Source organism: Castor canadensis, chromosome 7 (assembly GCF_047511655.1).
Source record: "Castor canadensis chromosome 7, mCasCan1.hap1v2, whole genome shotgun sequence".
Taxonomy (NCBI): Eukaryota; Metazoa; Chordata; class Mammalia; order Rodentia; family Castoridae; genus Castor; species Castor canadensis.
Window position 1 is genome coordinate 13548548 of NC_133392.1, and position 144179 is coordinate 13692726.

Below are 144179 nucleotides of genomic sequence, written 5' to 3' on the forward strand. Positions count from 1 at the left end.
TGGATAAATCCTAAAGACCAATTAACAAAAATAAAAATAAAGATTATTACAGTATTGGCTCCTCTGTAATACAGAATATTACAGGGATGATTACCATGTTGGTTTGTCTGTTCAGTTTGGCTCAATTGCAATGGGGTATGAGTGTGTGTTGTCAGTAACTCCTTAATCATAGGTGCACATGACCGTGGCCATGGCAGACAGAACATAGTGAGGCTTTAAGGGGAAGACAAGTAGCAGAACTGTATGTACACAGCTCCTTCTAAACTCCTTACAATCTGCCCATTATCCCCCTGCCCATTTCTCCGTAGTGATACTTTGGTGCGATTTGCTTCCTGGTATGTTTATGCAGGGCAGATGCTCCCTGCAGACCTTACCTGAAATCCTTTTGTTCTACCAGATCCTTCCACTGGGTAAATTACAAGCTGGGAACAGCACGGGCCCTGGGGCATGAGTCTAATTCATTGGAGTCACCCGGGGAAAATTTAGTGCTGAGCAGAAATCCAGTCAACACTCTGTTCCCAATACTTAATATAGTGTTTGACACCACTGTGGGCAACAGAAGAATTAGTCCCTCTCCCAGACCACCCACGCAACTAATAGCTAATAACTAACACATGGGGAGACCATAGCTAATGATGTCCCTGAGTTCAGTGGTTCATTGTGTTTTTATTTCTTTTTTTCCCTGTCTTTATTAGCATTCACTCTTTCAATTAACAGTCCACAGAACATCCATTGCATGCCAGGTGCTGTGCTGGGCATTTTAGAGGGAGACACCAAGATGAGGGAACCATAGGCCCTACTGGAAAGGGAACCACAAGCTTACAACGTGGGGTTGGCACCAACCTTCACGACTGCGTGGTCCATTCCACACACGTTAGGAGGGTGTGTTTTAAATTGGGCACTTGCACATTTGAGAGAAGTTTTGCCCAAACGAGACACTCCCAAAGGAACAAATTACTCAGTTAGCCTCTGAGAACCAATCAACATTGACATATTCATGAAAGGAGACCTCGTCAACAGACACGTCACATGGCTTTACTCGAGGTAAAATGAAAACTGAAGGCATTCTTGAACTATCTTCTAAAACACCATGGGAGTGCCGGGGATATGAAAGAGGCCAGTACGAATAAGGAAAAACACAAATCAGAGATTTCTTTTAAAAAAGCTGCCTTTAAAAAGCTGAGTGAGAGTGCCTCTGACTAAGAACTGATACGTTCCCCCTGCCCATCACCATCTGTCTTTAGGCCACAAGTTCTTGACTTCTATAAGTCTGCCAATCCTAGTCCTACCACATTAACTTGCCTCCAAAACAAAGATTCCAAGAGCCACACGTTTTTAATTATACAAAGTAAAGGTTGATGAATGATTCATACAACTAATCTAAACTTGGGCCAGGTTAAAATAATACTGTGTAATAACTTATATTTATATAGCTTGTAAGAGCACTTTTCTTCAGAGCTCAAAGCAGTTTTCAGATACTATCATGGCTCTTCTCATAAGATCCTCATGAAAGAAACATGGCATTCTCCTTGCCTCCCATAGTCAGGGCAATAAAAGGCCAGAAAATTTAGAACTGGGTCCAAGATCACACAGGGTGGCAGACAAGTCAGGAGAGAAGTCAGATCAACAATCGGGGAATGAGAGCACAGGAGGCACAACTGGAACCGGTTTCTTCATAGAGGCAGGTGACCACACCATGGTGAAGGATTGGATAGTGAGACTTCTGAACTGTATTTTCACTTTGTTTTGTTAACTTTGGGGGAGGCCATAAGATGTTTGAGTTACCGAGGACACAAGAAATGCCATTGTGAGTCAACCATGGCCAGCCAGCTCCAAGATTCCTCCTCTCAATAGGAAGTGAAGGACTCTGGGCTGAATCCTTGTCACTCTGGGTCTTTGCCCCAGGGCTTTCTCTCAAGTCCTGGAGGAAAGGTGTCTGGCCCACTTCAGGCAGGCTGAGAGTTTTGGAAGTGCCCGAGTATAACAAAAAGTCAGAGAACTCATCCTTTTGATGGGATAATGTTTCTTAGCGTCTGCCCCCGAGGACCGAGATCCAGACGCCTATCATGATGTGGACTGGATTCCACACAGGTGAAGACAGCTTTCACGCACCTGTATTATGTCACAACACGACTTGTCCAGAATTCTTGCCCCAGGTTCTGCCCCTGGGGAGCTCACCAGCTTCTAGTCATCCTTCCTGACATCTTCCTGAATGTTCTGATAACTGTGCAGCCACCACCCATGGACCAAGTCTCTAGAGAAACCTCTATCTGTCTGTCAGTTTCCCCACAGGAAAAGAAAGTCATCAAATCTGTTACAAAGTAGAGGGAAGAGAACTAACGGAAACCTAAATACATCTCATCTCAGACTGTTTTATTTTTAATGGTGAGGATTGGACCAAGAAGTAGGAATGAGTGGACTGTTGAGATCCATACCCCATTCTTATGAAAGTAGTTGAGATGAGTTTTTTATTCTACCTATTGTATGGCCAGTGATGCGTGTGAGAGGTGCAATACTGTTTGGATTTATTCTCTTAGGTGTGCCATGTGTGGTACGCTGGAGATATGGAGTCCATGCCGTGAGAATATTTGCCCTCTAGTGGCCTACTGGTTACTTGCAGAATGCAAATCCACTTCATTTGTTCAGTTCGTCTATCCACCAGTCAGTCAAGTAACTACGGAGCCCCTATTTGGTTCCACACATAGTACTAAAAGCTAATAAAATGAATAGCTCTCACCACTGGCTTCATAGAGTTTACAGTTTTGTGAAGGACATAGATGTGAAGAGAAATTAACACTGGTCATCAAATCATCGAGGATTGTGACCAAGGCCTATGATGGAAAGTCGCAGAAAGTACCAAGAGAAGAGTGGGGCATAGCTGACTTTACGTGGGAGGAGAGTCAAGGAAGCCTCTCCACGAAGTGAGGTTTGAGCTGAAAGCTGAAGTGGACGGTCCTCACATGGGGAGGGAACAGCATATGCAAAGGTCCTAGAGGGGAAAGCTTAGAACCTTCTTAGAGGGTATAGACTAGTGCTTTCCTTTAAAATGGAATTTGTAGTCACAGAAAGTGTCACAGTGCCTACCATTTTTCGAGGATTCAAAAATGTTCCCTCTGTCAGGGTTTTTACCAGCATGAGTGGGCTGAGTTGGCATAGGAACTGACCAAGACCAACGAGGTTATTCCCACCACACATGTGTACACATACACACACAGGCACACAGTGCATGCATACAGACAGGCACACATGTGTACACACATGCACACACACAGGCACACGTGTCATGCATGCACATGTGCACACACAGGCACACACGTATACTCAGGCACACACACATACACACATGCACATACACAGGCACACGTGTCATGCCTGCACATGTGCACACACAGGCACACACGTACACTCAGGCACACACACATACACACAGGCACACACACATACACACATGCACACACAGGCACACTTGTTATGCATGCACACGTGCACACACGTATACACAGGCACACACGTACACAAAGGCAAACACAAGCACATGCATCGTTCTCAATAGTCTGTGATTTATTACCTAGGATGCCAGCACTCGTTGCTCTTTAGAGCCTCGCTACTCAGCGTGTGGTTGGAGGAGCAGCAGCACCAACCTTGCCCGGAGCTCGTAAGAATGCAGAGCCTCACCCCCCCACCAACATCTGCTGACTCTGAACCTGCACTTGACTCTCCTGCACGGTCCAGCCTGAGAAGCAGGGCTTAGAAGCCCTCAAATACTAGGCTGCTCAAGTCAAAACACAACACTACCTGTCACTATGGAAAGTGCTACTAGGTGACCTCTTTCCCCTATTTTGACTTCCCTGTGATCACCTGGAGCAAACATCTGGCGACTAAGATCCAGAGGAGAAAGGATGCTCTTCTTGCTTCCCAGGGAGTATGGGGACCAGGGCAGGTACTTGGTTGAAAGAGTTGCTCTGAGAATTGCACAGTAGATCAGGGGAAAATAGTGATGAGGAGAGAGAGCAAAACAGGAGTGTAGCATGGTTCTCTAAAAGGTGACCGATGGGTCTCCCTTCCTGGATATATTTGGTCACCACAAAAATAAGAGTCCTCCCCACTCTTGCACACCCAAAACCTGTGGTGGACACCACTGTATTCAGATGTAAATGTGCTTGTGTTGCTAGGAAAATAAATGATAGTGAGTTGAAAGAAAGACAGTGGATGTGTGAGAAAACAGTGTTACCTTACGACACAAAACTAAAAGGTATAATGACTTAATGTTTTCAAAAGTCACCCGATTTTTAATCAGTGTTTTATAAATAATCCAGGACTTTGGGGTGCTTTTAATATTATCCACAACACGGAGAACAAAAACACAGAGACTTAAAAATGCTCCCATCATCTGAACATCAAGCAGGAATCTTTAGCACCATTCTACTTTAAATGTGCAGTTTCAATTTTGCAGGACTTGTCAGTACTTTGAACATTTCACATACACTACTCAAAAGATTCTGATGTGACATTTCCTTTGATAGCCTATTATGCTCAATGTGAAGTCTACATCAAATCTTGTTACCAAATAATTTCACAGGAGAGGGTTTTCTGAGTTTATTTGCAAAATAAATAAATAAAAAAACCTCACAATCATTTTAAATGGAAACAAATCAAAGATGCATTCCTGATAAATTTCCATTGTATTCAGTCACTTGTGTGATAAGATTTTGGTGTCCTTAGCAGAGAGAAATTGGCTAAAAAGTAATCTGCAGCAGGACAGGCCAGTCTCTTCTTTTGTCTTTTGAGCATGTGTTTGAGATAGTGTCCTTTTGATAGTGGCTCTCTACCTGTGTTTAAGACCTCTGACTGGGACCATTTGGGGAATTTCTATTAGGAACTGTCTAGAAGGCACCCTCCATCTCCCCAGTATCCATGGCAGTCTCCATGGCAGATGACAGTGGGGGTTTCCGAATTGTTGAAATATTGAGTAGACTTGACACTCTTCTCCCCTAGCCTGTCTTTTGGGGACAGTTCAGAGGATATATGCATTTAGAGTGGGCCTAACATTTGATAAATCATTCATTCCAAAATGAGGAGCATCATCCAATTCAGGGAGTGAAGGAAAAGGTGAGAACTCTTACATTTTAAAATATAAGCTGTACAATATTTTCAGAAATCTTAAAAAGTTGATATGTGGAGATGTTCTTTCCCATGGTAGGAGTGGCTTCCTCCCGTTTGCAGATCTGTGAACATGCCTGCTGTGCTATAAGGAGAGAATGTGTGTCTCATTCACCTTGGTTCTTTTCACATCTGGTACCAAGGGAGTGTTCAGTGGATGTTGGATGTATGGATGGGTGGGTGAGCGGATGGATGAACAGATGGATGCCATGATGAGTGTCCAGTTAGTTTAGAAATGTGGAATAGCAGAGATGAAATAAGATAAACTAGGATGTTGTTTTGTTTCTTTTGATTACATGTAACAAACACCCATTCAAAATAGCCAGAGTCCAAAAAAAGGAAGGAAGGGAAAGGAAGGAAGGAAAGAAGGAAGGAAGGAAGGAAGGAAGGAAGGAAGGAAGGAAGAAAGGAAAGGAAGCAAAGAAAAAGAAAGAAAGAGAGAGAGAGAGAGGGAGGGAGGGAGGAAGGAAGGAAGGAAGGAAGGAAGGTAGGAAGGAAGAAGAATTTATGGGTCATATAATTGTGATGTCCAGGGAATAGGACCTGCTTCAGACAGGACTGGATCAAGATGTTAGAATGACATCCTTTCTTGCCCCTCTTCTTCTCCATGTTAGCATCATTCTCAGACAGTCAGTTTACATGATCTTTCCAGGGCTTGCACCTGGCTCTTCCCCACCTCCACTCCTCACTTCTGTCCTGAGCACAGACATGGATTCACCTCGGTCCCCTTGGAAGTATGACATGCTGCTTCAAAAGAGTGCTGCAACATACTCTGAGCAATAAACTGAAAGAGTTTCAAAATGTGTTTAGCAATCGGACTGCAGGACTCTCCTGTGGGATAAAAGAGAATAGAATGTTTTATCTTAAGTATCCTTCACTATATTTTTACACTGTTAACCAAATTTTAGAGAAATAATATTTTCATGGCAATTAAAACACAGAAAGCCCAAGTAACTTACCCAAGGGTGCACAGCTATCATGTGGCAGTACTGGCTTGTAAGCCTAGCAAGTACCCAGCTCCAGGTGTTTCCACCCCACGGTTAAGCTTTGTTTCTTTGGGGATAACAACAGTTACCAACTACCGGGCTGGGGGGAGAATTTTATGAATTAACACACAGACAGTTCTTATAATAGTGTCTGGCATACAGTAAGCACTCAATAAATGCCAAGCATTCTCAAGTTTTCATGTCTCCCTGGGCTGGAGAGGAGGGGAAGGGAGAGGGAGGCAGGAAACCAGAACCTAATTACTGAGTGTTCTACTTAGTAGGTTTCTGGCTCACTGATGTCAGACCATATTGAGTTGGCGAATGTCAAACACTCCGTCAGACTGAACGAGGCAGCTCTGCTGAAACTCGGAGGGCAGACTCTCGCCCTGGCTGCCCCTCACAGCCATTCACAACAGGGTTTGCTCTGCCTCTGAGTACGATTTTAATTCTGCTATGGAAATTGTGTGAGTGCCATGTGATAGAATTCCAAATGTTTTACTTTGTAGTGAAAAAAAATAGGATCAGAAAATAAACATGTAGGCATCTTAGGGGGAAAAAAACCTCTTCAGTTGCTAAAAAGAGTATTTGAACTTTGGGCACAGGGCGACATCACAGAATGAGCGTCCTTCTGGTTGCACTGTACACTCCCAACCCCAGAAAACATGCCTGGAGAACTTACACCTACCCACTCTGTCTGCAGAGAGACTTCACTTTACAGCTGGCTGCTAGATACCCTAGCACCCAACACAGCCACAGCTCAGACTGTTCTCCTCCAAGAGCCCCCATCCCTCCTTCTACTGCAGCAAGTTTCTAATGTCACCAAGTATGTTTATTTTTTTTTCTGCAGTACTGGGTTTTGAACTCAGGGCTTCATGCTTGCTAGGCAGGCACTCTACCATTTGAGCCACTCCACCAGCCCTGTCACCAAGTATTTTATGATAAGTGACAGATTAATTTCTGAGATGTGGACATAGGACTCCCCTAGCAAGTCAAGGATTACAAAAAAAAACAAAACTTTGGGGGCTCTCTCTAAAAAGGGACACAAGTTCTTAACTGACATTGACACGTATTAGCAAAAAGGCCAAGACAGGTGCTTTGCTTTTCTGATTGAGCCCTAAGAAGAGGATTCAAGCTAACTTTATGATAACAAGGCCATTCGTGTTGCTATAGGCTATAGTTGTGTGTTCACACTTCCATAATAAACCTATTTTCAGGGGCCTATAATTCAACCGTAAAAATCTGTTCCATGCTCGAACTTGGCAGGACAAAATCTCTGACTCTGAACTCACAATCCCTCCCTTCCTTTAAAATATTTTTTAAAGATGTGTTTTGGATGAGTTTAAATTTACCGAGTGCCAAAAATATTAGGGATTTAAGCAGCTCTCTTTTCCTTTCATTGAAATCTTAAGACAACTAATCCATCCTTGTGTGGAAGGCGTCTTGGATTTTTTTTTTTTGATCACTTTTGCCTGAAAGGTTGTCAAGTTGGAAAGAAGTTAAACACAATTCTGAAATGAATTAGAGAGCATTAGACAATAATTAAACTGAAATTAGGGCATCATTTATTCATCAAGCCATCACTAAGAAAAGAATCCAATCCTTGTAGATACCTTTAAAATATTTAGACATCTTAAACACCTTTGCAAGTAGGGAGAGATTGATAGGCTTGTATCTGCTTAGAGGGGTTTGCCAATGACAGTGACTGAATTTTAAATGATGCTGGGCTCTGGGGGAGGGTGAAGCTGCTCTCCAAAAGCTTCCATCCACTGGTGTTGCTAAGTGCAGTGAAGTTGGTGGCAAACACCTCCTATGTCTCTGGCAGGTCCTTGGTCACAGCACCCCGAGTCATGAGGGGCAAAGTTAGCAGGTGGGTGATGCCCTCTCTGCTTCCTCCTAGGAAGTCACTGCTATAGGTAGCTGGGGACAATCCCCTGGGATGCTCTGAGGGGGCATGCAGAATGTGCTTCAGAATTCTCTCTCCAAAGAGGGAAGGCTAGCCATTCAGCTATTCAGAGAAGGCAACTCATTCTCCGTCTGGAACTTTGGTTTCTCCATTTGCACCATGCAGAGCTTTTTAAAGCTTGGGTTCCAAGATTTTGGAGAAAGCCTCAATCCAGAAAAGACAGATGCAAGAGCTTTTGAGGAGGGGTCCTGTCTGCACCCACAGGAACTGTGCACCATAGCTGCAGCTGCAGTCAGAAGCCTTTGAGGGAATGGGGCAAGGCGGGGGTGACCACCTGGGGCTAGTTCACCCAGGACTTTGCCAGTGTTAGCATTAAAAGTCTCACACCTCTGGGAGCCCATGCTGCAAGAAAACTGGGGCAGTTGTCACTCTGGAGACAGAGGAAGCTGTAGTATCTGCTGATGTGACTGAGACTGTTCGGGACATTGCTCCGGGCCAGTTAACACTTCCAAACTGTTTTCTAGGAAGGCTCTGGTTCTTTTATGAGTTGGGATCAGCCCTGAGCTGTGCTACCACTTGGGGCAGGGGACTGGGCTCTCTCCTCTGACCCATTATGTCCATGACACAGCCCACAAGTTCTGTCTGAACCACACCAAGGATGGCAACCTCACTATTTCAGATGGCAGCCAAGGCCACTTGCACACCATTAGATGCTCTACTTGGGATAGTTAGTAGAAAGATCTTCCTTGAAGGTAGTCTAACTGCCAAGGTTCCTTAACTGACTTCCTGGTCACTTGGTTTGGTCCATGTCACAGGAGGGTCAGCTGTTCTTGAAGGGACTGCACACCTCACATGGTATGCACAGGTCTAATTTATTTTCTACATTGTGCCCTTCATGTGACACAGTGCATTTGCAGTGCAAGATGTCTCTGGCTGGTGTCACTCTAGGCACCTAGAATGCCTCCATCTAGTAGGAACTAACTAGAATAAAGAGGGAGGCATTGTCTGTACTTTTCAAATGAGTGCTCTTTATGGTCTTTTTGCTTTTAAAAACACTGTTAGATGTAGAAGGATTTCCTAGGAGGATTTTTACATGTCTATGTGCACAACTTTAACTCTTCTCATTGTCACTTTACTTCCCTGCTGTCATTAATCATTGATGTGATTATAGCTTTATGAGTTATCTCGAATGTAACTCAAAGAAAAGCTTCTATGCTGGACGCTCTATATAGTGGGATTCAGTTAGAAGTGGAGGCGGGTGAAAAGAGCACTCGCTCTCTCCTTCTCCTTCTCTTTCTCCCTCTCCCCTTCCCCTCCCCCTCCTCTTCCTCCTTTTGTAATTTCTTGGCTGTCTTTCTAGTCTATCTGTCACTTTGGTTGCTGAGTTGCTTGCACTTCCGGTTGTGTGGAGGCAGAAAGAGAAGATGGTCCCTTCTGGTGAGCTGACAAGGTCCTCTCAGATGATTCACAGATGAGAGCTAGAAAGTGTAGCATTTCAAAGCTGCCGAGACGTTGCAGAATATTTGACACTGCCGCAGATTCATCTGCTGAGCAGCCATGGTTCGCCTGGCGTGCACCCCTTCAGGACATGTGCTATTGGTTTTGTTCTTTATTCCCACCCTCTCCTTTACACAGACACGTAGGAACTCATGACTGAAATTATATTCCTAAAGTGGTGTGTGGTGTGAATTGAAACAAATATTCTCTTTCTTCTGAGGAAGAGACAAGTCTAAAAACAGTTTGGGGGGATTGAGCACCACACTACTGGTGCTGCCTTTGATGGGCGTGAAGGAGGCAGCCAGAAATGAGCCCTGATTAAACAGCACCTTCCACTCTGCCCCACCAGGCCAAGAAAGGTTCCAGAAAGTTCAAACAAGGACCAAGTTGATAGATGTCTTTTTTTAGTCTTCCTCCTACCTTGACATGTAGGTTGCATCAATACTTGGGTCTTTAAACATTCACTTGTGCCAAAGTAGGTGTTTGTTTCTCTGGCCACCACAGAAAAATCCAGGCTGATTGGACATTGTGACACAGGTATAGCAGCAGACAGAAAGTGTAAGAACTCCTACTGGAGACCCAGATGTTACAGAGAACGTGGTGAGTGATCCCCAACTCTGGTAGGAGGAATCAAATAAAATGAATATCCTAAATACTGAGAGGAGGGTCTGTCTGTCTGTGTTACTGTCTATGTATTCGATGGTATTCATCAATGAGACAGTACAAGGGGGACAATCACTCAACTTAATTAACATCCCATATTGACTGATTCATTTGGCAACAACAAAAAGTTCAGAAGCCAAGAAGTAACAGGCCAAAGCCTGTGCTAACACTACATTCTACACCCCCCCACACCATATATTTAAGTGGTCATGTGCTGTATTGTGACACGTTGGTGAATAACAGAGCACCTATTGACTTGTGTTTTCACTGTTCCCTTTTGTTATGGTTTGGATCTATAATGTCCCTCTAAAACCTCATATGGTGAAAACTGGGTCACCAGACTCCAATGCTATTGAGAGATGGTGGAAGCTTTAGGCAATAGGGTTTGGTGGAAGGAAGTTAGGTTACTCTGGCTTGTCTTTAAAGAGGATATGGGGACCCCAGCTTCTTTCTCTTTCTTTTTTGCTTCCCACTCACCATGAGATGACAGACTTTCTTCTCTATTCCCTCCCACTGTGATGTTCGGTGCCACCACAGGAACAAAGCAATGGTGTCAAAAGAACACAAACTTAAACCATGAGCAACTCCTAATAAGTTGATTGTCTCAGGCATTTTGTCATAGCAGTGAAAAGCTGACTAATACACTTTTCTATGTTTAGACAAAAAATACTTATCATTGTGTTACAGTTGCCTACAGTATTCAGTACCAAATATACTGCATGGATTTGTAGCCTGGGAGCAATGGGCTGTACCATACAGCCCCGGTGTGTGGTAGGCCATACTGTCTGGGTTTGTGTGAGTTCAATCGGAGGTTCTCATGATGATGAAATTCCCAATTAGATGTTTCCTAGAATGTGTCTCCATTTTCTAGAATGTGTCCCTGTCATTTAGTGATACAGGGTTGTGTGTGAGTAGCACAGTACTACCTGTAAGCTCTCCTTTTTTCCCACTTTTCATGACCAGGTCAGCCTCTAATGCTGAGTTTTGTGTGTGCTATGGGTGTGGAGAAAGGGTGGATTGGGGAGGAGAGGCATTTTATATAAAGTTATAGCAGCTAAAATAAAATATAATGCAGGGCTTAATTCGCCACCCCCATTTATGGTTTTTGGGCTTCTCCCCAATATTAACGCCATCCCCCAAACAGACAAAAGTCGTGTTATCACGTGGAAACAGAAGTCACTACTAAAAAATGCACAGCTGGATGACATTCTACTCAGGTGTATGCCTAGTGCCTATCACTCAGATCATGTCACAGACCATGCTGTGTCCCAAAAGCTGTCCTCATGCCTCTTCTCAGTTGATATTCATTCCCAGAGGCAAAACATTTGTCACTATAATCTCATTTCAAAATGACAGTACAATAAGTATCCTAGAGAAAGGTCACCAAAGTATAAAAAAATTAATAATAAGAATAATAATAGCAAGCAGGGCACAGCATTACACACCTGTAGTCCCAGCTACTCTGGAGCCTGAGGTAGGAAGGTCACCTGAGCCCAGAAATTCCAGACAGCCTGAGCAACATAGCAAGACCTTATCTGTAAGGACAATAGTAAGAGCCATGGAAGCCATTTGTAGTATTGATCATTTTCTGTGTGGAAGGCAACTGAAACAGGTGAATTTATTAATAATAACAGTAATTTGTCGATCATCTATCATGTACAGGCATTGTGCCAAATGTTTTATTTTAGCACCACAGTTTACTTTCCTATCAGCACTATGAGGAGAGGAATAGCCTCATTTAATAAGAGGAGGGAATTACACAGTTTACCCAAGGTCGTACAGCAAGTAAGAGGTAGAGCCAAGATTTGAACACAGGTTTGTTTTTCCAAAACTGAGCCCTGAACCACCATGCTGCATCATCAAGAAGAATCACATGGGGTGGATTCAGATGACTATTTAGAATCATATTCAAGCCTTAGACCTGAGATACTAGGTGTTATTTTAGAATTCTAGACCAGATACATGCTAAGTGGGACCATATAAAGCTGCTAATAGGTGACTGGTTGTGATCTGTAAAGTGGTATTTCATGTAGTTTAACTTTATTCCTTACTGAACAACAAGCTTCATCAAAATACATACCTGGCATCATCTAACTAAAATAGATTGTTGAACTTGGGTTACTGCTAATCATCCATTTGTTTATTGATTCAACAAATATCAATTTGTTCCCTTATATACAAGACACTGAAAGGCACTTGGCACACTTAGAATAAAGCAGGAAACTAAACAACTTATAATCCAGTGCATTCACCTTTAATAGATTGGTCAAGTGGAACAACACTTTCACAAGTCAGAAATTTGTTTCTAAAAATAAAATTTCTTTTTCTGTACCAAGGCCATCTTGCATCTTGATTCTTTTTTTTTTTTCTTTTTTTGTGCTACTGAGGTTTTAACTCAGAGCCTCACACTTGTTAAGCAGGCATTCTATCACTTTAACCACACCTCGAATCCTTTCTGTTCTGATTAGTTTGGACAGAGGGTCTCTTTTTGCCTAGGCCAGCATGGACCACAGTCCTCTTATTTTAAGCCTCTTGCTGTCACTGGAATGACTGGTACACACCACCACAGCCACACTTTTTCTGTGGAGACAGGGTCTTGGAAACCATTTTGCTGAGGCTGCCCTTGAACCACAATCCTCCTGATCTCAGTCTCCCAAGTAGCTAGGATTATAGGCATGAGCCACTGGCAACTAGCTCAGGTTATCTTTTTCTTTCTTTTGGGTGTGTGTGTTTGTTTGGTTGGTTTTGGAGTTTGAATTCAAGGTTTCATGCTTGCTAGTCAGGCTCTCTACCACTTGAGTCACCCACCAGTGAATTCTTATAATGGTCAATATTCTCAACTATTAAGATACTGAACCTGTGCTGTTTGTTGTCTTGTCCTTCTAAGATTATAACATGATTGATACATTTAAGGAAAAAAAGATTTGGCACATGTTCTACAACAAAAATGCTCCAGGTGGTAAGTTTGCTGGTGATTTAGGTTTGTTGATAGTGTAAATAGTAACTATGATTTTTCAAATAGCGCCTGAGTTCTTGACTCCAAACAATGGGATGTTGTTTTGTATGTAAGTTGTATAGTGTTCATATAATATCCAAGTTAACTGGACTTAGATTTTGATGACCCATGACTGACTTTCTGGCATTCTCATGCAACTTGGAAAAATGTATTACAAATAGGATTTTTTTCAGGGGCATGCAGTTGGGACTACAGCAGTTTGTCACTTGATAGAGTTATTTTTTCAACAAATTTTATTATTTTTTGGTAAGTTTTGGGTCACAGTAAAATTGTACAAAGTACATAGTTTCTATGTATTCTTACCCACACCCAAGCACAGCCTCCCTGATGGAATATATTTTATGTGTAAAGATGTTTGGCTCTGAAAAAAATTATGAAAGGAAGTATTGAAAGTGGAATTATTTGAATAAAGATCACAATAAATTTAAACCATAGAAAAAAATTAAGAGCACTCTAATTTACTTTATGGTATCACAAAACCCCCCAGACCTTATAAAATAGTAACAAAAGAGAGAAGTATAGAGAGAGTTCCCTCATGCTTATGGATGAAAATTGAATCCAACACTGCATTTTAAAATTAATGCATCATGATTGAAGAGGGCTCATTCCAAGACTGGAAAGCGATCTAATGTTAGGAAATCTGATAACATAACTGTTTACATCAATGAATTAAGGAAGAAAAGCATTACTACATTAGTATTTGATAAAAAAAATAACAGTTCTTCTGAACAAATTTGGCAATATGAAACTAGAAGAAAATTATTTAAATAAGAGTCATGGTAAGAAAGCATTTTATCAACTGCCAAACACAAAGTCACTCACCTGAAATAAACAAGGAAGGTATTCTCATTATTATTTGAAATGGTTTAAGAAGTTTAGCAATTGTGATAAGACAAGAAAACAAAAGGAACTGTAGATGATGACAATGAAGAGATAAAGCTATCATCGCTCACACTTGAGACAAATGTATAGATGCATATATATCAAATGCAAGTAATTATAGGAATTTTTCAAATTTATAGACTATGGTGATGTGACTGGGTATAAGATATATCAGCAAAATCAATAACTTTAGTGGGCAAGATTTTTAAGAGAAATATAATTTTCATAGTTTCAAAATATCTTGACCAAGATATTGGTTGACTACAGAAGAAAAAATAGTAACTTTCTGGTAGTGAAATCAAGTAGGAATCACTTTAAACAAGTGATCAAGGTAAAAAAATTGTGGGGAGTGGATTATGAGAAGCCTATAAGAATATGACATAAGCACACTTGTGCTCAATGATCTACAGGCTGAGTTTGGCACAGCCCCAGCCACAGAAGAAAGTGAGAGGCAAAATGCAGCACAGCTGCTTTTCCTAAGTTGTTTACATTCAGAGAAGTAGAGAGTAGGTTTCTCTTGTTACAATGTCACACTCCTCCCTGAGAACTGTTGCTCCACCTCCTTGTTTACCACTGGATATAAAAGATTTGCTGAAGGAGGACAGGGGATTCTGATCGGCTAGCTGTGGGCTGCTTGTGAGGCTACTGCTGACCTGCTTCTGGCTGTTGTGTGTCCACCAGAGCAGCTTTCTGCACTGAGAACTTTATACATAGGCTTTAGAACAGCTACGCTAAAGAAAAGCTAAAGAGAACATGGGACAGTGCAAGTTTGAGGGCCAAAACTTTAAGAGAGACTAAGGAAACATGGGACAGTGGGAGTCTAAGGCAAGAGACTTTAAATAACAGAAAAGAAGAAAGACTTTAGAAGTAAGGTATTAAAGAATAAAAGAAAAGAAGCAAAGTAAAAGAAGAGAATACAGAAAAGAAGCAATAATGCTGTTGTGCATCTCCATCCGAGCACCCAGCACTCCTGGCCCCAACTTTCTGCATGTCTGTCTTCTATCGTTTGTCCTTTCTGCATCTCCAGTCACCCCAAGTTAGGTCGGTGGACCAGGAGCGAGAGAAAGCTTGCTACAAAACCCACCAGTAAGAATATATAATGAAATTCTTGATATGAGACATTGAGAATAACTTGCAGTATTATTTTCCTTAGAATATTATTTTAAATAATATTCATATCAATACCAACAAAATATTATCAGTATTGTATATAATATATGATGTATTTTATTACTCTTAATAATATTGTTTATATTAATATTGCAATAATATTTCCTTACAATGTTACTTTGAGGTTACAAAAATATGTAAACTCAATCAAATCATGAGAAAATATCAGACAAAAACCAAATTAAAGGGCATTTCAAATGATCAATAATTTCCAAAAGGATCAAGGTCATGAAAGACAAGGAGAACTGTTACAGACTGTAAGAAATGAAAAAGAAATAACTAAGTGCAATATGGGACCATGAATAGGAATAGAACAGAAAAAGGACATTAGTAAAAACACTGGGGGATTCTGGTCATAATTGTATTTTAAAAATTAAAATAAAGAAGACTTAAAACAAATGACTATTGGGACAGCCTCCAGCCCCATGTGCACCAGAATGCTGTGAGGTTATAGCAAGGTCTGCATCACCCTCGTCTTTCCAGTTCCTGCACACTCCCTCACTTGTGCTCAGCACTTCTACTGGTCTAGGTTGATCACCAATGAGCAGCCCAAACATCCACTCCTGTGTGTTCTGAGCTCCTGGCCACCTTGCTTCATCAGACTATTCTTGTGCACTTGCCCACTTGTGGTTACCACCAGATAGGAAAACACCAGGAATTGGTGAAGTGTTGAGTTCTAGACAGTCTTCATTGTCCCCAGCATGAGGCAGAAACCCTCTCTTCCCAAGATAACTAGGCTTAGTTACCCCTGCCAGATAACAAAGTCCTCTTCCACCTATTATCTCCTGGCAGAAGGAGCCAATATGGCCGGGGGCAGCTGTAACTTTCTCTTTAGTAAAGTTGTCATTGCCACCTGATCAAAGTGTCCTCTGTCCTGGGACTAGGAGTTCTAGTCTGTAGCCAAAGCTTCAGTTGCAGAAATGATCAGCCCAAATTCTGCAATTGCATCACTGGGAGTGACAATGAGTGGGTTCAGCCTTTGATCTCCAGACCTGTGTGTTTTTTCAGGGCTTTAGAGTCATATCATGACTATTGATTCAGAGTATCTATTATATCTTGGAGGACAGTGGATCAACACAACAAGGTGTCACACAGCACCACACTGGTACAAAATGGAAATGAAAACAACATATTCACCATATTACAGGAACAAATTTAATAATAAAGGCATACAACATGTATGAAGAAAGCTATAAACTCTTTTTGAAGACTTTAAAATAAGACCCCAAAATATGGAGAGACATATCATATTCCAGTTACAGGAAAACTTCATACCATAAAAACATCAGTCTTCAAATAAACTTGGAAATGAAATGCAATTGTCAGCATCCTAAGATTTCTTTTACTGGAGCTGGGAGTAGATGAAAGTATTTTAAAAGTTTTATAGAGTAGTTACTATGTGAGAACGACCAAGTTTAAAAGAGGAAAATATTTGTGGGGTTCCCTTACAAAATTATGAAACTCACTATAATATTCTATATAGTCTCAATTTCTCTCTGTCTCTCTCTCTCTCTCTCTCTCTCTCTCTCTATATATATATATATATATATATAAAACATATAAGTATATAATATACATGCATATGTCTAATACTAAAATACTATAACAAAACAGTAGATCAGGAACAAAATAGATCCAAAAGGAGATTACAATTTATATGGGGACAAAATCCATGTAAAGGGGAGCATTTGGAGTCACTGTGGAAAGGGTCATTTAAACTAAACAATGCGGGGATGACAGCTGGCTATGGAGTCCGTGAAGAAGTGTATGACCTACCTCATGCCTCACATCACAGAGACAAACCCCAGCTGAAATACTCAGAAGCCAAGCATTTGGAGACCCTTCTGTCCTTTCCACCTGAGAGATGGGAAAGGGCTCTGCCCTTGGCAGGGAGTAATTCAAGTCTGGCTGCTTTAAGATTTACTGTTCCACAATTCCCTGAAAAACTCCAGTGATTGGAGTGATGGGTACTGTGTAACCACCAAACAATGTATTAACAACAACGACAAAAATGACACTAGCTGGCATCCATTGGGTGCTTACTATGTGCCTGGAGCTGTTCTAAGTGCTAGCCATGTCAACTCATTGAACTGTCACAATCTTCAAGTGATTCCACCCAAGTGGGATGACTATGCAGGTGTCATCCCAGCTTACCTGCAGGGAGCCTTGTGTGCCTTGGAAAGTTACATAACATCTCCAGATCTCGGTTTCCTCATCCAGAGAAGATTGTGACAATCCAATGACATGGGCAGCACTTAGAACAGCACCAGGCACGTAGTAAGCACCCAGAGGATGCCAGCTAGTGTCATTTTTGTCGTTGTTATTAATACAGTCTTTGTTCGCCTCTTTTAGGGGTCATTTCCAGGAGCACCCTCCCAACACTGTGACAGCAGCTGCTTCTCATCCCATCATGGCTGACGCAGAGACTCAGGACTGCATCATCCTTGTAGCAGTATCTGTCTCCAGCACCTAGTCCAGTCAATGTCCTTGTTCTTCTGGCTCCACAACTTTAACACATGGCTGTTTGTTTTCCTTTATCATGTTATTCAAAGGCTGTTACCTCACTCTTTGTGCAAAATCCAACCTGACTAGGTCTACTGGAGCCATTCATTTCTGGTGTATTTTTTTTTCTGTTAATGGCATTTTCTCCAGTTTCTTGGAAAGATAAGAAGCAATGCCAGGCTTGACCCTATCATGTTAGACTAATCCCTATATCACTTAGTATCCTTTTAAAATCAGATATCCCAATAGCTTTCCCAGTTCCAAGCTAAGACTCACTGGGGATCTGTGAGATCTGAAAAAGATTTTCCATAAAGAAGCCCCAAAATATGTCTGCTTCTGCCCTGTAACTGCAGAACTGTGGCTTCTGATCCATCCCAGACTTCCTCCCAGCCAGACCTGCATGGTCATTTCCTGGCTGGCTGAGGTGTTACCCCATTCTAATACTCAGTTGGAAATTGAAGATCTTCTTCACTGTCTTGGATCGAGGAGACCTCTCTGTGGGGGAAGTAAGTGACTGTGCACACCTATTGTGTGACCAGGTATGATATTCTGTTCTTGCATAAGTATTAGCTAAGAGTTTGAACTGCCCAGAATATTGTAAGGTAACTTTTTGTTTAGAAATAGTTTAAGATCCACAAGAAGTTGCAATATGCAGTTGAGATAGTTCCCGTGTACTTTTCACCCACCTTCTCCCAATGACAAACGCTTCCATAATGAAAGTGACACTGCTATTCATCAGCCTATCACCAAGGTAGCACCCTACTCAGGTTTCACCTGGATTTCTTGCATCTGGGTCTGGTTCTGCCCTTCCTTAGCTGGATGAAACATGCATTTTCCCTACTGAGAGGGTGTGTCACTTAGGGATACAGTTACCTTGGTAAGATGCTTTATATCTGCTTTGGCTTGCTCACTCATAAAATGGACACAAACACAGTTCTTACATCATAGAGCTTGTGCAAGTGTAATAAAACTAGCTATTATAACTTGTGAATCTTTACAGCAACCCTATGAAGCAGATAGATTAGCTACGCAACCGACTACCATTACCTACCTTTTTGGATTTGCATTTCTTGCTGCGAGACTTCACACTTCTTCCCATGGAGAAATAGAGTCTATTTGCTCATGTTTTGACTCAGAGTTTGGCTATGTGACATGTGCTTTGGTGAACTGAGCATGGCAGAAGTAATGATGGCCCTGTTTTGGTTCTCTGTCTCATTCGTCTCTGTTCTTTCTCCTCTTTATCTAAATACTGCTTCCACTGTGTAAGTAAGTCCGGGCTAGTCTGTCTCATGAGAAGAGACGGTGACCCAAGTCATCCTTGTCACCTCAGCAGCCAAACCCAGAGGCAAAGCTTCCATGGACCTGCAGCAAGTGTAGACATGAGGAAGTTTGCCAGAGACCAAAGAACAGCCCAGCTGAGTCCAGTCTGCACTGCCAGCTCTCTAGGATCTGAAGAAATGGCTGTCCCTTTAAGCCACCAAGTTTTCTGGGGTTATAGTATAGGTAACACTATGAAAATACTAGTGGGGATCGCACAACTGGATTTGGTGAGAACTAATGAGCTAATCTGTGCAATACATTTACCACCTGGTACGTGAGGAATGTCCAATGCATGTCAGTTGCTGTTGCTCTTGTCATTGTCATTGTCATCCTTCTCGTCATTTCACTGCATGAACAAGAAAACAGGTCTAGGAAGGTTAGGAAGTTTGCCAGTGTGCAGCTGAGCTTGGTTCAAGGACAGGTTGGATTCTAAGGCTGTGTGCTTTCCTCTGGAGGAATATCACTGTTTTTCTCTGTCATCTCGTCATTGATAGATTGATGCTGCCAGAGTTCAAATGATGATGCAGTAGAAAATGATGTCACCCTTCCTTTCTCTTTTGTGGAACCTGTAACAAACTTTTATACTGAAAGTTGATAAGATGAATATTTATGTATATCCAATGCCCATACAGAGAGAAAAATGTTTGACATTTATAATTAGTCATTGTAAATGGACACATTTTAAAGTTAGAGTTTTGAGGGAAACTTCACATTTTCTTCAAATTCTTATGAACTATTAAAATATTCTAATAGCAAGTGGCTCATATCTCAACACAGGAACAGGGTTCTGGGAATACTCCACCAGTAGCTTTGAGACAGTCCAGTTCCATAGAATGCTGGGCAGAAATCAATTGAATATTGCTGAGAGAAAACAATACGAAGAACAAAAATCTTAGAAGTTCGCCATAATTGTTCATCCTCCAATATCATGATACTTTTTTTTTTCTTTTTCTCAGGTAAGGGCCAGGGGGTGAGCTCCGGTGTCACTGTGGGCCTGTGCAGTCTTTAACATACAAGTGTGAACGAGAAGGCAGACCCCCATCAGAGACATGGGGGGAGAGAATAGATGGACATGATGTCCTGGTAGATACCTTTACCAAGAAGGCAGACATACGGTGAGCAAAATACTTGGGAAGGGGACAAAGATGACCTGACTGTGGTAAGTTTCCATTTTCCACCTTGGTTAGAATTCAGTGGCTTTTACACTGTCATAGACCAAATGGAATTTTAGCTGAAATGTAAACTCTACATAACTGTGTTCATCTGCTTTTAATACTTCGATCACGTGACCATGTTTATGACCATTTTATAGGTTATCATTCCCATTTTTGGAGAACTGAGAAAGGTGACTCTCAGTCAGGTACACAAGCTGTGTCCTAGAGAAGGAACTAAAAGCAAAAAGCTGGAATGATAGGCAGGGGGTCCACAGTGAAAAGTAAGGAGACTCTTGTCTAAAATGAAGGCGATCTCATTCCTCAGGGCATAGACTGCTGGCAACTTGCCCAACACTCACCTTTCTTCTGGGAGTACAGAACTGTGTTTCCCAGCCTCCTCTGACACCAGGAATGACCAAGGAGCTAAATTCTTGCAAGTGGTATATATGTACACGTTATTAGGTGAGACTTTTGCCTTTCTACTTCCTCTTTCTTTCTTCCTGGGAGATGTGATGGTTAGGACTGGGGCAGTTGGGGCAGCCAGTTCACACTTACTTACCATCTGAGCATCTTGGATCTTAGCCTGAGTTCCACCACTTGTTAGTTGAGCAGTTAATCTAACTTGTTGTGCCTCAGTTTCCTCATTTATTAATTTCACACAACCATAACACCAGGTCATAGGTAGATGAGGTCACTTGCCCAGTGATTGATACAGAGTCTGGTCAAGGACAGTGCCTTCTGTAGAAGAAGGAGGAATAGAGGCGATAACAGTAGTTGGAGTAATAGCAGTAGTAACAATTGCAGAACTAAAGTGAGCTAAGGGCTAAAGTAGGAAGTACTTAAAATGCTGTCATGAGGAGTTTCAATTTTAGTCTATGAAAAGAATTTATAGAAAAATCTTAAATGGGATAGTGACGTGACTTTATGAAATTAACTTAATATCCTCCATTATACGTGAGAGGAAGGACTACCATTTGCTCAGAAATTAACTCGATATTTTTAGTAAAGCTGAGAAAGGCTTCAGAGGGTTGAGAGGTCGTGGTTGAATGCTGTCTGCCCTACTGAGGCTGATTAAGCACTAGGTCAGGGCTCCTTCCTTCACACTTGTCCTTGATAGTTGCAGGTGCTCTGGGCTTGACTGTCTCCAAAAATCCCCAACCCAGGGTTTTCCTGAACTCTCATCACAAGTACAGCCATGGTAATTTTTTTTTAATTCTATAGTTGGCCCTGAATGTACCTCAAGATTCTGAACCATTTCAAATTCCAAGTACAGCAATTACAGTTGATTTAGACATCCAATTACTTGGGTTATAGGCATTAGTGAAAGAAAATATTATCTTAAAGTCATCTTTGGCTTCAAAACAAGGAACTACAATTTGTTTCCAATTTTGAAACTGCTCTGTATTGCATCTTCAAGGAAATTGTGTGTGTGTGATTTGCTATGGAAGTGTTCTGTATAAAGACTGGTAGGCATTAGAACACCTTCCTGAGTTAAACTACATAAAAACCACTATTGAGCAGGAGTCTTTTTTCCTATTTTAATATAATCAGAAAATCAAAATTATAATTACTATTAATTTAAAATTGCTCCAGCTATTAAAAAAAAATCTAATGAAGGATTTGGGCCAGTCATCAAATGTACCACTGATGTTTCAAATTCATGTTCCTCAAACATTTATGCTTGGAAAACTTTATGCCACTGGAATACTATGACTCAATTTTTCTGGTGTTTTGGGGAGCCACCCTACCTGACCTTACCTAGGGACAGGGTGAACCAATTAGGTGCCATCCAAAAGCTCACTCCTAAGGTCTGTGATTAAAAAAACCAGAAGAGGGGAAACAGAGTCCACAAATGGTTTACAGGACCAACATTGGCCAGCTGGTAGTGACTTCATGGTGTCCTGAGATGAGACTGTGTGGGGATTTAGAGAGACAGCAGACATGGTTAGTCAGCAGTGTCTGCCATGGGCCTGGAGAATGGCTCCACAAAGACCAGGACTTGTCATTCCTGGGGACTCTGTATCTCAAGGAAGGCATCAGGAAGGAGAATGGCTGTCAACATAGCTAGCCATGTATTTATTTGACAATAGATCTAGTTTTAAGGAAGTCTTAAATGCAAACATATGCAATTCATATGCATGAAAATTCAGGACTGCTGGATCTGGGGCCATCCATGCTCCAGTCTTACTAAGCAAGATTGCTGTTGAGCAAACATAACCTCTAGGAATCTCAGTTTCTTTGTCTGTAAAGTTAAGTGAAATGGACCAGACCACTGTGAGGTCTTTTCCAGTGTAACCTATATGCTTTTGAAAATGGTCCACAAAACTAAAATAACATATTTCAGAGTGCTTGCTAGGTGCCAGGCTCACTACTAAACACCACCTCATTTAACCCTTAAAACAGCCTTCTGAATTAGGCAGGTACTGTTACCCCACTTAACACATCAGGACATGGAGCCTCCCAGAATGTTAAGTAAATTGCCCAAGATCACAGATTTAGTAGGAGCAAAGAAAAGACAAACATCAGATGAAGACACACAGAAGACGTTCACAATAAAGGAGCAGGAACTTTGGTTCATGTCCCTAAGGCCAGTAGTAAGGTCTCATCTTAACTCTCCACTGTGAACATCCCACAAGGTAGGGCCTCTCTCCCTGCTATGTTCATGTCTCTTTGGGACATACTGGGGCCTGGCCTGCAGGGAGAAGAGAAGTAAATTTGGAAGGATTACATAGGCAACAGGCTTTGGCCTATAACTTGTTCTCATCATTTTCCTGTCCTCTTTACTCTGTTTCTTTGGTCTCTAATATTGTATAAGTCCCACCGTCAAACTTAGGTATCTGGTCTACCACAGGTAGCTGTAGAACTCAAGGTAGCTGTAGAACTTAAATGGAAGCCACCAAGTGACTGAGTCATACCCAAGGGACTGGCTGCTGCCTTTAGGGAGGGTCCTAGGAAGCCTTGGAGCTAGAACAGCCACATCCATGGCTCTTTTCCTAGCTTGACCTTGGTCTCTCCCCTCCAGGAAATCAGGGCTGGTGATTCTTTGTAGGTTCTAGGAGAGCACCTACAAAGGGATTCCACTAAATGCCTGGAAATCCTATAATGGTATGATACTTGGGGCCTTGCTATGCTGAGTGTGGTCTGTGGACTACTAGCAAAAGTATGGCCAGGGAGCTTGGTAGATGTGAAGCAGCTCAGGCCCCACTCCAGATCCTCAGAGCCAGAATCTGTATCTGAGCAAAAGCCCCAGGGAAAATGTGTGCACATGAACATCAGAGACACTCTGGATTGTAAAATGATTTCTGAACATGAAAACAGTGGTTTTCAGCTCCTTAGAAACTTCTGATGTCTGCATCCCAAACTAGACCAATTAAACCAGACACCCTGGGGATGCTTCCCAGGCCTGGGTCATTGTCAAGGCTCTCCCAACTGGTTTTAAGGTACAGCCTAGATTGAGAACTACTGATTGGGTGTCACCTACTGCCTTGCTCCCAAATCAAATCCTGAACTGGTCACCTATAAACATCGGTTGGTAAGCAAACTCCATGACATGCCAAAGAACTCACCAATATTTAGTTAAAACTGGAAAATAAGACCAGTGAATGACTTTTGCATAAACATGAATAGATTCCATTATGCCCTTCCTATTTCCTTTTGTTGTGTTTTTTAAATACCATTTCTTTTGTGAAATGTAAGGTGTAAAAGAGCAGCAAACTTCACTTGGTACCTTGAATTTTTTAAAAATTCCAAAGCCTACCCATCCCAACTATAGGAAATGAGAGTGAGAGATTCCAGCGGGCACTCCCCACACCACGATCCCACCTCCTCACCTGAAAACAAGAGCTGGTTATGGAAACAGCCAAGATGCTGCACTACTGATGAATGGATTAAGAAAATGTGGTATTTATACACAATGGAGTTTTAGTCAGCCACAAAGAAGACTGAAATTTTGTCATTAGCAAGTAAATGGATGGACCTGGAGAACATCACATTAAGCGAAATTAGCCAGGCTCAGAAGGCCAAAAATTGTATGCTCTTCGTCATATGTGGATTATAGAACCAAAACAATTGCAGTAATACCATTGGACATGGGTCACACGCTAAGGGGAGAATGCACACAGGAGGAATAGGGAAAGGTAGGAAACCCAAAATGTGAAAGTGCTTGATGTGCCCACTGAAGAGGAGCGAATAAAGTAATCTTAAGCCGAAAGAGGTCATTACAGGAAGGTGACCCGGAAGTAGTGAAGAGGTCAGGTAGCGATGAATCAATTCAGGTTGTAATACACATGTGCATGGAAGCAATGCTAGGAATCTCTCTGTTTAGCTATCCTTATCTCAGACTAGCAAAAATGCTATGTCTTTCTTATTTTTGCTTATGTCTTCTCTTCAACAAAATTGGAGAAGAGGGCAGAACAGGTTCTGCCTGGAATTGAGGGGACTGGGGGGGAGAGGGAGGGGGCGGGGGCAGTGGGGAGAGATGGACCACACAATGTATGTACATATGAATATTTGAATAAACAATAAAAAAAATCAGAAAAAAAAAAAGCTGCCTCACTAAGGTGCGCAGCAGGAGTTAGAATTCAGGAACCGATCTGGCTTGTGTACGGGCATTCCCAAATAAGGGGCATCGATGTCAAGTCAGATCGCATAACGCCTGTATCCCATCATGTAATGTGCTGGATTTTAAAAATAAATGGCAATTAACATGGTTAATAGCCCAAAGTGGCCATCTACAAAAGGAACATCTTAGACCTGTGCTCCTTCTGTTATTCTCAAATTTTATCCTACATCCGCATCACCTGGAAGGCTTGTTAAAACCTAAACTATGGCTGGGTGCCTGTAATCCTAGTTAATTGGGATGCTGAGATTGGGAGGATAGCAGTTTGAAAATAGCCTGGGAGAGGGAGGACAGTTTGTGAGGCCCCATCTCAATGAAAAAAGCTGGGCATGGTGGTACGCACCTGTCATCCTAGTGACAGCAGGAAGCGTAAAATAGGAGGATGGCTGTCCAGGCAGCCTGGACAAAGAAAGCAAGACCCTATTTCCAAAATAACCAGAGCAGGAAGGGCTGTGGGGCATGACTTGAATGGTAGAGCACCTGCCTAGCAAGCTGAAAACCCTGAGTTCAAACTCGTTTCTTCCCCCACCAAAAAACTATGGTCTTGCCCTTTGAGGGTGTACTCCAGGAGGTCTGGGAGGTGGGGGGGGCAGAGATATTGCTTGTTCAGGACCACACTTTAAGAACACCATTCTGGATAGGTTGCTGGAGCAAATGTGAATCCTAAAAATATTTCTTGCAAAAAAAAAAAAGTATGTTTTTAGTTTAGCTTGTCTGTAGAGTATACTGGATACACCTCCAGCAGAATAAGCCATTTGAAAGGAATGATTTTGAGTGATTTATTATATATAATACCTAGTAGTAATAGCATCTTACTAGTGGAGAATTTCGGGTTGGAGAGGGAATCTCTTATGTCAGAACTGTGTGAGTAATTCCACAGGGATCTGGTCTCCTTTGAGTCCTGAACTTAGTGTCTGTCACTCCTTGACATCCCTGTCCCACTCCACTTAGGCCTTGGATTCATAGAGCAACTGTGATGTCATCCCGCTGTCCAGTGCTGACCACTGCTTCCCTAAATTTAGTGGAAGTGGAAAAACCCCACAATAGCCCCACTTCGGGGCACACCTGCAAACCGCTGGACAGCCAGTGCCCTCCAAACCTTCTTAGCAAAATTAGGCTATCTTTCATTAGCTATCTATCTTGTGGCCTTCACCAGGCTGCAGGATATGAGGGCCATTTAATTAGGCCCTGCACCACTCTCTGGTGTGAAAAGGCTCTCGAACGCTTTGATTCCCCACCGCTTCGCAGCAGGAAGTTGTTGGCGATAATTGACATAGGATTTCCTTGTTAACCAGCGCAGACATGCCGGATTAAGGCGACAGAGATCTCCAGAAGAAAGTGACAGAGATAAGCAGCTCGGGAAGGCTTCTGCTTATTTGGCACTTGAGGAAGGAGGAAACAGCAATAACCCACTCAAGTGGCAGCTCCGGCGTGGAAGGGCGTCCCCTTATCAGACCCATTTCAGCTTGGCTGATCAAAGATTGACTCCCCATAAAATCACATAGGCCTGGGGTTTGTTAGTTTATTAAGCGGCAGGTTTTCAGAATTATCACAGGTTTATAGATGGATTGCAGTTTATGTGAAGGGGGAGAGGATTATCGGGTTTTCATCTTAACAATTATAAAATATCACAGCTGAAAGCTTGCTTGCAAATGACATAATTTTCCACTGCCAACTAAACAGGTCATTGTGAGGCTGCACATAAAGCGTTGTCCAGGAGGGAGGAAATTAACTCTGGGAAGATGGAGACCAAGGGCCTCCAAATGCCTTGTTCCACTTCGGGAGCCCTGCGATCTCATTTGCCCTATGTGAGTCCATAGGTAAATATGTTTAATTTCTTACTGGGGCCCTTTAGGTCGGCTTGCGTTAAAAGAGAGTATGAGGGAAGCAACCCACTGAGGTGATTCTTATGAAGTGGTCCTGATAAATGATACCAAAATACAGCCGTGTGAGTAGAGGGAAAAATAAACGTGAAGTTTGGAGTAGAGACAATTACTGTATCTCACTTAATAACTCACCCTTGCAGAGCACATGTAGCATTAATAAAAGGCTGGGAGCTGTAGAGGCATTTGATGGGACTCCCTTTTGACAACTCTGTATGGATCCTGGAACAGTGGAGCTATAAGACAGGTTTGAATTCTGCTCGCCAGCATCCTTGACCATGGTTCTGTGTCTCAGATGAATACGTAACCACCAGGGCTGGCATCTTTGCCAGTTTTCAAAACTGGCATTTACCGGTGTCTTATTTTTTCTTGAAGTTATCAAAAAATAGGTGTTGTGGCAGAAAATTGAGGAAATACAGCAAAATATTAAGAGGAACTAGAATGGATCCTCCCTCTACTGGGTGGTAACACTGAGAAGCCCTGGAGTCTTTGCTGTGATACATAGACAAGTACGTAATTTCTTATGTGATCAGGCTCTCTCCTTGTATTTTGAAGTAATGTGCACTTGACTTAATAAACCATGAATTTTCCTGTGTTTAGGAACTACTATTTGAAAGTCTGATTTTAATTGCAGCATTGTGAATGCTATATTCAAAGCTGAAATGACCAGCCCTGAAAATAACTCTGGGGATGTATTTGGCTGCTTCTGTGGCAGAGTCAGAATTAGAAGCAGAATTTCTGGCTCAAAGGGCACTAGCGTTTTTAAGGATACTGATACCTACTCAAATTGCAGGTTTTCAACCTCGCTTGAAAGTCAGTTTTTTGGTGTTGAAGTCAGAAGTATTTTGTGTCATCCCTCTGAAATGAGAGCAGATGAGAGCAACTCTTTCATCAAAAGATCATTCTGTCTGCATCCACTCGGTTCTTTCGTTCTGATGTGACCTTTTGCAGTTAAGCACTGTGACAATGACAATAAACAGTGGCTCAATAATCAAGTTAATAGGGCTGAACTCTGAAGATAATGGTAATCGTGTCAATGCTAACAACTTAAACATCGAACACTTCTTTTACTGGAGTTCAAGTTCCTCTAAGAGCACCAATTCACGATCATACACCAGTGCAGACAGAATTGGTTAAAACAAACGGAAAGTGAGGCAAGGAGGAGAAGGGGAAACTGACATTCTCAACCAAGCTGCTGCTTTTTTATCAAAAAACAAAATAACCCTGGGACTTGCACTAGAAGAGAGAAGAGTTTTTTTTGGTTTTGTTTTTAATATTTTTATTTGCTGTAAAAAGGCCAGGGCTTGTCAGCCATCAAGTCTTTGAGAATCTGTCTTGAAAACAAAATAAACATTATTTTTGCTCTCTGTGCCCTTAACATCTCTCTTGTTCTGGGGTTTTGGGCACAAAAATGCCCAACAGCACTGCCTCTCAAGCATGTGTAGCATGCAGATAACAGAGAAGCTCTGGGTGTGACATTGTCTTCCTGAGAGAAAGAAGTGGTCTGCAGAGACAAAAGTTTTCACTGCTAAAGGATTTTTCTGCATAGTTTGGTCCTGAAACAGGTGAAAATATGCTTTGAATTCAGCCATTCTTTGGAAAAAATGTATCACTATGGAAAAAAGTTCTTTTCTATGTATCTTTGAAAAAGATGGCCATTTCTATATATGATCAATGAAAAAGATATTCCTAAATGAAATGTTCTTCTGAAAATAAATAGTTATCTATGAAATTATTTTTAAAAAACTCAATGCTGACATTGTCTATTGGACAACATATTACAAGCAATATTTAACTGTTCATTATTTTCAATCCATTTATATTCCCTCCCACACACACACTACAAACAAAGTTGGAAAACAGTTGTCTTACCTCTCAGCACAGAAACTGAAGCACCTTAACTCAGTGAGCCTGAATCCAGGGTGCCATGTGCCAGCAATTAGCCTGTTTCTGGCTGGGGGTGGGGGGAATAAACAGCATAAATTTGGTCACCGAGTTTTCTTTTCTTGTGCTCTTTAGTTTGGGTGATCCCTGATTATTTTATAAGGCAAATGCAATGAAGGCTTTATCACTGGGTAACCTAGTGGAGGGACTGATGGCATTTATAAATTGTGTTTCTAGAATGATACCCTTGACTTTCAACACTCTTACCCATCTGAAGGGCTGAAAGGCAACCAGCCCTCTTGTCCCTGACCCTGCTGATGGGAGCGACTTAGAAATCACCCCAGCGGCTGCGGCTGCTTTGCTCAGAGAACCATCTGGCAAGGGGAGGCAGGCAGCCCAGGGAGTATCAGTAACTGGAATAAAACACAGCAAGGACATCACCGCCTTGGGAAGCATTATGCCTGAACCCCTTGGAATTTAGGGTGCAGAAATCAGAGACAAGCAGATCTTGTAATCATTTTCTCATTACCATCTTGGGAAATTTCCAGCAAAGGTCTGGGAAAAATAATAGGATGCCCCTGATTCTAGTAACGCTGTCCAGTCCACATTTCCAGCTTTCACGGCACCGCAGAGGTGAGTGAAAAGCCAATTTCTAAGCTGAGTTTAAGACTGGATCCGTAAGCACATTCATACAGAAGGCCGGGGAGTTCTCTCTAAATATCAGTGGTCAATTCTGCTTTTGAGCGTGAGGACAGATTTGTGCTTTCAATCTTACACACACGAGAACCTCAATTCTCAAACCCTTATCATTTTCCTTTGGGGACCAACAAAGCAAGACTTTTAAAAATCCTTCCATCAAAGGGGTCCCAAGGATTGCTTTTATATATTATTAAGATGCATATTTTTGGGGATCACCTGTTTCTAGTCCCCCTGCATACTCCAATATGCAGTCTTTCTCTTCTCTTTTCTACAACTAAATTTCCTACAAATAAAATCTTTCCGACCTCTGCAAAAAAAAAAAATGCATATTTTTTTGCACAAGAGAAGGGACATTATATCATATATGACAACATATGATCTCTATAAAATCAATATCACAGATATGGGATAAATATAGATACACAATATAATGATATGTTAAAATAATAACAGATAGTAAAAGAAAAACAAAAAAGTGATGTGCGTGGGCCTTTTTTGTTTTTTGGGGCGTCTTTTTTTGTGAGGATCTCTCTATGTAGCACAGGCTGGCATCAAATTCACAATCCTTCTATCTCAAGCTTCTCAGTGCTGGGATTACAGGTATGCACCACCACACCTGGCTAATGGGCATTTTTTTAATTGTCATTTCTGATTTTTTTTTTCAAAGCCTTCTGTGGCTGAGTTCCTGCTAGAGGGCTCCTGCAGAGCTACTGGAAGAGTGCTCTCAAAAGTGAGCTGATTTTCTCAACACTCATAATGAAAGTCAGCCAAATGTATCAGAGGCTTCCTGTGTTATTTCTGTGATCTTGCTGGGTACCAATGGCTCACGCCTGTAATCCAAGCTACCTGAGAGGCAGAGATCAGGAGGTTCACAGTTTGAAGTCAGCCCCAGCAAATAGTTCACGAGACCCTATCTCAAAACTACCCAACACAAAACAGGATTGGCAGAGTGGCTCAAATGGTAGAGTGCCTGCCTAGCAAGCACGAGGCCCCAAGTTCAAACCCCAGTACTGCCCCCCACCCCTCCAAACACCTTTGATCTCAATTAGTCCTCACACTACCCTATGTGGGAAACAAATTTCTAAAACTGGAAGTCCCAATTTTCTCACTTCTTTAGAAACAAGCATTTGTTAAGTCAGGCATTGGCCTAGATGTTGAGGATTTGGAGGGGCAAAAGGCCCTGAATGCAAGTGGGAAAAACAGGCCCATAAATAAGTAAAACAAAGGAAATCAGGAGGCCAGATGCACAGCGAAACCCGGCTTCTCCCTCAGAGGACTGTGGGTGGGATCCCAGCTCCATTGGTCCTCTTGTGGTCCTGGAGGAAAGATTCGACTTCTCTACACTTGACCACCATCGTAAGTAATCCTGACTTCCCTGACTGTTGCATGGACAATACTGTGACAATCTAGGAAAACACTTTGGAACTACAAGAAGAATTCAGAATGAGAAGTGTCCATCTCTGAAATCAATCTCGCTCCTCACAGATTGTCCCAGGTTCTCCAGTGGTTCCCAAAGACTGTCTGCACCCTGGAGTGGATGACGGATGGCAGCTGCTTATCCGTAGACAGATCATACATCGCACGCTCCCCCTCACCTGTGAGGTAATGCTTTCTTTTTTCTGAGATTATACATTTCTTAATTGTTATGTCTTTTTAAATTTCATGTGTGTGTTAAAACGTCCTTTTTTATACAAGGAAGACAGCAGATAGCATTTGTGAAGGGGCATTAGTGAGTTTGGCAATTCTGTGTAGAATCTCTACCCCCCACCCCTGTCTTTAAAAATAATTTTATTGCATTGCAAAGTCTGGGAACCACTGTATTAAAGTATCCTTTCTGGCAAATACAAACTTTCTTCCTAGAGAAACTACATTTGGGGCAGTCTGTTTTCATTTTTCTGTGGCAAATAGGGCTTTTGTGCTGCCTCTTTGACTAAAAGCCTCATTTTTCTAAGTGATGCATCTGCTCTTAATGTCTTAAATGCTGGGATGGAACAGACATGTCTTCCATGGTCTGGGTTTTCTTAAATACCCAGAAGTCTCCATGATAAAGACAAGCAAGCATCTAATAGAGAAATAACTACAAGACAAAGTGCTGTGGCTGCCTGATGTCGCCTTCCTGACAACCTATAAATGCACCTTATTGATGAAGTGAATGAGACTCTCTCTGGTCATTTTCAACTGGAAACTAATAACCCCCGTCATGATATCAGGCATGCAATAACCTCCGTTAAAACTAGGTTCATCAAATAAATCACTCAGGAATTTTTCTATTTCTTTCTCTGGACACACTGCACATCTGCTCAATGAAAGGAGGAAAGAAGCAATATTTCTTTGATCAGGATTTTTTTTTTAATATTCTTGTATCTAGCCCTTGGGATACTCTTTTCAAGTGGGTGCAGATAGTACATCACTTTCTAATGAATGTGGAGAATTTATGAATTTAAGCTATAAAACCAAATATGAGGGATTTTAGTTTATCTCAATCTATATTTTACATTGTCACGAGAAAATAAACCGGACCACAAAGCTGTATTGTGCCCTGTTCACTAAATCTCCTGATCTCCCGTGACCCTTCAATGTGTTCCATTTGTGGCCACATGTGGGAGAGGGATGCAAACAGATGATTGCTTTGTACTTTTCCCCCACTATGTCTAAATGCATGTTATTCTTTTTGTACTCTCAGTCGCGGACAGGAAGGGCTTGGCTAGTGCGGCAGACATCAGTCTCAGCTAATACTGTCATATGTTAACATCTTCCTGATTCTGTTAATACTTTCTAGGTAGTGGATGAACTTGGAAATCTGTAAAAGTGGACATGGTTGTCATCCTGTGTCCTAAGGATCTGTGAAGCCCTGGGTCAGCTCCCTGAGCCTTAAGGAATAATGAGTAGAGGATGCATTTACTGCATGTAAAATAGCAGAAGTATTTTAGATGGTGAGACAAACTAAGCATTCTGGCTCTAGACTAAAAAGGGAATGTGAAGGCAGGACATCCATCTGTTCTTGCTGGCCTCTCCTACCAAATACAGAAGAGCAGATAATGATAGGGATGGCACAGCACTGAGGCACGGTAGACCCAAGTTCAAGTCCCATCTGACAGGACAATTCATTAACCTTTGAGCTACTCATTGCTGAGTTGAGACAACACAGCTAATCTGATAGAATGGTTGTAAGGGAGTCAATGAGTTCAAGTTTAGGAATTATTTGGAACCTTGCCTGCTATGTAGCAGGTGACCCAAAAGTATTAGTCCCCTTTCTTTTCCTGGGTCCAAAAAAGCCCAGCCTTGAAACTTGCTAGCTGTGTGAGCCTGAGTGTGTTACTTAACCTCTCTGACCCTCTATAAAATAAAGACTGTTATCAAATGTATCTTGTAGGGTTGTCACGAAACAGAGAGTAAGGCATTTCTTACAGTGCCTGGCACACCGTAGGGGTTAATGTCACTTAGTGCTGTTATCTTTTTTTAGCCACATTGTTATTTCTATGAGTTCAAATTTACTGTTTCTCTTCTTGGATCTTGTTCTTAGACTTCCATTTCTTCCTCTGGAAATAGAAAACAAGGGAACTGAGCTAGCTAAGTCCATCCCTTCTTGCACGAAGCTGATATGACTTGCTGTGTGAAACAATGTCTGTGGGAGGCCCTCACCCTGTGTGAATAGCCAGGCGATGCAGACACCAGTTTACTAACTTGCTTTTCCTCTTGATGCTTTTGCCTCAAAACAATAGTAACAGCATTTGCTGATGGCCGCTATGCATCTGGCATGCTTTTTATTTTTGAATAATTGCTTAGTTTGATGCTATTATAGATTTGCAAAAACATTGCAAAGAGTACAGAGTCCCTCTCCTTCACCAGGCTTCAGTGCCCACCCCTGCTACCATCCTAGGTCACTGTCACACGTTTCTCTAAAATGAGAAACCCACACCCATCCTGAGTCTGAAAATCCAAAATGCTCCAAAATCAAAACCTTTTTAAGCACTGGCTATTTTACAGCCAACAGAACACCAGACTGTATTTGGATTCTCTTTTTTATTAATGTCCTTTTTCTGTTTCAGAAAAAGAAAAGAACACTGTCTATTTCTCAGTCTTCTCTTATTTTTCATGACCTTGATGGTTTTGAGGAGTACTGTGTTTCTTGAGTTTCTCTGATTTTCACTCATGATTAGATAATGAGTTTGTAGAGAATTCTACAGAGGTAAAGCCACTCATCATGTCACAGGTGGTCATGTGACATGATAAAGCAGTGTGACCTTACCTACCTTTAATGTAGTAGCCATGGGGCCACCCCAGGTCATCTATTCCAGCTTGGGGATATTTGAGTTGTTCAGTTGTTGGTGATCATGAATAAAACCTCTAAAAATGTTCACATACAGGTGATCATAGGTGTTTCCTTCATGTGGGTAGATACCTAGGAGTGGGTAAGATTGTTGTGTCAGACAACAAGTGTGTATCTAACATAACAAGAGACTGCCTGACTCTTTTTCCAAAGTGGATGGACCTTTTTGTGTTCTAAGGATGGATGGGGGTTCCAGCTCTCCATATCTTTGTCAGCACTTGATGTTATCAGGGTTTTTTTCTCTTTAGTCACTCTAATCAGTGTGTGGAAGTATCCAAATGATAGTTCATTTGCATTTTCCTAATGGCTACTGATGTTGAGTGTCTTTCATGACCTTATTTGCACTGTGCATCTTTTTTAGTGAAGTTTTCTATTCAGTTTGTTCACATTTTAAATAGTTTTTTGCTTTCTCATTATTGAGATTTGAAAGTTCCATATATTCTTCCTACAAGCCCTTTATTAGATATGCATTTTACAAATGCTTTTCCTAATAATAGTGAGGTTTTTAAATTTTTTTTTCATTTTCTTTGAAAAAACAGCTCTTAGATTTGATGAGGTCAAATTTAGCAATTTTTTTTGTCTTGTGTGAACTGTGCTTTGGGTATTAAAAAATTTGCTACCCAATGTCACAAATACATTTTTATGATGTCTATTAACAGTCTTTTAACTTTACACCTTATATTTATATCTATGAGTACTTTTGGAGTCCATCTTTACACAGAATGTGAACTATAGATTGAGGGTCAGTTTTAGGATATGAATATTGGATTGTTTCAGCACTTTTTTTTTTTAAGAGACTCTCCTGTCACCATTGAATTGCCTTCTACTGCTTGTTGGAATATCCACTGGCAATGTATGGGTCCTGTACTCTACCTTCCATCCCATCTCTCTTTCCTTTCTCTTTCATTGTTTTTGTTTTAGTTTGCCTTGCTTCATTTGCCTCTGGGCCAGGCTTATTGACCTCTTGGCAGCAAACTTAGCTGATACAAGCCAGTGTCCCCTCCTGAGCCAGGACCTATGCCTGAATCTCAGTCTGTCCCTGGACCAGGGAGGATGGCAGTCGAAAAAAAAAGGTTCGGTTAAAATAAGCACTTGCATCACTAAAGTCCCCAAAGGCATCTATTAAAACAAAACAACACCCATGGTGGTTTTGATCCTGTGGTCCTACATGGAGTGGAGTGGGAAATAGATGAATGAAAAGTGGTGTCTGGAGTGTCCACGCCCTTTGACTCACCTTCTGGGGCTCCTGAACACCCTGACAGCAGAGTCCATTACCTCCCCTCCCACCAAGGAATCAGTAAGCCTTGTGCGAGGGTCAGTAGGTGACTGCCATTCCTCTTGTGCCCTATCAAGAGAGTCTTGATCCAGACTCCACCCACATAGAGTGTTGGGAAAATACCCATATGGCCTCAAAGCTCTCTTTTTGGCATCAGTATTACATTTGGAAAATTGGGCCTTTTAATTTAAATGTTGAAACCAATGTAAACTCATTTGAATCCATCTGGCTAGACCAGGTATAGAAGCATTCATCATATGTTTACATTTTTAAAATGATGTTTGTAGGTTAGGATTCTTTCCCACCAGAAAAACACTATTTCACAATTTAAAAAAATATTGTACTCATATTTTTTTTATCCAAAGCAGCTGCACCAGATCACTTTAAGTGAGCAAGTCTGTATATAATCTGAGACATCAAAATTCAATCTGGTTAAGCGTGTCCCCTCAAGAAGCCTACTTTCAAGAGAAAACTCTCTGTCCAACCAAATAAGTCTCTAAAATCATTAAACATTCAAATCTCTCCAATTTAGATTGTTGTTAAAGAAAGATACATTTTATCCTATGGAGTTCTGAGAAGCTCTGTTACAGCATCCCTTGCCTAGAATGGATTTACCTGTAGTATGAGACAGAATGTGTTTTCTGAAATTTAAGAATTTTCAATAAGAACCTGATATGACCTGGCTGAGCTGTAAAACACCTGTCAGGCCTGTCCCCTACACCAGGATGACAAAGGAGGTCTGCCAGACATTGAGGGCCTTGAATTAGTCCAATAAAGCACACCTTTGTGGGGGCCCGCCAGGATTCTGGCTTAATGAATTAAAAGGAGTGATTTATAATTAGCCCAGCCATTGTGCTAAATGGGTGTTTCCAAAGTGATGGAAATGTGTGCCTAAATCAAGTTGAAAAGTACCTACAATTTTAATTGTATGGGTTTCCTACTGCTCAAAAAAATCTATTTTCTATAGACAAAAAAAAAAAGGAATGGCAAACAGCTCATTCTTAAGAACCCACAATGTGTTTGGCAAGTAGCACTTATACCTTATGTTAGCATCACAGAACCTCTAAGAGGAAGATAGTCAGTTCCAACAGGATAGGGCTCAAAAATAAGGTTTACTCTATTTTTATTTCTTGTAGGAAAACAATGGCACTTTCTAGAAACCCACCTGCCTCACAGGGTCCTTGTAGTCACAGAAAGAACTATGAGGTGGTGGTTGATTGACAGACACACCCTGGAATTTCAGCCTTGTATGTCTACGTCCAAGTTAGGTAGTCCAGGAGGCCCCTCACTGAGGTCCCTGCCCTTTGATGAATGACAGCAGATGGTTTTTATGATATACCTACAGAGATCTGGTCCAATGGCTTTCACATCACCCAAATGTAAGTGGGTTCTAAAGACCCACCTTTAGGGACTGGAAAATTCAGTTCCTAGTACTTATGAGCAGCTGTTTGTTCATTGACAAACATGTCACCTGTATTTGGGATGACATTTAAACCCTTTGCCATGGCCTCCAAGCCCCTGCACGGCCCCTACCCTTTCTGCCTCTGTCCTCCCTACTTCTGGTCTCTGTTCAGTGCACAAACCCTTTCCTGGCCAGGTGTTAGCCAAGTTCCCTTCTTAGTCCATCTTTCCTCTCATCCTTTCCATCTTGGCTTAAATAATATGTTAAAATGTCCAAATGTCAACTTATCCAAGAGCCCTTCCTTGGTTACTTCAGATAGGTGTCCTTCTTATATATGCTCTGTTCATAGCCTGCCTGTTTCCCTTTTAGCATTTATGATTCTCTATAATTATATAGTTACATATTTGTATACTTGGTTGTGTCATTGTCATTGTTAGCCTCATCCCACCAGACAAAACCCCCAGGGGGGCAGGATTTATGCCCATTTTGGGCCTCAGTTTCTTTTCATTACTTGGAGTACCTGGCAGACACCAGACACTAGATAGACATCTGCTGAATGAACAAAAAAAAAGAACCAACATGCCAACATTGCTGTGGGTCAGGAGAGCAACCAGTTTAGAGAAAGACTCTGCTGTTCCTGGGAGTGACTGCGCTGCTCTGTGCTGCAAGGCCTTCCAAGCTGGGTTACATCAGCTTCTTGCATCAATACAGACTGCAGCCACAAGTGTTCCTGGCTGAGACAGGAACTCAGGTTATGACTGCCTGCAGCTTTTCTCCCCATGCAAAGTACCGCCCTGCTTTTCTTACTCCGTTCCTGCTTTCAGGTCTGAGCAATTCTGAACCCAGCTGTGGTCCTTTTATGATCCTCTTTGCCTAAGCAGATGGTCAGCCATAGGCAGCCACCTCAGGCCAGTGGAAACATTGTGCTTGTGGCCAGGTATAAGAGAACAGTGCCCCCCAAGGAGGATACCTCTGAAGCCAACTGACACTCTTGACCCATCCAGGATGGGAAAGGGGAAGGAGGCATCCAGGAGGAAGTGGAAGGAGAAAAAGAAAGTGGAGAAGGACAAGAGCTACCAGGCTAAGTGCTCTGTATGTGCAGTCTTCTGTGCCTGACATTGACATGTATCTCACTTACACCCCCTACCTCCTATACATTAAGAGGAAACTGAGACAAGCAGAAACGCCATAAGGTGACTGAAGTTGCCCAGTTAATAAGTAGCAGACCTGAGATCAGATTCATTGAAGATGATGCAAATTTTTAAAGCAACTCCCTATTAGCTGAGCAACTAACCAAGTCATTTGCATATTGTGCTCCCTCCCTCTCAGCTCTGCTTTCTTACACAAGGCCTGGTGCACACAGGATCTAGCCTACAATTTCAGAGGGCATGAGAGAGAAGATCCAGACACAAGCCTGGTGGGGTTCAAGAAGACCACTGGAGGATACTTTCTACAGCAGCCTAGCCATCCTGCTCCTGCCAGGACACTGGCTATAAAAATGATAAGGGAGTTGTAGAAATTCTTTGATTTAATCAATAATTGCTATGTGCTAAGTTCTAGAAATGATCAGTATTGGTAATGACCCAATTTTATAGATGTGAAAATGAAGGGACAGAGAATCACCTGACTAGGCAGACTTGGAACCTGCTCGGTCTGCCCACTGGAGTCAAGGGCACTAATCCACAGAACTTTACAGGGAGTTGTCAAAAGGAAGATGTGATACCTGTCATTCTTGGTTGTCACCTGTCTCCTCTCTCTGGACAGGGGGCCTCCAAAGCATGGTGTCCAGGAACCAATGGTCACAAACCACATACAACCCCTGAAATAAGTGATCCCAAATCTGCCATCTTTTAGGTCCCAACTCAATGGCTGCTGTTCCAGGAAGCTTTCCCAGAGACCCCTGGAATGAACACCTGTCCCCGTCCCCGCTCCCGCCCCCGCCCCCGGGGGCCCAAAGAGATTGTGACTTGCTACATTCTATTCATGTCCTTCTGTCTTCTCTACACAATCTGGGTGAGGCAGAGGCTGCATGGTTTTACTTTGTTCTTCTCTGCTTATTCCTTGGCACACAGTGGGCACAGAGCCCATTTGGAGCACTGACCACCATTTTGCTGTGGTCCTTTTGCACCATTTTGTTGAGAGGATGAAGTAAAGTCTTATAAATAAAGCAAGGATAGTGGCTCGTAGGTCTTGGTTGTTGGCATTACTTGAATATGAAACCACACCACCCATCTTGTCCCCAAGAAAACTTAATAAGCTGAGTGGACACACCCACCTCCAGGAAGCCTGACTCAATACCCACAGAGTTCCCTCTGTGTCTCATGACCCACAGTCATGGCCAGCACTTACCTTGCTCCACTGACAATCCCCATATTGTTCCAGCTTCTGTTTCCAGGCCAGAAGAGAGGGCTACCCGCCCATTCAGTGGCCACCCTGCCCTGCCTGGGGGAGAGACTGCTGCCAACTCTGGGCTGCAAGAGTTGGAAGGGAAGGCAAGTTGCTGAGTGATACACCTGTGGGACCCACCCTTGGGAAATTCCAAGAGCCAATTCCACAATAACACATTTTGTGATAGGGGTGGGGAGTTGGGGCTAAATGGCAGCTCTGGCCAGCCTAGGGGTGAGGAGGGGTGCACTCTGCTCCCAGGTTACTTTTGACACCATCTCCAATAAATCCATTCCTTCTTGTCATGAGTCCTTCTCAAGTTCAGTAATAGGTCACATGCCATGTTACCTCCTATTCAGAAGGGGAGAGAGGCAGGTAAACAACTAATTACAATCACGTACAAAGGAAGAATGATTTCGCCACGAAGGAAGCAAGATGTCAGGGAGGGCTTCCAGAAGGAGGAGTCTCTGAGGTTGTATCAGTTCCTCTCTTGCACTCCATCCAGAATGGTTGAGTGCACAAGGGAGCAAGGAGACCCAAAGCTCTGATTGTTCCACTGACCAGAGCCTGGATTTTGGCTGGGTTAGGAGCAAGGGACTGGACTCAGACATACCAGGTTGAACTTCCTGTTTCACTACTAACTAGCTCTGTGATATTTGCCAGGAGTCTTGACTTCTCTGAGTCTCGGTATTGCCTGTCACACCACTCCATGAGATAATGCATAGTGTGTGGGCACATGATAAGGTTTCAATCAATACAAGCAAATTTTACTAAAGTAGCAAAGCTGGCCCTTTTAGGCCCTTTGAGGCTTTCGATTGATCCGGTGGAACCTAAACTTTGAGCTTCTGCCAGAGGCCCATCAGGCCAGCTGAGCCCAGGTGGGGTCATCTCAGCTGAAGGAACTGCAAAGACACCTGCACCCTCCAGGGCCTGGGTGAGAAAGGCTTCCCCAGGCCTGCTCGACATGATGGAGTGGGTGAGCAGACAGGACGGAAAAGTCAGAGCTCCCGAAAGAAAGTTGGTGCGAGCCAGGGGAATGCACGGGTGTGGAGTAGGGTGGACAGATGAAGTGTGATAGGAAGACTATGGGCCGCTGAGAGCTCGCACGGGCAGTGAGGAGGGAGGCGGTGAGGAAGGAGAAGTAAGAACTTGGCTTCAGTAATCACAAGGATCAAAGAAAGATAAGGTGCCAAGGGGGAGCAGATGTGCTGGGAGCAGAAGAGAAATTCGAGCTGCGCCAGCCAGTGTGGCCAACGGAGGGAACAAAAAAGCAAGACTCAAAGTCCTGCAGGGATCGTGCGCATGCGTGCTGGCGTGTATGTGAGCACCTGTCTCAGCGAGCCTGGAGCCGAGCACTCCCATCTCAAGGACTTGTGCACGTAGCTCAGGTCTGTAGAGCAACCTGCGCTTTTGCACGTAACACGTCAGCGTAATCACATCACCAGCGATGATAAAGACATTGTTACCACTGATGCACTCGCCCCGCTGCTGGAAACCTGAGTGCACCCTTTCACCCTTACAGCACACGTGCAGTTGGCGTCATTATTTCCCCACTTTAGAGGCAGGAATTGAAGCTCAGGAAGTGTCTTGCTCAAGCTCACAGAGCTAGCTGTAAGAGGCAGTGTCAAGATTCAACACTCTCTCTTGACTGACTCACTAGCTGGCACCATTGTCAAAAAAAAAAAAAAAAATCCCCGGTGATTGGCATTTAGCTTGGAGCCCAAATTTCCCCAAACTGACTTCCCGGAAAATAATTTCTTAGCACATCCACCGGAATGTAGAAGAACAGCGTCACTGGTGGTTGGGAAGGGTGACCAGGGGTGCACATTGAGTCCATTAATATGTGTGATTAGTGCATGTTAATTAAAATAAAATGAGACATTACAAAAACAATAATTTCTTAGTTGGAAAGTAAACAGCTGGTGAAGACAAGAAGGCACCAGGCTGGCCAGGGGTTCACAAGTCCTGGTGGTGCCTCAGGGTCTGAAAGTGAATCTGCCCGAGTTTCACACTGACATCCACAGTCCATTCCGTGCACAAAGACAGCGATCGTGTCCAAGGCTGCTCTTCTATTATTGGAGTAAAGCCACCAGGCTGTGTGCAGGCTGTCATCTGCCTGCTTCTGGCATTATATATTATAATACAAATATGGTCATATCTGTTAAGCACGAGAAGAAACCACATTTCAATGATGCAACGCTGCTTTTTTTTCCGGAAGGAGGTCCCTGACAACATTTATTTCCCTCTGAGGGCTGAACGAAGGGCTATTCTGAGCCTGGTGCTAGGTAGCAGGAAATTGTCTGAAGCAACTTTGGGAAAATCACAGCTTTTCAGTCCTGAATCAAATTCTGATTGCACCTGCCAAGGGTGATGCCTTCTTTCACAATTCCGACCTTCAATCTCCATCAGTATTTTTGTTTGTTTTGTGGCAGTACTGGGGTTTGAACTCAAGGCCTTATGGTTGCTAGGCAGGTACTCTATCACTTGAGCCATACCTCCAGCCCTTTTTTGCTTTAGTTATTTTTCGTATAGGGCCTTGTGTTTTTATCCCGAGTCAGCTTCCAACTACAGTCCTCCTACCTGTGGCTCCTGAATAGCTGGGGTGACAGGCATGCATCACCATACCCAGCTCCATCAGTGTTTAGCATTTGAGTAGGTGGCAGGGAAGCTTGGTTACATCTATACTTGTGTCTCAGGGTTGGGGTTGGGGATGAAGCATGGAGGAGTTTTATCCCAAATCACAATAATCATGAGTGTTTGTTAAGCCAGACCCCAGGTCAGTTCTGCCCCCAGCTTCCCCACGAGATCCCATCTGGATCCCATGAGAATCCTGTGAGGTGGCAAGGGCAGAGGGAATAACTGGCATTTCGTGGGTTGGGGAACAGAGCTTCTGTGGTGTGTTGGGTGTGAACTTCACTATGTTCCAGGTGCCACTGAGGGCATTGTATGAGATGGTCCGGCCAGGCCAGGGCTCAACAGAGCCCTGTAGTGTTTACACCGTCAACAAGTGGTGTGCATGTGAGTAATGACTGTTCTTGTAATCTGCTTCCTGATGGTTTTGGGGTGTGGTTAGTGAAGGCTGAATCTTGAACCCAAGTCTTGTAAGCTGGTGTTTTGATTTTATCATGCTGTTATGTTTAATAAACTGGGAGAAAAGATGCCAAAGTGAGTAGGCTATGGAATATTCTTTTTAAAAGGCCAGTTCTGATAAAAGGAAAGCTTAAACCAGCTGTAAAGCAAGTCATAAGAACATTCCAGAGTAGAACAGGAGCTTTTGGGTGGGAAAGAGCATAGCAAGGCTTCCTGAAAGAGGTAGTCTTTGAGTTAACCAGAAAGAATAAACAGCAATGTCGCGAGTGGAGGCCGCAGTGAGGGAGCAAACCCAGGGGCACACGTGAGATGATCAAGGCACACAGCAGGAATTCCCTGGCTACACAAAGATGTCTGAAGATCCTCCCCTGAGTGTCCCAAGATTCATATTGCTCTGCCCCCTCCTCAGGGCTGTCACAGTACTGGGTTCTGCTACACCTGTGTGAGTCAGCCAGGTGAATCACTGCACAGCAAACCTCAGGAACCTCAGTAACTTCATGCAATTAAGTGTTATTTCTTCCTCCTGTCACAGTCTGGGGGAAGAGCTACACTCTGCATTGTTATCCAGGAGTCAAGGCTCCTCTCTCTAACGGTTTCATTGGCTTCAGGATCCAGGACAGGACATGGTGAGCTCACTGCCACCTAAATTCCCCTGGCCATCATAGTCATATGATCCCACCTCACTGCAGAGGAGGCTGGGAAATAGGGTCTTCCTGTGTACCCAGAAGAAAAGAAACCAGGCTTAGTGAGCACATGGTATTCTCTCTTTCTGGCAAGATGCTCTTTATATGTTGATGTCTTAGAACCAGCAAGCAACTTGAAGATAAGAATAATAAATCCTTGAGTTCATTTAGTATCCTTTGGCAGATCCAAAATGACTTTGCTGTCATGCCAGGTAAGAAAACCCTGAAATGGCCTGTATACCAACCACATACCAGCCCTGGGAGCTTCAGTGCATTGCACCTGTCATTTTCACCTCCTGAGCAGTGGAGAAGAAAGGTACACATTCCAATCCCATTCACCCACTGAGCAAGCTCAGTCACAAGGTCAGCCCTGGCCTCAGGACTCCATTTTTCCCTCTTGATCCAACACCACCCATTCTAATATAGGGAACAGGTGATGAAAGAGGTTCTGTCCCCATTCTGGTATCTACCTTTAGGACAATATATATCAAATAGGAACAATCTCTACACCACCCCCCTCTCCACCTAGGGAATATTTGACAAAGTCTTGAGGATATTTTTGGTCATCACAAGTGGGTGGGACTGCCACTGGCACTTAGTGAGAAGAGGCCAGATGTGCTGCTAAGCACAGAACACCCCACACCAAAGAATGATCCAGCCAGAATAATGACAGTATTGAGAAACCCTGATTTATAGAGGGCTAAGAGAGAGCAAGACAAAGTGAAAGTACCAGGGACTTACAAAATGCTTCTCATTCCAAATGACTTTTAAATAAAGGCAAAGACCTAAAGAGACCTCTATAGCCAGAGGACAGTGTGGAAACCACATCCAGTGTGGTGAATGCTGCTGCTAGCCCTCTACCCAGGATTCTAAGCCACTACGTGGTCAAACTAAACATTTTAGTAAGCAAGTCAGAGCTCTTAGACAATGTGTGCCTACAGTCACAGGAGCAGACGTCACACAGTGCACAGGGAGGTGGTGGCACAGTACATTGTAACTCCTGTGAAATGTGCCACCAGGAGAATGAGAGGAAGCACAGCTTGTGAAGCCTGGTTATTTCTGAAGGATGAGGGATGAGATTATGAGTGATTTCATTTTATTGGGACCACCATGTGTTTTTCTGAATTTTCCAAAATTACTACAGTGAGTCTGTATCTTTTTAGCTGTTTATTTTGAAGTAATTTCAAATTCACAGAAAAGTTGCTAAGAAACTCCCAGAAACCCTGTAGTGGATTCACCAGTTGAATCCATTCTGCTGTTTGTTCTCCCCCCAACCCTTATCTCCCCATGTAAGAGTAAACTGGAGACCTTGACCAGATCAAGAAATTCAACACTCATGGTGGTCCCCTCCAGTCTGGAACAGACCTTTGGGACATTTTGAAGATCATGTGCCAGTTACTCAGTTTGGGCTTCTCTGATGTTTCCCCATGACTGGACTCAGGTTCTACATTGTTGGCAGGGACACCACAGGTATGACATTGTGTCCTTCTAAAAATCCATTGGTTTTTAGTTAAAAAGGAAAATGTCATTGAAGAGACATGGCTTGACCAATGACTGCAGCCCCCTCACCACTACCCAGCCCACTCCCAACTCCTCCAAGCCCAGGAGCCATGACTCTGTCTCACTCTCCAGGACCTTCTGTCCTGTTTACTCTTAATCCTTTGCGTGTGTGTGTTGTTCTTTCCATTCTGTTCATTTGCTGGACTTTCTGGACCACAAGATCTGTTCTGAGCCTGGGCCTCCACTGACGAGCACAGCAGGCAATGGAATACTCACCCTGTTAAAATTACAGTTTCCTGCCTCATTCTGCTGCCTTCTAGGGTGCTTTTACCTCTCATGGCCACATAGCTGTCTTTCCTACCTCTCTCTCAGTGCTCCTGACATGTGATCAAAATGATTTGTTTTTCTGTCTCTCCACCTTGTGTCTGAGCAACTTAAGGAGAGAACCCACAGCCCAGTGCCCCAAGTCAATGTTAGCACACACTTCTAGTATAAATAGCATTTGCACAGCCACCAAGTGTGGAAAGGAAGCTTTCCACCAGGAGAGTGCTGAGACAGGGAATATAGAGATAAAGAGGCCAAGAGCCACCAAAATAGCAGAGACCCGTGAAAGCTGCACGCGCACTCACACACATCCTTTGGGGGTTACCACCAAGTCCAAGGTGTATTTCTTGAATCAAACTGTCCATTGTGCCCCCAACTGGCTTATTTTGTGCCTCAGTTTTCTTGAAAATTAAGCATCATATTGATATTAAAGGCAAATGATCTGAATGTAACAGCTCCTAAGCTGTCACCAGCACGCAGAGCCTTCACTTTATAACCAACAGTTGTCCTGGTAACTTTCTTCACTTTTAACTCCGAAACCATGAAAAGTAAATAGGAATGAGCTACTTTAACTTAAATAGGAGACATAATTACATTTTGACAGCTTAATTGCATTCCTCCTCCTAGTCTAACTTTCTAAACAACATATCATACATCTCAAGTATATCGAATGTATTTTTAGATTCTTTTGCAGTTAAGAAAGTATCCCTAAAAGAGAGGACATTATGGGTGGACTTGGTGGTGGTTTCTGGAGGGAACTCTACAAGGAATGAATGCAGCCAGAGCTGTGAGCGCTCGCCTCCATGGCCAGATGGAGGCTCCTCCTCGAAGCCACAGCCTATTCTTTCCGTTCCACCTCTGCTCTACCATGTAGTGGTCAATCAAGTGTCCAGAAATGCCTTAGCTGGCAAGGATTGGGTGGGCCCATTGCCCTATGCATGGGTGAGTATCCCAAGGGGGCAGAACTTGTGATCACTCAGAAGAAAAGCCTATCTGAAAACAAACATCATCTGAGGCCCATGAATGTGTTTGGAATGTGATATGGTATTGTTGAAAGGATACCGATGCACACCCAAATGGTGGCTTGAATGGTGAGTATCACTTCTCTATCCTTTTCTTTTATAATCAGAAAAGAAAACTAAGTGTTACATATATCCCTACAGAGTCAAACTGAAATACCGTAATGTTGAAAACCAATTTAGAACCTCCTGCCACCAGAATCATGAGTCAAATCAATCTCTTTATAGGTTACCCACACTCAGGTATTTTTTTATAGTGACACAAAATGAACTAAGACCCTTATTAATCACTTACTGAGCTCCTGCTCTGTGCCAGGCACTTCAATCTGTGATAGAGAATCAAATTCAGATCTTGCCCAAAAGGTCCTTGGCTAAAAAGAGGCAGGGGTGTGGGGTGAGGGGAACTTGTAGACAAACAGTTCAGTGCCCACAGATAGATAAGACAAAGGGTTACTGTCACAATAAGGGAGAACCATCCTCAATTCAGATGGCCTCATGCATGCTTCAGTCACCTACTCCACCCACCCTTCAACCATTCTAGAGACAAGGAAATGAGGGGGTCGACCTGCAGATCAGTGACAGGCGCCAACCTTGGGCTCCTGTCTTCTCTTTCCAGGATGCTATGCCACTCTCAGAAGTGATTTCCAATATAGTTAACACAAGTACCAAGGGACTATCCAGCAGGTGGATAGTATATTCACACCTGAGGATTAGCAAAGGCTGCAGGTGCTTTGTGAAGCAATTTTACAGGCTTATGTTGTCAGCATGGGGTTCCTGAGTCACACAAGTACAAGGGGCGTGTGAATGCAGAGGCAAGGTGGGACAGAAAAGCTTGCAGCCAGGGCCAAAGATTCCTAAAAGGGAATTTGAATTGGCCCTGGGTATTTTAAGTCTCTAAGTCATTTTAGAAGCATCAGTGCCTTATCTGTTCCCAGGGTGCAAGGGCTCCTTTTCAGGGAATAACACTGAACACTTTACCTCTTGATGTGTCTGCTTCATCATTTATTTTTCACTGTTGGCCACAAACACCCTGATACAAAGAAATTCCATGCTCCAAAATTATAAATGAAGACAATGTCCCACTACAACCTGCATCATCAGCAAATGCAAAGTAGACAGTTTTGTTTTCATTACACAGGAAATCCTGTTTGCCACGACCTATACCCCGGTCTGGTGGGTTTGGCTCAATATCCAAAAGCATCTTTCCCATTTGGCTCAGAGAAGTCAGCCTCTCCAATACTTCACTATCTAAGATGCCTGTTATGAAGTATGCTTAACGGATGGGTAAGATTAATTCTTCCCTTAATGTTCAAGCAAGTGAAAACTTTGCCATTTACTAAAGCAGGACTGAAAATCCATCTGCTTCCGCCTGCACCGACCAGTCCTGGAATCAGCACTTCACCTGCCACCAAGGCACAGTGGCTTCCCACACCCCCCTGCTGGCCAGTTCAACACCATTCAGCTCGATGTCAAACTCGCTAGAGCCTGTTAGCCTGCCTGCCCCACAGGCCATCAAAAAGAGGTACCAGAGTCCATTATAACGACTCTTAGCACTTTCTGCACTTCTGCGTCGTGCTGGTGGGATACCTGGCTAAGCCACAGGGACTGCAAATGGGATTAAAGGCATGACATCACCTGCCTGCTCTCTCCAGCTGGGTGAGGGGGAGGGCGGGCCACCGAGGGATGGGCACATCCATCCATTCTCCCAGAGGTCTCAGACCAGACCTGTTACCCCTCCAAGTTCTTCAATAATAACCTGGGGCTGCTCAGCTTAAGAAAGTGGGGAAACTGAGTCATGGTGCTCTGATTCGGTACACCTCTCAGCACAAACAAGGTTCTGACACCTTTCAGGTTTCATTTTTGAGTCATGGTGGTATTGTTTGTGTGTGTACGAGTATGTCTGAGATTTTTCCAGGTCCTTCCAGAAGAACATGGCCGTCTAAAGAGAGGGAACATGGTGTTCCAGGAAACAGAAGAGAATAAATTGATCAGGGCATTTGAGTCAGGCAGGGAGAGAAAAAACTATCTTAGCAGTTTATAAAAGAAAACAAAACCCGTTTTTTTTTTTGAGTCAGCAGCCTTGCCTGTCCGAGTTCCCCAGAGAACTGACAATTTGAGCTTTTTTTCATGCCGTTTGGACCTTGCCTGCCACCCTCCCGACTGTCCCAAGCCGGAGCGAGTAGGCCCTTCACTAATTACCCCAGAGGCCAGCTTTCTGCTCCTTTGAAGAGCTCGCTTTGATGTGATGCAATTCCACTGCCAGGCCCGGCTGTGCCCAGATTAAGCACATAATAAGCTATTATCAGCTGGGCTGTAGGAGCGTGGCTGAGGCAGCCGAGTGGAAACCCGGGCTGTCCCCGGCTGTTCAGCACCACCATCTCCCTCCAGGGCTGGAGAGATTCACTTACTTCTTCCTCCCCTGGCTCTGCCCTTGACCACGTCCTTTCCATCTGCCAAATGGGACCAAAGAGCCTTGGGGGCCTCAAGGTACCCTGCTCAACATACGACAGCTGGAGAAATCACTTTTTAGACAAGGTGTGCATTGATGTTAATATTTTGAGATGCAACCTAGGGTGGGCAGAGCCTAAGAAGACAGGCCTCAATCAGTTCTGAGAATTAGCTATGTGACCTGGGCCAGTGATTAACCTCTGTCACTTCCGTTTCCTCACATGGAGAGACAGGACACTAAGAGAGGCCCCTGCAGGGTTGTTGTGAGAGGCCCTGGGCCTGTATTAAGTCGTTTCTCAATAAACGCTCTCTGGCACCATTCATATACTTTCACAAATACAGGATCACAGGTTCCTCACACCTACCACACACATGGGCTTAGTGGGCTCATTATAGAAGGCAACTGAGGCACGGGCAGACTAAGGGCCCAGCAGGACTGTCTGCCTAAAAGGCCACTAAGCAGCACTTTATAGAGATTATAAAGCAGCAATGAGCACTTCAGAGGATCTGAGCATACGTCCTTCGGGAAGCCTTTAGGGGTGAGACCTGAGGGGTGTGGTTGACCTTCCGTTTCTATCTGCCATGACACCAGTCCTGTCTGGACAGCCTTCCTCAAACCACAAGGCTGCCCTCTGAGGAGGAAAAACACTAAACAGACATTAACACCCCTTTTCATTAGGACCACAGTTTTTCTTCCACTGAAGAGCCCTGGCCTTCCAAGAGCTGCCTTCTCTGCACCCTAAATATCCTTCGCTCTCCCACCGGACACCAGGTTTGGAAGAGCTCTAGAGAGGCCAGGAGTACCTGGCTCAGGTGATTCCCTGGGCCTGTGCCCAGGCACGATCTGCAGAAACCCACGTGCCCTGGTTGGCCCACATGGCCCCTCTAAACTCCCACAGTGCCTCCTTCCGGCCCTGCCCCCTGATATCCTGCACAGGTCCCTGTGAGGGCACTTTAAAGAAACTGTGAGCTTCATGGACAGAGACCACTTCTTTTTCACCTCTATCCCACAAAGATCTGTGGTAGGACCTTTTTATTTAAGCCAAAGGCCTGAGATTATTTCTTGAAAGTAGGTTTGGTAGACAAAGGCTGGGTGGAGGAGGAAGCCACAGAAGAAAAGCTGAGGACATACCGCCTCCCCATTTTGTATAAAGCCAGCCTTTGCCTTCTTGGCAAGTTCTGGAATGTCTTGCCTGCTTCACCCACTGGGGTTCTCAGCCCTTTCAACCTTCAAAGAGGTGAAGGCTCAAGGAGCCTTGACCCTGTTTCCTCCCACTTGCTGTTCTTCCTTCCTTTAATTTCCAATTCAAGGTCTTGAGAAACCTCAAAACCCTTCCTCAGAGCAGCCATGCCTGGTGCTCAATCCAAATAGGGTGCCCTCTTTGACTCCCATCGCCCCGCTTAGGTCTCATCACACTCTCTCCTTATCCTTCATGGTCCTCAGCCAAATTCCAGTTACTTGTGAGAACATCTGATTGATACTTACTCTGATGCCCATTGGTCTTTATACATCAGGAAGACTGCATCTGGCCTCTGATTCCTGAAGATCTCCCACACTGGAGGACTCACTAAAGCATTAGTGGATGAGTGAATAAGCATGGATTCACAGTGTCCATTTTGGGTCTAGCCGTTCATGCTGTCCTGAAGCCAAGAATATGTCACATAAACCACAAAGAAGGAACAGCACTGCTCTCTGTCTACCCAGATGAGAGCCCCCAAAACTCAAGAGGGCCTCAGCTTCCATCAACCATTTATTCAAAATGAACTGAGGTTTATGTCCGAGTGGAATTTTAACAACAGCCAAGGCTGGGCATGGTGGTTCACGTTTATAATCCTAATTACTCTGGAGGCAAAAGTAGGTGGATCCCAGTACAAAACTGGCCCGGAGCAAAAGGGTGAGACCCTATCTGAAAAATAAACCAAAACAAAAAGGAATGAGGGTGTGGCTCAAGTGTCACAGCATGAGTCCCTGAGTTCAAGACCTAGTACTGCCAAAAATAAATAGCAGCAAATGTCCACTTAAAATACCTTCCCTGTTTTCCAAAGGGACTGTACTTTGACATTTGCCTTTTTAGGGGATAATCATATTCCCTTACCCTCACTCTCAGGCAACTGATTGCTCAGAGTGGCTTTCCTTCCCACTAAAGACAATGTCACATCCAGGGAGGCCAGAGAAAAGGGGAGGGGAGAAGAGAGAGGGGGCAAGCAAGCAGTTCTCACATCTCAAGCTCAGGACATGATTGCTTTTCTCTCTCCTCCCTGTGGGTGGGAGGTGTGTTATGAGCTGGTGGCTTCAGGCTGGGCCTGGAGACAGTAGTTGTCAGGAGCAGCTTAGCAAGTCCCTCCACATCCATCACAACTGAGGTCCGATCAATCCACAGTCCAGCAGCAGGTCTTTACAAAGCCTGCACCAGGGGCTTCAGGGGACAGTCAGCAAGCAGTCAGGCTAGTGACCCAGGGAGGGGCCTGCTCTGCAGACAGAACTGCTGGCACTGATGCAAGGAAAGGACTGAGCACACCCCTGCTCACCATGTGGCCTGCTGCAAGGTCCCCCTGGGAGCCCCCAGGTACTGGGGAAGGAGGCATGGGCCTCCTGTAAGACACCCTCTGAATGTCTTTCCTTCTGATTCCATGGTGTCAGGGACAGGCCTTGCCATGTTCCATCCATTAAGTGGGACAGCAGGTATAATGGAGTTTGGGGGACAGTTGGAGTTCAAATCCAAACTTGCCCAAATGATCTTGAACAAGCATTTAATCCCTCTTAACCTCATCTTTCCTGTGATTAAATACATCCAAAGGCTTTGGAATAGTTATGGTGCCCTCCATATGTAACCATGGTGCACCCATGGCCGTCATTCTCCTTGTAATGGAGAAAGTACATACTGTGGGCAGGAGGAAACACATGGCCTGCATGGGCTCTCTTCCCTCTTCCTCTTCCTTGCTCTCATGCTAGGATACATGCCAGTGTTTCTTGTCCCTTGCCCTGAACGTGGAACCCACTATAATTCATCTGAGTGTTCACTTCCTCTGCATGTCGTGTTCATTTTATTAGAAGGGAGAAAAAATTATAACAAATGATTAGGATGGAAAGAGACCACTGAGCCTGAGCTCTGGGCAGGGCTTCAGGATTGGAAGAGTATTTTCACTATACAGTCTGACTTGGTGAACAAGGAATCTCAAGCTGAAATGCAACAGAGTGAAAGCTCCCCGATGGCCCAGGAGTGTACATCTGACTTGAGGTGTCAGCGGGTGGCTCGAGCTTGCTCTGCCAGCAGCACCCAGTAGTTTTGGGGAGATGCAGGTGTGCAAGCCAGAAGTCATAGAGGTCACGGTTCCCTGAGCCCTAGGGCGAAACCTGTCCATTCCATATGTCATCCCATCTCTATTCCACCTTGTCAGCATTTATGTATTTATACCCTGCTGCTGCTGCTGTTTTGATACGACCCACTAAAAATAAATAAGTAAGCACACATACAGAGTCTTGTCCATCGTAGTGATGTTTTAGTCAACAGATGCATGTGTGACAGTGGTCCTATAAGATTACAATGGAACTGAAAACTTCCTCTTGTCTAGGGACAGTGTAGCTGTCATGATGCAAGGCAAAGCATTATTCAAACATTTGTGGGAATGCTGATATTACAAACCTTCTGCACTGCCTGTTGTATAAAAGTATAGCAACTTTATTATAAAAGCATATGCAATTGTTTACAGTACATAATACTGATAGTAATCAATATGATTCTGCTGGCTTGTGTACACACATAGTACGTTGTGTGTACTCTGATGGTTACTTTGGAGAGTACTTATTAAAATAGATATTAAAAGTTTACTTACTGTTAAAATGGTGAGCCATGTTGCAACAGCAAGAACCTCCCTCATCTCTTGTGGACCACATCTCTTGATTACATAAAGAGGGCACATGAATGAGTGCCCTATAGCATCCTGGTTTGAATACATATGCTCTGTGATGTTTGCACAATGACAAAATTACCAAACGATATATTTCTTAGAACAAGTCCCCGACACATGACTGCATGCACACACACACAACGTTCACAGCAGAATAAGATAAATAGGTGAAGAATTCAACATTAAGGTGAATAGAAATAATAAAATCAGATTAATCTAAGGAACTAGGCCATAGAATCTGGAGCTACAGGAGAGGCACCTCTGATCTGGACTTGGCAAACACTCACACAAAGATGTTCCTTTATTTCATCCCCACGTCCCGTTATATTATGGACATACATCTCATGTCCTCATATGGTTGGGTCTTATCTCACATCACTGTTTTACATTGAATTTATTTCCTGGCATGAAACCCAAATGCTCTACCTTTACAGCCTAGCCCTGGCCATTTTTCACCTGGAAATTTCCTAGCCCAGGTATCAGACAGTTTCCAGGTCTGGGGACAAAATCTGCCTCAGCTTATGGAAGAAGACCAGACTAAGCATCATTGGAAGAACACAGAAGAGGTAAATGCTGAGTGAAATATGGTTGCTCAGATGGTCCCATCCTGACCCATGCTTACAAGCCTTAGTGCGTACGTGCACGTGTCAATGGTGGGGACTGGTAGAGAGCTTCCTCGGGGAAGAGAGACACTGCTCTTCATACCAGAGACAAGCACATCCCATGAACAAGCTACACAATGCCTTTTCCTTTCTCCTTTTTAATGTGGGAGCAAGAAGACTTCTTGTCCTAACATAGTCTAAATGACAGGTTCACTACTGGGGACAATAGGAAATGAAATGGGACAGTTTGATTGCTTCATCAAAAATTTAAATTCAATATTCTCCTCTGTTTAGCAGCATGGGTAGGAAACTCCAGGGTTTCTACCACACCTGCATGAACTTGAAAACTTTCGCCTCTCTGAGCCTAGACTTCCTCATCTGTAGAATGGAGTAATAATTACACCACATAACAGAGTTATTGAGGTTTTAAGCGAGTCAGTGGGTAAGTACTTAATCATTTCTACCACTCAAAGAATGTTCGCTGCTATTATTCATATTATTAATCTGATGATGATGATGACGGTGACAATCTTTAAAGCAGTGGTTCTTAACCAGAGACAATGCTGTCTTTCAAGAGATATTTTTGGCTGTCATAATGGTGGGGGAGAGGAGTTACTGGTCAGGGATGAGGCACATATCCTTAAATGTGTAACATAGACCACACCAAAAATCCAATTCTAAATGCTAGTAATGCCAAGGTTGAAAACTCCTGTTTTAAGGCATTAAAAAAAAAAATCTTATTCAGAACTAAAGTCTTGGTTTTAGGAATTCTATAACATCAGTTAGAGAAACCACACTCTTAAAAAAATAATAAAAGGAAGGAAATACCTTTACTCATGTGCTAACTGGCTATATCATTTGGCTTGGTCTGCCCAGGCCTCAGTTTGCCATCTGTGAAATGGCCAGGTTGTGCTCGATTTGTAAGTGTCCTTCTGACGCTGACCAGATTGGACTCTGTGATTCTTATTATCAACCATCCTCTTTGGTGCATGAAGAAAGAAGGGCCGAGCAGAATCTTGCCACACTCTGGATAAGCACAAGCACAATAGAACCCCTCCTGGAAATAAATCATCTTTCCATATAAAATCTTCTGAAGACCATTTGGAGAAGAGTAATAGGTCTGCCAGTCCAACACCTGCAGGGTGGGTAATAATTTACTTAGCCAAGTGACTTGAGGGCAGGTCCTGCTCTTGATAAATGGCCCAATTAAGCGTCTGTTAATCACAGCACTCTCTCATTGGAAGGCGAAATACCTACTTCTCTCAAGCAGTTGCTCAGTGAGATAACATCATGAAGTCTCCAAACTGAGAAGGGAAGGGGTTTGAGTGCACTGAGAGCAATGCCCCTGCCCTCTCCCGGGCTCTCGCCCCTGCAGTCGCTGCAAATATCCTGGTGCCCGATCCCAGCCCTTCCCCCCCGCAACCTCCCTATAACCTCGGCTCCTGAACCCTCGTGTTCATCTGAAGCCTTGATAATAAAGCAACATCTGCAAAACCCACGAGAATTTTACTGCACTTAATTGAGTAATTGAAGCAAGATGCAGGGAGGGGTGATCTATGGGCCTGGGTTGAGGGCTGAGAAGGGAGACAACGGATTTATTGCAAAGGCCGTGGGCGGCCTTGGGTCCAGGCCCTGGTTCACGGGAAGTTTGAGGTCATGTGGGATTAAAATATCTTGAGAAACAAATGGAATAATTTGAGATATCAGAAGTACTGTGCCAGTTTATGCCAGGATACCAGGTGTGATTTGTTTACCCTGTGCCCAGCACACCTTTTTGATATCTGTCCCTTTCATCTAAATTTACAGATGATCAAGCAAATGGGTATCCCTTGTGTGTGTGTGTCTTTCTGTTTGTCTGTCTCATCATGCTGGTTACATGAAGTCAGACTGTGTAGTTCAAGATAAATAGTTAGGCCTTAAAGAGGCCGGAGGCCTGGAAACCATCCAGGTGGTAGGTAGGGGCCAAAGATACTTACAATCTAGCAGTTGCATTTGCTCAGAATGGCTTATTAGACTGGCATTGGTGGTCATATCATCTTGTAATCTGAATAAATCCATAAGTCTACATTTAAAAGGATAATTCAGCACCTTGAAGTCATTGGGAAAGATGTGATTGATTTGCACGCCTTGCAGATGCCAGATAGAGGCATTCTAGAACACAAAGTTGCCCACGAGCACACCTGGCATCAACCCTGGCCAGGCAACCAATCCTAGCACATGCCCCGAGCACACAGGAGACTGGCTTTTGCCTAAGGTTATTGCTCCTTTTGTAGTTTCGCTGCTGCTTTATTAAATCCCAAATTCCTTGCAAAACTGTACAATTTTAATAACTCAAATCCGTGTGGATCATAAAGCTGTCTAAATATACCTCGCACCCGGGGTATCAGACAGATCCGTGGGTGATGATGTCACCAGGCCTGATTAACCAGAACAGGTCACCCGACAGGATTTTATTACAAGTGTCATTTAGGTTTCTGACAGCTTTACAGGGCTTAATGGCTTTTTATTAAATACATTGTGTTCGAGGAAGCTGACAGTTGGGGATGCCTTGTAAATACAATGCAATGGAATTTCCTTAGAAGCTTCGTGAGAGAAGACAGAAGGGCATGGGACATCCCTCCCTGTCCCCAGTACCATTGCTCAGGAGGCCCTGAGTTCATCGCCTCCTGAGACAAAAGACAAATGACCCCCTGACCCCACCCCCAAAAAGCTCTCCAAACCTAGCTAGTCTGCCTGGGTCAGGCCAGCCCAGATGCTTGCATCAGAAGCACTCCAGAAAACCAAATTCCTCAGTGTAGAGGTTAGGCATCTCCAGCCCCCTCCCACAGCCCTTTCTACGGATGAATTCCTCCTAGGAATCAGGGTGCTGCACTCCCTAAAAGTAATGTTATCTGGGAGCTAGTGTGCTCATACTTGGAGGGAAGACAGGAGAGATGGGTGGACTAAACTGGGCCCCAGGCTGCCATTCCCAAATGCTGGGTACTAGGCTGGATGTTCTCCGTAAGTGACCACACCCAATTCACACAATGGCACCCCTTGCTGAGCAGCCACTCTCCTCCCCAGCTGCACCCAGAGTGAGGACTGGCACTTAGTAGGTGAGGACTGGCACATAGTAGGCATGTAGCAAGACCTCTGTGACAGCTGTAAGACAGAAGAGGCAGCAGCTATAGCCCTTGCCTGTGGGATTTGGAGTGTGTTGATTGACCTTCCTAAACCTCGACTATTGACTGAAGGTAGCCTGGATTAAATGAGTGACATCGCACAGTAGACTGTGGCGAACAGTGACCGTGGCAATTTCTGTGGTTCTATCACTGCTGATGGTGAACCCAGCTGTTAGGTCCAGCTGGAACCATTCAGTCGTTGAAACGGCTGCAGATCCCCAAGGTGCACAAGTCCTACATAGTAAACAACACACATGAAAGGGGATGCACCAGACCAAAGCAGCCGAGCCAGAAACCCCATCATAGTCCAGGAGTCACCCCTAGAGACAATCAGGGGTTGTCCAGAAATTATCCCAGCTAATGTGGGGCTGGGCTCTGGGGACCTTGCTGAGTCCCCTGCTCAGCAAGCCCCCTCAGCCAGGTTTCATGCTTTGAAGCCAGGCTTTGGAAAGACCTGGGAAGAAGAGCTCAAGGGCCTAGTGGATTTTCCTCCATTTCCATTGTCCCATAGCCTGTAGGCCTAGAGTAGGTAACTGGGTCTCCTCTTTTCTAATTTCTGTGGCTGGGGAGGATAATTGCATGTGAGGGCCATGTTTTTCAAACTCCAACTACAGATGGACCCCAGTGAAAGGAACAAGAATTCATAGGTTCTGGGGAATTCTTTCTGGACCCCAATTTAGCACATAGTAAAATGAAAGTCATTCTATGACAAAGCTAATTACCATTGCAATGGAGATGTACTCAATGTTCAGTTAATGAATTATTTTCATACTATTGAAAGGAAATCATGTATTTTTTTAAGTTTGTGTGGGACTGGGACTGACAGCTTCCCAGGATTAGAGTCTCTGAGTTAGGGAGACCTGGAATATGCGGGTCACTCAGGAAGGTCCAGGGCAGCCAGAGGGTGGCCCAAGTCACTCCTGTCTCACTCATCCATCTCCTCACTTCTCACCCTCAGGGAAGGAACACCTGGCTTGAGCCCCCGTGCCCACCCCCAGCATTCGGGTGGCAACCTAGGGCTAATTCCCACTGCACTAAATCTGTCTTCTATGCTTGGCAAGCCAGGACCTGTCCTCTTTGTCATTTTGGGGGCAGGTAGAGTCTTTGTTTCCTTTTTCCTCCAGAATAAATGCCACTTTTGAATCCTACAGGCTATGGCAGGGACACATTTGGACACAGTGAGGAGTGGGCCACCCAGAGTTTTTGCACATTGAACCTCATTTGCAAGGCCCCAAGTTCTTCTGTGTAAAATGTGGGTCACACTGGGTGCCAGGAGGCTGGGCAGGAGGGCTAAATGAAACCAGCAGCATGCCTAACCAAATACCCAGCACAGAACAGAAGCTAAAGACCCCCTTTCTCACTGGAACCTGTTAGCTAATTGAAGGGGGCCTGTCTCTATCTGTCCAGCCCCAGTGCAAAGCATCTTGGGAAAAGATATTAAATGCCAGCATTTCAGCGCATTTGTCTGAGTACTCTCACTTCTGCCAGCTGAGTGGTAAGTGCCATTCTCCCTATCATACAGCTTTTCTCAAGTTAGTATTTACCATGAGCTATACTGCAACAGCCACCTGTCCCCACAGCCTACCTTGCCGAGCAGGTAGTGGCAGCAGAGACACCATGCCTTTCCAGACTCAAGGAGCTCCTTTGACTCACCTGTCATCAACTCTCCACAGGAAATCTGTGGAGATGGCCAGGTTAACCCGCCCTCTCCTATACCAGGCTTTACCTCCAGGTACCCACTCATTGCAAAGGATGACTGAGCTCATCCAGGTGAGCAGCGCTGGAAGATGGGCAGGTTCTGAACTGTGCAGCCCAAGCAGGTGGGCAGAGCTTCCTGTAAAACAAACACACAAAGGAAACAGCCACCAGCCGGGCCAGAGAGCAGGGCTCTGCACACAGACGGTGCCTAGCCTCTCCCAGGTCCCCAGAGCCTGTGCTTATGTCACTGAGCACAGAGCCAGTTGTTTCTCTAGCTCCCATCTCTGTAACCTCCAGCCTCTAGCAATGTCTCAGCCATGACTGAATTAACGTCACATTTTGTAGTTCCTGATCTTATACTTATCAGCAGTGTGACTTTGAACCAGTTGTTCACTCTCCCTGAGCCTCATTTTTCCCATTAGTGAAAATGGACATAGGGATGCTTACTTCTCAGAAAGCTAACATGCAAAAGCATGCAGAAAACCCAGCACATAGTAAGTGTTCAATTAACTTAAAAATTAATTGTTATGAGGCCCACAGTAAACTCGTTGTAAAGGACTAAGAGTCTCATAGGACATAGCAGTGATTGCCTACCCTGATCTCATAACTCTCCAGGAGGAAAACTAATAGTCTCCATCACACAGGGAAAGGTATCCTGTTGCTTGACAGAGGTTATATGCCACCCAGGATTACCCACCTGGTGGTGTGTCCAACCTGTACAATTGCCCATGGCTTCCCTGGGTCAGCTCTGACGTGATGCATATCTAGGGTCCAAGAAAAATTATTTTCTAGGGCCTCAGCCCCCCAAATTACCCAACTCCAAAGATTTATTTAAATCTTATAAGACTTGAGATAAGCGCACCCTTCATCTGTCTTCAGAACTCCCTCTTCCCTGTGGCTGCCTCAGCTTCCCCAATTTCTACATCTGAGGAGGGGCTCAGTGATGCTGTCTCCCACAGGTGCCACACAGCTCTGCCATTAGTGGCCCCAAGGGGCTCGTCATGTCCCAGGGCCAGGACTCCTGACAGGTCTCTCCTGCACTCCTGGAAGCCCATATGCCCAAGTTAGTCCCTGCTTAACCCAACTGACCCCTTGGAAGCACTCCTGCTAATGTCAGATTTCAGTTTTGTCTCCTTGCTCCAATACTAACCCCTTCTCCAGTCTTCTGTGCAGGCCTTGACCTCTGGGATATGAATCTACTCATATTATCACTCCTCCTTCTCTAAACTCATCCATGGCTCCCTGGTACCCTTGGATAAATTCCACACTCCTCTCAGGATGCAGAGAGTTTTTCAGAGCTGACCTTTCTTTCTGCCCAGGGACCAGTTACCTCCTTCCCCGGCTTCAGGTCTCAGCTTAGGCACCGCCTCCTCTGGGCATCCTTCCCTGAAGGCCTCCAAGCTCCCACAGCTACCTTTATTTCCCCATCTAGGCACCCATGGAGTCCTGCATGCTGCTTGTGTCTCTGACTGGCTGAAATAACCTACTCCTCTCTGTGTTCCAGTGCCTCCCCCCAATGCAAAAGCCATGTGCAGCATGAGTGAGTGAATGGGTTCTTCTTGTTGTTGTTTATCTTTTTAAAATTATTGTTGTACTGGGGGTACATTGTGACATTTATCAACATTCTTACACTGTATCAAAGTTGAATTCACCCCCTCCATCATTCTCCTTAATCCTTCCCCGCCCGATTCCTGTAACAGGTCTCATTTTTCCATTTATATATATGAGTACATAGTATTTCCATCATATTCACCCTCCTATACCCTTTCCTTATATCCCCCCACACACATTGGTACCAATCTCCAGAGAAGGACCTGTTTTACCTTCTTGTTCTCCGTTTTTTAAAAAAAGACATTTTTTTGTGTGTGCAAAATAGCTATACAGAGTTTCATTGCAACATTTCCATGTATATATGAATTGTAACCCAAACTGGTTCATCCTCTCTATTTTTCTCCTTTCTACTTTAGTTCCCTTCTTACGGTGATTTCAACAGGTTTAAAAATTCTACATTCATTCTTGTATAGAAAGTACATCGACCATATTCACCTTCTTATCTTGAGTGAATGGCTTTTCAAGGGCTCCTTCCTGATCCACTACCCAGAGTTCTCTGGACATCAAGACAAGCAGTTCAGAGCTCCCAAGAGCCTCTGCGAGATGTCAGAAGTCTCTGGCCTGTGGCCCCTCAGAGGTCTGTGGTTTTACTGCTCATGGAAATTGAGCTGGCAGATCAAAGGCAGGGCTCCTCCACATCCAGCTTGCCAGCAGGCAGCACTATCAGAATATCAGTGGAATTGGTAATTCAAAATTAAGTGAGTTAATGATTGATGTTGATTTATAAAACCTGGCCCACCACCTGGCCTCCTGCAAACAGGGCCTTCCGTAATCTGCCTGGGCTGGGAAATGGGAGCTTCCCAAATAGTAATTCATTGCCCTGCACCCCCCAAACCCCAACCCTGACTTTAAGGGTCCTCTGTGCTCAAAACTCCACACCATTGCTGTTAGATGTCTTAGAAAATTCTTAGCACCTGAGATCCTTACAAAATGAAAAAACTCACAAATTTGAGCTGAAGGGGAAAAGCCTGGTATAGCTTTGCACCTGTAATACATGGGTCACTTGATTAAAACATACTCTAAAATCAAGTTCACAATCCTCTCTGTGTGGGCAGGAAAGGGGGAAGGGGTGGAGGTGAGAAATACCTTCCACCACACCACTTTGCAAATCCTGCCCAAGGTCTAAGCATTTCAGACTGCCCACATTTTGGAAAGCAACATTTCTCTGTCAGAGGCGACAGTTGGGGGATGGCAAAGTCAGGTCCAGGGCAGGTAAGGCTGGTTACCCACCTTTGATTAGAAGCTATGGAGGGAAGGAGGGGCCTGGGGTTCCACTGTGTCATGCGAAAGATATCCCTTGAGCATTCCTCTTGCAAATCCTCCAGGGAACTTGAACTTGTAAAGGCTCCAGTGAGATGCTGAGGATCTGTCAGATGACACGTTCTTCATGCAGGCAGCTCGTAGCCCTGCTGGGGGCCTGCTGAGCCTCCTCACAGCACCACTAGTCCAGATAAGGTACAAGCTGCCCTGGCCATCCCCACCCCCACAGCCCAGCCAAAAGGCAGGCCTGGGCTTGGGTGGGCTTTCCTCTGTACCTGAGAGGAAATATTAAAAGTAGCCTTGGAGCCACAACTTGGCCCCTCTGTTTCTTCTTCCAGCTAATGAAGCTGGGCTGGGCGCTCCTTCCCTTCAGCTACCCGTGAGGTTATCTGTCTACCTGGAGTGGTGTCAGCACGTGGGAAGTGCCTGGTACCCAGTCCCTGCCCACCTTCCTGAGAGACGGACACATTAGCTCTCAATGACTGTGACTCAGGAGTTACTCAGAGTCACTTGAAGAATGCTTTTTCCTACTGTTTGTTTGTTGTAGGCCTTACTGGAAGAGACAGAGGCCTGGAGAGAGTAGAGGGACATGGTGTCCTTGTCACAGCAGGCCTCAGGACAGCGGGGAGGACAGGCTGGTATGGCTCCTTCCCAGAGCTTTGCCCTCTGGCCAGGCTTCTGCCTGGGGTGGAACAGTGTAGATGTGGGAGGCCAGGACAGCACAGATGGCAGGCACAGAAGGCCACCTCCAGCTGCCCCCTTGTGTCCCTCAGTCCAACTTTCTTCAAGTTTCTTCTGAGCAGGAGATCTTGGGCTGCATATTAATAAAACAATGGAATTTTTATTTCTTTTTCTCATAAATTATATAATTCAAACCTTAAAACACCTTTAATGAACAGTGACTGGGCATGTGACACTTAATAAAAGTGGGCTTCGTTCAGTTTCTGCTTGACAGGCTACCAGCCGAGAATGTGCCTTGTGAGTAAATGATTAAGAGGTGGGGGTCTTTCCTAGGCTCCTCTATTAAACACTTCAAAGGTTTCCCAAGTCAGATAAAATGAAAAGCAAATGTGTTTCACTGCCTCTCAAATGCCTCAAATGTTTTAGCAGGTGCAAGCAATGAAACCTTCCATGGTCACAGCATGTTTGGGTCTGCAAAGTGCACCCGACTGGATTCTGGGAACTGTGGACTGGCTTCATAAAAATTCATGATTTCCAATGAGGGGAGATGGTCGTCTTCAGAGCCCATCTGCATATGGGACACAGAAGGAAAATATCACAGAGTCCTTTGGGTCATGGGCCAGCTAAACCCCTTTTGTACTGGAACAGACTGCAGCATGGAATGCTGGAGAACACCAGCTAGAAAGGCCAGCCTGGTGCTGGTAAGATAGGGGGTCACGTTTCCAGGCTGGTGTAGACCTTCTAAGGCACATGAAAGTTCAGGTCAAACTTGTGTCCTGGGTCCATTTGCATGTGACTGCAGAACACATCACAGACTTTGAGACACAGCACACTTGACACATAATACATGATACGATTTGGGGCAAATTAACCTCTCTGTGCACCAGTTTCATTAGTAAGATGGAGATTACCAGAACACCTGCATCCCACAAGTTTTTTGTGAGGATTAAGTAGAATGTTAAGTAGGTGAACAGCTTAGAAACATTTAGCTCCCATAGTGGGATCCAGTATATGTTCAAGATACTTCTTATTGTCCCACTAGGAAAAATAAGAGTGAAAACTTACTGTTCTACCGACTGGCCATTTGAGATTTTCATTTAAAATTGCAGTAATTTAGCTTTATAAGTCATAGTAATCTCTCACATAGACATATAATATTTTATAGTTTGCAGTGGACGTTCCGAGACATTACCTCATGCCACCCTCTCAGCAGCAATGATGGTAAGGTGGGTATGGCCATCCCTGGATGAAGGACGAGTCTCTGTCTGTGCTGCAGCTCTCTGGCATGCACTCTGACCATCTCTTGAACCTCTGTGTCCTGAGAGCAGCCATCTGTGAAGTGGGTACAGACAGGCTTCCTCTGCCTCACAGCAATAGCCAGCAGCCTCTGCTGAGTTCTCCAAGCCCAAGGGCCTCATTCTCATCCCACACATTTGTTTTTATTCACGAAGGAACGCAAACACTGTAGGCATATCATCCCAGGGATCTTGCAGGCACCTGTTCATGAGACCTCAATTTTTTTTCCTACTGCAGGGGGTAATGAAAGGCATTCCGAGAGCCAATGAAGGAGAACCCTTAGTTCTTTCCTCAGGGAATAGCTAAGCAGCGATTATTATCAGAGAACATTCTCCCTATTTCCAGGCAACACGATAACCCACCACCCCCTCTTACCCCCTACTACGCACTGCAGACCCTCAGAGGCTCTCAGAGGCTCTGAAGTACTTGAAATTGGGGTACAAATCATACTCCTTTCCCCACATGGTGGCTACTTCAGAAGTCACCATTATGAGCTTACCAGCCCAAGCCCCCAACCCCACCAGCTCTTCACTCAGTGAGCCTGGTTACATAGAGCCAGCTGGAGCAGACACCCTTCCCTAAAACCTGGCTCATTTAAAAATTTTTTTTTAATTTAAATTTTTTTTTACTGTCAGCATAGTTGTGTGGGGGGCATTATAACATTTACATAAGTGCTTATAACATATCTTACTTAGATTCAGCCCCTCCTTCTCTCTCCTTTATCCCCCACCCCCCAGCCTGGTCCCCTTTCTTAGAGCAGTATCAGCAGGCTTCACCGTTCTATTTTTATAGTGCTTCCACTTTATTTACCCTCCTTCACCCACCCCCACACAGGCCTCCACGCCAGACAGGCCCTGTTTTGCCTCCCTGTCCTTAATTTATTAAAAAGAACATTTTTTGTTATTTTATTATAGTTATACAGGGGATTTCATTTGTGACATTTCCATATACATCTGTTATACCCCAAATTGGTTCAACTCTTCCAATTTCCTTCCTACCCAAGTTCCCTTCTTATGGTGACTTCAACAGGTTTGTGTTCCATATTCCTGCTTGTGTAGAAAGTGCATCAACCATATTCACCCTCTTTACTTTCTTCATTTACCCTCCCCCACACACACACTATTGCTCTCCCCTTGACACGACCTACTTCACATTCCTTTTTAGGTGTCTGTTCGTTCAGTAGAAATTTTACCTTGATATTTTACTTGTAAATACATTATGCTTAAGTCAGTCTACCCGCTCTCCACTACTCTTCCTCACCCTTTCCCCCATCCCATGTTGTTCAACAGTTTTCAGCGTGTTTCGTTATGTCCTGTTCCTGTGCAGATGTGATGTATTTCATTATCATTTACTTTCTACCATTCTGCCTTCTTTGCCTCCGGGCTCATTTTTGACTCAGACATCCCTCCTTCCCTCATACAACAGAACATTTTGGGCCTGGTGTGGCCTGTGCTGTCGGCTCTTAGCACATATCACCCATGTCTGCCTTTCTAACCATTATAATGGGGACCATAAATGATTATGTACCAAATTAAGATGTGAGTGAAGAAGGAATTACCCAGACTTTCATCACAGTAGTATTTATAAGAGTGGAAAGTACAAAACAGCTTCAATGTCCACCATTTATAAAATGTGGAACACCCATATGCTACAACATTTGGTGGACATTTTAAATGAGCTTGGTAGTGACACAAAGAGAAGTTCAAGTGCATGTGAAGTGAAAAAAAACCATATTGTAATGTTATGTGTCTGACAAGATTCCTTATTGGAAGTATATATATTTTTACATAAATACTAAGAGGGATGTATGTGTGTAATTTTTAAAGCCTATGAGGCTAGAAATGAGTTTGTAAGTTGAGTTTAGTGCTTGTAATATCGTTTCTGATTTAATTATTAATTAAATTTCAGATTTCAGTTCTCTTTCTTTGACCCACCTGTAGCTTCTGATTTCTTTATAAAAACATTATTGCTTTTGCTATGTTAAAAATGTTATTTTTAATTTAAAAAAAACATAGCATTTCATAGCTGAGATTGCCTTTGGGACACATTTCATGCAATGGTTTTAGTTTCCAGGCAGGTAAACTGAGGCCCAGAGAAGTGAAATGCCTATATGAAGGTCCTCCAGCTATTCAGTGTCGGAGCCATGACCAGAGTGACCTTTTCTGTGGGCTCCATACAGCCTTTCCTCCCAGTAAGCCTGAATATTCCTTGTGTCAGAAGCCAATGGGTCCCAGATGGCATCTGTCTTCACCCCTTCTCCCCCAGGTTACAGCAAGCAAGGTTAAAACCAGGGGTACACATCAAAGAGTGAACAGCAGATTCCAGCACATTCTCCTCTATGCTTCCATTGTTGATCTGGTCTGAATGTTTGTGACCACCCCCAACCCCCATTCCTATGTTGAAATCTTCATCCCCAAGCAGATGGTATTTGGAGGTGGAGCCTTTAGGGTAACAGTTCAATCCTGAAGGTGAAGTCTTGGTGAATGGGAGTAGTACCCAAATATTAGAAACCTCCCCAGCTCCCTTGCCCCTAGGACATAGCAAGAAACTGCCATATATGACCAGAAAGCAGAGCCTCCCCAGACACTCTGCTGACACCTTGATCTCAGAGTGGTGAAAAATAAATGTTTGTCATGTATAAAATTACTCAGTTGATCATATTTTGTTACAGCAGTCCAAACAAATGAGGACAGTTGTGCACCTTGGACAAGCGTTGGATATAAGTTTACCCTCGTCCTGCCGTTCCTCTGGGCTCATTCTGGTCCAGCTTTTTTGGTTAATAAATAACACTGCCAAATGAATGGACTGAGATTGTATCATCTTGTTTTAAACAAGGTTTTTTTTTTTTTCAAAGTCACCCAAGCCCTTGTGGTTTTTCCTTCCCACCCACCATGACTCATTCATTTGTTGATGCTAAAAAGGGAGGTGGCTGTTTTGTTCAATTGTAGTAATTTTTCCATCAAGGGAGAGAGAGAACTTATGTTCCAAGCAGTCACTTTAAGGGAAGCTGAATGTCCCAGTAGGCCCTAGCAGTGTGTATAGAAAAGGGGTGAGGTCCAGAGTCAGAGCTGAGCTTCTGCTAGGGCTGCTGAGAGAGTTGGTGCAGGCTGGTGTCCATCCCTTACCACGGCCTGGGTATTTGCAGCCTTCCCATTCATCTCCTCCAGTCTTGTGAGTATCCCACAGCTGTCAATCCTCTGCAGCAGACCCGCTAGTTCCCTTGGAGACAGGAGGCAGAGCATGCAGGGGAGCTGGGCAAACTTCTGAGTAAGAACCCCTGCTCCTGCTGCAGGATTTTGTGCTATTCCACCCTCAGGGAGAATTTGGGTAGTTGGAGGACCCATCACTCTGACTCCACAGAAGGCCACAGAAATACTAAGAACTACTTAGGAACAAGGTTAAAAAATTTACAACATGGAAAGTGTCCCAGTGGGGTGCAGTGCCTCACGTCTGTAATCCTAGCTACTTAAGAGGTAGAGATCAGAAGAATCACAGTTTCAGGGCAGCCCAGGCAAGCAGTTCAAGAGACCCCATCTCAACCAAAAAAAATATCTGAGCACAGTAGTACACACCTGTCATTCCCAGCAGAAAGTGTAACTAGAAGGACCATGGTCCAGGCACTCTGAGGCAAAATTTGAGAAAATAACTAAAGCAAAAAGGGCTGGGGGTATGGCTCAAGTGATAGAGTGCTTGTCTGACAAGTGCAAGGCCCTGAGTTCAAACCCCACTATTGCCAAAAACAAAACAAAACCCAAAAAACAGAAGAAGAAGAAAATATCTCAACTTCAGAAGCTCCAAGCTCACGGCTTGTACCACATGCATTGGTGTGTATGTGTATATATATATATGTATATGTGTGTGTGTGTTAAATTATCCCAAAGTCTCAGAATTTTCACCCCTGAAAGTCTGTTCCATAGAAGGTCAAGCATAAATATCTACAGATACGGATCTACCTGTAAACACACAGGATGTTTAGCATCCTTTGTAGTAGCCAAAAATAAATACATAAAACAAAATGTATGCCCTTTGTGGAAGAATGTTCAGACAAGTTAGGATTCGTTCCCACTGTGAGTGAATGAGAGCTTCGCGATTTGATTGGAGGACATTTCCCTGACAGATTGATGAGAAAAGCAAGATGCACACAAAATGTATATGCACCCAGCATGTGTGTTCACGTGGTACATCTGTATGTTAGGACATGGGCGTAGAACAAGGCACAGGACATGTCACAGGTTGCTGACATGAGTTGGAGGAGGTAGTAGAAGGACAGTAGAGGCAAACAAGTTTTTAATAAGCCTGTGCTTAAAAACAGCACACATAATAAAATCTTAGTTGTGTAAATTATATGACGGCAGGTGTATATAAACGTCAAAAAAGCAAAGGTGGCAGTGCATGCAGATTCACTGACTTGTAGGGCCATCAAGTGTGCAAAGCATGATGGCCCCGAGGAAGTTACAAAGTCGGATTCTGTTTCCATGAAGATAAGTGAAATTCCTAAGGATGTGACATATGTGAAGGCCACATGGGGGGTCACAGGCCCAGCCGGCACTGGAGCCTCCAGGAGAGGGTGAGGTGTGATGAAAAAGGTCAGCTTTCTTCCTCCAGCGTCTTTGCCTTGTTTCACTTGATGCTTTCAAACTAATTTTTTTCATATTCAAAAAAGTATCAAATTGACAATGCTTCTAATGCTCCAATGTGCTTATTCTCTGGCGATTTTAAGTGAAGTGTCAAGGGATTCTCTGCTGTTCCAACAGGTGGTCTTCTGAGCCCAGCTACTGGCTGTCCTTGAGTGGGGATGGCCCAAGCTGGGCTCTTCCTCAGGGTTCCGGCGGAGCAGCTGCAACCCGCCTCTGGTTACCTGGTGAAGGGCTGCAGGTGTCTCCTGTCAGAGGTAGTGAGACACGGATGTGGTACCCGTAGAAATGCATTCCTTGCTCAGATCAGGGGAAGATAATATGCCCTTTGGGTCCTTTGACAGCCAGACAAGGCCAGTGTGGCCTGTTCTCCATTGTGGCCACCTGGAACCACATGTCTGGCCACCCGGGTCTTGGAGCTATGCAAGGCCCAGATGGAGGTACCATTATCTGAGGAGGCAGAACCAGGTTGCTGAGTGAGTGACGCAGGTCACCTCGTGGGGAATTTTAGTCTCCAGTCAGCCTGGGTTGTTTAATTGTGAGCCAGCAGACAAGAAAACTGGAGAAAAACAGGCTGACATTAATTTTAGTTATCAGGAATTCTTCAGATGCAGCTCTGACACAAATGCAAAGGGAGGAAGGCTGAGGTCAGGCCTAAGACATCCATAACTGAGACCAAGTGCCAGGTCCTGAAAGGGCTGTGTGAGGTCACTGTGGGGCTAAGCTGGGCTCAAGGCTTGGAGCTCACACCCACCTTATTTTTGACAAAGATGCCAAAAACACACAATGGAGACAAGACAGCCTCTTCAACAAATGTTGCTGGGAAAGTGGTTATCCGTCTGCAGAAAGCTGAAACTAGATCCATGTTTATCACCCTGTACTAGTGCCAACTCAAAGTGAATTAAGGACCTTAATATCAGACCCAAAACCTTGCAGTTAGTACAGGAAAGAGCAGGGAATACTCTGGAAGTAACAGGTATAGGCAAGGACTTCCTCAGTAGAACTCAAGCAGCCCAGCAACTAAGCAAAAGGATGTACAAATGGAACTACATGAAATTAAAAAGCTTCTGCACAACAAAAGAAATGGTCTCTAAATTGAAGAGACTGCCCACAGAGTGGGAGAAAAATCTGTGTTAGCTATACATCAAAGGACTGATAACCAGACTATACAGGGGGCTCAAAAAACTAAACTTCCCCCAAATCAATGAGCCAATAAAGAAGTGGGCAGCTGAACTAAACAGAACTTTTTCAAAGGAATAAGTCCAAATGGCCAAAAATCACATGAAAAAATGTTCTCCATCCCTGGCCATAAAGGAAATGCAAATCAAAACCACACTAAGATTCCACCTCACTCCTGTTAGAATAGCTTCATCAAGAACACCAACAACAACGAATGTTGTGAGGACGCATGGGAAAAAGAACCCTCATATACTGCTGATGGAAATGTAAACTAGCACAATCACTTTGGAAAACAACATGGAGGCTTCTTTAAAAACTAAACATAGATCTGCCATATGATCTAGCAATCCCACTTCTAGGGATATACCCAAAGGAATATGACTCAGGTTATTACAAAGGCACCTGCACACCCATGTTTATTGCAGCACTGTTCACAATAGCCAAGTTATAGAAACAGCCAAGATGCCCCACTACTGACAAATGAATTAAGAAAATGTGGTATCTATACACAATGGAATCCTACTCAGCCATGAAGAAGAATGAAGTTTTGTCATTCGCAAGTAAATGGATGGAACTGGAGAACACCATCTTAAGTGAAGTCAGGCAGGCTCAAGAGGCCAAAAATCGCATGCTCTCCCTCATATGTGGATTATAGACCTAAAACAAATGCAGTAATATTATTGGACATGGGTCACACACTAAGGAGAGACCACACATGGGAAGAATAAGGAAAGGCAGAAAACCAAAAACTTGAATGTGGTTGATGTGCTCACTGTAGAGAAGCAAATAAAGTAATCTTAAACTGGCAGAGGCCACTATGGGAAGGGGACCAGGAAGTAGCAAAGAGGTCTGGCAGAGATGAACCAATGTGGGTTGTAATACACAAGTGCATGGAAGCAATGCTAGGAATCTCTCTGTATAGCTCTCCTTATCTCAAACTAGCAAAAACACTATGTCTTTCTTATTATCTCTTATGTTTTCTCTTCAACAAAATCAGAGAGCAAGAGGGCGGAACAGGTTCTACCTGGAAGGGTGGGGGCAAACAATGTCTACACATGAATGTATATATATGTGAATGTAAAAACAATAAAATATTAAAATAATCAAAATTTAAATTATAACCAAAAAAAAAAAAAAAAAAAAGACTTGCACAGGCCCAGGCCCAGGAATTAACAGGGCAGCTCCTCCACCTGTATTTTCCCAGTGACCTGCAATAAGAAAAACTCAATTGAAAATACAAATTCAGTGTAGATATATTTGACTGAGAAATAAGATTCTGTAAAAATGTAAGATGGGAAACTAGAAGAGATTTTCATGTTTTTTTGTTTTTTTCATTGTCAAGTCAGACCGAGTCTTCAGTCTTCAGGCAAGGCAGTAACTTTGGTCGAGAGTCAAATCCTTTTTTGTCTGCTTTGTTTTTTTGAGATAGGCCCAGACTGGCCTTCAACTCTTAAGATCCTCCTGTCTCTGCCTCCTAAAGGCTGGGATCATAGGTGCGCACCACCTGACAGGACACGGTGTTTTCAGGAAGGAACAGATTCTACAACCTCAATCAGAAGATCATTACTGCCATAAGTAACACTTACCACAAGCCAGCTTTCTTCAGATCTAACTTAAGCCCCTCCTGCTTCATATTTTTTAAAGAGACCACCATTATTACTTATGGAATTAAGCCTGGTGAGATGTAAACTTGTGAAAACCCTCTGCAGACTTGTAAGTGGTTAGTTATTAAGTCTTTTTCCTTCTTCTAAGTATAAAATGCAATCCTGCTTGGCTACACTGTCACAGTATTGTCACCTCCCTCTGGCCCCTTTCCAAGACCTCTGCATCATTCTCCAAACAGGGTGTTTAAAACCCAAGTCAAGAATGGATTTGACCAATGTGGAAATGGCTGAACAGTTTACTTTGTGTGTCCTGTAATCCCTGTATGTGGTTGGGTCCCCATGTTGCAGGTTTAAAGAAAGCAGCACCTTGCTGTAGCTAGGACCTCTGCCAGACGGTCCAGGAGCCTGGCATTTGGGAACTGCCTCAGTGTCCCTCATTAACAAGGCCTCACATCTCTTGATTCCTGGATCTCTTTGCCTTCTGGGTCCCAGGGTGGCTACACGACCCTTTCCCACAGACATCAGCCATGGGTTCTGCCCACCAAAATAGCTGCCAGAAAGCTGGTGCATATCCAGAGGTACCACCCTGCTGGCTCAGGAGAGTCACATGCCGAGCAACTTCAGCAGTGCCACCACTCACCTGTGCAGATGGACACACACTGGCATTAAAAAAAGACAGCCCCATTTCTAAAAATGGGCAGGTGGGCACTGCTTAGGTATGGAGAAGCCCATTCAGAGAAGTGATGTCAAGTCTAGTGTGTGACACACCTGCACACAATATTCTTGTTGCATTTGCAAACAAATTTATCAAGAAAGGGGAGCATAAATGCAGTGAATTTGATCAAAGTACACTATAGCAAGTTGTAAATATCATAGTGAAACCCCTTCGTACAACTAATTTATGCTAATAAATTTTTTAAAATAAGAATAAGTGTTTACAATAAAAAACACATTTATGGCATTAACAGGCTGTTCGGAGTTTTTTAAATAAAATTAATTTGTAAAAGTTTTTAGATGTTAACAAGTGATCAGTGAAAATATTTCATAATTGATTTAAAAACCCATTAGGTGCACCTTGTGGCTTTCTCATTAACTGTTGATGGATTTCCGGCTGGGCTTTGCTGTGCTCCAGTGGATCCAGGAAGGGGAATTCTTGTGGTGACCCAGGTCTGAGCCTCACCCCCGTCCACCTTTTGCTTTGAGGCTTTGGGACAGGACCTTCCTGGCAATAAGGAAATGAGATCAGAGTAAAAGGGGTTTCAGGAGATTCGGCGTCTTCTGGTGCTGCCTGAGCCTGTCTTATCTCCCCCAGAGTGTCCATAATAGGCAATAGGCAGATGTCAAAAGGAAGCACTGATAGTCCTAATGCTCACCTCCTCTAGATGGGTGCAAGACTGTCCTCAGCATCCAGTCCACCCCCAAATCTCCCAATGACAACACTTTTTCATCCACCCATAGATCCATCCCTACGTTGTGCATTCACACATCTAACATTCATTGAGTAACCATTATGTGCAGGCACTTTGTTGGATATTAAGAATGTCACTTCCTGTTTCTCTCAACTTTTTTTTTTCTCCAGAAGGGAACAGAAGCAGGAACCCAGGATGTGTATACAGAGTGGGTTGCCTGCTGGTTAATAACTGGCAGGACTTCCTGTCCTTGAGAAGAAAGTTATAGAAGACAGTCTGTAGGCTTCTCAAGGTACTGATGGTGGGGGCCTCAATGCCAGGCTGCAGCATGTGCTGTCTGTCCTGTGTCACATCCCCTGAGGCTTCCTCTGACTTCACCTCTGATGTCACCATAAGCAGTGGATAGCTTTGTGCCTGCTGGCAGAGACCCATCTGAAGGGCATGCAAGTGTCTCCATCTTTTCCACTCTTTGAACCTTCACTAATGTCAGGTGCTCACACCAATCCCACCTGCAAATGCAGTGTGGAATTTTGGATAGGTGCTTCAGTGTCCTGACCTTTAGCTAGAAAATTCTGGAAGGCAGTCTGCAGACTTCCCCAGGGCGCAGGCAATAGAGCCTCCGTCTCCCACAGCAGCAGCCTCAATAACACACCTCCAGGCTGCTTCTCCCACCTTCGTGCTTTAAAAGCCTCAAGCTATTGACTTTAATCATCATTATTATACCTTCCAAACCTGTACAGGATAATACAATCAGTGCAAAGTTATGGCTGCCAAAACACACCAGAATCTCAGCGACCAAGCACAACAAGTATTTCTTTCTAGCTCATATTCCATCTTTGTCTGTCTAGATTTGGGAGGGAGGATTCTATTCTGCATTCCTCTCCCTTGGGAGGCCCAGATAAACAGAGCCTTCACTTGGGAACACAGACAATTTGGGGAAGGAATGGGGTGAACCAAGCACCAGGTTGAGACTTTGGACAGAAAGTGACTCACAGCACTTCCGCTCACGTGCTGGCCAAAGCAAGTCCCTCATTCATACCCACCATCAACAGGAAAGGAAAGGCATGGATCTGCTTAGAAGGAAAAATGGGAATGCAGGTGAGTAGTTCTAAGGACCACCATGTTCTTCTCCCTGGCAAACCCACCCTGTGCCTTCCCTGTGCCAGGAGCCATGGATATCGGTGGTGGGGAAAGTGAGAGAAAACAGCACATAAGGAAGCAGGTCCTCAAGAGCACCCAGGGCCTTCTTCCTCCTCTGCCTCCAGCTCTGTGCCTGCTCCTCCATCTACCTGCCTCTCTCTTCTCCCCATTTGTGCCCCCAATTCATTCATTCTGCACGTCTCTGGTCAAGCCTTACATCCTCAGAAAGCTCCACTGCCCTCCTCTCCAACTACCCAGATGCTGCTCTCCTCTCCACTCTTATTTTTGCACACTCTCTCCATTCTTTTCCAGTCCATATTTGTAATTGCACCTTTATTGTGCCAGCTTCTACTGGTAGGGGCCCCACAGGACCAATAAGCTTTATGAACCTGAAGCCATATCTGCTTTTCATGGCTGTATCATTGCACTTAGCACAGGGTCACACACATAGCAGAGGTTCAGATGCTCGGTAAATATTTATCAAAAGAATGAATGCACTGGGGAAATAAGGAATGTGCATGGGATGAGCAGAAAAGACTTGAAGGACATAAGATAAGCCCCAATCACGCTTTTGATGCACACTACACAAAGGTAGGCATAAAATCTTTGGTGTAGGTGGTTAATTGCTATGTTTTCCCATGTACTAATACTCCCCCCTGCCACCTGCCCTGACATCCCTGATATAAGGACAAGGAATTTTGTCCTCCTCTTAGAGGGGTCTCAGAGAGGGGCAGTGACCTGGTTAAGATCACCTGGATAGCCTTCCAATTTGAGATTCTAAGCTTTTCCCTCTAGATAACCAGGCACTAATCAAGTGCTCACAACCTGGTAGGCTGGTTAAATGTGGCCATTGTTGAGTCTGAGTACAAAGATTAATCAGAATGAACAAGGGATATTGCACATTAATGGAGTTCATGATCTTTGTTGATTTTCTCAGCAGACTTTTCTATTGCTTCCTCTACAAAGAAAAGCAAATGCATACTTGTAGAAGGGTACAGTGTTGGGCACAGGGTGTTCAGGAAGGAAAGGCCCCGAGTGCCTTCAGGGTTTTGTTCCACCAGCCCTCCCATGTGCTTTTATCTTCATTGATGAATTTGATCAGTTTTTCATCTTTGCCTCACCTGAAGTTGACCAAGTCGAGTTCACCTTGTCCTGTGGCTTTTAGGGATCCAGGTAGGAGCCCATAGGAAGTGTGGTGACACTGTGTGGTCTTCAGGTTTCCTGAATTCCCTTTGTTGGACTCATTACCATTATTTGGGAACCTACTAATTGCCTGCTAAAGCACTCACTAACCATGCATTAACATACTGCTCACAATTACCCTCTCAGAGAAGCTGTCTGTTGCCAGCAACAGAAATTCAACTCAACCACCTTACTGGGAGAATCCAAGGGCATTTTGTCTCGTGACACTGAGAAGTCCTGGAGCAAGCTGGACCCAGCTCTCAGAATCCTTGTCTCAGCCTCAGCTGTTGTCTGCTATGGGAAAGCCTTCTCATCCTGTCCAGGGTCACATCCTTCCAGGATCAAATCATCACAAAAGGGCTGCTTCTTTGTAGCTGGCTCTTGTGAGAGCCCCAGGATTTGTTTGGTTCCAATCAGGCCTATTTGTGGACAGAGGAATGTGCCACGCCTGGGTCACATGCTCCTCAGTGGAGCCTGGCGGAGGGGGAAGGGAAGGGGGAGGGACAGTTGGATGCAACTCCCACCAAATTCTAGGAACCAAGAGCCAAGGAGAGTGATGCTTCTGTGTGGAAAATTGGAGGCTGTGACTGGAAGAACAGGAGCTGGCCACTCAGCAGGACAAAGTAAATGTTCACCATAGAGAGCTGTTATTATTATCTCGCTTTTGAAAATGAGAAAATTGAGGTCCAGAGAGATTAAGCAACTTCCCCCAAATCACACAGAGAGTTAGGGAGAAATTTCCTGCATTGCTTAGCCATTGTGTTCCAAATAACACCATGAAGCTTGGGTCACCTGCTGCTGTGTCCTGAAAAAAAAAAAATCACCATTTGAGTCTGCATTCTTGGGAGACTAGGTTCCAAGAAGGATGTTTGTAACTAAGTAGGCTTTAGTCTGAAAACCCACGCCATCTGCCTTGTGCACTCGATAAAGCTCCACATCCTTCTCTATGAATAGAGCTCAGAGTCATCCTCCCTCCCCCGCTTATTCTTTTTACTCTTACTGGGTTGGAACTGAAACATTACTGCAGTAACTATTAGTTTCAAGGAAAAATTGTAATTGCCTCTAGATCCAGTCACTGGTTTCAAGAGCGATTTAACCTTTAACTTTCTCAGTACAAAGGGAGGCTTGCTGCACAGTGAATCTAACAAGACCATCATTTATCGCTGGCAGAGTTCATTAGTCAATCGTAACAGTTTAATTATTAGCATTTTAATGCATGAGCATTTAACCAGACAGAACAAGCTTTGGCGTACAGAACAAGACTTCTTAAATGGAGCTGAATTAACCCGCACAATTGTTCGGATTGTGGTGTGTTATTAAAATGAGATGATTAAAATGCAGGCAACAAATGGATCTATATATTTAGCCAACAAACCAGCATTTGGCTTCCTGGTATTGAGAGTGGGCTTTTCTTTTATTTTGCTTCTTAAGATGGAGTTTTTATGTTAAAACCTTTGTTTTCTTTTTCCTGCTTACAAATGATGGGATAAAACGATATAAGGAGGAGCCACTTTGATCCACTGATTAGGGAAGGCAGCTTCAGTAGAGAAAAGGGGAGACCTAAAGAGAAAGCCTATAAGTGGCCCTGAGTGGCCAGCTGAGAAATTCTGCTATTGACAGGCTCTATGGCCCTCCATTTCCGGCTGTGTAGAACAATCTCTCTAAAAGTCCCTGTCCAGGCTGCACCTGTGAGAATGAGATATTCTGCTGCTGCTGCAGAGTGGTACTCAGGTCAGTTTTCAAGCCATTCTTACATGCAGTGAAGGTTGGTGGTCCCTGCTCTACCTCGTGACCATGAGGGTCCCTTGACTACACTTGCTAAATAAGAATCCTGCTTGCAAATGTCCATAGCAGTACCATTCAGACTAGTCACAAAGTGGGAAAACCCAAATGTACACGGAGAGACGGTGGGAGAAAGAACAGGTTGTATACAATGAAATAGCCACTAAAATGAAATCTGAATACCTGCTGCAACATGGATGAACCGTGAAGTCGTCATGCCAACTGAAAGAGGCCAGGCACCAAAGCACAATTATTGCATGAGCAGTCTTGGTTGCACGGCATTGTGGATACACTTAATGCTGCTGAATTGTATACCAAAAAACGGTAAAGATGGCAAATTTATGTTATATATATTTTATTATAATGGAAAGCGAAGAAGACAAGAATCCATCTGGTCATATAAACTTCATAGAATCGGTGTGCATATCAAGTGAGATTGTAGACAGATGTCTTTTGTAAGCTTGAAATGCTGAACACACTTAAGAAGGTAGTAATATTCTGTAATTATTTGTTTTAATCATATTGTTTTAATAAGAGGCTACAATATAAACAGCTGAGAAGGTTAATTAATAATGTCAAACCTAAACGAGTATAATTAATATCACTCGGCAAAAGCCTTCACTAGACTCAAAACATATTTTCCCTCTGGGGTAACGCTGGCCTGCTTTCCTAAACAGTTTCATCTTTGAGAAGCAGGAACCACTAGTGGGGACGGGAAGAGATGGAAAGTCTGGCATTTTTCATTTGAGGCTAAATAACCACAGTGTGGTCTCTCATGTTGTCAGTGCTGCCCACACTCTGGCCTCTGAGACCGGGAGAAGTGAAGGTTCCTAAGTGATGGAATGACCCTTCTTCCTATGAGGAAGTCTGAGTGGATCAAACATAACTAGCTTGCTCACGAGAGCCAGTATTTATGGAGTCTTTTTTAAATGCCAGGCTTTGAATGGAAATAACGGTCTGGGTGGTTGGAAGGACAGATGGGCCAGAAGAGGTGGGAGAGCTCTTCCCAGGGCCAGGCAAAAAACAAACTCAGAATCCTAGAGAAAAAGCTTTAGTTCTCTCTGTGGATAGTCTGTGGAATTTTGGACTTTTCAGCTATGAAAATGTGTCACTTGCTCCTCAGTGATCAGAGTCCCCTTGTCCCCCTGTCTCTTCTCCAACCATCTCTGGTGAATCTTTTACCCTTTTTTCCTCCCTCCTGACCCCTCACACTTCAGAATCCTGCAAAAGGAGGAGGAAAAAGTGAAGAAGCCCTAGGATGCTCTACCTCTATGTTTGTTTTAGAAGGTTAAGCCTGGAAATAATCATTCTTGTGCTTTTTTGTGCTAAAGCAGCTGACTCCTCAGCCCTGAATTACACACCAGGTTCCCACTTTCCTCTTCTTCAACACCAACACCTCCTGGAGGTGAGACCTTGCTGTGCAGGAGACGGGAAGCCCCATGCATTCTTTATTTTGATTATTAAAACAGTACATTGTTGCCTTCTTCCCTAGAGTTTTGTGCAACTTGCAAAATTCAATACTCTATGGCAAGATAAAATGATTTAAGAAAATGAAGTGGGAAACAGTGCAGTGACAAAGGCAAATGCCTCAGCATCATCCCACAGGGGACAAAGGGAATGGGATGAGGGGGTATTTAAACTGAAAATCAAGAAGAGCATTGGTCTCTTCTGTTCTCATTATTCCACCCAGAGGGATGCCAGGGCCCAAACAAGACCTCTGGGCATACAGTTGGTCTGTGCTCCAGGGGAAGGGTTTTTCTGCTTTGCCTTCCTACCATGTAACATGGGAATGATCCTATGGAACTTGGGACACTGCTTACATGACTGAGCTTAGACTCCATCTGTTTACAGCACTTCTGGGAAATGCCACAGCCCAGAACTTGGAGACCAAAGGGGCCTGTGGGAAGTTGTGGCCCCTTCCCCTGGGAGCAGTGACCCCATGTCCTGCCAGAGGTAAGAAACTTGGGGGGGTGCCCTGTCTCTGCCAACTGTCTGCCATACCATCTTAGATAAGTGTCTGGAGAAATTTTGCAGCAAAGAATTAAGACTAAGCCAAAACAGAGCAAATATGGTGGAATCCTTTGCATTTGTAAATTGATTCTCAGATCTGGATCTGACTTTTCCAAAAACTGACAAAAGAGAAATGAGATGACCCATGAATTCCAACACCCTTGAAGGAAAACTCAGCCCTGTTTTCCTTGAAATCAGAAAGAATTTTCTCCATAAATTCTCATGGGAAGTTCTAGATGTGATATCATGAGCACCATCCTCAACCAGCTCCACTAAGAAATTTCATGTGGTTTTTGTTATGATAGTCCTCCAGGATGTGTGGGGATCAGACTTAATTTATGAGTAGGTTTTAGAGCTATGCTCCAATACAGTAACCACTAGCTAATTAAGTTAAACAAAAAATGCATTTCTCAGGCACACTACTGACATGTGGCTAGTAGCTACTGTGTTGGACAGCACAGATATAGAAAAATTCCATACCAATGTTTCATTGCTGTAGGGTCTCAAGGATGAATTGCCCATGAGTCCCACGGTTTCTTCTTAGCGTTATATCTCTTAGCACAACTTTTGACAATAAGCGGCATTAAGCTTGAGCTTCTATTTCTTATCTGGTCCTTGCCTTCCCCATCAGGTGGTCAGAAAGAAGATATACCAATACCCTGCTATGAAAACTGGGGGGCATGACTAGAATGCATGTCCAAAAGAAGGTCAGCTTACTGCTGTTTGAACTCAGGAAAGCCAGAAACAGGGTCAGCGTCTCCTTAGAATATGACTTTAGTTCTGGGCTGACACCTGTTCTGACTGGTGACAGAGGTCCTGTAAACTCCAGCTCAGATACCACTTCTCATTTGGGCTGAGAGGTCTCTTACATAGAAACCCAGGCCCACCTTATTCATGGTCATACCTTGGCAATACTTCTCTGTCCCATCTATTGGACAACAGAACTTGCTGGAAAGCTCTCTGAGGCAAACCAGCTGCAGAATGAACTGGTAGGTGGGATCGAGGTTTTAATTTCCTGCCTTGCTACTTGTTCAGGCTAACAGTGGGATTTGCCTGAGGAGTGACTGTGGGTAGAGTTGCTTTCAAATCTGCTAATCTGGCTGGATGCAGGTGGCTCACGCCTGTAATCCTAGCTACTCAGGAGGCAGAGATCAGGAGGATCCCGGTTCCAAGCCAGCCTGGGCAAATTGTTCATGGGACCCTATCTCAAAAAAGCCCATCACAAAACAGGGCTGGTGGAGTGGCTCAAGGTGTAGGCCTTGAGTTCAAGCCCCAGTACCACACACACACACAAAGTGTGCTAATCTGAACTGCATTGAGGGGCTGCTTTTCAGTATTTACTGAATCGGGGAATTACAACATGTTCTCCAGGCCCATTAGTTATTGAAGGTCAGGTTCACAAGCTTAGATAGTGAGTTTCCCACCTATGACTGCTAGTTGCAAAGATCAAAACCCACATTGCCCAACTCCCAAAATTCCATCAGCTCTCACTGGGCCACATTTAAAGAGAAGCAGCTGGTGCTGATCTTCCAGTGTCGACTCTGGACTGTGTCTTCACCTGACTAGTCGGACACATTCGAACCTCCCGCTGGAATGCTGCCCTTCCCACAGAGGCAGAAAGACCTGGCTCAGGAAAGTAGACATGCTTCTTGGCCCAAATGGGACTTAAAGAACAAGAAAAAGTGATAGTACCCTAATGCTAAAAGGCATTTTTTTCTTATATTTGAATTCCAAACATAATTTAAGATGATCTGTCTAGAAAACAGAGGGAGAAAACCATCCACCATCCCTTCATCCTCATGCAATATTTTTGTGTATGGTCTTGCGTGTAATAACGTGTAAAAAAGATTTGCATTGTGAAAAACATTTCTGCTTTACAGGAAATATCCAAGGTTTGTCTGGACCACAGGATCTATTTTCCAAAAGAAATGCATTGCACGTGGTTTGAAGCTTTTAGGCCAGTCCATAGCAGCCTATTTAACCTATCACGTGGCTGAGCCATCTCACTAACTCAGTCACAAATATGCATATTGTATATGCTGCACACACTGGAATTTCCTCCTCTGAGCACAGCTCCCAGAGAAGGAATCTGTAGCCTCTCAACAAACTAGACAATGCTGGAGGAAGACGCCAATCAGAGTGTCAGGGTCCCCCACATGATTGAGAGGAGCTAGAATTCTGGCCACTGTTACAGTACACTGTTGACCACCTTCAAGGGTTTTTGAGCACTGATGATGGGGAGGATTTCAAATCATACTCTCCAACTCAGCAGCTATGCTTTTCAGCATTCTGGCCAGGCTTGATGGGTCGCACCTGTATTTGGGAAGCCGAGGGATGAGGACTGACTTGGACAGGCTTGCTGAGCAAAGGCATAAGATCTTACGTGCAAAGAAAAAAAGCTGGGGGCATGGCTCAAGTGGTAGTGTATTGTTTGCCTAGCAAGCGCAGGCCCTGAGTTTAAAATCCCAGCACCACTGAGAGAGAGAGAGAGAGAGAGAGAGAGGAGACCTTAAAATGTTGGGTAGGTCAGACACTGTATCATTACTCAATCAACCATACCAATCAAGCATCTCCGTACAGGGGAATCCCTTTATTTCACACCTCATCTTCGCTGTTCATCATTTGATTTCAGCTTAAAGCCTTACTTCCTTTGGGTGTGTTCACAGAACATTTCATGTAGCATCCACCAAGATTGGGTGAAAGGCTTGTTGTAGGGTTCTCCTCTTCTCCGACAAAACATTCACCACCTGGGCAGTGTCAGTCTTCACTGTTAGAGTGTGAGGACTGTGGCCAAGGATGGCTTCTAGAGAGTTCACCATTCTATCTTCAGCACCTAGAAACAAGGCCAGGAAACAGTATGCATTCAATAAAGACGAGCTGAATAACAAAACCCATCTTAGCTCCCATTTTCAAGAATCTCGATGAGGATGTGTAGGGGGAGAAAGGAAAGCAGCGAAGGGAAGGGAAGGACCCTGACAAATCAGACAAGAGGCTGCCAAAGAAACCCAGGCTGCAAGAAGCAGGAGAGACTCTTGGAAATTGCCTAAAGTATCCTCGGCACTGTACCATGGGCAGGCGATCATTTTAAAAGAACATTGGAGGCCAGGAAATTCCACAGAATTTTGAGAAGCACAAATTGCTGAACTGAAAGCAAAAATTAGCAGTTTGAATACTTTTAAAATTTTAAATCAATGCAATACAAAGTAAAATCAAGATGTTCCACTACAAAGAGACAAATGTTTTTAAAAAGGAAATAATTTTAAAAAATGATTCAGTAGATTCCATTTTTATTTATTAGAAATGTCAATGAAGATAGTCAAAAAGATGGAAGATACAGCCATGTAAGGAGCAATAGAAAAAAACTATAAGATTTTAAAAACTGTCTTTCGATAAAAGGATGTCCTGAAGATCAGACATTATTAGTTAAAGTAGCTAGTATGCAGAAATACTCTGGAAATTATATTTTCAGTTTTGATAAGGGAAAAAAATCCTATAATCCTGCCCAAGAAAGAAAACTTAGCTGGCCTCAGAGTTCTGCTCTGCAATACAGAACAGAAAGGTAATATAGCACCAGCCATATTTATTTTTTTCTTCTTGGAAAAAAGTTAGGACTACTACATAAGATTAAAACTACACAAACAATAAATAAAGAGCTCAGTGAATTCTCATAAAGAAAACAGTCATAGAATTTATCTAGTTAAGAGTCAGAACACGACTATAATCCCCTTGTCCCCTGTAGCTACTATCTACCCCGAAAGGTAACCACTACACTGACTTCTGATAGCATAGGTTGGTTTGCCTTATTTTTGCAAGAACTTCAGATAGAATCATACAGTGTATAATATTTTGTGCCTGGATTCTTCTTTAGAACATTATTTTGTGCATGGAAGATTGTTCATTCTCTCTGACATAGAGTATTTCACTGTATGACTACACTATTTTCTATCCCATTACTCTACATCTTCAGTGAGCATGTGTGTGCATTTCTGCTGGGTACATACCTAACAGTAGAATTGCCACATCAGAGGTAGACATGGTTTAAATTTAAATGTTAATAAATACTGTCAAACAGTTTTCTAAAGTGATTCTTCTGAATAACACTCCAGTCCCCAATGAAGGTCCTTGTCACTCCACTTCCTTCCAAAACTTGGTAACTGTCTCTTTATTTTAGTCATTCTGTCAAGTATGTAGTTATATCATTTTGTGGTTTTAATTTGTATTTCTCTGATGACTTATGGAGTTTGGAACATTCTTATATGCTTGTTAACCATCTTAATACCCTCTTTTTGAAGTGTCTTTAATTTTTTCTTTAATACTCTTTCATCTCAATTACTATAGTTCCATGTTTGATTTCTGATAATGCAAGTTTTTCACTTTTATATTTCTTCTTCAAGATTTCCTTAACCTTTCTTGGCCCTTTAATTTCCATATAAATTTTAGAATTAGCTTGTTGACTTTACACAAAAAAAGCTTGCAACAATTTGTTTGAGGAAGCATTTAATGCAGAGGTGAATTTTGGGAGGACTGACATCTTCACAATATGGAGTCTTCTAATCCATGAACTCTTCCATTCAGTTATGTCTTCTTTATTTTCCTTCAGTATTGTGTTGTTTTCAGAGCAAAGGTTGGCCCAGCTTTTGTTAGATTCATTCCAGGGTGTGCAGTGTGTTTTTGAATATAGTAGTAGTACAAGGATAGACAAATGAACCAATGGAGGTTCTGTTCTATTCTGGAGTGTTAAGAATATTTTCTATCTTAATCTGAGTGTTGTTTATACATAACCAATGGATTCCTACTCTTAATTAGTGCACCTTATTCACTTTTTGTGTTTTGCCACAAGTCTGTATGAAATAGAAAAAAATGTAAAAGATATGGACAGATAATTCAAAATAGAGGAAATATACTGCAAATAAAAAGTGTAAATAACAAGCATGGTGGTACATTCTGTAATCCCAGCAACTCAGGAAGCTAAGGCAGGAGGATCACAAGTTCAAGGCCAGCCTGAACTACATAGTAAGTTTCAGGCCAGCCTGTGCTGGGTAACAAGATCATGTCTCAAAAACCAAAACAAACAAAATGTCTAGCACTTGGCAGCCTGAAGCAGGAGGGTCACAAGTTCAAGGTCAGCCTGGGCTACACATGAAATTCAAGGCCAACCTGGGCTACACAGACAGTGTTCTTTAAAAAAAGAAAGAAAGAAAGAAATTACAATAAGGTACAAGATATTTTTTTTGACAAATTAGCAAAGTCTCCATCTTTTGATGATTTTGTCAGAATAGCCATAGGGTACAAGGAGTGGAGTTCTTTATATACTAGTGGTGGGAATATAATCTTACTACAGCGCAGTTTGACAAAGAACCTAAAAATATATGCATGCTAACTCTACTAAAAATTTTACTTCCAGAAATTTATTTTAAAGGATCTGTCATCAATATAAAACCTAATTAGCTACTAAGATGTTTGCAGCAAAATTATCCATGATAATAAAATACCGAAATCTGCCTAGTGATAGGGAATTAATAAAATAAACTATGATATTTCATAATGAAATAATAGCAACTATTAAAAATTAATATGGAAGAAAAACTAATGATATTCTAAAGAATTCTTAATGCAACATTTGGCAAAAGAAAGTAATCTGCAGTGTTTATCATTTGGGAAGATCGTGTAAGCTTTTTATTTAGATTCATGGATATATTAATTGAGAAAAAATTGGAAGAACAGCAAATAACTAAATGTCTGCAATGAATTATGGGTCATATTTTCATTTCTTCCTCTTGTGCCTGCCCCTGTCTAAATATTTAATAATGAACATGTGTTACTTTATCCTAATAAAATAATATTTTAAGAAATTATAAGATGAGAGTAGATTTACAACCATATACTAATATGTTTATTTGTTGAAAATCTCAACAAATAAAACTGGGTTTTGGAAGGAAATAGAAATTGAACAAAGAAAAATAATGTATTTATATGCATAGAAAAAAACACCAGTCTTCTGTTGGGGTTGTAGATGACTTGTATTTTCCTCATAAGGATCTGTCTTCAGGGTTTTTGTTTTGTTTTCACAGTGCTGGGGATGGGACCCAGGGCCTCACTCCAGCTATATCCTTAGTTTTCAAGCTTTCTCTTGTAAGTGTGCCTGGATCAGAAAAAAAAAAAATAAAGAAAGAAAACAGAATGGGAAATTGATGAAGATTTTTGTGGTGGTGGAATATTGAGCCTTGTGTCATCTTAGTGATGTCATCAAGTTTTCTCAGAAAACTCTGGACCCCAAATACAGAATCACCCTCTTGACCCAAATAAGTTCAGTCTTGATGCTTACTACCTACCAGAAACTGTCACTTGTGTTGGCTCATGGAACTTCAGGTCCACACATTTCCCTTTGCATAGTGTACGGGAGAAGAAACTTGGCCCAGAGAAAATAGCCCCTTAGTAAGAAGGCCGGGGGATGCCAAGGAAAGAGGGAATTTGAACCCAGGTCAGCCTGCATCCTAAGCCCGGGCCTGTTTCTCTATGTATGTAATATTTTTTTTATTATCCTGTCACAACCAAGACCACCAAAAAGTTGCTATAAGTTCTTAAGCCACAGTGCAGTGGGCCTTCTTCATGATAAAAAGTAATCTGCTTGCAATGCCCTAACATTATTGAAAAACAGTACAGAAATCAAAGCATTTTAGGCTATTTTAGTCATTATTTTGAAGGTACTCTGGGATTTTTGTGGGATTTGTTTTTCATTTCACTTCTGTAAGCCTGCCAGTGCTTTAAAGCAATATTTCAATTGGGTTAGAAAAAAAAAAAGAGTTTTCCTAGCAAAAATTCAACCATGTTTTCCTTCCTTTTTTCATATGGTTTTAGGAAATTCTGCCCTGCTATGCCCTCATCCCTCTTCCAATTTTGCCTATAAAGTGCAAATTCAATACTCAAGCTACTGTTTAAACATCCCCTAATGTTCAAAAGAAATTACATTTGCATCTACAGAGTTTTGAAGCCACGGTTGTACAACCAGAGGCCCCAGTGAGAAGTCACAAACCATTCTGATCCAAAGGCAGCAAAACCCCAAGCTGTGTCACCCCAGAAACGCTCTGTTGCTCCCAAGGTGATGGATGACTGCAGCGAGGGGCATTCAAGGACCTCGAACCCCAACCCGGAAATCACAAGAAACTGTTGACTCATCCATTTACTAAACAGACACCTGTCATTGCCTGGGCCCCCGGTTCCATTTGCCCTCTGGATGGGTACAGTATGGGATTGGTTAGGGCAAGCAAGTCTCAGAAAGTGAAGTGAATACTGATGCCCAGCAGGCCTGCGGTGCTGTGGCTGCAGCCCCAGGGATGCCCAGCTGGGCGGGGGTCTGAGAGAGGAAGAAGAGGTGCAGACTCTCCACCCCCACCCCACCACCCCACTCTTCAACAGTAGTAGTTCTGCAGTGGGCTGGGTCCTTAGATTCCCACCAGTTTTATTTGGCACAATGTGACCTTAAAAACATTTTTGGAAAAAATATCTGTTTTAAAGCCCTGATACTTAAAGAGAAGTCTCTTTCATGCTCATCAGGTCATTAAAAGAGCAAACAAGGGCTGGCGGAGTGGCTCAAGTGGTAGAGCGCCTGCCTAGGAAGGGTGAGGCCCTGAGTTCAAACCCCAGTACTGCTGGAAAAAAAAAACAAAAAGAAAGAGCAAACGCCTTTTCAACCTAAGGTGCCCAGAGGGTCCTTTCCCTTTCTAAACTCCTCCTTGAATAGCTAAGGAAGCTGAAGCCAGAACAAGGCAAAGCCTTGTCCCGTCACAGAGTTTGTGGCTTTCCATCCAGAAAACTCAGTCATAGGATTTTTTAAGAAAAAAAAATCTCATTTCCAACATGCATATCTTCACTTACTCCTGCTTCATTTCAAAACATAAAAATAAGTAGGAGGGCCACTGCAACTTGAAAGCTAATATTATTATTAAATGATGAAATTAATATTTGAGCTTCCTGCCACCGGAGGTAAAAAGGGAAATCCACTATGCCCCATGGTTCTCATGACTGAGGAAGCATCCATTCTTTTTAAGGAAGGTGATTTCAGGAAATGTCCTTCAGTAACCTCACAGGGAAAAAAATAACTGTACCCTCCTTTGGAAGGACGATGTCAAGTCCAGAGGCATGAACTTGCCCATCTCTGTTGACTCATTTGGTCAGTTTGCACGTGAACATCTGAACTCACCCCTGCCCCCAGTCACTTTCACTAATATTATAAATGAAATTATTGGCTTTGTAATGGAAAACTCTTATTTTTTTCTTTTCTCATTTTTTAGGGTTGCCTCTTTTATATTAAACTTGCTGTTTGTTACAATATAACACACGCACACACACACACACACACACACACACACACACTTATATCTATTCTTGTAAGGTTGATAACCTATTTGTGTTATTCCCATGCACGCTGGAGCTCAGAGAAGCTGATTAACTTGCTCAAGACCACACAGTCAAGAACAGGGGAGCGAAATTCGAATGCAGAAACATCTGGCCCCAAACCTGTGCTCGTGCATTGACCTTTGATTTGACTCATTGATTCATTTACCCTTTACCAGCACTGGCAGCTCAACTTACACTGCGTCAGTTCGTTAACTCGTTAGTAGTCTTTACATTTTTATTCATACTTTGCCTCATTCTAAAAAGGTTTGAACTTCCAGATTCTCTGTACTTGCTGGGATTTCCCTTACATAGAGCCCCCCGCCCAACACATATACAAGTGGACCAGCTGTAGAGAAATCTTGAGAATTTCTTCTCAGGGTAAAGGTTCAGGTTCCTTGAGGAATTTTCACAGACAGGGTATCCAGCCACATGGTCCTACTTTTGATCCTAGAAGTACTTGAACCCTCTGGTCCTAGCAGCGAATTCGGGGCCTCCCCAGAGGAGCTTCACCACACCATGTGGCTGTCACCAGTCTTCCAGCAGTTATCACATCCTCCACCTGCACCCAGCCTTACCCGCCCCACACTGATCCCACACAAACCAACCAAACCCTTCCATGCCCTGGGAGTCAGGGGAAGAGGGCGCACCCTGCTCCTCCGCCTGTCCCAAGGGCTATCATTTTGAGAACACATGGGTGTCATCACGGAGCACCCCCTGCCATGCCTGTCATAAGCTGAACAGCAGTGACAGTCCAGAGTGGTCACACACGCTCCTTCCAGCCCTTGGCTCACATCCAAGCCTGAGGGTTGATGAAACCCATTGCAATGATCTTGATGAGGCACAGGAAAATGGGTCATTCCTCAAACTGCCGGGTCTGCCACAAACAGGAACATTAGTTACATCATTGTCACCCAGGACCTGCCTCTTACTCAACCAGGTGTGCATGGGGGGAGGGGGCAGCTTTTCTGAGTCACTTGCCTGCTGAGAAAAGAGGTCACTATTCCTGAAGCCCTGAGCAGCTCACAATTCCAGCCAGCATGCATTCAGCCTCACTGACTACCATTAACTCATCCATGCTCCCAGAGGCTCTACACAGGCAGGTATTATCATCACTCTCGTTTTACAGGTGGGGAAACCAAGGCGCAAAGAGCTGAAATCACCTACCTAAGGTCATCCAGCCAGAAAGGAGTGGGGACTGGATTCAGGGTTCCAATTACTCACACTGTTGGATCTCAGCAAAGTCATACCAGAAAAACTGTGGCTCTCAGAACCTCATATCCAGCTGTCGTTATGGGCAAACAAGGAAAGACTGAAGTGGGGGAGGTGGCATGAAAGTTTTTTCAGTCTCTAGTTGCATTTTTAAGAACTCATGCCAAAATAGAAGTAGGGGACTTGATATGAGAAATAGATGCCCAGAACTGGCGTGTGTTAGTACCAGGTGGAGCCTTTGGCTCTGGTTGTTCTGTGGTGTGCAGGGTGACAGCTCTGTTCCCAGACTCTTGGGTGAATTCAAGCCTGGTCAACAGTGACCTTCCAGGAGACGGTGCTGCATCCATGGGCACTGCAGAGCCTCTGTCCCTAAGTTCCACATGCTCAATGCTCAGAGGCAACGCCTCCCCAGGCGGCCGGCTGTAGTCCCGGCTGAGATGGACAGAGGCCAGCTCCCTCACTCAGGAGCTTGCTGTTGGAGACAGTGTGTCTTTGTCTGGAGAGGCAGTTTCAAAAACATCGCATTTTCAAGGTGAAAACTGATTGTCTCTGTAGCGACAGAGATAGTGTCTTCTGTTAGTTCTAAGAGGGGAGCAAAGACAAATACACATTTCTCCCCTCATACTCCATCCTCACGCAGACAGACAGGGACTGGGAAGGGCGTGGGGGACACTCCAGCACAGGCATGGACACAGGCTTAGGGCTGGCGGGAACAGCCAGGAGCCTGGGTGCTCGTGGTCAGAGGGGACCTGGGGACCTCCCTTGACACTGTCCAGTAGCAATAGGAATGTAAGCCACATTCTACATAAATACAGTGTGTCATTTTAAATTTTCTTGCAGCTGCTGGAGTGAGGGGAGGAGAACAGGAGGAGGAGGGAAGGAAAAAAAGGGGCAAACTTTATTCTAATATTTTATTTAGCCCAATAAATATAAAATAGTACCATTTAGAATCACTGTAAATATTACTGAGATATTTTACCTTCTTTTTGTTACACTAATTGTGTATTTTACACTCAAAGACCATCTTCATTTAGACCCAGTTCACCACCTTGGCTCAATGCCACCTGTGTGAAGCAGTCACCTCCTGAGCCAGAAGGAGTGGACTCCCAGGCTCCACCTGATGGACAAGGTGGAGGTTCTGTGACTCACTCTGGAGCTCCCAGCTGTCAGTGCCTCACTGACACCTGGGGTTTCTTAGAAATGCAGACTCCCGTGACCCTTTTTTTTTTTTTTTTTTTGTGGTACTGGGGTTTGAACTCAGGACCTTCACCTTCAGCCACTCCACCAGCACTTTTTGTTTGATGGGCTTTTTTGAGATAGGTTCTAGGTTCAAAGCCCAGGCTTGCTTTGAACTACAGTTTTCTGATTCCTGCCTCCTGAGTGGCTAGGCTTACAGGTGTGAGCCACCAGCCCCTGGCTTCAAAGGCCCTACTTGATGCCTCCTTCAGTCAGAATCTGAATGTCAAGCTGGGCACTGGTGGCTCACACCTGTAATCCCAGCTACTCAGGAGGCAGGAATCAGTAGGATCAAGGTTCAAAGCCAGCCCGGGCAAATAGTTCGTGAGATCCTATCTTGAAAATACCCATCACACAAAGAAAGGGCTGGCAGAGTGGCTCAAAGTGAAGGCCCTGAGTTCAAGCCCTAGTGCTAACAAACAAACAAAAGAATCTGAATGTCAACACTGTCCCCAGGTGATCCATCTGCATATGACACTCTGAGAGCACTCTCACAATGGCAGGGAGCCTGGTGTGCCATCTTGAAATGCTGCTTACTGTTAGGGACGCGTTTCTCCTTCCTCATTTGCTTTTCTGAGTCTCACTATAGCGCCCAGGCTGACCTCAAACTCTCCATCCTCCTGCCTTAGCCTCCCAAGTGCTGGGATTACAGGCACGAACTACCATGCCCTGTTCTCCCTCCTTTACTGAGCACTCCCCATGAGCCTGGCACTGTGCTAAGCATATCCCAGGAAGTACCTCCTTCCAGCCCTGCACAGTCCTGAATGACAGAAGCCAACCTGGGATCCTCTCACAGCTGTGAAAACCCAGACTTCATAAATCTACAAAATTTGCCTTGTGTCACAGAGCCAGTAGCCAGCAACCTGTCCTCGGCCTGTTTCCTTAGCCACTCCAGACACAGGGGCCTCCCCAGACCTGCTGCCTCCCTAACTCCAGCCTCAAGGCCAGATTTCCAGTCTCCCAGGACAGCATTGCAGGCGGTGAGTGGGGAGGGCCTTCAGCCAGTGCTGTGGCTTTATGCTGTGAATTTCACTTCTGAGGTCACCTCTTCTGTCTACTTCATCCACTGTCCCATCTACTTCTTGAACACTCGCTGCCAGTGTCGTGCCTGCTGGGGAGCACTGGCTCCCTTGTCAAGGTCTAGAACAAAGTTAGAAACTGGAAACTTATCAAATAGGCAGAAATGAACCAAAGTCATATGGTGTCATTAGACGGCTCAGAGGTTCCTGCTTGGAAGAATTAGGTAAGGCCCCCACTTTATATGAGGGACCCCAGTTATATGAGTTTCACATCTAGGCAGCTGCTTTGGGGACAATACTGGATGCTCACAAAGTGTCACAATACAGCAGAGCTCTGGAAAAGGTATAGTCGGGAGGAAAATGAAGACTCGAGCAGCTCTTAGGGAGTGTCTGGGCTAGTAAAACTCTACAGGCATGGTCAGCACTCCATCACTATAACATACACCTGTGCTCTCCAACTTATGAAGAGGAAAGGTTTATTTTGTCGTACAGTTTTGAGTTTCCAATCCATGATTGGGTGAGTCCAATCAAGCTTCTGGTATGGTCAGGTGTGGAGGGGTGAGGTGAGCGCACCATGGCCCATGCAGAGAAATCCTGCTCACTTCATGGCTGGGAAGTGAAAGAGAGAAAGAAGAAGAAATAGAGGTCCTAGAATCACCTATGAGGACACAGCTTTAGTGACCTAAGGCCTCCCACCACACCTCTACTTCTTGTATTTTCCACTACCTGCCAAAAACACCAAGCTGGGACCAAGCTTTTAACTCATGGGCTTTAGGGGACATTCCAGACTCAAATCATAGCACCCCCAGAAAGCACAAAGAGCATTGCTTTCTATCTGTCTGTCCACTAGTGGCATGATCAATGTGGAATTTATATTATTGGCTTGGAACTAAAATTATTCTCAGTTCAAAAGAAAACTCTTTGGTCTTAGTAATAATACTGATCAAGGAAGAAGCACTCCTAATAAGTAATGACTGGTTTTAAATGACTACAATATTCTTCAGCATTCCAGGAAATCAAGAATCCTGGCACATTTGAAGGAGGAGTACATGGGGAAGGATGAATTTGAAGCCAAGCAAATTAGTGACACCACCCCACAGTCGTGCATGTCAATCTATTCAGGTACCTTTCTGCCCGTCCACCACCGTGTACATGAATGTGGATTCTGATTTTCTCCATGTTTGGAAAGTATACTCAGAATGGCAAAACTTAAATGGAGCTTACTTGGCCCTTACCAAATTAGACAGTCATCCTCCTGAGCAGCTGTTCATAAGAGAATCTTTTCGGCTATCAATTAAAGAAGTGCAAATGCAAGAAACGCCATGAAGAGAGAAAACTGAGCAGCAGTTTCATACACAAGTGTGGATTTCAAGTCCTTACAGCACTCCCTCCTCACTTGTAGCTAGGATCTATGACCTCCATGCCCAGACATGGCATTTCTCTGTGGCTACAGGTACTGGTGACTTAAAGAAAATTAATAATGCTCCAAGGCAGTCCTGGGCCTCCCCAGCTACCTGTGAAATACAACCTGAACTTGGCCACTGGCCCCTTCCACGGGGGCTGAAACTCCACTCCATCGTTCCTCCCTCTCATCCAATGCTCTGTCTGCATGACGCCAGGACCTCCAGCATTAGTGAGATTCCAGCCAGCAGCAACCATCTTGTGTCAATCCTCAACAAATTGTCTGCAACAGATCCAACCTGCATCACCCCAACATCTTCATGACCTAAGTCAGTGTGCAACTCACACCTGTGTCCAACATAAATTTGTCAGATGATCAGCTGAAGAGCCATCCTTGGAGGCCTTGCTCCCGCCACCCCATGGTCCTCACTTCCTAGCAGCCACCATCCCAGCAGCCAACTGCTGGATTGGAGTTTGGTTCTGCCCCAGGCACCTGCTGAACACTCCACTGACATCACCCCACTGAGCACCCCTGCAGCATTTTAAGTGTGACTTCCATTTCTACCTTACATGCAAGGGAACCACTGTGCAAAAATGTTCAGTTAAATGACTGATGTCCCCCTGGCAAAAGGCAACAGAGCCAGGGCTCAAACTCTCATGTTTCCAGCCACCACTATGTGACATGTTATTGGTGTTTTTACTCTGGGGAGAAGCCTACAGTAAGCCAAAATGCAGCTTCCCTGATGGGAGGAAGGAAAAGAAGGTCCAACTCCAGCAGGGCCGGCCACTTCTGAAGTTCCCTGAAGCTGCTTCATCAAGGGACCAAACCCCGCTCAGTAGGGAGTTTGAAAGTCATTTTGGGGCATGAGTTCTGTGCCAGGCACTGGAGATACAAGGATGAATTGTTGTTTCTTGCTCTCCACTGATCCAGGCGGTCACTGGACAGACATGGCACCGAAAGAAACTTCTACCAAACACCGCTCAGCTGGTGTGGCTGAGCTTGACACTGTGCAGGGTGTGGGGACATCACAGATCCTGTCTACCCCACCAACGTGGAATCCAACAGCCCACCCTGGGCCCAAATATATCATGGAAACCAAATGTGCTGGAGATGCGCAGAGGCAGTGAGATCACTGGGGAGTGAGGTCATTGCCACCTCCGGGAGATGAAGGCTGAACAACTCTGACACATGCGCCCTGATCACGTGTCCCTATCATTTCTGAGTATTCTGTGGTTGGTTTGTTCCCTGGGGACAGTTCGTTAGGAGGATGGGATGGAATGCTTGCTGAGGCGACATCTGTGCTGCAGCCTCCAGCTGAGGGATCCCTGTAGTGGCCTTCAAGTTGCACAGTCCCACTTCAGAAAGGCTCACCTCAGTCAGGGGCACACAGGTCACGACCCTGGCCAGTGGCAGGGCTGCTTTGGTTCGATGAGGTTAAGCCAGCTTCCTGGACTTGGCTATGACTCTGAGCAGCTGGTCTGAGCTGCTTGTGCTCCTCAGGGCGCCTTCTAGGGGAGCCAGCCTGGTCTTCCGTGGGGCCGTTCTGCACCCCTACTTCTCTGAACGCTGATGCAGGCCCTGGAGAATCAGCCTCCACTGAGACAATTTTCCAAAGTTCTGTGTAATTAATGCCTTTCAGAAGCAATGCGCTCCTCATCGCTGGGATGAAAAACAAAAGCATTCCAGCAACTGCTTCCAACCTTGGGAGAGCAGGTCCACTTGTAGCCAACACAAGTAAAGCACCATACTGTTATTACAGCAGTAGTGGAGGCTGCTGTTTGAAAGGACACTTGTCACTGGCCCTTCCAGCACTCTTCGCTTTTTAAATGCGTCAGTAAAAGCAATACAGACTTTGCAAGGTAGACATTACTGCAATGCATAAAAACAGTTTGTTTTTGTCTATGTAATTTCTGCAAGAGAGTAGCTGGGTTAGCCCATGCAACACTGGGCATGGAGACTCCTAAGTATAATCTGTTTCAACATGGATTTATTCATTGACTCACCAAATATTTACTAAGCTGATGTAGGACATTTGGATAGGTGCTGGAAAAAAAGGTAAAGTCCCTACCCTTCTGGGGTTTGCATTCTTGCAGGAGAGATAGACATCAATAAAATAGTAAGATATATCTGTTGAATGCAATGTGTGATAGACACTGTGCAAAAAAAAAAAAAAACCAGAAACAAGAAGTGACAAGATCTTTTGGGCATGAGGCAAAGCTTGTACAAATGTCCTGGAGCAGGACAGAACATAATTGCATTGGAAATGTTGAGTGATCTTGAAACACTGGGGCTGGGGTATAGTGAGTGATGGGAAAGGACTGGAGTCAGTTGTCCCCTGCTCTGAAAGTGGCCTTTCTTCTCTAGTCTTCTGCCTGGCTTCAGCCAGCCACTCATCGAAACAGACCAATGCCTGACAGCTCCCCCCTTCCCTCCCCCTCAGCACCTCAGGAGCACTGTCCTAAAGCTTAAAAGTAAATCAACACACTCTGGCCACCCTCTGCTTTGTTCTAGCAGCTTCTGCAGCGATGAAGAAGCAGGCTTCATAAAAAAGAGCGTGGGTGATATTCCCCCAGTAAGCCTGTTCCTCCCACCCCATCGAGCCAGCCCGGGGTGCTGCGGTCGTTGGTAATAATTGTTGCATTAATTGGTGCTGTCCGGACCAGACAGAACGTAAAAGATCCCACTGTGCCCAATAATTAATGCTTTTCCCTCACTGCAACGCCATTAATAAGGGGCTCTTCCAAGAAGCGAGTAATTGGCTGGTTGGGTGTCATTAGGGTATTTATAGATAAGCTTTGGTCTGGAGACATAGAGGGAAGGTGATTATGTTTATTTAGACGCTATTATCTATCACTAATGTGCTATCCTGCATTCCCATTGTCCCCCTTCTCTGGGTCATAATGATACAAGGCACTTTCACAACATGATTGCAGGGACCTACAAGGTGCCTTTCTCTCCACTGCAGGGGACAGAGGGGGACCGAGGAGGGCTGTTCACAGGTTCCACTTGCTTCCACTCCTTCTCCATGAATCTTCCCTTACCTCTGAGAAATTTAGATCAAGGCACTCAGAAGTACCAGAAAGACAGTTTCTGCTAATTAAACCTCAGAGGAGTGGAACTTTTCTTGGGCTCGTGATTATCTGAAGGTTTTTGAAAATGTAAACCTGGCTGCTTTGGAAAATAGACCAAGGCAGAGGCAGCTTGGGTTGTAGCGTCTCAGTGGCAGCCAGTGATGAAGGCTCGGGACTGATGGAATCAGACAGGAAAGCAGGTCTTACTGCACAAGCAGGTGCATGGAGCAGCGCTCTCCCTGGATCTGAGAAGTGGCCAAAGGGGCTTTTTCTCCCCTAAATCTCTGACTGAATGATTCTTTGCTACAATTTTCAGAAGTGATTTCTTATGTTTTAAAAATATAGTTATGCATGACAGAGTCAATATATTAAATGCCACTGAGATGTAATGTTAAAAATTACTAAAACAGCCAGGTGCCAGTGGCTTATGCCTGTAATCCTAGCTACTCAGGATGCAGAGATGAGGAGGATCGTGGTTCGAAGCTAGCCCAGGCAAATAGTTTAAGAGATCCTATCTTGAAAAATCCCATCACAAAAAAGGGGGAAGGGTCTGGTGGAATAACTCAAGGTGTAGGCCCTGAGTTCAAACCCTAGTACCACAAAAAAAAAAAAGATTAAAATAGTAAATTTATGTATATTTTAGCACAATAAAAATTAGTAGGAGACTAAGCAGAGTAATATGAATTATTTAAAAGTAGTAAAGAAGAAACGGGGTTTTAACTTTGTAACTATAATGTATCTAATATTTACTTTAGAAACCATCCCTTCTGCCCACAAAATCATTCTTAAGCTAATTTTTTAAAAACTCATAAATTAATAGGGGTAATCCACGAAAATTATTTTGTCAATTGAATGAGAGGGGCTTCGTGTGGTATACAGTGAAATCATCCTTGTCTATGTCTTCTTTCCACTCAACTTGTTCTGAGAGCCATTTTTTACCCACCCCTGGCTATCTCTCATGTGGATTCCATAGCTTCCCCTGTCACTTATAAAATAAAGCAACCAGACAGCATAACAATTATTTTGGAGAAAGCATAACTAGATGAGCACAGCTCCTCCACTGACATATCTCAGTGTATTGCATGATGGAAAAGACACGAGATTAAGAGCCTGAAGACGTGAGTTCAAGGTCAGGATCTGCCCCAGGTCACACAGTGTGTAAGAAAAATGGAAGGCACGAAATGTCATTCGTCCTGAGCTTCCTGTAAGATGAGGATAAGGTTAAGGTACATTTCACAGGGCTGGTCCTGGAAAGAAACAGGGTGATATGTGTGGAGGTGCTGGGCAGGTGCAGAGAAGTAACCCCCACACCACCACCACAAATGTCTTTCTTTCCTACCTAGGAAGGGAGAGGAGTGTGCTGGGTATCTGGTTCCCTCCAGTCTTTCCCTGCTCTCTCTGGGAAGGACACTCAGTCTCCTGACTTGTCTGTTTTTGAGCTAAGCTCCCAGGATGCTGACATGAGCATGAGTGTGTGATGTAACTTTTCAAATTAAGCGTGTAATGCTTTTAGAAAAATGCTGCCCTTTCCTCCCTGCCCCCATCCACCTTGGGACCAGGTAATTTGTGGGCACATCTGTTGTAGGAGTTGGGGAATATTCTTGAAAATATTCTTAGCTACTGGCCTGGGGTCTAAAGATTTCGAGCCTGGCTCCTGGGACCCAACAATGCCTGTGGCAGCGGTCAAATAACAGAACCAGATGGGAAGTCCTGAAATCCTGGGTAGATTGGTGAGCCAGAAAAAAACAGATCTGGCTGCTGTCCGGGCAGTTAAAGGAGGCAGGTACCCCACCTCCACCCCTATGCACAAATCCACTCTTATCTACCAAGATAACACTTGGCAGATTGAACCTGGCCCAGGCAAAAAGTTTGACCCCTCTGGGCCTCAGTGACCTCCTTTGTAAGGGAAGGGAGCAGGCTGGTCAGCTACTTAGCGGAGCTGTTTAAGGCTGGTAGCACTTTCACTTAGGGAGGGTCTGCTGGGTACCCGCAGGTAGGGGAGGAGAGAGATGTAGGATTAAAGAGGAAATGAGGAGGTGGAAATACCACTCTTGCCAGGAGAACCCATCACTTTCCAGATCTGGCCATGGGTCCTCACTTTGCTTGGCGTAAAATCCAACGCTCTTGTTGACACAAAGCTTTGGGGTCTGGCCTTGAAGTGGTTTGCAGTGCTCAGGACCACTCCTGAGTTAGAATTCAGAGGGGACTTAACTTGTCCCCACACTCAAGATGTTCTCATCAATAAAGTGCCTTACCGATGATAAAGGGGATGGGCTACGTACGGCATGACAAATCTGCAGGCATTTCTGTTAGGAAATTCTCCTATGTGACTTCATAGTGAACACAAGAAAATGGTGGAGTGCTTAGAAGACTGTTGAGTGCCTGTGTTTGGTGGGAAATCATAGCGAACGAACACTACAGCCACAAGACAGGCAGACAGCAAGCATGTTGTTTTGGAGATTCAAATACCAGGAGTGATATTGCCATGGGTGATATGATGTTCTCAACATGGCAGATGCAGTTTGGTGACGCACTGTGGAGCAAATTTCCCTTAACTTACACAGACGTTGCATTCTGAGACCATGCCGTGTGTCTCTGAAATAGTGCTAAAATGACTGTGTTCATGTGCCTAAGAGACCAAAGTCCAGTCTCAGGTCATCACAGAGCAGCCCTTTACCTATGGAATGTCCATCAGGACATCCTAAAGTGCTCACACCAAGACCCAGGACAGTGCTCACACTGTGAGACTGTGACACCTGCTGCTTGAAGCCATCCATCCCAGGCACTGGCACATTAAATTTATGGTCTCCTCCTCTCCTTACCCCCACAATATCACAGTGAACTCCTGGGTGCAGCGTCACCCCATTGACAATTCTGATATAGCTCGTGACTGCCTCCCTGACACTGGGTTGGACCCGTGCTCCCTGCTATGGCTTTAATGTGTCCTCCGAAGTGAGGGACACAAGTTCCTACTGTTTCCTGACTTCTCAGAAGCTCAGAGCCAAGCTCAGGCTCACAGCCCACCGACGCATCTGAGTTGCACAGCAAGTCCTCGTGTGACCCTACTTTGTTGCCTTTCTTCCCTGTCCCCAGACTTCCTGGAGTTTTTTTATGCCACTGCAGCAGCTGTGTCTCTGATCCACTCAAGTCCTTCCAGGTGCCCTCAAGTCAGGTGTCCTCTGAGAAATAAAAAGAATAAATAAAAGCAACAGTTGCAGAATGCTCCCCCTGTCTGCCATCTTCCCAACACATTTTGTTAATATTGCGCTTAATTATTTTGAAGATTGCCTTCATTTAAATAACCCAACTTATTAGCATTTCATAAATAATACATTCTATATCTGCTAATGGGAGGTAAGAATCGACAAAGTCACTTCTTCACCTGGCATTGATATTCTGTCGTGTACACACCCTGGAGTGGAACTGGCTGTGCTTCTCGCTGCTCCACCTCAGTCCAATGTACCAAGGTGCCCTGGCCTTGAGGTGCTCTGTAGGGCAGCCCCACAGCAGTTCTGCTGGACACCTGAGGTATGGGTACCCCCACCCCAAAGCAACTAAGAATCACAGGTGAAAACTCACCCAAAGGTGAATTTTGATGGAGCAACTGAGGGTCAGAGTTTTGGCCTTTAATTTCTTGGCCAATTCAGTAAATGGGGCACCTATGGGAGCCAGCACTGGGAGGATCAGGAAGCAAAGTCTAGGACAACACAGCAGGGATATGGAGTAGGAAAGATCGCAGTATGGGAGTGGGTGGGGAGGCAAACTCTGCAGACTGGGAAAACAGCTCAGAGCTCTGCTAGTGGGGAACAATGACACAATGTCACTCCCGCAAAAAACACTGATCCCAGAAGCAGAGAATCAAAGCAAAGAGCAAACAAAAAGTTGGGGCAAAAAGTGGAGCTAGAGAGTCTCCTTTAAAGAGAACATTGTAAGTGGGTCCTGTGAGATGTGAGACGCTCTGTGGGTCCAGGCCCTTCCAGTCCCTTCTGTGGTCCCCAGGCTACCAGTGGTGGCACCCTGTGACTCACTTGTGCCACCTAGACAGCCACAAGCCATGCAGAAGTGTGATGACCACTTATTAGCTGACAGCTAAGGCTCCTTTCTCCCTGTGTTTATCTTAAGATAATGCTGTTCCCGGCCACCTAGGAAGAGAGACAAATAGATGTGACAAACAGCAAGAGTTTCTCGCCCCACCAGTGATGGGTGATGCTTTTAAACCACTCAAAAACAGTCCCCATGCCAGCAATTGATTGTTTGAGACCTGCTGGTGATGTCTGGACACCAGGCGTGCACAGAAACAGGCAGGAGGCAAAGACTCTACTCGCCACCCTGTTAATGAGTCAAATTCTCTGACTGCAGCCGGGCCCTCAGAGACCAGCTATTAATGAGTGCTTGGAATTGATTGTGCCTGTTTTATCCATGTATGGTGGCCTGGAAGAGACACTTCAATTCCATCTTCATCTCTGCCCTGTTCAAGTGTCTCCTTAAGGGCAGGAAAACACTTGGCCAATTTTGTCTTTAAAGTGACATGTTCAAAGACAGCATTGGCTCCCCACGGCCACATTCTATACGTGAGCACTTTTCAATTTTAAAAATATATATTTAGATTATGTATGTCAAAGCCTGAGAGACGCTGGGAGGCCACAGGGCCTCAGCTGCACACAAGTCTCCTCCTGTCTCTTGGGGCTGTGAGATGAGGGCGGGCTGGGTTGGTCCTCAATTGCTGTGGCTTCACTTGCTCAGATGGGGACAGGGGCAAGGGACAGGCATGGCCGTGTTTGGTCCCTATTTATAGACTTTGTCCTAGGCCAGCCTACCATGTGGGTCATAACCTGATGAGTCCCACAATGGCTGGAGGATGCCTCCTGGTGGGACCAAGAGCGAGATGTAGCCCTGAGCACAGGGAGGATGGAAGGGGACCCCAGCCCATACAGGGAGTCAGAAGATGGGGCTACCTTCAGGCTGCCACTCCCAGGGTTCATTCTGAGACTGATGGAAGGTCCTAAGTGGAGGACAAGGTTTCAGAAGAAAGCATTGCTTGGGGGTCTTGATCATGCTCTGTTGTCCTGAGGGACCGTCTCTGCAATAGGAGTGAGGTGGAGACAGCGAGTGTATTGAATGCCCCAATGGTACGGTAGGAAGTAAGATCCCTAGTTCTGGCACTTACCAGCTGTGTGATCTTAAGCAAGTTACTTAGCCTTTCTGAGCCTCCCCTTTTTATCTGTAAAATGGGATCAGATTCCCTCTGCCTCGGGATCATTGTGAAGATGACGTAACAGCCACATGCTATGTCAGTGCCTGGTGCATGGTGGTGCTGGGTGGGTGCCATCTATGTCTGTTTCTATAGCCTGATCACCATCAGGAGCCCTGCATCCCACACAGGAAGCACATCCTTCGGTCAGCTCAGAGACCTGCAGGACACAAGGGTAATGAGCAGGTGAAGACCAGACAAGTAGAGTCAATCCCTGTTCTGAAAGGGGATGATGCAGCCTCACAGGCATTCCCAGACAGCTCAAAGGGCACTGCAAAGCTTGCACCAACCCCAACTTGCCTATTCTAATCAAAATGCCAGCACCCTCCATCACCAGTCATGTGCCAGTGGAGGAGGTGGCACAGAAGCGACCCAAGCTGCAGCCAAATCTCTAGGCTCCTCCTTTCATGAGCCCGTGTAGTGTAGAAGCAGAGACATGCCCCATTAAAGACTACTGCCCAGTGCCTCTCACAGCCAGGATTGGCTACATGACTAAGTTCTAGCCAATGAAATAAGATAGACTACTCCCAAGGACTAGTCCCAGCAGTCCCAAGGACTTCTGGGAAGCTTCTTTGAAATGACAACTGGAGAAAGCCCCATTTGCTTTACTTTCTTCCTCTTTCCCATTGCCTGGAATGTGGACATGAAGACTGGTGCTACAGCACGCATCTTGAAGCACTGAAGACACAAGCCCTGTTGGGAATGGCCAAGCAGGAGAACAGATACAGCTTGACCCTGGAGGATCAAGAGGATAACCCACCAATCTACCAGGACTTCACCTTAACAGGAGAAGCCTCTGACACTATTTAGGTTTGCTATTAGGGGCAGTTGAAGCAATCCCAATAAGCAATTTAAGTTCTGGAGACTCATGGTTATGCAAGAGAGGATCTCTGGCCCCCTGGTTACCGACTCTGGCTACCATGGGGGCAGAATGTTCTGGAGCAGGAGGAAGCTCCAACAGTGCCCCTCCAGTGCCCACCAGTCTTAGCTAGTGCTAAACCCTAGGGAAGGCCTCCAGCTTCCCCTCTTCCGCCTTGTAGCAACCTGTTCCTTCTAGCTTAAAACTCTACTCCCAGGGGTGGGAGTGTGCCACAGGAAAAAAAAGCACAGACCAGCAGGAACCCAGGTTCAAGTCCCACCCCTGACTCCTACCAGCTGTGTAGCTTTGGGTAAAAGCCACCTAACACTGCCCTCCTCTGTACACTGGGAACCACGGTACCACCTGCCTCAAAGGCACCCCGATAATGCAAATGAGGTCCCTGGAATTCAGCCCTCAAATGTGACAGCTCTTATCTTACTGGTTGGTCCTGAGTTTACATTATTTCCAGAGGGGTCTTGTGGCAATTGCATAATTCCCCTGCAAAAAGACAAGAGTGGCCCTGCCCCACCAATTGGCCCACTGTCTCTCTAGGTGAGGTGAATCAGCCCTCATCCCACTCCAGCCTATTCTGACTGTCTGAGAGCAGGAAAGAGGACAGGACACAGAAAGAGGAGACTTGGTTTCAGTCACAGGCCTTATCACGTACTAGCTGTGTGACTTCGGGCACCGTTTCCCCAGCTATGATAGGAAGATGCCAGTCTCCATCTCTGAGGCCCCTCCAGCATCTAAGTGCAGCCATCCACAAACACAGGAACCCAGGAGAGCCAAGATTCAAACGGTCCATCCACGCTCCCACTTTTGCCTGTTTCAGTTTCTGTCCGGGCTCCTCACTTCTGCCAGTCTTTATGTGTTCTTTCCTCTGTGGTCCCCTAATCTGGAGGGCCTGACTCGGCAGGAGCATCAATTCTGCAGGCCATGAGTATTTTGTCTCACTGTATGCAAATTCAGTACAAAAAATTTAGATGTGCAAACTGAAATCCAATGAAAGGTGAGGGGTTTGTAGCAGAATCATTTGGAAACAAATAAACTAGCTCATCTGAGCATCCCCTGCACAGAGGATGGTTAGGCTGAATCCTCAGCTACCATGCTTAAAGCTCTGGACCAGACATTTACCATGTGCTGTTTAATTTCCTCCTCTCCATCCCTACCTGTCAGGAAAGCGTTCCCATCTTCCCCTGGCCAGTGGGGTAGAAGAACTGCTCCTATTTGTTTAAAGTCAAGTCGCACAGACAACAAACGAGTGAGCTAGGATTATAACCGTGATCTAAACTAGGTGGTATCACTGTAGCATGATCTTGAGGCCTGAAAGAAAACCAGTGCAATGGGACTATGCACCTGCAGGTGGGTCGTCATGCTGCACAACACCTCATCCCATATGGTGTTCAAGATATCCAAGGACCACCAAGGGGAGTGCAAGTTCCCCTACGGAACTATGAGCTGGGCAACTGTTTTACCTGCACAGGTTGGGGACCTTGTGTCACACTTCTGCTGGTCCCTGCCCCTCTCTGACCATCTCTAGGACCATGTGTACATCTCCAACTGGGTTTACAAACCAAGCTATCTGCTTACAAGCCTGAGTGGGCAATTCTGACTACTGGGGGTAACTGAGACCCTCTAAAAATTCACCCCAACTCCTGCTCTATATTTACTTTTGTTGTTGTTGTTTGGGGGGAATAATGGAGTTTGAGCTGAGGGGCCTCCAACCTGCTGAGGTACTCTACCACTGGAGTGTCCCTAATCTACTAACTATGGTCTCCTGCATAGCTGGGATCTCAGGCATGTACCACCAGACCCGCCTTATTGATTGAGATGGGGTCTCACTAACCTTTTGCTCAGGCTTGCCTTGAACCACAATCCTCTGGATCTCTATCCCCTAATTAGCTGGGATTACAGGCATGAGACATAGTGCCTGACCTGTAACTCCCATTCTACTTAGAGCCTCTCTCTCCTCAGCAGTTTTGTCAGGAGTGGCAGGCCCCTCACTTGCATTAATGGTTATCAGCTTCAGCCAAGTGATGTAACTGCTCCGTGACATCCTATGGGATGACATGGCTGTGAAAAATTTAACAGAGCAGCAACAGACACTCAACTTTTGGATTTGCTGGTGGGTCTGAGGGCCACCTGTTGCCAAAAGCATTTCTTGTCTCATAATTTGATTTACTTTTCCATGCTGCTCCCAGTGCCTGCAAGTAGGGGCAAAGTGGCTGAGGCCTCCAGATGCCATGAGGCTAATAAAGCTTGCTGTGTTCCCAGCATGCTCTCTGCTGTCAGAAACCGGCAATTAACTTAATAGGGTTCTTGAAATGGAGTCGATCCGGGAAATGTGGCATGTGTTGACACTCTCCTGCTGATCCAAGCAGCCTCCACCATTGACTTGCCGGGTCTGTTTGCTATTTGAATTATTTAGGAGCTTGTTATGTGAATTAAAAAGCGGCACTTTGCAGCATTAAGTCTAATATTTTATGATCTTCAATTGATTAGGTGGGCTTGCAGGATTACATGGAAAGGTTAAGGGAAAACACGCTTCAGACAGGCGGCTCTCACCAGTCTGGTTTGCTTTGCAAAAACTGCAGAAGAAAACCCAAAAGGAACCAACCCTCAGACCATCCCAGAGCTTCTCCACCCTGAGGGAAGCAGGTGCCCTGAGCCTCAGGGCCAAGAGGAGTTTGGTCCCATGCCTCTCTCTGGATTTTGTCTCTTTCCTGGCACAAAGATAGCAGTGCTAACATGATGCCCAGGAGGACTGAATCCCAGGCCAGGGGCTGCAGAGGGAAAGGCCTGCTGTGGTTCCTAGTCACCTACTTGGACCTAGGATGGGAACCACCACCGCCGTGCTGGCCCCTGCCAATGGCACATGTGACACAGGCTCCTTTCTGATCACCATGTCCAGAGCACCTCCCTCTCCATGAAGGACATGCATGCTCAACTTGTCCTGTCAGCTGCCACCACCTCCTCCCCTGGCCAAAGAAAACAGCTTTTTACTGGACTCCTCCCACTGCTCCCATGCCAGTCCACCCTACACTCTGAAGGCCAGAAGGATCTTTCTAAAACTCCTCTGGCCTTGACCCTCTGCCCAAAAACCTTCAATGGCTACCCATTGCCTCTTAAGTACAGGGTTCATTTTGAGGAGTGCATCAGTAAGCAATTTTTGTGATAATGGAAAGAAACATCACAAAGTGTACTTATGCAAATGAAGATGGTGACACCATCACTAAGCAATGTAATCTTTTGGGACCGTCATCATATTTACTGTCTACCCTTGACTAAACATTGTTATATGGAACTTGATTGCACAAACTCCTCAAGCTGGCCCCACCTCTCTTTCTAGACTCATCTATGGATCCAATATGAACCAGCCAGACTGAGCTACATATTATTCTCAAAACACACCTTGGGTCATCCAGAATTGATACATGAAGAAGAAATAAACATAAAGATTTTACGAGAATTTTAGGGGCCAGGGCTGGAAGTCAAGTACATTATTCCTGCTCACATTCCAATGGTAGTCACATGGGCCTGGGTCCCAAAGCACATTGGGAAGTGTAGGCTCTTGTACATGGAGGAGGAAAGGAAAAGTGGTCTTAAGAACTGCTGCATAGTTTTCCAAAAGAAATTGGGACAGAGAAGATTTTAAAAGGGAAAAGTAGAATAATGGTAAGGACCATTTGGTTTAGGTATATCATTCATTTACTCCTTGCTATTGGAAATAGATTTTTATTTTAAGCCATCTTCATAGAGAAGGAAACCGAAGCCCAGGAGACAAAGTCACATCCCAGGGTAGCCCAGCAGTCAGTGGAGGAGCCAGGAACAATGTCAGTATCAGACCATGTGGTCTCCCTCCCAACTGCCTTTATTCACCGATAACTTCACAAGGCAGTATCTTCACTAGCTCTGACCACCCTGCCATTTGAGGCCAAAAGAAATTCAGCTACTGGGGCCAGAAGCAGGCCAATGAGAAGATGGAGGGCACAAGTGCTGTGCTGTCTTTAACGCATATGCCACCCAGGCTCTCCAAGATGTTGCACACGGGGCAAGGGCCAGGCCCACAGTGACTCCTGGGGATGGAGGAGTCTGGTACCTGGCACAGGACCAGGGAGTTGACCATGGTCCTTACCACAGAAGCAGCAAGCTAAGCTGGCAAGTAGATCAAACGGATGTGGAACTGGTTCCTAGGCACTCAGCAGAGGCATGGTATGGGTAGGGAACTCCCAAGAATGAAGAGGGGTGAAGGACTTGAATGTGCTAAGGGGAGGGGTCACTCAAGACTGAGATGCAGGTAAAATCTGAAGTTTGGAACCAGAAGGGAAGGGCCCAGTCCCCCACCTTCTTAACCCTGGTTGTTTCACTCTTAGTTTCTTGGCTTATATAGGGTGGAGTGCCAGTCTTGCCTCACAGGGCAGCAAAAGGGCCAGTGGAGTCAGCCTCACAAAGCTCCCGGCCTCAGACCTGGCCTGAAGCCATTGCTGAGCGTCAGCCCAGTAGCCTTTGCGTACTCTCCTCCTTGCAAAAGACCAAACACTTAATAACAGGCTTAGTTCTCTAACCATCTGCATCATTAGCACTCTTCATTTATAGACACTTTGCAATTAAAATAATCACCTCTTCATTCTTCCTGGGCCACGTGTCCTGAACTAAAGGGTGTGATTGTTGAGATGAGTCAGTCTCCTGACCCCACCCTGTGGGGTCCAGCATGGGGCACAGCCATAGAACCCAGTGTCTCTGAGGCTGGTAGATAGCACTTCATGGGGCTATTCTTTACCATACCTGATCTCTAATCCCCAGCAGCTCCAGCAGGAAGATGGAACTGGCCTCCTTTCTCCCATTTTGCAGATAAGGACATGAGACTCAAGAATTTTATTCAAAGCAGCATCTCTGGTCCCATGAGTCCAGGGCCAACCAACGTGAACAACCCAGGCTCAGCACCCTCTGACCTATGTACCTGTATATGGGCTTGGCAACTGTCAAGCAGAGGTCTTACACTAGAGCAAGGATCATCGTGTGGACCACAGAGCAAGACCTCTCTCTGCCTTCAAATCCCAGCTCTGCCACTCTGTCTCAATGGCCCTGAGACTCTGGCTTGGACCTGTACCTAAATAGGAGCCCTGCTTCTCCCCTCCACCCAGGAGGGAAACTAATAAGACACATAAAGCAGTCAGAACAGAACCATTGCATGTCACTCTTGAAGCCCTGTGCAGGGAGCTCCATCCACCCATCTCCATCCCTCTCATTCCCAAGCTCTGGGCCCCTAGAGGGCAGAGGTTGGGCGTTATCCCCTCTGGAGACTCAGTGGAACGGTGCAGGATGGTGGCTAGAAGCACATACTCTGGCTCCAAACCCAGACCCCACCATTTCTGCCTTGCTGCCCTTGGGAAGTTCTGTGTCTGTTCCAAGTCTCAGTTTCCTCCTGCAAAAGGAGACAGTAAAAGAACCATTTTGATAGACACATGTGCTATGATGTAATGTATCACACAGAAGGCACCTTGATCAGAGCCTGGCACACTGGAAGTAGAAACATGTGGCTTTTACCACTGATCCCATCATGCTAAGCAACTGATTGCGAACACATAAATCACCCATGCATTTATATTTCTGGATTTTGGGGTAGCCAGAGATCCTCTCCAAGTTCTCTTCCTAAGAGAGGACCCTGGGACAGGAGTCACCACCACCAAGGCAGGTCAACCATGCCCAGATACTCATTATTCACAATGATCTCACTGAGTGAATAAATAGCATGAGATGAGGAGACATGCCAGGCCTTCCAGAAGTACTTCCGCCCTGGCTCCAGCCGGGAGGCTGAGATGCAATGCCTCTAGCCAGTTGGCTCATGTCCCCTCCCTTGTGCCGAGCCACTGGGGCCCTCCACCAGGCTTGTTCCTCACCAGGCTCTTAGGATAGTCTGGCACGCCCAGCAGGAGCCAGTCTAAAGCATCTGGGCTTTAGGAGGAAGAAGGGCATGTGTGAATCTGTGACTAACACTGAAGAGGGGAAGAGGGCTGATCAAAGGAGCAGAGAACCTCCTTAGCCAAGGGAGGTTGAAGACAAAGGCCAAGGCCACACCTTGCAGCCACTGGGGTGGGGGAGGGCGCTGAGGGTAGACAGTAGGCATTGCTGCTCTGTGGGGGATTTGGAAACCCTCCAAGGTTCTTAGGGCCAGGCTGGCTCAGAGCCAACACAACCCCAACTAGAAAGAAAAGCAAGCCTAAGGGGGAAATCTAGAATTTTCCTTGGCCACCTGTCAGGCCCCATCCTCTAGCTCCAGCTCTTGTCAGAAGCAGGCAGGGTAGAAGAATAGGGACTTCAGTCCGGTTATCTGGCACCATTCTTGAGAACTTAGCTCTTTTTAGAAATTATTATATTTGCCAGGTGTTTGGGCCATGGGAGGCAGAGACTGGCAGGATCACAGTTTGAGGCCAACCCGGACAAAAATTTTGTGAGACCCCATCTCAATCAATTAAAAGCTGGGTGCAGTGGTGCACACATCATCCCACCTATGGGGGGTGGGGGGGCATTAATAGGAGAATCGTGGTCCAGGCCAGCCCGGGTATAAACATGAGACTCTCTTTGAAAAAATAACCACAGCACAAAGGGCTGAGGGCATGGGTCAAATGGTAGAGCACCTGCCTAGCAAGCACTAAGGTCCTGAGTTCAAACCTCGGTACTGCCAAAAAAAAATTATACTTTAATTTTGAGAATATTATTCTCACATGCATGGTTTTGCTGATAGTCTGGGACAGAGCTTGGTTCCACTCTAGTGTTCAGATCAGAGAGTAAGGGGCTCCATTCATCCACTCTCCAGGATTAGCTGAACACCTAGTACAGGCCAGGCACTGGCCAAAGTGCTGAGGACCTGCAGAGAACAGGAAAAAGGGATCCCCCTTCTCATGGAACTTATCTTCTGGGGAGAAGACAAGGAAAAAAAAAAAAAGCACAGAGTGCAACTCATTCAGATCAGGATCCATATTAGGAAGAAAGAGCTTTAGGATTGTGATGGGGGGATGGTGGGTGCTCATGAAGACCTCTCAGGGTGACAGCTGAGCAGAAGTCACTGACTGGAGCAAGTGAAGAGCTGTGTCTAGAAGGGCAAAGGCCCTGAGGCAGGCCCTCCTCTCAGGGAGTCAGGGAGAGTGGAAAGTATGTCTCTGGCGCAGAAGGTGGACTGTCAAGTTTATTGGACAATTTACTTCGAGCCAAACGCCATTTTAAGCACTTCACGGTAGCTCTTCGAAGCCCTGGGCCATAGAGCTCCATTATTAACACCATTTACAGTTGTGGAAACTGAGGCCAGAGAGGTTAAGCAACCTGTTCGAGATCACTCATTGAGGACAGCTCAGAGACCCTTGCATCTCTGGATTTCCAAATCCAGAGCTTACTAAGCAGCCATGTCCAGGCGACAGCTGGAGAACACAGCTACTCTGGGCCTCAGGAAGGAGTTTGGGTTTTGTTTCAAGTTCGTCAGTGGGCAGGTCAATGTTTATTGTTCACGGACTTTGTGCCAGGAGCTGAGTCCCATCCCAGAGCCCCTTCCTGCCAGGCTACCTGCAATGAGTCTGGGTCCCCAACACTGGCAGACACCCCTCTCTCAGCCACTAGGCGACCGTGCCGGTCCCCTCACCTCCTCCTACCATCGCATCTGGTCCCACCTGGGCTTCTTCGAGGCGACAACTGGCGCTGTGCGTGCAGAGCGGGCGCCCGGAGACGCTCAGAGCTCGGCCGCCTCGCGTGGCCCGGGGTTGACAAGGGGGCCTCCCCGCGTCGCTCCGCCGCGCCACCGTTTGTGAGAGCCGCCGGGTGAAATTATTATCCAAGCGAGGGTCCCCCAGCCCGACCCTGAGCCCTTGGCGTTGTCCCCTGCAATTCCAGTGCCACAAGCCCCTGGCTCGCGGAACCCAAGCAGTGTGCGCCCGGCTAGTGACGCCTGGACACGGACCCCTGCCGGGACCCCGACTTCCCGCAATCCCAGAGCTCAGTGGCCCCAGCTCTGTGACATCAGAGCGTGCCATCCCAAGCCCTGACGACCCGTGGATTCCCAGCCCCGTGATGGCGGCCAGATTGGCAGTAACCCCTCAGTGGGGTGGGGGACCCGGGCAGGGCGATTGGGCACAATTGCTGTTTTCAGTCCTGCCATCATTAATTCAACTACTGACAGAGAAAGGAGGGTCCCCGCGGCTTTGTGTCAGGCACTCACTGTAATTTACTTGAAAAGAATTAAATCACGATTACCTGTCATTTGTTTTGCATAGAATGAGCCGTGAGGAGTCTGTAATGGCAGCGTGCTGCAAGGGACAACAGCCTCATTGTTGCCATATTAGAACAATATTTCTCAATTTGTAACTTAAAACATTCGAATTAGCAGCTTGTTTGACTACAGTGGCAGAGTATCAGAAGAGTGACACCCGCCTAGGAGTCCAGACGCTGCCTTTAAGGAGCATAATTTTCATTCATTAGGTCTACACTGATTTTTTTAAATTGTTACTCTTTTTGTACAAGTACACCCCCCAGGTGTTGGAAAGGAAAACGGTCTTTTATCTGTTCCCCAGCCCCGTTGATAAATGAATATCTGAATGCCATGAAAATTCCTTTTGCTGGAGTCAAAATCAGAGCAAAGTATAATTCACCCACTTGAGATTTGTTTAAATGTCTAAAGAAATCACACTGTTTCTCAAATAAAGTTACTTCTGTTCTCATTTTCTCCCCTTCCAGACATGGTCACCATGTAAACATGACTGATTAGCTTTTAAAGCCAGGTTTAAAGTGTATTTAGAATACTCAGTTCCGCAGACTTACATCACTGTTCACCGGTGTGCTTAGTGAATTCCCAGCCTGGCTGCAGAGAACTCCGAGCATGGCTGGTTTTATAACAACTCTGTAAAAGGAAACCAGTGCTTTGAGGGGGCCTGGCTTCTATGACCATTAATTGTTTTTAGTAACAAGATGTAACTGTTCAATCAATCTTGGGTATTAAAAATTACAATTGTTAATTACTAATTGTGAGAACCCCTGGAGAAGCAGGAAGGACAGCAAACAACAAAAATCCACTTGGTGACATTCAAAGTCACGAGCAGAGAAACATAGCAACTTTTGTATGTGAAAATAAAGAGACATGGCTGAAAATAGAAAAAACAAAGGAATTTTAAAAAGTAGAAATTTAAAAAATAGCTGAAGTTTGTTGTAGTGCAGGGAATAATTAAAACAAAAAATAAGAAAATTGTGTAACCCGAGCAAGCAAGTTGAGAAGGGAGAGGGAAAGGCATTTGCTATTGTTAGCATTGGAATCTTCCATCTTTAAAAAGTCTAATATTATAACTGAAATAATATTCATATTTGAAGAGATTTTTTAAAGAGAGAGAAAAGGCTACTGGCTGATTTTTTTTTTTTTAATGAATGGTGATTTCCTTCAAGGAAAAAAAATACTTTGTTGTATGCTCCATTTTATTTTTAAATTCATATAAAAATTAAACTATTTAATTTAAATTTTAGTGGCTCTCATAATTGTTGAAGTAATTTTTCCTTTACTCTTCTAGGAAAAAACAATGGTTTGGTTTCAGCAGAAAACACATTGCCTGTGGAACAAGCAAAGGACACAACTCCATTTTTCATGACTGGGTTTTTGAACCATAATCCAAGGAGGTGGGAGCCAAGGGGACTCATCGGGAAAAGGAAACAAAGTCCCTGATCTAGTTTCCTACTCTGATGTCACCTCCTAGAATATCGGCGACATTTTTGGTTCCAGCTGAAGCCGTGAACTCTTTCAGAATAAATCAAATGTCTTTAAAGAATATTTCTGTTTGAAAAGGAATTAAGCTCTCCTGAAAGAATTTTAAAGGTTGTGATTTTCACAGTCTGATAAAGCAGCACCTTTAATGAAATTCTAATTAGCAATTTCGTGCACTTTGCTATTAGTCATATCAGATTAGTGCACATTTTCACAGCCTTCCTTTAATTAAGTGCACTTATTCCAAGTTTCAAACACTTTCCTTATAAGATGAAAACTGTGCTGAAATGTTATTTAGTAAACAGAGAAAGTGTGAACGTGTAGGTGTGCGTGTGTACAGGGGTGGACATTTTTAACTGTCTACAAATTTTTTTTACATTTAGAGTTGGTGAACTCAGGTTTCCATCCCTTCCTTCTTGTATTCTCACATTTCCTTGGATTTCAAAAGGACCCATTCACATCCTTATCCCAAGTTAATAGCAAGTGTATTTTTGCTTTAAACCTATTTTCTGTATGTGGGTTTCTTGTTGCTTGAAACATTTTTTTCTTTATGTACATGTGTCGGTGTACATGATGTGTGGGGGCAGACAGACAGAAACAGAGAGAGAGAGAGAAAACTTGAAAGAGAAACTATACAATATTAATATTTAATTTGTAAAACCTCCAAAAAAATGAGTAAGCATTTATCCATATAATAGCCTTACACCTTTTGTAAGCACTTCCTTTCCTTTGAAAAACAGCAGTAAGATTTCATTCTACCTTCTCAGTTTTATTCAGAAGGTCCAGCAAGAGCAGCCAGCCAGCTTCATGAGCGGGATTCATGAGTGCAGGAAAACTTTCTGCATTTCGGATTTCACTTCTCTACCGTGAGAGGCAGACATGCCAGTCATTTCCAGGCATGACAAGACCAAGCTGGGGGGGTGCAACACCCCACCACCCCCCTGAATCTCCCTGGATCATTCCTCCCTCCCAGCCTGTTGGAGGCTTGCTGCAATTCAGGGAGCTTGCATTGTTTGGGAATGGACTTGATCTTATCTGCAGCCCTTTGTCAAGAGGAAATTTTGTTGCCTGTTTTGCTCAGAAGTTGAGACTTGTAATATATTAACTAATTGCTTGCATCTCTAACACATGTACTCTTGGTGGTGTCATTCATTTATACTGTAACATTTTTGACATTTTTAGATGGTCTCTTGGGATGCCTGGGCCTCTTAGCAGTTTCTTCTATGAAGCGTGTTTGCCTAATGATTACTGACTGACATCTCAATAAAGTGCAGTGTAGACTTGGGTGTATCTATTGAAGAGTGTGGGTGCGTGCGTGTGTGCGTGCGTGTGTGTGCGCACACGTTTTAATTCCTGGTCCACTTTGTCAAATCATGTGTGAGCCATAATTTAAGCTAATAATTACCAGACATGAATTCAATGAAACATTGGTGTCTACACTTAAAAAAAAATAGTCCTGAATTTTAATGCATTCTGAAAACGTTTGCCTAGGGCCAGGCTGGGTCCAACACACATATGGAAGCACTTTAAAAGTGATAAATGATTTGGAATCTACCCTGTCTACTGGCGTGCTTCTCAGGAAAGAAAATTAGAGCTAACAGGTGTTAGATAGGGAATGCTGGGCATTTTAATAGAATTGTCAAAATGTTGGTGCCAGATGTTGACATTAATGCACACAACTCGGAACATAATGCTGGGCCGCCATTTAAATGATTATTTGTTTAAATTTCAAGTCACCAGCAGGAAATCCTTACTTCGTTCAGCACCTTTCTCTGCACACCACCCCCCTGCTCTCTCCCTATGATTTGCATCAAAGTGTTGAGGCTGTTCAGCTCACATAGGCATGCTTTAAATAATCCATGCCTGTCTAATTTCATTTTTTCCTTTCAGATCATACTCATCGTATCCACATCCTGGCCAGCCTTGAAGTCGACCTCGACATACTCATATACGAGGAAAAAAATGAGTTAAATACTGCCAGTTATAGGATAATTAATCTTTGAACTACTCGGTAACTTCAAATGTATATACCAAGTAATCTGCATGAACTTGTAATTACTATGTATTTCACATGTAATCACCAAGTCGTTACACGGTTATAGGAGCCTTGTAAATTATAGTGATAGCAGAAAAGCAATCTCACCCAGATCACAGCAAAAGCCCATGCAGGAGCCACTGGTCAATTGCAATCAGTTAATCGAAGGATCCAGATAGTCTGCGCTTTAAAGTACACTAGAACATTTGCCTGTCATAAAACCCCAAGTGTAAGGAATATAAAGGGACCTCTTAGTAATGGACAGAGGGTGGCCTTTTTTTTCATCTCTCTTGCCATGAAGGCTGTGATTGGTTTGGGCCATTTATTACTGTTGAAATTGAAAGGCAATTGGGGAGAAAAAAATCTCTAGGCAAAAATCACCCTCAGTTCCAGGCTCCACTTTCTGAAAGGTCCTGAAATAAATTCCAATGGGAGTTTCCAAAGCAAACCCTGAAGCAGATTTGATTTGTCATCTATTTAAACCCAATTAAAGCAGAAATAAACCCATAGGCTTTTCCAGAGAATCTTGTCCCAATACTCCAAAAATAACCTCCTTTATAAAGGAAGTGTGTGTATGTGTGTGTGTGTGTGTGTGTGCGCGCGCGCGCAAATATGTGTACACATGTGTGTGTGCACACCCATCTGTATATGTGTGTGCATATGAGCAGATGCTTGGACTCTCTTAATATCCCCCAAACCACACATGGTCCCTTTTGTTCCAAAGCAACCATCCACATGAGGAAGGAGCCTTCTTCCCTTCTTCTAAGGTTCTCACCTTTGTCTCTGGTGGGACAGCTGAGGTCTGTTTTTCCTCGGCACATGACAGGATGACATAGCTTCAGAGCTGTGAGTCCATCTGGGAGTTGCAAGTGTCTGCACCACTTAAAACAGGATACAGAAACAGAGCAGCTAGGTCTGCACTGGATTCTGGTTTGCCCTGGTCATGAGCTTTCTCTTTTCCTAGCTTGCAGAGAAACAGGGAGGAAGAAACCAGGCAGCAACACTTGACACTCTTCTAAGGCCCTGCTGATCAAACAGCTCACCCCCAGACCCTCACCTGTCCCCCACAGCCCTGAGATGAGGCCTTGAACTATTAAAAGGTGATGCCCAGGTGCCATAGCAACCCCAAGGCTCCTTCTCTTCAGAGGCTCAACCGTCTAGAACCATGTTATCCCATATGGTGACCACCAACCATGAGTGGCTACATAGATGATTTAAATGGAAAATTCAGCTCCTTGGTTTCATTAGCCACATTTCATGTGCTCAGCCACGTGTGGCTAGTGCTAGTTCTTGGAAAAAGACAAGCTTTATTCAAGATTGCTGGTCTAGAACTTGGCTTCATTCTCTGGTTTCCCTCCTGCTCTTTCCCTGCCCATCATATGCGGTACAAGAACAAAACCAGAGAGGTTTTCCTGCACCAAGGAAGGCCTACCTGGACTTTTCGGTAAGACCCCTCCTTCTGCCCTGGCCTGGTATGCACAGCCAAGGTTAGACCCGGGACTAAGTGTGTTGCCCATTTCAACAGAGATCTGGGAGACGTGAGGTCATGGAAGACTTAAGTGGCTAGTAGCCAGTTTTGATGGCTGAATTGGCTATGTTGGTGTAAACATTGGAGGCCATTTTGCCTTCCAGGATAGAAAATTCCAGGCACATTTGATTGGAGGAAATTCTAATTGCTTATTATTTATTACCTTTCATCATATATGCTGCTATTTGCTACTTTATTGGTACCAGATATTCCTCATTATTACACCTGTTTTTCCATCAGCAACCGTATGCCAAATTCATTGCCTCTTTAATACTTACAACAATTCTGTGAGGTAGTGTTAGGCAGACTTCCTGTCACTGTGACAAATTGCTGAGAAAATTCCTCAAGAGAGGAAGATTTGTTTTGGCTGTGGTCACAGAGGATTGAGTCCATTGTCACTTGATCAATCGCTACAGGTTTGTGGTGAGGAAGAGTATCATGGCAGCAAGAACATGTGCAAAACTGCTCACACCATGGTGGCCAGGAAGCAGAGAGAGAGAGAGAGAGAGAGAGAGAGAGACAAAGACAGAGACACAAAAGAACCAGGAATGAGATAGAGCCCCAAGTACCAGACCCCAGTGATCTACCTCCTCCAACTAGGCTCTGCCACTGAAAGTATCCATCATCTCCCAATAACGACATCAAATTATGAGTCCATCAAGGAATTAATCCTTTGATTACCTCAGCATCCTCATGACCCAATCACACCTCAATGATTGCATACAGTAGCTGGGAATGAAGCCTTCAACACATAAACCTTCTGGGGAGATACTTCATATCCAAATCTTAACATTCCACACCAACTCCCAAAACACTTATGGGCATGTCATAATGCAAAATGAATTCAGTCCATCTCTAAGAGTCCCCAAAGTCTTAACAATTCCTTTTGAGCATTGCTCAAAGTCCAAGTCCAAAGTTCCCTCTGAGACTCAAGACAACACTTAGCTGTGAGCCTCTGTAAAATCAGGAAAAAAGTTAAAATAGTTAAGCATGCAATCATATAGGGTACACATTCCCATGCCCAAAGGGAGAAATAGGAGACTAGCAGGGAAGGGTGGGAGACCAGCAGAGTAAATATTAAATTCTGTAACTCTGTGTCCAGCATCTGCGGCACATGGTGGTACTCAGGTGCTGCTGGGCAGCCCCACCCATGTGGCTTGTTGGTTGCAGTACATAGAGCCTCTGTCCTAGGCTGTCTTGCCTCATTGCCTGAGGCTTTCCTTCACAAATGTTTTACTTCCCTGGCATATCTAACCTCATGGGGTCTCCACTGCATCTTTAGTTTCACTCTCACAGCTTCACACATCACCATAATAGGGGTTGCCCACAGGGATCCTGACACTGCTAAACCTTGCCTGGCCTCCCAGGCTTTCCTTTGAAATCTGGGTTGAAGATGCCTACAACTCTTGCATTTTGCATGCCTGTAAAATCAGCATCATGGGGATGACACCAAGGTCTGCTGCCAGCTCAACTGGACTCACTTGGACAGCAGCTGCAGTGGCCTTCACAGCCCTAGGCAACTGGGCACAGTTACATGAGTCCTGGGAAAATAACTTCCTAAGTGGCTTTGTGTGGACAGGGTGTTCTCTTCTCTAGGGAAAGTCTTTCAAAGGAGTTTACACCTTTATAACCTTGAGCCTGTGTGGGTGGCATATCACTGATTCCTGAGATGACCTCAAGTCATTTTCCTATTGTCCTAGTGCAAGGAACCTGGCTTCTTTTGAATGGTCCCAATACAGTCAGCAGCTACACTTTCCTTTGCTTAACTTTACACACTTTCTTTTCTGAACAAACAATAATTTTTTTTCTCAATCTTTCTTCTATGCTTTTTGCTCCCATTTCTCATTGTGAATTTGACTAAAATAGCCAGCAATATCCATGCCAAATCCTGAATGCTGGGCTGCCTTGAAATTTCCTCTACCAGATTAATTATTCAATCTCCTGCAAAGTCTTAGGACAGGGACAAAATACAGACAAGTTCATGCCAGAATATAACATGAGTGTCCTGTAATCCAATTCCCAATGAGTCCTCATTCCTACCTGAAACCTCTAGAACCTGGTCTTTACTGTTATTCCTGACAGTAATCTCGTCTTCTGACTTCCCACCAGAAAGGCTCATTAAACTCTCTTTATCACATTCTAGGGCTTCTATATCTGTATGTCCAAATTTTCCAGGTTCCACCCACCCAAGTTTTCCAGTTCCAAAGGCTTCTAAACTATATCATCAGGAACAGTCACAGCAATGACCCCACTTCTGTGGTACCAACTTTCTGTGTTAGTCAGATTTTGTTTTTTAAGGGAGAAGGGATTTATTTTGGCTCACTGTACCAGGGAATTCTATCCAGGGACATTTGATCAATTGCTATGGGATTGTGGTAAGGCAGAACATCATGGCAGTGTGAAAAAGTGGTAGGGAAAAGTTCTTGCCTCATGGCAGCCAGGAAGCAGAGAGAGGGATGGAGAGAGGGCTGGAACAAGGTAAAGCCCCCAAGGACCTGCCCCACTGACCTAACTCCTAACCTAGGCCCCACTTCTGAAAGTTTCCATCATCTCCCAATAATAGTGTCAAATCATGAACCCAACAGGAGATAATCCATTGATTAGGTCAGAGCCTTCATGATCCAATCACATCTCAATGACTGTACCCACCATCTGGGAACCAAGCCTTCACTATAGAAACCTTTGGGGAGATACTTCATATCCAAAAGCAAGCAGAAACTGTGATCCCATTTTACAGGTAGGATAATTAAGGCTAAGATGGATTCATTGACTCCCCAAAGCAACATGGCTGGTCAGAAGTGAACCAAGATCTAAACCTCACCACACTCACCATTCCTATCTTTGGTCCCAATAGATATCCAAGAAGCTAAATAGAATTTGAAAATCCTCAGCAAAGCTCATTCCCAACATACAGTTTCCAATCTCCTTCACTCCTCTAATGGTTGTTGATTGCTCAGTCCTCCCTGTCTGCAGTAGCAAAATGGTCTGCAGACAAAATGGTCCCAAAGTCCTTCCCCTCCCCACAACTACTCCCCTTTGCAATGTGACTTTACAGCTCCTTCCCTTAAGAGGTACAGTTTATTTTTGCAGACTGTAATTCTAAATCTAGGTTGGCCTATAACTTGTTTCAGCCAGTAAAATAAGGAAGAAGCAACACTGCCCCAGTTGTGATACTACAAGAAGCATTTCATTGTCTTCCTCGGTATGTCTGTGTCTCTCTGTTTCTGTCTCTCTGACCGTCTCTGCTGCACTTCCCACCACCACCATCTAAAGAAGTTCAGGCTGACCTGCTGGTTGATGTGACATAAATGGTGCATCTGTCCCCATTGCCCAGCTAATAGCCAGCCTGCCTCCAGCTGTAAAGCCACCTCCCCTCCTGAAGCTGACTGTAGGTGGAGGAAGTGTCTCTAGAGAAGATGAACCACCCAGCTGAGCCCAGCCTCACTGGACAAATGATGAACCACCCAGCTGAGCCCAGCCTCACTGGACAAATGATGGCTAAAACACATTACGGAAGCCACTGTTTGGAGGTAGTTTGCCTCACAGCGAGTATACAATGCTGCCTGAGCTGGTGTTTTCTCTCTTTTCCTGAAATGCACTTATGTTATGCCTCCTCCTTCTTCAATTGGCTCTTTGTTTAGGGTTGTGTAAGCACTTCTGCTAAAGAGTGTGAAACCCATCCACCTGGGGAGACTCAGCAAAGCCCCTTTTGTCACCAGCCTCAGAGTGCCACAAAACCTCTGCCCACAGAGCCACTGATAAATGACAATGATTATTAACAAAAAGTCTTATATCTGAGGCCACTGGACATAAGACCCATTCTTTCTTTTGGTTCTGATTTTGGACCAAACCACAAAACCTCTGACATCCACTGAGATTCTTGTTTTTCTTTCTTTCCTTTCATAGTTAGGCATCCAAAGGAAAATGTTCATCCCTCCTGGTTCCATCAGTAGGTAGCAGGGCTGAGCGAGACTCACACAACTCATTTCCAGTGTCCTGAGGGATCCATTGATTCCAGGTGATGCTCAAAGGCCTCATGTCTGGAATGGTGAGTGGTGCAGAGTCTGAGTGCATTCCACAGAGATGGAAGGGTGATTCTGGGAGCTGGGTCACAGCATGGTGCTCCAAAAACTTTGCCACAGCTTCTGTGAAGTGACCCATCACTCATGTTTTGGGGTTCCCAGTTTCCTGGTATAAAGACAAGTTTCCAGGATTTCCAAGTATTCTAAACTCTGCACACCTTCATAAAGTAAGTTGTAGACAACTGCTATGTGCAACAGGACTTCAAGAGATAGAGCAAGAAAGGGAAAGAGGTCTATACTTGCAAAGAGCTCACCCATGGAGCTGTATAAAGTGATAATGGAACAAGAGGGTGTCCAGTAGACTTTTTTAAGAGAACGGCTGTCATCCATGGGCATTCAGAATTTGCCATGCATCCTTGTAATTAATTGAATCTTCACACCTCTTGCATTAGAGAGGCACTCTTTCCTGCCCCATGGGCTAGATGACACATGGGGAAGTTAACTGATGCAGGTAGTATCCTGCAGCATTCCCAAGATCATGACATGAGGGTTAGGGTTTGCAAGTTGAGCAATAGACTGATAGGTTGGCAGCGTGGACAACATCTAGCATGAATATCCTCTGATACACACCTGATTATTTAAGCGTTAAAATTCCCTAATAGAAGCTGGGCATGGTGGCATATGTGTGTCATCTCAGCTACGCAGGAAACGTAAATGGGAGGATCTCAGTCCAAGCCAGCCTAGGCATAAAGGGAGACCTCATCTCAAAAATAACCCATGCAAAAAAGGGCTGAGAGCATGGCTCAAGTGGTAGAGTGCCTGCCTCTCAAGCTCAAGGCCCTGAGTTCAAACCCCAGTACTGCCAAAAAAAAAAATCCTTAATACATCAAAATAATCAGAACTTTAAAAGACTAAACATATAGACAAAAACATTGCTATTGGAATTTCTTACATCAACTTCTGGTCTTCTTGGCTGATCCAAAGTGGTTTCAATACAACAAAAAAATGCCAATTTTCATTTGGATACAATTGTCATCCAGAAGCATTTGCAGAGAATGAGACACTGCTGGAGAGCCAGGGAGCAGCAACTCTCTGTACAGTCCTGAGGTGAGAGACCTCCTTCTGTAGTGAGGGAAGCGGAGCCCGAGGGACAGTGACTCTCACCTTGAACAAGGGCTTCTTCCCCAGGAACTGTGTATCCTTGAGGTAGTCAGTAATCTCTCTGAGCCTCAGTTCCTTCACTTAGCATGAAGCTACTTGTCTTTTCATGCACTTTGGGGTTTCTAGAAGGCTCAATCGTAACATGCTGAAGATGACGTCTAGGAACTGTGAGCTCTAACAAGTGCACACAGACTTCTCAAAGTGTATTCCACATACCTGCAGTGTTGGATCACCTTCAAGCTTGCTAGAATGAAAAATCTCAGGCCCTCACCCTACTGAAGGTGGCCCCAAAACCCACAAGGAGTAGAGTTTGAGAACCATTACCTGAGTGGCGGCTGCCTCCCAAAGCCCCAGTTACAACTGCGATCCAGGAATGATGGAGGGTGCTCCCCTTTGTTCTCAGCAGTGCTTCCAATGGAAGCTAAATCCTAGCCATGGCTCATGTGAGCCCAGAGCTCCCCTAGGAAATGGTGGGGCAGGGGGAAATCACACTGTCACCATGGAGATGGGGCCAGGAGAAGGGAAGATACAAAGACAGGTAGGCAGGCTTTCCCCAAGTCCTGTGTTTTGGGCAAGAAGTAAAACTCATGGGATCAGAGGGTCCTGGCTGTGTCGCAGTCCTGTGATCTTTCTAAGTGCTGAGGTCCCTCTGGTTCCCATGGAGCTTGGGTGTGGCCTCAGAATCTTCTGCACAGTCATTTATGAAGTCATTCTGTTTGCCAGACCAGATGGAATTCATCCACCTTCATCCTGGAGATGAGCAACCTGAGCCCAGGCAGGGTCCTCCTCTGGCACCAAGCACTTGCAGAGTCTGGAGGTCTACAAAGTGAATGCGTCCAAGTCTTAACACCCACAGCCACCTAAGGGTGAACTGGCTTGTGTGCTTGGGCCTATGGAGAAGAACATAAGAAAGAAAGATTGTCACTTTTATTGAAGCAAGGCAGGGAATCCTGGAGCTAGTTTTAGCTGAACCACATAGGTTTTATTGTCCATTCTACAGATCAGCATACAGAGGTACAGAGATTAACTGGCTTGCCGTGGTAGCTAACTTGGGCTTCTTGACTCTACCTAATCCTTGGATATTTGATTTGGAACCCCTCAGCCTTAAGGACTCTCCATCACTGTTCACCTGAACTTTTAAAATTAGGAATTTATTTCTTTAGCTCATGAGAACATTCGGTCTTCCAGAGTCATCTCTTTCAGACTCGCACCCAGGTCTGCAAATGCAGCGCGGAGCTGGAGGTGCGCTGAGAATAGGGCTAAGGGCCAGCAGGACAAGCAACCAGGAGCAGGAAGCATGACTACCCTTCTGTTATTTACTCAAAATTTTACTTCAAATTAATTTGCCTTAAAAATAACTTTAGTACATTTTTAAAGGAGCATGTCATATTACTATTATATATGGAAAACCAATCTCACTAATTAGAATTTATTAAAACCAACATATAGTTTTCAAAATATAAAGAGATTGCTCAGGGTAGCAATTCCCATCAATTCACCTACCAGGAAGTTGTAGGAAACCCTACATACAGAGGAGGACAAAGCTAGGGAAGAGGAACGGCCAGGAATCCCCAGTCCCACGCTGAGGCTACATGGTGCATTTCAGAGGAGTCGTAGGAAGGAGAGGGACCTGGGCTTGGACAGGGCCTTGAAGCAGCCACTCTTTTCCACACCTTGGTTCCTTCAGCTCTGAAGTGGTGAGCGCAATCCTTCTTTCCTCCCAGGAGGCTTGGGAGGATGACTGAGATTTGGGCTCTTTGTGAATTTTATAAGCAGTGACACAGGACACAGTAACACCTCAGGACAACTGTTCTCAACTCTCCCCATAGTGGGAAGCTGCCAGCCTGAGAAGTCAAGACTTGCTGTACAGTGGAAGTCACTGTCAGGAGCCCATGTGTCATAGCAACAGGAAACCATAAAACCGAATCTAAGAAAATGTAAATGAGAATAGACTAACAAGAGTAGGGACAGCAAAAGAGAAACGTACAGGCCTAAAGGACCACATGACTAGTTTGGCTTCAGATTTAGCACTGAACTTCCTGGTAGCAAAAAGGAAAAGGGAGAAGGAGTTATGAAGGAGGAAAGGAAAGAAGCAGATCAGTTCCTCTGAAGACAAGGAGAGCTTCCTAGTCTTGAGTTGAATTTTTTTTTCACACATAGTTTAAAATGAGGAAAATGAAGGTACTGAGAAAAAAAAAATCTTATCCAAGAATCATACATGCTGCTTAGCAGCCCCTGCAGACGCCAATCCCATGGCCGGTTCTGAATTTGACAATATATTTAAGCAACTTCTGGATTCACATTTGCCCTATTTTGTGACTATGTCAGCAGTAAAAGAGCAAAAAAGATTGCTGAGCTCTGGGTCAGAGCGCCCTGGGCCCAGGCCTGGGCTGCGGGCTCCGTACAAGACAGCAGTGCCAGCAACCCTTTTCCACCTGGTGGTGCAGCCACTGGGGACCTTTGCAGAAGAGGTGTGGTGGCATCGGAGTAACAAAGAGCAACACTGAGTGGAAAAAATGGCCTGGGGGGAGGATGGGGTGGTTTTGCTGTTGATGTGGGCTCTGGGAATTGAACCCAGGGCCTTGGGCTGCACCCCCGTCCCCAAGCCACCAAGATTACAGACGTGATGTGGCGTCATCCATATTGAACACACGCATGGACATATGAAGAGGTCAAACACACAGTGGTCAGGAATGGAGCCCTGGAGCGGAAGCCAGCTGGTTCTTCTGAATTCAAATCCTCCTCTCTGTGCCACTGTTTCCTGTAAATGCAGATAGCAGTAGTTCTACCCAAGGCAGATGTGTTGAAGGGGAATTAAATTATGATGTAAAGCAGACACAATAGTCTCCAGCTTGCTGAGCAGTGTGTGTGTGTGTGTGTCCTTGCACGTTGTCATGTGTGGTCACCCATGACAGTCTACTGCAATAGGAAAAAACCCAAAACGCTGACAGTCACCTGGCGGTCGTTTAGGTTTTCTTCTTTCAGGTTTCCTTTACTTTCCAAATGCTTTTCTGTATTTCCCTTTTCTACTCAGAGGGCAGAAACAAAAATCTTTGGGGTTTGTCTTTCACCATCTGCAAACTCAGCACACAACCTGGTCAGCAGAGCTCCCAGGGTCCCCATGAGCCTCAGAGATGCTGAACTCGGGAGCCTGCATGCCGAAACATGAATGACTGGAGAACTGTCACTGAACACACTCAAGCCTCAAGCCCCAGCTCCTTGGGCACAGTCCCCACAGTGGCTCCAGCAGACATGCCCCCACCCCCACCCCAGCACTCTTGGACATGGCCTGGAGGCTGCTTCTGTCACCTGGGTGAGCCCTCTCTCTGATCCTTGTTCCCAAAACAGCCCTTGAGCAGAGAAAACATTTTCTCCCTTGCCCATCACCAGCCCTTAGTTTCAAAGCTGAACACACCATGTCACCCGGTGTCCTGGGGAAGGACATCTTCCCTGTGCCTCCCACCATCCCACCAGGAAATGCTGCCCATTAAGCAGCTGTGCGGTCCTTTTTGGCATTTTACCCTGCCACTGGGAGACACCTAGAGCCCACATTTCTCCAGCTCCCTGATCCAAATTTACCTCTAAAAATGAAATCATAAAAACCAATAGACTCTTCTGAGTTTTTCTGCATTTTCTTTCTGACTTTTTTTTCCTCAAAATAAATTTGGCATTTTCAGTGAGATATCACTGTATATTTATGGGAGTTTAATAACTTCTTCCATTAATAACATAGACAAACTAATTTACCCAAACGTGTCTGTTTTAAACTCTGGGAACAAAGGGTGGGAGGGTGGAAATCAATCTTCCCTTTGTACTGGAGTCACTGACCCGTTCAAGCTTTGAAGATCATTTCTTTAAGAAATTGTGAGGCGTTATTTAACTACAAACAGCAGCTACCTTCCCACTCCAGCTGCGTAATCAAGCATAATAAATTAGAGTTTAAAAAAAAAAGAGTTGACTCTTGTTTTTTTGGTTTTTTTTTTTTTTGTAACCAAAAATTCTTAGCAGCACTTTGACAAATCGGCCTCATGGCCTACACCAGCAAGCCCTCCTGCACTGAAGGTGGGAGAGCCAAGCCAAGGCTGCTGGAGAACTCCTGACCAGAGGCCTTCAGGAAAAACCCAAGGCTTGACAAGTAGGAGTGACACCACAGGAGCGAGTGTGACTGTGGGACCCAGCCACCCTAAACTGGGCAGTGGTTTCTGGCCTCAACCTTGAGATCCCACCCATTAGGGGACCCTCCATTAAGACAGGACAGAACAGTCTGGCCTCAGGGGCAGCTGAGGCCTCCCTCCCTTCCTCCATCCCTCCCTCTTTCCTTGGTCTGGCTGGCATTCCTCTGTGCAAATCGTTCTCATCCATGCTGATAAAAATCAGTCTCATGGGTCTTGAAAGAGTCAAAGGCCCTTCTTAATCAAATGATCAACTGTTCATTTTGAAAGCTTGACTGGTTCAATTAAGACCCCAGGCAGGAGACAGCCTGGTCATATTACCCTCCGCCCAGCCGGCCTGGCCAGTAGCCACCCCGAAACCTACCTTTGACCAGCCGGCTCCTGGGCCTTCCTGGAATGTTCCACCAACCCTCCTCCCATGAAATTCCACCCACCCTTCAAGGTCCCATGTGGGTCCCATGTCCTCCCAGAAGCCCTCATTGGCCTTTCCAGTGGCAGTGACCTCTGTTCCTTGCAATGTCACAGCCATATCATGTGGTCCTGACCATGCTCGGCCTTGAGCTGCTTTTTGCCTCCTAAGGAACAGCCATATGGCAAGCTCCAGAGGACACTGGCCACAGCACCTGGACAGGACTGACCGTGGCCTCTTCATGTACCTCAGCATGACAAAGGGGCTGGTCCCCAGAGCTCCTTTGTGAGTCACTGTCTAGAATTTAGAATATACTCTTCCACTTTTCCCAGAACAGTACCACAGGAAGGCCCTGCTGGCAGCCATGTCATCAACTATCACAGCAAGTTCTGCTTTGCCAATAAAAGTCAGCAGAGGCCTCGTTAGACACCACGCCTGTGGCATCCCAGATGGCTAGGGCACTGTGAGCGAAGTTGGAAATGCCTTGGGGCTGAACTGGAGACCTGACCCTGTCCTGCACCACAGGGAATGCTGGGGTGGAAAGCAAATTTGCCTTCCTGCCATCCTTCCATCCGGCACAGTGGCTGGTGGCATACAGAGGTGACATATCCCTCCCTCCTGTTTCCTCCCCCACGTTGCATCTAAAATGAAAATAGAAGGGCTCAGAGTTGCTTAGGCCCATCAGGCCTGGCCAGAGTTCACCCTTGGTGAGGCCAGGATGGGGTGGGGGTGGCAGTTCCACAGGGGCCACAAGGGGAAGTGTCCACATCACAAATCTATTGAGGGAGAGCTGCCCTTCCAAGCAGGCCCAGCCTCCAGCATGTTATCTCTCAGAGGCATTGTTTCAACATGGAGGTACAACAGAGACACTCTTACCTTCTGCTGTTACCTTCACCTGGGCCCTAAGCTCCCTCGTCTGCCATGGGCACTGGGTCATACAGAGCAGTACCTCCCCTTAAACCCCAGGTTCAAAGTACACAGTCAGATAAGGCCAGGTCCTCCTCAGCTCCTGTCGTGCCTCTCTGTCCACATGGGGAGACTGGCCACACTGGACTTTTGTTTTTTGAAATAATAACATTTAAGGGCTAAAGGGATTTCCATCCCTCCCCCTGGCCCCCAGCTACTCCTCTCCCTCCAGACTTTGAGCTTTTGTAGCCATGTCACAGATCTGTGTCTCCTGATCGAGAGACCAATCAATTATGCTCCCGTTCAGTACTTTTTGTAGAAATGTCTCCACCTCAAACTTCAGGTGCACCCTCTATTCAGCTCCAGGGGAACTTAGAACACCTTTGAAACACAGCTACAAACCCAGTGAAGTAGGCTGTGGGAGAGGCACCAGAAAAGGCCGCGCGGTCCGCCTGTGGGGAGATTTGTGTGGCAGGAGTCTAGACAGGGAAGCTTCCCAGCCACCTTACCTTGCTGCGGCACCACTCTGCAGACACCATGTTAGAACACCCATTTAAAGCATTCAAGCATATAATCAAATTTCAGTAATGAGTTATTAATTAAGCAGGGGCAACCAATTCTCTGCTAACTGCCTCATAAACAATCGACAGGAGATTTGTGAATTTTGACTTCCTGACACTATTAAACAAATCAATATTAGGTTTCAGACACAGCAGTTCAGACAGTATTCTCTGTTATTTGGCAGCCATCTGCCTGGAATACTAATGAAAGAATTAAGAGCTGGAGGTTTTCATGTGTTCCATCAAAAAGATCCTTATCTGTGGGGAATTGGGCCTGATTTGCATGGAGGACGTTGCTTTTGTAGGTACAATTTTTCTCAATATGTCACTGATTACTATTTATAAAAGCGCTGGCTGGTAGAATGGCCACCAGCTTCGCAACATGCAGCTAGAGAGGCCTACCGGACACAGTGCAGAACAAAGCAACTCATTTATTTATATATTTTGCAGACTGGTTAATTTATAGCTAAACTAACCCTTGGAAAACTTGTGTCTAAGAACACAGCCAAGCTTTCTGCTCAGTTTTTAGTTTTTTAAATGAACCTCATTTGTGCCAGTATCAAAACAACTACCTAAATGAAGACAGAGTTTGGCAAAATCCGAGCCAGCTCCAAGTGGCGAAATGAGGTCACCTAGAGCACCCACCCTTGACCTTCTGTTTTTCTTTCTCTAGTTACCTTCAGAGTTCATTCAGCTCTGTAGCAGTGTTGTTAGAGATATGTTTCAGGGACAGTGACAGAGATTTACCTCTGTTTATCCAAGGAAGAAGAAATACAGTGTGGGCTGTGGCCAGGCTAACTGTGGCTCACTCCTTCCTCCACGCACCTCAGCCCCAAAGTGGTAGATTTATGCCAGGGGTCACTCAGCGTGTGTAATCCATTTCTGCGTGGCCTCCTACTTGAGCCAGAAAGGTGCCAATTAAGAACTGACCTGAAGATTTAAGGACTGGGGCTAACGCAGTGGTGAGGACTTCTGCCAGAGTTCTAGACACAGAAGGTTTCCAGGTTATCACACGCTCATCAGAATGCCTGGAAGTCAAAAAACCTCAGGATTTTACATAAACAATTCATATCCATATTGTTATGAATATATCATGTACATATACACATGCAAATGTATATATGTGTGCATAGACGTTCGTCCACGCACACATGCATAATGCACACATACAGTTTTAACATATTTATATATTGATCTATATATTATGTGGACACAGTATATGTTTCCAGAAATGTACTCTTTTGGGAAAATTGAAGCTGAATCTTTTTTTTTTTTTGGATGCATCCGATTTTTTTCCTAGTTGAGAAGAATTGCAAAATCCTTTTTAAAACAATAGGAAATGAGGGTGCAGATCTAAGCCTGGGTTGAAAGATGGTCTCAGGTTATAGCTCCTAGCTCCCCATGCTTTGAGCCTTAAAAGGGCTCACTGACCAGCCGCAGAGGCCTCCAGGAATCTCTGGATATGGTCAGCAACACTTCATATATTTATGTATTTTTGTGGGTTTTTTTGTTTTGTTTTTGAGGGGATGGGCCCATACCTTTAAGCAACATTCGTAAAAGTTCTATAACTCAAAGTAACTTAAGAGCCATTTTTCTGCCCCTTTCACAGATGGGAGAGCAGAGGACTGAGTGGGTGCTATGATTTTCAGGAAGAAAGATGGAGAGTGGATGAAACACTCTCTGCAGTCTTCTGGGATTGTGGCCTTCGTCCCTGTGGCAAGCTAGAGTTCTGTCTGCAGAACACTTAGAGTTACGTTCAACTGTTAGCAATGAAAATTAAAAATAACAATGACATAAATGGGCAAATGTTTCTCTTTCACATTAATGAAGTTACAGGTCACCAGTCTGGAGCACCGGGTAGCACCATGGTCACCAGAATCTCAGGCTTCAGATACCTTCTTTCTTTGTCACTGTCATCTACCACACAGCATCAAATGGCTGCCATAGTTCTAGCCATCACATCATCTGCTCTAGCCAGCAGAAAGGAGGAAGGGTGGCGCATACTCCTTGTTGTAAAGATATTTCCCAGGAGATCCTTTTACATCTTAGGGACGAGAATCATGTGGTCACTCCTCACTGCAAGGGAGGCTTGGGAATGTAGTCTTTGGGACAGAGGCAATTGCATGTTGGTGGAAAACCAATTTCCTGCCTCATGGTGGTTGAGAGAAAGCATTCAAGAGCCTCAGCACATCTCAAGGACCAAGGACAAACATTCTGGCCTGAGTCTGCCCCAGGTTAGTCCACTACATGGACCAGAGGCAGTGTGGCAGCTTGCCTGGGGGCAGTGGCAGGTAAAACAGAGAACATGTTAACGGTTAATGGTGGCAGACACACCAGCTGGTAGGGTAGAGAGCCCAACAGAGCAGGATTATGGGAGACAGAATGGGTGACAAGGGAGGTGGGGTGGAGGGGTTCGAGACACAGCCAACTTCTGGTTTTACGAGGGTCTGGAACTGCCAGCCAGAGACAAAGTAGATTACAGAAGGGCCCTGCAAAGAGCAACAATGGCTTTTGCTCTCATGTGATCAACCTGGCTTCCTTGCCCTCAGTCTCTGATGTCCCCAAGTCCCTTTAGAGGGACTGACTAGTGAATGGACAATTCTCAGAGCACTCATATCTTAAAACTTGTGGGAAAAGGGTGCCCTGTCCTATACAAAAAATTCAAAAAAATTTTTTTTCAACCCGGTCTTGAACCCCATTTCAATCAAACTAGGCATGAGAGTAAGTACCTGTAATCAGCCTAACTACCCAGTAAGCGTAAGTAGTAGAAGGATTGTGATCTGAAGCTGGCTCAGACAAAAGGTAAGACCCTACCTAAAAACTAACTTAAAAACAAGGCACAGGCAAAATGGTGGCATGCTTGCCTAGCAAGCATAAGGCCCTGAGTTCAAACCCCAATTCCACTAAAAAAAAATTCAAATTTAGAAAGCTAAAAAATTACATGAAGATGTGCCTGCCTCACAAAAGGAGTTATCACCCTCCAAAAAGACTCACGTGGGTCCTTAGAGAGCCTCTCTGACACAGGCTGAGCATGACCTGATATTCCAAATTTTAATTCCATACAGAATCGTGGCAAGTGGCTGTGTGTTGACCTCTGTTTGCAGAGGCGGGTAAGGGGAAGGCAAGCAGAGAGATCCCTGCAAGCTGTTACCTGTTGTGACCATTGACCCGCACTGCCTCATTTAATTCTCACCACACAGTAGATATTCCGTCCTTAACTGGCCAGCGTCCCCCAGCATGTAGCACATCTGTGATCTGGTCTTTTGACTGCATCCCCTGTCTCTCTCCTAATGTGAGGTGTCCCACACTGTCTCTACTGTGCAGTCTCTGTTAATCCCCAACCAAATGTATTTTGTTTTTCCATTTAACCAGATGATAACCAGTGGCTTCCATTGTAATTAGCACAATACCAACTGCTTGTCATAGAGATGATTTGATCTCTGGGGACTTTTCCTTCCTGTTTTGCAGAATTATAATTTGATTTTAAAAGCTTAAATTGTCCCTGTTAAGTTTATGGCCTACCTCTACTGGTGCATGAACACTGTTCACTTAAAATGACCACTGGTAGTTAAAAGAATTCATAAAATGAAAATCCAGCAGAAAATTCAGAAACTACCTCAGTTCCTTGCCTTCATGGTATGATCTGGAAACGTACAATGAATTTAATACATTTTAAAATGCGTTGGTTCAGAGATAACTTGCACACTCAACTTGGATATTTCCAGCTCCGTATTCCTGAAAGACACTCTGTATTATTTTCAGACATCAGAATCCAGTCAGCTTAAGCAGAAAGGGATGTGTCAAAGAGGGTGGCATAGCTCTTAGAATCTCTAGGAGGGCTAGGGGAACTGGATTTGAATACTGAAAATAATGTCACAGCCAAGAAGCCACTTTGCCAGGAGAAACAGTACCAACCACACCTCAGACTGCTGTTCTATGAAGACCTGGTCTCTGCAGCCACTCATGAGAGCCTCTGTCTGCGACTGAGCAGGGAACGCTCTGTCTGCAACTTCAGCTAGCTCCAGGCCCAAATGCTTGCACCCTGCCAGCCTGCCCATCTGATCTGGTGCATGGCTACCAATGTCTTCCACTCACTTCACTTCCAAGTTCTGCAGGGTACGTCTACTTGGCCGAATTCAGTCATAGGTAGGTGTCTAGCTGCAAGAGAATCTAGAAATCTAGCTTTGTTTTGTTTTTATCTCTAGAGCATCTGGAATACAAGACAGTAAGGGAGAAGGGGACATGACGAGTAGTAAGAGTTTGAATCTATATTCAGCCATACTCACGCTGGTCCTGGTTTTCCTGCTGGAAAACTGAACCCATACACAGAAAGACTCGCATAGAAGTCCCCTCATCTAGGCATTTACAATCATATCTTCAGATGAGGAAATGAGGCTAAGACACATTACAAAACTTTCTTATCTCCTACAGATATCAAATGGTGCAACCGAGCTCTGCTCTGCTATTTCTCAGTGCCACAAAGGAATCAAAACAGTGAAAAAAAAATCATAGAGGCTCTCCCTCACAAGTCGAATGAGTTTATGTGAGTTTCTCTAAGTCTCAGTTTACCCATCTAAAAATGGAAATAATCTTTACTATGTTCATAGGTAGAGTGGCAAAGATAGAAAGTGTGATCCCTTAACTAGGGTCTAGAAAATCAAGATTAAATAAATACAAAGAAATTTGGAAAAACCAAACTAGAAAGCTGAGGTTGTTCTGCTCCTCCCTCCTCCTCCCCAATCCTCCTTCTCTTGCTAAATGTGACGCGATCTCCTTGATCAGGAAGGTTTCATGGCCAATTGCACAATGCAAAAATAGGATTGTGTGCCAGAGAAAAGGAACCTTTTATTGTAGCAGTGGCTTGCTTGAAAACAAGAGGCCTGTTAACACTCAGGCTTAATTAAACTGCCTTCTTGATGAATCTAGGGTGACAGCCACCAGTACTGTCAACATGCAAGCCTTCCCAGGTCTCCATGGGTGCGCGGTGATGCACATTCGAGCAAATTGCTGGCAGGGGAGGTGGGAGACAGCTTTCTTCTTGAGTTCATCTTGGGGCTTTTGTTTGTGCGCTGAATTCAGGAACCAGGAACATGAAGATTAAAAGAAAAAGAATGCAGACAGATTGAATTGCTACCAATCTTTAAAAACTTGAGGAGAAAGGGCAGGCAACAGAACCTAGCTAACAGGGTGACAGTGTGTGAGCTCCAGGGTGGGACACTCAAAAGCCACTGTTGTTGGGGACAATTGACAGGGAGGGGGAAGATGGATGTGTTTGTGCCAAGTAAGCCAGGATCAGAAGAACGAAGGTCACATGTCCCTCTTATGTGGAAGCTAGACCTCAAAGATAAATGCATACATAAGCACACACAGGGTCTTATAGACATATATATAGAGCATGTCTTAGTTTAGGGGACAGGGGGAGGCAGGGAAGGGCAAGAGAATGGTAGAGTGAGAAGATATGGAGATACATTGCACCGGTGTAGGAAGATGGCACACTGAAATGCACTGAAAGCTGCTGAATAATGGGGGAGAGGGGAAGGCAAAATAGGTCCTGTTCAGGGGTGGTGAGGGTGGGGTGAATGGAGAAGGTGAAGGAGGGCGGATATGGTCAATGTATTTTATGCACTTGTATGAAAATAGAACAATGAAACCAGTTGGAATTGTTTTAAGCAGGGGGAGGGGAATGAGAGAGAGTGATGGAGAGAGTGACCCTAACCAAGGTACATTGTAAGCACATATGCAAATGTCACAGTGAACCCCCTGTTCAACTAATATATGCTAATAAAAATGTTAAACAAACAAAAAAATGAACTGTTGTTGAGTTGACAAGTTCAAGTTTGGAATCCCTTTTCAATTCCTGTTCGATTCGTTGTGGCTAACGGATTGTGCTTCTCTGACTGTGACCCTCCACAGACTGGGCCACGTAGTGCTTGATTCCTATCAAGAAACTGGGTCAAAAAGCAGGTTCACAATATATCAGTTTAGGGTTTTCAGAGGGGTGGGTGGAAAGTGAGCAGAACGTTGGCAAGGAATCTCTGTCTTCCTGTGGTTACTAAACTTTGCACATTGATGGAATGCAGAAAATGCCCCAAATACAAGCTTATGCACAAATATCTTTCTTCTTTTTATTTAAAAACTTCAAAAAATTACTTTGTTTCATTTTTTTAGCACATGGCAGTTGTACATATTTATGGGTATCTTGAGATGTTTGAATCCCTGTTTACATTGTGTGGTAATCAAATCAGAATAATTGCCATATCCTTTGTCTCCTGAGTTTATCATTTCTTTGTGGTGATGGTCTAGTTATTTTTAAATACTTTAACCATAGTCACCCTACTATGCAATAGAACATAAGAACTACTGTCGAAATCTATAAAAGTTTTTAATTACAGTTATACATTACCAATTCTTATTGCAAAAAAGTTCAGATAGAGTTAAAGACCCTTTGCCATCCATTTCATTAAAGAGTAAAACAGCCAACTTGTGGTACTCACTCTGCCCAAGACATGGTTATAATGCCTTCCAGGCATTCATTTAAATCCCCGTACACCTTAGAGACTGGGACTGCTAATGTCATTCTGTAAGTCAGAAACATGAGGCACGTGCAGGCTAAGAACTTGCAACCGGTCCCGCAGCCAGTAGGTTGAAAAACTTGGATTTGAACTCACAGTTTGTACTTCAGAATTCTCTCTTGTTCTGCACCTCTTTATCATGTGATTTCCATCGTAAGACCCTGCCTCTGAGAAAGACACTGTTAGGACCTTGCTGGGATGCTTCTCAGATACTTTCCTTCATGTTCCCATGCATGGCAAGTAAGTCTGTAGCAATACTAAAAATTGTGTGTGTTAGACACTAACAGAGTACTCTCACTGTGGTCCTCTGCCTCAGCTTAACCTGACGGCAGGTGTAAATTTCTTAAAATTCAAATTCCCAGATGCTCTCCCACCAGACCTAGTGAATCATGACCTCCAGTGGAGAGCCTGGAAATCTGCATTTTCTATGTCCCCCAAGTGGGGGGCTCCAAAGCCCACTAGAAGTTGAGAACCTCGTCATTAATAGCATGATTAAGTCAGGGCCTTCCAACCAGAGGGCACCCAGCTGGGATTAAGTGTGTAAGGATCTTACTAATGGCAGTTCCCATGTGAGAGAAAATAGGGGGGGAGACCACAGGGAGAAGACAGGGGAAAGGCTGGGAGACCATAGGACCACAAGGGAGTTAGACAGGAGTGGAGGGCAGAGGCATGCTGGCTAAGGACAGCATCCTTGCTGGCCACTTGGGAGTCCTTAAGCTCATAGTTGTCCTGTCCTTCCTGGGCATGGGTTTGCTTCATGGTCCCGCCTATATCCAGCCATTGCCATGGGTGGCATGGCCTCCGTTCCAACCAGGCAGTGGGCTTCAGAGCATCGCAAGTAGGATCCATCACCAGGAAGGCCAGCTGGAGGAAAAGGGGGCTCAATGGAATGGCTACCACCTAATTTCAGCTGTTTTACTCAAACAATGGTTTGGAAATCTTTTCCCTTTGGTCCATGCTGATCTGCTAACTCATTTTAATGGCCACATGTTATTCCGTCCTGTGAGTATTCCATTATTTGTATAAATATCCCTCCCCTGACAGACATTTGACTTATTTCCAGTGTTTTTGCTATTTTATACAGTATTCAAGGTTTGTTTCATGTTGAAAACTAGAATTATCAGAATCAAAAAGGCATAGTTGCTAAACCCCAGTGTGTATGTACGTGTGCTGTGTTTTAATAATCTCTACTGTAGTCCTCTGCACTCTAGCCACATTGATTTATAGCCTGTGCACAGAAAAGAGATAAAAGTGAGTATTTCCCCCACACCCTGGTCATCATTAATAGTGTTAGACTTAATTTTTGCCTATCTGATGAATGACAATGTTGTCTTATTGTTGTCCTAATTTGCATTTCCCTGATCTATAGTAAGATTGGTTATCCTTTCATATACTTACTGGCCATTTGTATTTCTTCTGAGAATCACCTATCACATGTGTACCTTCGTTACCAATTCCTATAGACAGTGTGATGAATAGTATACAGGTCTATTTCTATGTATTATAAATTGGAAGTATATTTTTATCACTTTGTTTTTTCAATTAAGATTCTAAACAGATACAAAAGACACATTTCTAAACAGATGTGAAAGCCGTGTTTCATGGGTCCTCATACACAGAAGGATGCAGAGCTAGGAGATTCGGTGGGTTCTAGACTCTGGAGAGCTCAGGACTGCTCAGCTCAGGGCAAACCCACAACTGCCCGAGCCAGACATTCAGAGACTCAAAAATGTCCCTCATGGGATAGACTCCAAAGGATCCAGATAACCTGAAGACAGGGTGCCTGCAAGGGTCTCTTTGAGGAATGCAGCACCAGCCGAGGTCAATCTAAGGCAGAGGCTTCCTTCTCCCTGTTCTTTGCCCCAGTGTCCCAGCTATGGAGCCAGAAGGACAGAGCTGAAACAAACACAAACTCTGCACTCTACCATTGGCACCATCTCAGGCAAACCCCGGAAGCTCCCTGAGCCTCAGCTCCCTCATCTGTGAAATGTGGCAACCATCCCTTCCTGAGCTGCTGAGAAAATCCAAGCACAGGTTCAGCCCCAACCCAACAGGGAGCACAGGACGTTGTCTATAAGTGGCTGCCACCATAACTTTGTATTACTATGTCCAGCTGCCAGGAAAAAGAGAAAGGCATAGAAAGAAACACCTTCCAGAGCAGCTGAAGGTACAGTATAGGTGTCCCATCTCACACATGAATTGTGAGCTGTGGCTCTTTCTAGGAGGAAACTTTGTAGGCTTTTCTGAAGGGACACCTGAAGTAAGGTAGCAGGAAGCAAGACCAGGATTCACCTCAGTGTTGTCCCCAGAATCCTGTCCTTCTCCCTACACACTGGCTTCTTTGTCTCTTGCTACCTGCCATAATCCTGTGTCACCAATTACCTTTCCTGAAAGTTCCATGGTGAAATTATGGAGCATAGACACACAAGTGTAGCAAGGAGACAAGGATACCCATAGAAACCTGGTGATTTCCAGGTGGGGAGAAATGTGGAGCTTTCTGTCTTCTCCTGATAAAAGAGGATTTAGGAAACCCAAAGAAAATAACTCTTGAAGCAGAGGTTTGAACTGTGCCAAGTTTGTGACAGAAGGGAAGCAGCTCCCAGAAAGGAAGTGCTGATGAGGACTGACAGCTCTGTGGCTACTCCCAGGGGATGGGAAGGCATTTCACTTGGACAGGTACTCGGGCTCCACCCAGCCACCACATGAGACACACCTGACTGCAGGTGATGGATTCCCCCACTTTTCCTTAATTACCTAATTCCTCACATCTGCAGAACCCTCGGAGTCCATACACACCCATTGTCTCCCTTCAGCTCATAACCACCCCAGACAGGAAGTGTTGTCTTGACTCCATTGTGCATGGCTAACAATGAAACTCAGAAACGGAGGTGATTTGTTCAGGGATAGGACTCAACACAGGTGACACAGGAGAGCCCCATGTCCTGCTGGCTTGCTCTGCCCCCTCCTGAACACTTCCACTGAATGCAACAAGCACAACCTGCCAGCCGTGTGAGAACCAAGTCACAGGCTGTTGCCTGATAGCATCAAAACACCCTCTAGCCATCGTCAATTCTTCATGCCCTAGGTCTCATCTGAGGGATCCTTCTAGAGAGTCTGCCTTGACATGGACCTGAGTAGTTGGCACATCCTACAAACAGCTCCTGCCCTTTTATTTTTTTCCATACCACTTGTGCCACCATAGGACCTAGGAAATGGGCACTCCGATCACATTATTCTAACATTCATCCTAAAAGAATTCCTTTGAAATGATTCAATAGTGACTCCCATTTCTCAGGTGCAGGCTGTGTGTCTGGTCCTATGCTTTGAGTGTTGTACACATTACCTGACTTGGTCCTTGCCAAAGTTGCCTGAATGTCATGACTCGTGGTTAGACAGCTAGTTATTCACCCAAGAGCAAGCTCCCTTCTCCCATAGAAAGTGAGTTGTGACAGTACATGGCTGTCCAGCTAGACTGGATTTCCCAGGATCCTTTGCAGCTAGTCTGGTCATGTGACTATATTTAGACCAATGGAATGTCGTTACAAGTGATGTATACAACTTTGAAGTCATTTATTCAACTCCAAAAGTAAACTGTTACTATGATCTCTCTTTCCCATTCCTGTATAAAAGGGCAACCATTTGGTTGACCATATACTTGAGGACAATGTCAAGCAGAGGAGGAATCACAAGATGGGAGATCTCCAGGTCCCTAGAAGACCACATGAATAGGAATTCCCCATCAACCTAGCTGCTCTTCTAGGATGGACACATGAGGGGAAAAGACATATGTTTTTCAAGTGACTCTATTTTGGAGTCTTCTTTGTTTTGTTATTACAGCTTTGTCTTAGATGAATGTGATATACAATGTCCATTTAACAGAAAGGGGAAGTTGGAAGATCAAATGACTGGCCCAAGTTCACACAGATACAGAGCAAGGATTTCAGGCCGTGGCAAGGATTTAAGCCCCAGCAATATGATTCATTTACTCATGTGGTTGCTTAAGCTTGAATGGCTCCATGATAGCAAGGGACCCAGGGCTTTGTCTGTACTGGAGGGTCATACATCTTCATGTGCCTCCCCGCTCCCTCTGGAAAATGCTCTGCTCAGGAAGTGAGTTGTCCAGAGATGAGTTAATTTCAAACTTTCTACTGTTCTCTGCGAAGCTGCAGAGAGTAGATGGGTCTGATATGCCCCTCAGTTCCTTAAGCAATGGATCTCAGTGGACAGCCGGAGACAGGCCAAAGAAGGATAAGGAGGGAAACTGAGACCCTCTTCATTGATATCAAGGTTTTTCCCACGAAGAGAAGGGGTTTGAGGGAGAGGATGCCTCTGGGACAGTGCCTTATTCCTGAGGATGACCTATACTGTCCCTCTCTGAGAATATGTGCCATTAGCAGAGGTATATACAAAAGTGTGCACATACTTATTTATCTCATGCACTTATGTGTATGTGTGGTTACATGGGTTTGTGTGCATGGAATTATAGATGTATACTCTATGTGGGATGTGTGTTGTTTCAGTTGTGTGTGTGAAAGTGTGTGCTCCTTTGCACTCCTTGATCCCTCAGCTGCCTACCAGTTGTCTGGATCCCTTCACACCTCCCTCTGGCAGCAGTTCTGGAAGAAGATCTGAGTGTAGCCAAGCCCATCGTAAACTGTCCAGCTTAACTGACCTCTGTTCTTCTCCTAAACACACACACACACACACACACACACACACACACACACACACACATACCCCAAATCACTCAGCCTCTGGAAATGGCTGCCAGGATTGCACAGATTGTAGATCAGCTATGGGAAGGAAGCATATGAATCCCAGGGGGAAGCCAACCATCTTAGCAGAGCAGGGAGCTTCGCCTGTGTGGGCTGGAGACCCACTCTGGGAAGACTGAAAGGAGGGGACTGTGGAGAAGGGGAGGATCTGAGGACAGGGCACAGCAAGGAACTACCACATCCATGGGTGGTTTATCCCATCCTTGCCCTTTCTCTTGAGTTTTTAGGCATCCCACGAGTGGTCCAGCCCCACTTTTCCCCTGCTGTATTATAATTCCTATCTCTCTAATAAGTGTGACCCAGCTGTGCAATAACAAGGGTGAACATGACAAAAACAGAGAAATGGGGTCTTGAAAGCCTATGTTTTTGCCTCACCTTCACTCTGAAGAGTAGGCCCCTCAGCCTGCCAAGGGCTCATGACCCAAGAGTGACCATCATCAAGGTGCATGGGAATCCCAAGGATGGTGAGCAAGTTCCTGTAGACCCTGATGGACAGGCAAGCAGGAGGCAGACTCAAGACCCAGTGGTGTCCTGGATGTAGGGACCTCAAAGCCAGATTCGGAGGTTTGGGCTGCACCTGCTACGTGCAGGGCTGGGATGGAGCTCGGCTGCAAACACAAGGCGCACACCCTCCCCTCAGTAAGCCACAGAGTGGGACAGCAGTTACACAAGGAAACACATAATCAGAAGGTGGGTTCAAATCCCAACTCCACCACTGGCAAGTTTTGTCCTTAAGCAAATTTACACAACTCTCAGAGCCTCAATTTCTTTATCTGAAAGATGGAGACCCCTGATGGAGGGGTGAATTCAACTATATTAGAACTTTGGTAAATGTCACAATGTACCCCCAGTACAATGATAATAAATAAATAAATAAATAAAAGTGGGGTCTGAGAACCAGAAGACCACAGGCATAGAAGGCAAACCTATTCCCAGCACACTAGTAGGACTTCAATGGGTATTAGTGATGTGTCATTCTTGCTGCTGACAAGAACGGTTTTGTGATGAGGAGTGTTCAATTGGATCTACATCCTGAACTTCCTCTGTTAACATCCTTCATGTCAACACCTTCGGGTACCAACCCCAGGCCACAGCTAGCCCTACACCACCTTTGCCTACACTAGAAAATGCATCCCTTCCTTCCTCTGGGCAAACGCCACACACCACAATTTCATCTGCCCTAGTGCCATTCATTGGCTCAGACATGTCCTTGCTAAGTATTTAAAGGTCTTTGGTCCTTACACTTGACCATGAGCTACATAAAACAGAGAAAGGTGGTCAGATCCCACCTGGAGAAGCACTCAGCCCAGTCCCATCCATGACCGCGCCCACACTGGCTCACACTCCAGTTGTAACATGAGTTGACAAGGATGGTGAACTCCAAGGGACACAGTAAATAATGGCTGTTCTAGCTCAACGCAGTGCATCTTGGGGGAGGCACACCAGGGCCCCACTGATCCACATGGAGCTGGTCATGAAATACAGCCGAGACTCTGCGTTTGTCTTCAGGAGCCTTGTTTGAAGCCTGTGCCAGGAAGAAGAGAAATGGAGGGGGCACCCCACTCTAAAGTGGAGAATGCTTCCATGCAGCCAAGTTTGGGGGAGTCCTCTGGGACAATGACTTTGCTTGGATGTGAACTCTGCTATCAGATGCCCTCCATACCCAAAGTCAGAGGATTCTCTGCCCAGCTCAGAGAGAGAGAATTGTTACTGTATCCAGGAGAAGTATCAGGGACCAGATCAAAAGTTACTCCAGAGATCAGGTAAAGGAAGTTCCGCCCCTTGGGATGGCATTTGACAGGCCCATAAAGGCTGCCTAATACTTCTTGAGCTCTGTGTGCCTTTGATATCACGTCGCATTTTCTGCATGAGTGACAGACTCTGACATTCTGAAGAGACCTGAAGTTTTCATTTACAGCAGAGGAAGCCTAGCTGGACTGCCAGCGGCAGCCTGGAGACTGTGTTGCCTGTGACAATCTCACCTAAAAAGCACAAGGGCCACTTGACTGCCCAAGAGGGCTGTCATCAATGTAACACAGGATGTGAAACCCCCTTCCCTCCAGGGTGGGCTCTGGCAGACATGGTCTCAGAGACCAGAATGCACAGAGAAGCCCTGATTTCATGGTGCTTTGGGGAGGTGAGGTCAACCTTTGGGAACTCTAGTTTGTGATTGGTGACCCCAGTCACTACATTCAGGCTCTCACTGGTGCACCCTCCACAAAAGGGACGAAGAAGAGAAAAGACAATTAATTAGTACAGACATCAGGCTGGGAGCTAGAGTCTCCACCTCTGATCTTTTTGAGTGTTCCCATTGGCAGATGGGAATTCAAAGTCACATAGCTAGAAAGAGTCAGAGCCGAGGTTCTCAGCTCTCAGAAAGCCAGCAAACCTGGGTGTTCCCTCTCCTGTCCCTTCAGGCACGCTTGCTCCCCGACATCTGCTCCCAAGAAAGGATCTGACAACAGCACCCATGCCTCAGAGCAGAAAATGTCCTAGGGCAGTATAGCTGAAGTCCAGCAAGAAGAGGGGTGGGACACTGTCCTGAAGGTGGGTGTTCAAAACAAGGACACTGAGTGGACTTCTCTCAGGTGTTTCCACTGGAGGGCCTCTCACTGAGCTCAACCACTCCAAGGCCTCCTTTTGGAGGCCCCCTAGGGAGACCCTGTCCCTCCTGGCTTCTTGGCATCCCTAGACTTGTACCTGATGCTTCTGTCACCACATGACCTTCCTTCCTGCATCTCCTCTGTGTCCAGTTTCCCTCTTCTGAGGAGGACACCAGGAATGGGATGAGGACCACCCTGATCCAGTGTGACCTCATCTTAACTTAATGACATCTGCAAAGACCCTATTTCCAAATAAGACCACATGTACCTGTATTGGGGGTCAGGACTGGAACACATCTTCTGGAGGGACACAACTATACCTACTATATGAGCCAAGACCACTTTTATGAGTGCTTTTCTGGCCCTAAGGCTCTATCCGTGCACATGTTGTCATCCTGCCACAGGCCCCTGCACAGGGCCAGGCTGACCCCAGAGCTCTGGTCCCTAACATGGTAGGAGAAGTCAGTTGGGTAGAGTTTCTGTAGGCTTCTCATATACCCTGAAGGCCTGAGGTTGTCATGGGGAGCAACCAATAGAGGAATGCCGTGTCCCTTGCCAGACACCCTGAAAATTCACTATGTGGTTCTGGGAGTGACATTCAGAGTTGCCATGTGCCTAGCCAAAAAATGTCACTCCTCAGCAAGCCTTGCAATTAACATGTTCATGTGACCCTGTTCCAGCCAGTGAGACACAGCGAAAGTTGCTAGTTGGAGTGGAGAGGAAAAAGAAAAAGTGGGTGAGGGGACAGTACTAGGGTTTGAACTCAGGGCCTTGCACTTGCTAAACAGGCTTAAACTCTACCACTTGAGCCACACCCCCAGCCCTTTTTGCTTTAGTTATTTTTCAAATAGAGTCTGGTACTTTTTGCCTGGGTTGACTCTGACCATGTGTAACTGTCATCTCTAGGTAGTAGAAATGAACGTGTGTACCACCGTGCTCAGCTTGTTTGAGATAGTCTTGCTGACTTTTTTGCCCAGGCTGGCCTCCAACTTCAATCCTCACAATCTCAGCTGAGGAAACATTTTGTTTAAAGGGCCACTCAGCCCTTTGAACAGTTTATACTGTTAACCCTTTGCTACCCCTCTACCTGCTCTGAATGCAAGAGATGACACAAGGAGGGAGACAGTCAGCTGGAGATGTAAGGGTCAAGGGATGTAAGGATGGTAGAAGCCAGGTCTCTCTGGGGTGGCAGAGCCTCCAGCCAGTCCTGGATGTCTTCTCCAATGTCCTCACCTGTGAGACACAGCAACTCACTTGTTCAAAGTGAGTGTGATGGAGACAGCGCTTCCCTACCTCCACCACACTCAACCACTAGGTTGAGGCTAGGGTTTTGCCTCATTTCCTTCTAGACCTTTCTCTGTACAGGGAAAGACTTCCTGTCTTCAAATTCTGGCTCCTTCACTAGCCAGTTAGGTTCCTAACACTAATTACTTAACTTTGTGTCTCCATTCTTGGTTTGTAATTAGAAGGCCATCATAACCTCACACGGGCTTTTAATTTTTCTTCTTTCTTTTATTTTATCCTTTTTACATTTACTCACATGTATACACATTGTTTGTTTGAGCCACCTCCTTCTTGCCCTCCCCTCCCCACTTCCCACTTCCCAGCAGAACCTTTTCTGCCCTCTTGTTCTCCGATTTTGTTGAAGAGAAAACGTAAGCAATAATAAGAAAGACATAGTGTTTTTGCTACTTTGAATAAAGCTAGCTATACAGAGAGATTCCTAGCATGGCTTCCATGCACTTGTATATTGCAACCCACACTGGTTCATCCCTACCAGACCTCTTCACTACTTCCTGGTCCCCTTCCCATAGTGGGCTCCCTCTGTTTAAGATTACTTTATTTGCTCCTCTACAGCGAGCACATCAACCACATTCAAGTTTTAGGTTTCCTTCCCTTTCCCTATTTCTCCTATGCGCATTCTCCCTTTAGTGTGTGATCCATGTCCAATAATATTACTGCATTTGTTTTAGGTCTATAATCCACAAATGAAGGAGAACATGTGATTTTTGGCCTTCTGAGCCCGGCTAATTTTGCTTAACACAATAGTCTGCAGGTCCATCCATTTACTTGAGAATGATAAGATTTCATTCTTCTTCATGGCTGAGTAAAACTCCATTGTGTATAAATACCACATTTTCTTAATCCATTTGTCAGTAGTGGGGCATCTTGGCTGTTTCCATAACTTGGCTATTGTGAAAAGTGCTGCAATAAACATGGATGTGCAGATGACTCTGGAGTAACCTGAGACACATTCCTTTGGGTAAATCCCCAGGAGTGGGATTGCTGGATCATATGGCAGATCTATGTTTAGTTTTTTAAGAAGCCTCCATATTCACATGGGCTTTTATTGGAGAATGTAGGTGAAATATATGTAAATGTAAATTAAACTGAGCTTAATATGTACTTAATAAATACTAATTATTACTAATATCAACATTGTGTATCCTGCTTTTTCTGAATGGCATTTTCCCTTCCCTCTACCATATATAAAAATAATATTAACAATGTCTAGAATTTCATGTGCACTTGGCAGATACAAGTTATTAGTTTAGGTATTAAGACTTTTGATCCTACTTTTTTGCTTATCTTGTGTCATATGCAGTCTTCCATAACAATAAAAAATCCTTAATGTCAGTCAATTTTTTCTTAACACTTTCATGAATTTGTATCACAGAAATAGACACAAATCCTAAACAAATAAATAAATACTTATGGAATCAAAAAATATTATAAAGTAAAATAGAACTGTGGCATAGAGCAGTGTTCTTCAAATTATTAATATCAACACATTTTTCACATTTTTATATACTTTTTGTTTTGTTGACGGATGTTTTTGCTTTTGCTTTTGTGTTTTGAGACAAGGTCTCCCTACATAGCCCAGTGTGCCCTTGAACTCTCCATCCTCCGGCCTTAGCTTCCTGAGTGCTGAGATTACAGGTGTGCCCCAACATGCCTGGCAACTTAACATTATTGTTAATGCTTTCATGGCATGTTTTCATATGGTTAACCACTATTCAGAAACACTTTTATAAAAAGCCCAGCTAGTAAATACATTAGGCTTTGTGAGACATACAATTCCTCAATTTTGCCACTGTAGTACAAAGCAGCACAGACTGTACACACAGGAAAGAATGTGACTGTGTTCCACTAAAACTTTATTGGCAAAAACTGATGGGGATCTGAATTTGACCTAAGGGCCATAGCTTGCTGACCTCTGGGCTACACCATCATTTATGGAACCAAACCTTCTGATTGTCACACTTAGGCTGGTACAAGTTGGGGCAATTATAAATGTGTTCATGGGAAAGATCTTTATACAGAAGTTTCCAGCGCACTTCTGGTCATCCCCTGAGCATTGTTTCTCAGGAGAACAACACTCTTAAGGCTGTTAGTCATGTTACCAAATCCAGGCACCATTCATTTTGTTGTTCTAAGCCAAGCTTTGCGCCAGGACCTTTGCTTGCCTTGCCACTGGTTCCAGATCTTTCCTGAGCACGTCTGTCTCTTCTATCAGACTGCAAGTTCCTCAATTGTAAAGATGTGCACCTTCTCATGTTGTCGTAAGCCTCACCCCTCCCTAACACACACACACCTGTGCAGGATAGATCATGACTACCCCAAGATGTCAAAGAGACACTTGGTAAGTGGCAAAACAACCCCACATTTCAAAAACTCCAAGGCGTGACCTAGAGGCCTCCATCTAATTATTGAGACTCCAGTGGAGAGAACCTTCATAAACTAAGTGACAAGCACACTTAGCCCTTTCCCGCACAACTCGGAGAGACATCAAAGAAGACAGTGATTTGCCCCAGAGTCCTCTGTCCGTCTTTGCTGGCCCAGAGCTTGGTGTCAGCTCCATTCATCCTTGAAAGGATGCCGACTCTCCTTACCCCTTTCCATCTTCCATTGCCACCTTATTTCTTTCCAGCCCCACACCACGGTGCCTGTCTTACCATGAAGCAAGATTGAAGACTGCTGCCACTTCTGCCAAAATCTACCTCATGAAAACTTGAAAATGCTCCCCTACGTTTTTTCACCTTGAATTTTTCATGAAACCAAATGGCAGTTTCCAAAGGTGAAAAACTGTTATTTTCCCAGACAATTCCTGTGAAGTGAAAATTGCTAGTTTCACACAGCTCCCCCACCACTGGTGACTATTATAATGGGTGAAATTTGAGCAGGAAGAAATGAGACCTAGGTTCTGGTCCTAGCAGGTCTTAAATGTCCCATAGTGAGACTTTCTCAAGTCAGAGGTGGTGGGAGGCCTTCCCCAGACTCCAGCCACCATGTCTACTGAGAGCATCCCCAGATGACTGCTATAGAACCTACCCACTATGGAACACTGCCCAGCTCAAGAACAATGACTCTTATCCCACCAAGGATCTGGTAGCTCCCCTGTGAGGCATGGGCTTAGGTCCTCTGAGAGGACACCTACAGCTTGCCAGGACTGCCATAACAAAGTACCACAGATCAGGTGGCTTACATAGTACAAATCTCTTTGCTTCCAGTCTAGAAGGCTGGGAGTCCAAGGTCAAGGTATCAGTGGGGCTGTTTTCTTTGGGGTCCTCTCTCTCCTAACTTGTAGATGTCTGTCTTCTCCCTGTGCCTTCATCTTTTGTACATCTGTGTTCTAATTTCTTCTTATAAGAACATCATTCCTGGATTAGAACCCACCTCAGTGACATCATTAACTTAATTACTTTATTAAGATCCTTTCGCCACATAGGTCACATTCTGAGGTACAGGGGATTAGGACTTTGACATATTATTTGGGGCTGGAGGGATATCTCAGCCCATAGCACCCCACATCCCCAACCTGCCACCCTTACCATTACTTCATAGACCATTAAAAACAAGAGGGGCTTAAGAGGTAATCATCTAACTCAGTGGTTATCAGATTTTCTCTGTGAAGCCCTTGGGTTGTCATGATTGGGAGGGAACACAGCAAGAGGCAACATGGGATCCCCAACTCTGCTTCAACCAAATCAGCTTGGAGAGCTTTTATCTGTTCTATACCTAAGCTCTGTCTGAGACTTTGTTTGGCTAAGGGTCCTTTGTTTTACAAAATGTTTGAAAATTGTTGGTGATTTTTTCCAAAACACAATCAAACTGCAGTACAGTGAGAGGAGGCTTGTGTGGAGTCATCCATCCTTGTTGGCGTGTCTGACACTAGACTGAGCCTCACACCCTGGCTCAGGTCCCCTACCTCCTTCCTGAGGTGGCTTGTATTCGAGACTTGGGAGTCATCTGCAGGGAGGGACTTGGGTACCCAAAGGTGAGTGTCATGTCAGAACCAAGTGCCAGCTGGAACTCACACATCACGTAGCATCATTTTTGCAGTTTGGACATGTGGCTCTCTCTGGGCGTCAGTGTTGGAAAGTCTGAGTCATCACTCTCCTGACATCAAATATTGCTTGGAAATTTTCACTTTGAACAAGGAGAAAAAAGTGCCCCATTGAGGTGCATTTGGGTGTCTGGTCTCTGAGCCACGCACTGCGCTGAGAAGTGATAAATATCTTTGGTGACAAGCTGTAGATAACTGTGTTTGCATGCTTTCCTGGGTGTCTTGCTGTCAACTGCAGAGATAGAGACAGGAAAGAGGACTCCAACTCCAGCATGTCACCTCCTAGAGTAAAGCCCAGTGCACTGCACTCACAGTCAGCAAGAACTCTGTCTCAAATACGCAGGGTGGGAATGTCATGATGATACCCTTACTATGTACCATTTAATATACACAAATAAAAATCTTTTTTAAAAAATTTCTGTCTCACGTGTAGGGCTGAGTTCTACAAATGTCTTAGGCTCAAAACAATCCAAGAATTCTTGGCTTTGAAAAGCAAAGGGATTATTTTACCCAGACATAGGAGGGCAGCTTTTTGGATGGGAGGAAAAGGCATATGATCCCTGGTCACCTATTTTTGTGCCTAGGCACCGTCTCCATGGCAGCCAGTTCCCCAGCTTCAGGCCACAGTGCAGAAAACAGGGCAGTTTCTTGTACTCCAGATGGACTGAGTGAGCCAAGTAAGAGTCTCATCCAAAACCAAAAATCCCAACCAAGCAGTGGGAAGCTGCTTTCTGGATTCCTGCCTCTAAATGTCCTGATAAGGACTGCATAAGGCATGGGGTCACCCAATTTTGATTCCCTTCCTAATAACTCCTGGAACCACTGTTTAAAAGTCATTGAAAGAATTCACAGAGGCAAGGTTGACCCTATCCCATGAGAAGGACATTTCCAGGTTTCCCAGCTGCAAGGCCTGGTTCCTTGTTCTGGGTTCTATCTCTCCCTGCCATAGCCTGGCTAGCT

General features: G+C 44.7%; 2 long non-coding RNA genes across 8 annotated transcripts; both read right to left on the minus strand.

Moving 5' to 3' along the window:
• Positions 1-43573: 43573 nt before the first annotated feature.
• Positions 43574-62383, minus strand: LOC141424742 (uncharacterized). 7 transcript variants are annotated; one of them, XR_012449619.1, is made up of 5 exons: positions 61909-62383; positions 59211-60849; positions 57862-57928; positions 49281-57300; positions 43574-47285 (listed from the first exon to the last, which is right to left on the minus strand). It is a non-coding gene; the product is annotated as an uncharacterized lncRNA (long non-coding RNA). The 7 variants fall into 7 exon arrangements; XR_012449615.1 differs by having other exon boundaries at positions 49281-57928; XR_012449617.1 differs by having other exon boundaries at positions 57862-60849.
• Positions 62384-79527: 17144 nt separating this feature from the next.
• Positions 79528-110258, minus strand: LOC141424609 (uncharacterized). The gene is made up of 2 exons (XR_012449482.1): positions 109889-110258; positions 79528-79785 (listed from the first exon to the last, which is right to left on the minus strand). It is a non-coding gene; the product is annotated as an uncharacterized lncRNA (long non-coding RNA).
• Between the last annotated feature and the right edge of the window lie 33921 nt (positions 110259-144179).